Here is a 138,864-nt window from a genome sequence, read left to right as displayed (position 1 = left end):
TAAGTGAAATAGAACTTATAATTAATAAGAAATGTACTGTTATTAAAACCAGGCTGAATGTCTGCACAAATATGATGAACGGGAGATAACTCAATATAATATCATACAATATGATGTCAGTGATTTATATACAACATACAGTAAGTATTAAGTCTTACTCAAAAGTTACTCAAGTACTGTCTTTATCTCCAAGAGCAACTCATAGAAAATAAAGAAACAATATAGAAGTCTGTGCGCAACTTCTAATAGTTTACAGAACCAATTAAGTGACATACTGTAGTTTGTGTGCATAACAATAGGCAGTTTGGATTAAAGGCGAACACGATGAACTTTTCGCACCATCATATCAAACGGTAAAAATGTTCATTTTGTTCCTTTTTTGCAAATACAAGTACAACGAGAATATACATTAATTATCTGCCCATGTTACTGTATCGTATTCCAATGTGGTCACCATGTAGGATTTCGTTGATTTCATTGATTTCTCTTTGTTTTGTTTTATTTTGATTTTGTTTTGTTTTTTTTTCTGTTTTTTTTTATATTCTTCATGTTTTATGGTATGTCAAAGATGATATTTACAAAAGGCAATGGAAGTCACATGCGATTTGTGATTTTGTCGCTAAATGGTGTCGATCGGGCCTTATCTCCCGGACTGATGACTGTTCGCCTAAAACATGCAACGAAAGGTATAAAATAAAAGCTCAGAAATGTCTTCTACTTACAAAGAAATTCATTCAACGGTGATCCATTCGTGCAAAAGATAGAACTTCTCAATACTTGTGTAGTTCGTGTGTGTGAAAAACACTTACTCCTCTCTTTAGACTTATGACTTTGACGATTAGTTGGTTTGAACTCATTGCAACTTTATCAAAAAATTTTTTGTTGTATGAAATGTTGAAAAAGGGAACGACCTTTCTGGGCGTTGCGTATAAGGTATGTACGGTTTTAAAGATAAAAACATGCACATCGAACCAAACACTTGTAGCCTTTTCACATATACGAAATTTTCTTCCGGATCGTTGCGGATCTCAAAAATTTACAATATTCATAAAAAAACTAACACGAATCCTTGCGAATTTTGTTAAGAATAAATGTGAGTACAGTGTGAATTGTTACGATTTGGTCAAAGCTTTTACGGCTAATTAACGAATGAATGGTTTACGATAACCACTGCACGAAATGATACGTTTACACGTTTTAATTAAATATTGAATTTCTAGTTTAAAATTTAATGTATAATTTACGTTAAATTATTTTTATCTTTCTTAAAGAATATTTTTTTCATTGAATTTCCATCCTCCCAAGTCAGAGTCCACCCTGTATTTTGAAATGTATTAATTACAGGTATTGGTATTACCATGTCATACATACGGTACATGATGTGCAGTTTCGTTTATCTGTTTCTGTTAGATGTCAGTCCTTCTTTAAAAATCATAATAGAAACACTAATTTAGCACAATGTTACTGAAGACAAATATCTGGCTTATTCTTGTGTTAACAGTACCATATTTTAGGTTTTGTGGTGTACTCTCATGTAAAACCTTTACTTATCTAATCTAATCTTCTCTTATATATGTTAACAAAAAACGTGTCACCGCAAAATAATGTCAAATGATGTTTGGCTTATTACCCTTAATAATGATGGAGTTACTGCCATGCAGCCTAATGCATTATTCTGTTGAACATATGACATGTTTTACGAGTTAAAATAGTCAATATTATACCAGAATTTCTATAGATTTCTTCGCCCACTGGCACGACAACCTAACTCTCTTTGTCCTGGGCAAAATATTCGCATATATTCGCAAAGTACTCACATAAATTCGTGTTTATCTATTAATTCATCGAAAAACTATTCCTACACTACTCACAATTTTGTGAATGAATCGTAAAACAATCTTACAAAATAGCAAACCAAACAGTTCTTGTGAATCCTTTACGAGATCTTGCGATCGGTTAACGATGCCTGACGAATGGTTAAGAGTGATTTGCGAGCTCTTTACGAATAAAATAATGAAAAAGGGTTAATGAACCTTCATATAAAATTTGTTGACAAGTCCATAAAAAATTCATCTCATTTTGCGAATTGATACAAATGCTGCAAATGTCCACGAGTTGTTAAGGTTTATTAATAAATGCAAATAAGAATCGATTATTGGTAAGGATTTGTAAGAAAGATTCGTGTGTGTGAAGGAGGTATTATGAAGGAGAAATGTCTAAGAGATGACAAAATGATGAAATTGCAAATACGTGTAAATAGATCTGTGATTGAAAACAAATTAAAACAACACCGCAAGAATTATTACTTCTTCCCGTTTGGTGTGTAACAGAAAAATAAGGAAGTCAAACCGCCCTTGACATTCAAAACGTCAAAAACGATGTTTTCAAATGAAATGGAAGTCATATGCGATTTGTGATTTCCTCACAATGACAAGGGTGGCAAATGGTGATGATGGGGTTTTATCTCCCAGACTGAAGACCTAAAATGCAATGTTTTATGAAAAGTATATATTTGTAAAAGTATATATAAAAGTATACAATTTTATTAATGAGGGGGCTTGGGATTTCTTTTAAATAAATTTATTTAGCAGACACTGACAGAAAAAATGATTCCATATTTCCAAATTACTTAAAGTAAATTTTCAATAAAGAGATCATCGAGCGAAAAAAAATATTTTAATTAAAAATAAATTCCCTGGCTCAATACCCAACCCCACGAGAATAAAATGGTTTGCACCTTGCATTGGTTTTTATCAAATCTCGAGATTTCTTCTACTGGTGAAAGAAAGTCATTCAACGTTGCTCCATTCGTGCAAAAGATGGAACTTCTCAACATGTGTAATAAATCCAAGATCTCATCTAGAAACTTGTGATCTTGAGAGATAGTTGGTTCAAATCCATTGTAACGTCATTAAAACAAACTTTTTTTATTGTGTGTAACGTTGATAAGAGTTTTTGTTTTGGCGTTGCTTATATATGGTAAGTACGGGGTTTATAGACAAAAACACCTACATCCAACCAAATGGTAATGGAGGAATTACTGAAGAAATTTCTAAGTTTTGACAAAATGATGAAATCACAAATATATGTAAGAGGATAACACTTATAAATAGCGATTGAAAAAAAATACAAAACAAATCGTAGGGATGAGGATTTCGTACACAAAAAAAAAACAAAAGACGAAACTGCACGAGTGTCCAGTGAACACACATGGCACACTCCGTGTTTTCCTTTAATAAACACCTGTTGAATGAAAGGAAAAAAGACGTAAGTTCAAATTTTTAGGCGTCGTCTTTTAGTTACATCAATTCATTAAGGTCTTCGAATTTGCAACGAACACATATTTAATGAAGTAAAATATTGTGTTTGTCTATCATTGCTTTGATATTTCAATATTTAGATGAATTTATTATATAGATTAGAACACTACTGTGTATTTTGACGATTTTTAGGGATGGCAAAATTTCTGAGATTAAAATCGAGTATTCGGTCATGATATCCGTGTGTAATCGAAGAATCGTTTGAAGTAAAGTATTGATTATGTTCGGATGCGGTATTTTTGTACCTTTTTGTAATCAAAGTAAAATATGATAACGTCACTTGATATCTTAACGAAAAACATACTAGTTATCGCAGAACTTTACCCGTATGAGTATAAAATAATGTCGGTATCCCTTTTTGAGTCAATTTAACGATCCACAACCGAACACCGTTTCTAAAAATATCTTTCATAAAAGCAATTATTCTTCGTGTGTTTATATAACAAATAAGAAACATGACCAAAAAAATCTAACAATTTGACAAGTTAATAAAGTTTGAAATGATAATATTTGTATCATCTGTTCCCTCTGAAGTTAGTAATTATTTTGATATTTAATACGACTTGTCCCATCATTTGCCAACACAATTTTGGAATTATTATTACATGTACTAAAAGATAATTCATTATAAATGAGAAAACTTATAAAGTTCATTTCATACCAACCACGTTGATTAACAACCAAACATAAGTTTACAGAAAATAATTTTATTTCATTTGTTAAAAGCTGTTTGATTGGTTAGATTTCTTTAGTATACACTAACTAGGTGCTGTGACGTCATTAACGTCGATTAGTCTGCAGTCCGCCATTCAAACAATTCCAAACCAAATAAGATCTTGGTGAAGGAAAAAATTAAGTTTGACTGAAATCGATTAGAAATTTAATTATAACGTATATGTTAATCAAACCAACCATTTCAGGACTTTCCTTGAAAACAGAAAACAAGAAAACAAAGTGCACCGGCAGGGTAAGCGTTCTCTCCGTTAAGGTTGATATTGAAAATGTCATGTCACTGTTTAATTAACGTTTATGATATTTGTTTCACGCTTTTTCTGGCTACAAGTAGATATGTTACATGTAATAATATAAGCAAGTGAAATGTAGTCATTTCTGCGCTTATTTAAATTAGCATTTGAGCTTACATAAGTCCAAAAGTTTCTTGTTTTGCACAACTTGGTGAAAAATAGAAAAAAATCCTCTAATGAATTGATGGTCCATGAAATGTCCATCCGTGTAATACCGTCACAAAACTCTCTTGGCAGTTGTGTGAACTGTATTAACGATGTAAATAGATACTAATTCGTAAAACAAAGGGAACTGTATACAGAGTTCCCTTATACTTACAAAAATTGTACTCGATTACTCGACCTTCCAAACTCGTATCCTTCTCTAATACTTATACTTACTTTATTTATTCTATCTCATTCTATCGTTTTCTCCTCCTTTATATTATTTCCAGCTGTTCCCGTTAAATTCTTATACTTCCGTGTCTTTTTTTCTGATTCCCAACCTATGTTTATGTATAGAAATTTTAACTAGAAATAGAAAATGTTAGTATCAATAAGTAAAACATATAAATAAATTTGAATTAGTGTTTATCTATTTATTGTTTTGCCCTTCTGAAGTGATGTACTGTTGATTTGCGGTCCTATGTAGAGAAGATGACATTAAATGTGACGGCAATATCCTGTTGTCTCTTCATCAATTGAAGTGGATACTGAAACGTTCTTACTTATTCTGGGATGCAGTATAATTATATGTCATGTGGTTTACCTTTTACAGTGGTGACCACGTTCATACAGCTATTGCTTAACGTTAATACGGTTGTAAAATAGTAACAATACTGCAAAAATAACAGAGGATATGGTAATGTTGTTGATGCAAGTAACTAAGAGGTGCGGTAAAATTCTATATACTTATACATTGTGTGTCCTGGCTACTGTTACAGTAAATTGTGTTGTGGCTTACTCTAAGAATTGAGACTTAGTTACAAGTCGCGAAGAACCTTTACGCTGGTGCATTTGTTGCGATTCAATTTCACTACATTCAATTTTTTTCTATTCTGGACATTTTGTGGTGTTTGTAAGACCGAAAAACCATCGTTCGGTGGGTTTTTCTTCACCATGAATCACTTGACAATGGGCAGTGTCTGACTTTCATATGGAGTGGTACTTAACGTTTAACCTTAATATTCACAACTGACTATCAAAGGTCATTTTTAGTACTCCATATAACAAGGTATAAAATAAACTGACTCAATGATATTCAAAATCAATATGATAAAAAAAACACAATACTTTAAAATACAAAAAGCATCGACTTGTCAAGTGCCAGTGCGAAAAATGAAGTTATTAAATAGAAAATGGACATCATAAATACCCTGTCTGCTAGCTATACTGCCTACAAGTTTACATGCGTCTTGGTCTTTTAGTTCTGTACAATAGTCTTAAGTTTTTATACCAAAATAAAATACAAATGTACTTATCGCGAATGGAAAAATTAGACCATCTAATGCAAACCCTAAGTATATTTTACCAATGACAATCACTGAGCAGATTTTAAGCACAATGTGAAGAAAATGCAAAAACAGCAATGAAGAACGAATCAGACTACTGTAAAGAACATATCGACTTTAATAAAAGGAAATATATTTTCAAATGATATATACGTTTAAGACATGAAAAATAGATCATTAAGCAAAATCAGCCCGTCCACATGTGTAAATAATCCAGCCAGCATTTTGATATTTAACATCTAATGTTCATTTTCCATATTCTCCCTTAAGTCTCACAAAACAGCATTATGAATATTAAATATATTCATATTACACCCGAATGAGTCTATTTATGTAAGTTTCAATCTAATTTATATAAGCGCAGAAATGACTACGTTTTGTTTACTTGCATATTAAAAGATCTACATATAACCACAAAACACGTGAAACGCATATCAAAAAGTAAAGTTATTTGAAAAAACAGCGACATCCCCAATATCAACTCTAACGGAGAGAAGGATTAATAAACCCTACCGGTGCACTTCGTGTGTTTGTGTTAACGCTTTTTTAATGAAACTCCAATGATGGTCATTGTTTGATTGACAATGTTTTGACTTGATTTACTTGTACATCAAACATTTCAATAAAGTAACAAATAATATATCAGTAGAAAGAAAGCATTTCAGACTCCTGCCCTGTCGGTCGACATAGTCATCTTGTTCTTTTTTCTGTGTGTGTTATTTTTTTCTTTTCTTTTCTTTTCTTTTGTCCGTTCGTGTTATCACTGTCTAAGATTTCCCGACATTGTCATTTCTTTTTGTTCGTTTGTGTTATCACTGTCTAAGATTTCCCGACATTGCCATTTCTTTTTGTTCGTTCGTGTTATCACTGTCTAACATTTCCCGACATTGCCATTTCTTTTTGTTCGTTCGTGTTATTACTGTCTAACATTTCCCGACATTGTCAGTTCTCTTTGTTCGTTCGTGTTATCACTGTCTAACATTTCCCGACATTGTCAGTTCTTTTTGTTCGTTCGTGTTATCACTGTCTAACATTTCCCGACATTGTCATTTCTTTTTGTTCGTTCGTGTTATTATTGTCTAACATTTCCCGACATTGCCATTTCTTTTTGTTCGTTCGTGTTATTACTGTCTAACATTTCCCGACATTGCCAGTTCTCTTTGTTCGTTCGTGTTATCACTGTCTAACATTTCCCGACATTGTCATTTCTTTTTGTTCGTTCGTGTTATTACTGTCTAACATTTCCCGACATTGTCAGTTCTTTTTGTTCGTTCGTGTTATCACTGTCTAACATTTCCCGACATTGTCATTTCTTTTTGTTCGTTCGTGTTATTACTGTCTAAGATTTCCCGACATTGTCATTTCTTTTTACATTGTATCATTAAAAACTGTTCAGTTTTGAACAGAAAAAAACAGGCATACAGTTTTGCCTATGAATTCAATATACACTCACATATCTTATATATTACAACATTATACTACTCAATTTTTTCTCTGCTTGTCGGGAATATAGCATAGTTTATCCTGAACTTACGCGGGAATCAACATACTGCTGTACAAGTAAGATGAACAGAATCAACCATTAACTTCATCTTTATTATATATCTATCATATCAGACCAGAAATAGCTGCTATAGGTACAATACCATCATCATTTCTCCAAGAGATCTAGATTATAGTGAAGGATTATTGTGATAACAATCTACGGTAAGATTATTACGGAAATTAATTTCAATTTTACAATTTTTATATGTATCATTCTATAAAGTATAAAATTGGCAGATATGGTATGATCTATGATGTTTTTTTTTGGGGTTTTTTTTTGTGTGTGTATTGTGGGTAATGGAAGATTTCACAACAATCCGGTTTGCATTTTTAATGAAAAAAAATGTTTTAACGGATACGTATATTTATTTATCCTAAAATGTAATTATTTTCAAGTTTTACCTACCGTTTATGGCTCTTACATTCGACATTAATCCCGTTATTTCTTTTGGTAGTTGATTGACGTTGGAAAATTATATTGATTTATTTTTTAGGAATTTATTGTAAATGTCTAAAGAATTGCAAAGATTATTATTATGATATTATTTAAAATATCTAAGTTTTTGAGTTTCGTTTTTCATTTCTGGTGTAAAAAAGTATCTTTTACTTTATCGTTAAGTGCATTCAATAGATGAATTGCCTAGACGATTCTGACAGCTTAGGTGAACATTTTTACAATAAAAATCGATTGCCTTAAATAGAACTACATTCTGTCAGTCAAGTTAGAAGTGAGCATTACATTTCTTGTCCATTTCGATGATGGCAGCAACATAACCCATGGCTTCCAGTTGGCTGTGTCCCTTTACGTAAGATGCGATTAAATCAGATAAAAAGGAAGTAAAAAAAATACGACTTGGACAATGAACTGACAAATCAAATGCTGTAGACCAAATAACTTCCCTGACAAATATCATTTACAAACACGACGGGCCGATGACAAAGAATGCAGGAAACTTAAACAGATCAACTTCATATTTTGTCTTTGGTTGTTGTTTTTATCGATGATAGTAGGTAGGAATGATTTTGCTTTCCTTTTATTATTTGTGTTCTTATTTTGTCTTTAGTTTTTTTTTAATCGATGATAGTAGGTAGGAATGATTTTGCTTTCCTTTTATTATTTGTATTCTTATTTTGTTTTTGCCCTGCTCCTTATTATTTTTCTTTCTTTTCTTCAAAAACTTGAAGATTTTCCTATTCTTGTGTATATCAAGATTTCAGTACAAGTGTTTAGTTATACAATTCTAAGAATATTAATGCCTGCATACAACGAGAGCAATACAGCATACATGCTGTTACATTCTAGTACTAAAGGGATGAAACAAAGAGCTAAATCATCTGAACTGAAGGCTGTCAGAACTAGTGTTAATGCTCCTTTTCATACTAATTAATAACGATACTAAAGCATTGTTTATTATATGCATACTATTAGTAATTAATGTCAATAAATTGATCTTGACCTCTCCTTGACTAAAATGAGGGTAACTGCACATCCTCTTTCATGTACAAAATATGTCTATGTTGGCAGTTCGTTAGTAACATTTCTGTCGTCAGATAAATAATTGTAGAAACTTTCCTTACTGATTATTAAAGTTTGGAAAAAATAGAGTTCGCTTGTAAGTATAAGTCACTGGTCTTCTTGATTAATGCAATCAAGTGTTGCATACAGTTCCTTCAGAATATTCGTGATTCAAGGACATTTTGTATCGCGGATTATTTGTGCAATCGAGCTTTAACTCCTAGCCAAACATCATCTCATAAAATAAAGATTTCATAATACAAATCAAATGTATAAATATCTGACAGTATCTTGTGATAGTCACGCAATACAATAGTTAAAGTATTAAAATTCTTACTTGATGGTAAATAGTAGTTGACATTTACAAATGGTGATCAGGTGCTATAGGAAAGATACATTCTTCATTTTAATACCGGTTTACAAAAACATTTGACAGATTGAGTTATATAACAGTTTTTGCTACATTAAAATATATATTATTAAGATGTATATTGTATAATAAAATATAACTCACTTGAGATGTCCTTTTATATACTTTTCAGAACGACTTCATAGAGAGATGGGCAACAGGCGGAAAATTCTCATATGTGGTGGAGGAAATGGCGCTCATTGTTTGTCTGCTCTTGCGGCCTCCCGAGATAACGTAAATGTACATGTTATGACTCTATTTCAAGACGAGGCTGAGAGGTGGGAAAATATTCTGAAAGCCACAGACCTGAAAATATCAGTAACAAATAACGACGGAAGTCAATCTGAAATTGTATCTAAACCTACCTTAATAACAAAGGATCCAGCTAAAGCGGTTGAAGGTGTTGAAATCGTATTTCTAGTTGTACCTGCGTTTGCTCATGCGCAATACTTTTCCACCATGGCTCCGTATTTGAAACCCAATACATTAATTGTTGGTCTACCAGGTCAGGCAGGTTTTGAATTTCAATGCAGGAGTATGTTAGGTGATCTGGCTAGTACGTGTACAATAGCTTCTGTAGAATCACTTCCGTGGGCATGCCGAATCCTTGAATTTGGAAAACTTGTGCAGATTTTGGGATTTAAAGAATCTTTGGGAATGTCTTTCATAAGTGGTCAAAATTGCAAACTTCCATTTTCAGCAAATGAAGCTGTGCAGGAAATACTCGGACTAAAGCCAAAATTACAGCCCATTCAAAACTATATAGCAGTAAATTTGATGGCTAAATCTATTATTCATCCTCCTATTATGTATGGGAAATGGGGAACATGGGACGGGAATCCAGTTCCAGAGAAGCCATTGTTCTATCAGGGAGTCGACGAACGACAGGCTGATCTTTTGTCAAAAGTAAGTGACGAAGTTGTAGCCACCGCAAAACATCTTGAGAAAGTTAAAGAAGGTATTGACATGTCAGAAGTCATTCATATATTTGACTGGTACAAACTATATTACAGGGACCAGGTTAGCGATAAAAGTTCTCTTATGATGGCCATGAGAACAAATAAAGCTTATGATGGCTTACTTCACCCTATGGCTCCTGCTGAAGACGGCGGATTTGTGCCAGATTTCACATATCGATATATGGCTGAAGATGTGCCATTCGGTCTTGTAGTAATGAAAGGCATCGCGGAAATTGCCGGTGTAGCAACCCCAACAATTGACAAGATTGTTAATTGGGCTCAACAAAGGTTGGGCAAAGAGTATATCGTCGGTTCTAATTTGACTGGTAAGGACATAGGATCCGCAAGAGCTCCACAGTCATACGGATTGAAAACACTAGAACAATTGTTTAGTATGTAAGAAGACATCATTCCGAAAATATTGAATGGTTATGTCATCTTATAAAAGTTTATTGAAATAAATTGAATAAAAGGAGTGGTACATTTATTCTAGTCAAGAACATTTTTTTAAATCCTATAATGAACAGAGTTAAGAAAAAGTACCGCAAACATATTTCCATGAAACGTTCTGTATACATGTACTACTAGGTAAAAATTTTGACATGGCTTTTACATTTGAGGAATTACTGTTTTCGGTCTATAATGAAATAACCTCAATCAAGTGGTACACATTAAATAATCTGCGTAGCAGGTCATATCAGAGTGTGCAGCAACGGCATTGAGGTTATTTCAAATAGATCTAAAAAATATAACAGTCATTCCTTATTATTAAAGTACCAAAATCTAACGAGTAAGTCATTTGATAACGTCACGGTCATTACAAAATTTGGTCTATTAGATGATCAACGATTTTTTTATCCAATCAGAAACTGTGTTACTTCTGAAATTAAATTATCACATGATACCCATAATGCTTAACCATGGCAACCTAACTTGACCGATGTAGCTTAACAACCTTGCATTGGACATATGTAATAGCAACCGTGAAATTTAAGACTCCATTGGGGATATTGGTGTCCAGAATTTTTTCAATCACTTTAACCTATTGAATAATCTTTTATTTACTAGTATTGAATAATTGGAAATAGCTTACTTGTTGTTAAATAAAATAATTGAAATAGGAAACATAATGCAGTGATCACACAGTTCACCAAATAAAATTATAATCAGTTTGTGGAGTTAACAAAGCTAGAATTTGTGTCGGCTTTCTTTGTTAAAGATACCGCTTGTTTATATTTTACGTTTAAAGTCTATTTTGGGTGATTTTCCACCATTATTTAACACATCGAACTTACCTAAATTAAATGATATCGGCCAGATAAGAATTGGAAATGGAGTTGCTCTGTTATTATTAATGAGGCCTCTTAACAGAGTGCTCCAGAAGCTACATTATTGTAGATGGACTCCTTCCGTTAACGGTCACTCATTTGCAATGTGAAGTGTGTTGCTGGAGGAGCAGGACATGCTTACTCTTTCAGAGCACATAATGTTACTCCTGGTTTTCGTGGCAATTGATATTGCTCGTGTGTGTGTGTGTGTGTGTGTGTGTGTGTGTGTGATGTTTTGTTTTCCTCATTTTCAGTTTCATATGAAATCGTATTTAATTATGTTATTTACATTGTGTGTAGATCGTTTTCATGTTTAGGTCGTTTACTTGGAATCTGTTTGGTTTATCAGTAACTCTATCGTTCTATCCCAGGCTTAGGTACATAGGAAAGGGAATAAATATGGTGAAACGCAAGAAATGCACCAGTGTACATAACCTAAATACAAAATAGTAAATATTTTTTTCAGAGATCACCAAAAGGTCTTCAACATGTTAAACACACCTTTAAATCAGCTTTGAAAGGCCCTGTTAACATAAATAAGACCGAGGTCTTCAAAGTCGCTAAACGTCGAATATTCTCTGTCACTGATCTTGTCTTACTTTCAACATCCGAAATGGCACGAATGCGATATGCTCTAAAATATGGTGACTCTCCCTAAAATCTTGGTTCCCTTGATATGATTGCGTACACTTTCGTAACCAGTATGACCCAAATGTTTTCAATTACCAGGAACCAGATTAAGGGTGAACTATACAGTTGCATTATGGCACACTGTTTCGCACACCAAGTTATCCCTGTCAAATTTTGTAAAACTTAAAATTAATAGATGAAATTTGGTGGATATATTGTAGGGAAAAACCACCATTGCATTAAGTTAGGCTCTTATGATGAATCATACCCACGCAAACAAAACTAAATAACTTTTAATTCAAAATGCGCTTTTACATAATGCTCAAGGCTATGCAAAGTTCGAAATCCTTGAAATACAAGTGGATAGCCATCTTGCAGAACTCTCCTATCTGAAGGAAGATCATAGCCAGATTTTATTGATTTTAGCCGATAGCTTCCGATTGGCTCGTGACGTCACTATACTCGGCGTCACATAAATAACATACTGTTAAAATTTGAATAAAAATATTTTCTAGGACTTTATTGACACCTACCGTCTTTTCAATTGTCTTAAACGACTTGCTCATTCGTTCAGCCAAACGGCTTCTCCCTAAACATTGAATCGTTAAATTCCGGTCAGATTTTAATTCTCGGTGCCAATATTTACATTGTAAAAATTCGGCCATGTTTATAGTGATCGGGTTGCTAGGAGATGTTGTTTACGTTTAAATGGTTTATCCAAAAACCGAAGAACCCAGAATGCATTTCGGCGTTATTTCGGATGTCTCGGATTTATTTTACGCGAACAACGTACAATACCGAGAAGTTGATCAAGCAGACGATTGTCACCGGAGTTCGACGAGAACTTACGAACTTCGTTTATAAACAAATCGTCCTGTAGAAACCAACATGGCGGATATTAGTATGGGATTTTCCCGTAAGGATTTGTTACGCATGATTTAAGCTAATAAGCGACTTGTTTAGGGAGAAGCCGTTTGGCTAAACGAATGTGCAAGTTATTTAAGACAATTTAAACGACGGTAGGTGTCAATAAAGTCGTAGAAAATATTTTTATTCAAATTTTAACAGTATGATATTTATGTGACGCCGAGTATAAGTCGGTTTGATACTGATACAAGTACTGCAAATAATATGTAAACAAAGAATATTCCGTAAATATTTCTACGATCATGCTTATCTAATCACCAAAACACGATGACTTGTCAACCTTACGATTGCACGAGTAATAAAAGAGAAATGTTCTATAAGTTTGTTTTTGTTTTTGTTTTTTGTTTTACCCCCTACACGAACATTCTTCGGAAGTAGCCATAAGATTTTCCTTACAAATACTAGTCATCTGGCTGCAAATCCAGTTGTTCTTCAATGATGTCTGACATTTGCTTACACGTTGTGCCTCAATTAGGGGAAAAGTCCCAAATTTGCGATTTCTTCGGATATCGTAATAAATTACCTATTTACTTTCACTTTACAAACCGACTTCGTGACGTCACAGTACAACTGATCATGGTGGCGCCCATACGCGCGGGAAATTCAAATTTCCTAATTATAAAATCTCGATTAATTAAGAAAAGGAAATTATTTTGTTTCAATTTAATTTTCATGAATATTTAACAGATTAGTTTCTGTATTTATGACTTGCACAAGTACATGGTCTTCTCCTAAGCATTTATACATAGACAGATGTAATATATGTAATGGTAAACAGGTGCAATTTAAATGGAGAATGATATCCGGAACGTTTCAGTCCCCTGCCGTATTAGGTTCTCTCCTCCGCATCAGGTGGCTATTTTTCAAAATACCTTATTTCGCACGAACTGTTGGAACTAAAATTTCCAGAAAATGAATCGAAAAGGGTCTTATTATGTTGACCCTTTTTCCACCTACTCCATGCATGCTTTCATCCTGTGGTAGTGTCTAAGTGCCTGGCATTTATAAAACATAGTGTTTGGCTGTTAGTTTTGGAAAGGCACCCCAGATTTGTACTAAACCTTAGTAATATATTTTTTCAGTATGTCACCATGGCTACTGGATTTTATAACAATAATCACTAAATTACTTATAAAATTACTTGAACCTCTACACACCAAGGATTTCAGAAATATGCACTTTTTTATGACAAAACACTTAAAATTTCTGTGCGGACTGCCTCAAAATGAGACCAAATTTTCAGAAATGACCTAACCGTATCATATTATATAAATAAATATATAATAATATATATATATAATATAATATGACATATATATAGTCAATTGTAATGAGCCTTGTGTTTTAATTGGAAACTGGGTAATATTACATAAATTCAATGCTAACCAATCATTTCTTCTTTCAAGGTAAACTTCCCGTTCTCATGCAAGCCAAAAAACACACATAGACATGTGTATGATATTTTCAAAAGAGGTACGTTGTAGCGATCTTTGTGTCGCTTATGATATTTACCAGGGAACCAGATTAGGAACCAGATTAAACAACTGGCAATGAACATTCATGTGTATATGACTTATATAGTCTTGTAACGAGCCCTTGTGCATGAATTGGAAACTGGGTAATATTCACTGCTAACCGATCATTTCATATGAACTTCTTGTTCTCATACAAGCAAGAAATACATATAGAACACACATGTAGATATTTAAGAGGTACATTTTTATCTCGTATGAAGCTTCATTAAGCTTCATATTAAGAAAGACAATTCCATCGAAACTACCATCATTAGAAATCTTTTTATTACATATCTTATACCAGTACTCGTTCAGCGATTTCCTTTTACAACACAAATTATAAAAGGCTCGTATAATGTTTGTTGATTCTTTTTGTTTCAGAATCTGTTGTATTTTCCTTTCCTCTGTGCGCATAGTAATATCCCTTTCCATTTTGACAGCCTCGTGGCAGGGGGGGGGTAAAATTTATCCTTTAAAGGGGTGTCACTGGAATCCTGTAACTCATTATTCATACATTTTGCTTTTCACCAAAAAGTAGACTTTTCATATATTTTGTCAGAAAAAAAGTGAGGTACTTCCAGATTAATAAGGAATGCTCCCTTGATTATATTATGCTAGGACATATAATGATGGCTACTAATATAATTCTTTTTTATTCGTTGTTTTGAATGCCTTGTACTATCACTGCCGTGATACTATAAACAAAATCCACAAATTCACAAATTCAAGTAAATGACAACGTTGTACGCCAAAAACTGTCCCCAACATGACAGATTAAACAAGGGAAAGAATATTCTAGCGGAAATAAAAATAAAAAAAACAAAGAGTTGTAATATGAAAACTCCATACGCAGATACTGAAGAGATGTTGCCACAGATAAAAAGAAAGTCGACAATACGGAATGAAAATTCATCGCGTTAGTCATATAGTTTGGTCAATAGTTTCCCTGTAGCATCGATCCCTAAGTGTAGATCAAGATATGAAGATGACTTCAGTGTCTGTAGTATCCTTTGGGGTAGATGCAATGTATAAAATCCCCGAAAAAAATGCTCAAATTTGGATATGTCTATTTTTTTTTTTCAAAGTGATTCCAAAAACTTTCGGCGAAAAAAGGATTTCTCTTGATTTCCCATAGGTTTCGTCTTAATAGATTTGATCTGTTAAGTAGAATTTTGTCTAAAAATCAGACAGAAGGTGATTCATGCATGTCAAAAACCCATGCGGCGAATTCAGTTTTATTCCTTGTTCAGAAACATTTACTGATCATAAAATTAGTCTTAGTTTTTTCTTCATTTGGTTCTTGTGCTTTTGAGTTAAAATTTATATAAATTGTATGTGAAATTGGCACTTTGCTAGAGTTATCGTTCTTGATTTGGTTTCATTTGGTTGATGAATGTATGATTCTCTAAAAAGTGCAAATCTAAATGCAGAAATGAATATCGTAATGTGATAGTATAGCATATGTGTACTGAAAAAGCATCGCTTGTTTGGTGGGTTTTTGTAAACCATGAATCACTTTACCGTTGGCATTGTCTGCATGATTTTTTTGTGGATTTTACTCAAGTAGCACTCCACATAAGAATCATGCAAATGCGATTCATAGTTGGAAGCCTGCAAATTTTTATTTTTGATATTTTGTATAAAATGTCATATCAAAGAGAAATTTATATGTGGCTTTTCATATAACCCTTGTTCATAGAAGGTACAAGTATATAGAAAGTACTGTAGAATTAAAACTAAAGGGAGATAACTCTGTACATGATACAAAAATACAACAGAAACTATTGGATTTTCCATGTGGATTATCTCCTAGTAAGCAGACAGACTGTAATGAATAAATATACATTTCATAATAAATCTATAAAGCGACTTTTAAATGACAAAAATAGAAATATGTAGCCTCTTTCAGGTGTATTACATTCTACAAAATTTGCATGATTCTTACAAAGACGGCTACTTAAAAACACTGATTTCATTAAAAAAAAAAATGTCAAATACCATTTTAAATGTGTTAATGGGATTAAGAAAAGAAAAATGGTGGCCATTGGTAAAAAAAATATGGATGCTAATAAAATGGATAAAATCAGAAGAGTTCGAAAATCTGACAAAAATGACTGAACATGAGCAAAGAACCAACTTAAATTTATTTTTCATTATAATTGTACTATTGACACATTTTGCGAACAAAGCGGTAGATAAGCTTCTTGTTTTAGGAAAATATTAAACTTAATTGGCGTAAATGAAAGAATGAGGGTTACATTTTATCAATTCATGACAATTAAGATTCGGGGTGGTGACTAAAAGTATACTTCCGCATTGCGTCTATTGAAAATAAAATTAAGAGGGTCAATGTTCTCGAATTCCAATCTAATCTAATAATTTCAATATACATATACATATAATTCATGTCTTTAGGTTTTCTTTGGTTAATCTAACAAACATTATTGAATGTTTCAGATATTTTTTAATGATTTCTGAAAATGATGCTGATTTAAAATATTGGAAATAGTTACAGTCCTCTACCTTAGATCATTTTTAGGAAATTTGCAAAATGATTCTTTGGCCAAGAGCGGAAAAGAAGTAGCTGGTGAAGAAAAAAAAAAGAAAAGTAAAATCACAAATAAATTATAGAAAGTATTTCCGTCGTAAAAGGGCAAAAATCCAAAATGGCCCAACATATTTACACGAACAGCTGATGGCAGATCAACTTATCATGCTGAATATTTTTACCGTACCTCTGAATCTTGATAAACCTAATCTAACGGTTTTGGAGACTGATTGATTGATTGATTGATTGATTGATTATCTTTTATTCCTCCATTAACATGTAGAACATATTATTGTAACATATTTTTAGACATGTTGGTTGAGTAATAATTTGTACGGCGAACTTATGCGACTTTTATGGGAAAATAAAAAATTGCATTTTTTTGCAATTTTTGATAAATTCTGACTATGAAAATGGCAACAAGTCACCAAAAGAACCCCAAAAGTATCAATTGTCATATTAATAAACAGAAGATACCAAAATAAGACATTTTCTATTGAAGCATAATTACTTTAGGGGTTATGACATTGAAAATTATGTCAATTTCAGCTATTTTTATGGTGCAGAAGGAGTACATATTTTTCAAAAATATTTGTCCAAAACCCTAAGTGTTACCGCAACTTTTTTGGCATCATTGAAAAGCTGAGATATGTGGGTAACTAATGATATCTAATTATGTCAGTGTACTATGATTTGTCGAAAGTGTAAGTAACAAGAATAAACTTGTATAAAATAAAGTCTTGCCACTATCTATCGAATGCCTTTTCATTATTTAGAAATATAGCATACACGTTAGAGTATCGTTCTAGGTAATAATTTTCAGCGTATAGATTGCGAGCATTGCCCCATTGTCCTTAACAAATCCGAATTGTAAACGATGCGGAATAACATGCTGAGGTTAACGTGACAGCGCGATGGCTGTTCGTGTTTGTCTTGTTCCATTTTTACAGTATACGATTCAAATTATATATTTTCCATAAATGATTGTCAAAGAAAAATTCAGATTTATATATGGAAGTTTGAACTATATTTTTACAATGCCTTTGATATCCATATATGGATTCCACGTGATTACGTTTAAACCTAAAAATAGATTGTCAAGATTACATATTGAGAAACAAAGTAAAAACAAAATGAAACGAAAAAAAAAATGGAAACGAAATGTAAATGAAATTTAAATCATCAGTATTGTGTGAATGTTTCAGTAGTGATGAAAGCGCTGATCCAGTTGTAAGTAATATTTTTATAAATACTGATAGAACAAATTGCCATCAACGGATTATGATAGCGTCTTTAAAAGTTTTTCAAATAATTATAAATGTCTTTTGAATTCCGAGGTTCAGCGCCATCGGCATTTTGATTACTTTTATATGTTTATATGTATAGCAAGGACCAATTCTTTTATATAGTAAAGGAGTAACCTTTTATCCTCGATTAAAAAAAATACGTCAAAGAATTATTCTATTGTACAAAGCATTGTTAATATCAACATTTAAATCTCCCCCTATAATTGTGGACATAGTCTTCATTCAAAATATCATAGTAACATGTTAGTACATCAAGATGTTTCATATACTCCGATTGTGGAAAATTTGTGGATGGCAATAAACTACAAATTAGGCATATATCTTTGAAATTTTCATAACTTCATACTTTCAGTATAAAGATCAAGTGTTTTAATTGTTGTGCCTGGAAGTTTACATATGAATAAAGCAGTATCTCTATTTTATATCACTGATTTTTGTACTTTTACTATAAACAACATGATAATCTTTACCAAATTCTTGCAAAAAAGACATTTTGTTCTCATTTAACCAATTTTCAAAGAAAAAACAAATATCTGAACATCGCAATAAAGACTGCAAGTAACTTGTCCCATACAAGGCACCCTTCATAATCCAACATAAAAAGTTAATCATGGTAAAAAGTGAAACAAAACTACTTATTAATCTTTAGATCTCAACACATATTTGATTTCAATTGGTATTGTTAGGTGACAGAGTATAATTTTGTGAATCAAGACATGCTCTCCCGTTACAACTTGCGCTCGACTAAAAAAATAACCCACGGGATTTGGTTAGCTAATGAGCTAGAGTTAGAGTCGTTTGTGGTACGAAGACTCTTAAGGTGGGGGAAATGTGGCAGAGTATAATTTTGTGAGTCAAATCATGCTCTCCCGTTACAGTTATACAATTGGTACAATTGTGTGTATTCCCGCTAGTAGATTCCTACAGGCCAAAATGGTTCTTCAAAGTCATTTTCATCAATGTTCGCATTTCATACGTGAATATTTCACGAAATTCACGCTGCTTCATAATTTTTGTGTAAGTTACTTTGACACCTTTTTTCTCAGCATAGATAACACAGGTTCTGTTCACTATATCATACGGGTTGTCGCACTTCACGTTATAAAAAGACAATTATCTATGTCCTTTGAATATGTATGTGTCAGTTTCTCTTGAATAACACTGTTTTTTTTCTGGACATGACAGTGAGTTTCCTGTACCATCCTGTAAGCGGTATGTCAAATAGGTCAGTTACTACATGATTGATTACAACACGGGGTGAATTGTAATCTGGTATTGTCAAATCTTCTGCAAGTCAAGTTTCTATGTTAGAGAGTGGTTCAGCAATATCTAGTGAATGGAAATGCGTACTACAGAAGAATTAATTTCTCTACTTTCTCTCACTTTTGAAAATCAGAATTAGTTGTTTCTTTTTGCAATAAACAAATTCCTTACATTTTCCGTTAAAAGAGTCTAAACGGCTCGTTATTTTTTACATTTCTGCCTGATTTATGTCTTTCAAATTATAATCTTTTATTTTCTGAGAGTTTAGTTTTATTTCTGATTGTAGTTTTGTATTCTGAATATGCATATACTCTAGTTCACTCTTCAGATGCTCAATTTCTGATTCTGTCTCTTTCAGTTTACATTTATGTTGAGTTATTTCGCTCAAGTTTTGAGTTAGCTTGTGTAATAGAGTCATTTAGTGCCTGTTTTGTTTGAAATTGTAAGAGCTTTTAATGTTTTGTTTTTTGCTTAACTTTAGACAAATGTCATTGATTCAGTTTAGAAGTGGGATTTTTTCTAGGTAATTTTAACGTCATTACATTAAAAATAGAAAAAAAACCTCAAAAAGGACGATAACTCCAACATGGCTTAACAGAAATGTCACACGAATATTTGACCACAGATAGATCTTATCACATTGAACACTTTAATCCTGTCAAAATTTTGACGAACCTAAGGGTTTTAGAGATATGTGCAAAAAAACTTCAGTCTGACCCCTTCGTTCTGTTTTAGTAACGGTGGCCCTGTTTCCGACGGATAAAGAAATACTTACATCAGTTATGCAGAATATACTAAGGAACATTTATAATAAGCTTGGTTCTAATTGGTCAAGTAGATTTAAAACTAGAGCAGATAATCGTTGAAAGTAATAACATTAAAAACAGCGAAAAATGTCAAAAAGGGGCAATAACTTCTACTTGGCTTGACAGATTTACGCGAAAAATTAACCACAAAGTTGAACACTTTTATCTTTAGGTTAAACTTTGGCTTATATTCCAGAAGTTCCATTGGATACCTACAATTTAGAAATGCGTGGTACTGGATTAAAATCAATTTTGGAGATGGATTAGGTAACGCCTCAAAGCATTCAATGAAAATACTTACATTTACTAGAAATAAACTGGTCTATATCCATCCAAAGGCTTTCAGTTATTTTCCTTTCCATGTGCTGAAATTATCATTTGAACCTCTTTTAAATATTAATATTTTTAAAGAATCATTGTTGAATTTACCATCTGAATTCTCCACCTTACATTTAACAACTGGACAAAGATTCCAGAAGACATGTTTCCAAACTTGAGAAAAATTACGTGAAAAAATTGACACTATCCGGCAATAAGTGTACTAAAATTGAGGGGAATTCATTCAAGTCACTTAAGAATATGAACAAATTGATATTGTCTTTAAATAATATACATGATATAACAATGGGGGTCTTCCGCTTAGACTCCACATACTTGACCTTAATGGAAACAGCCTAACCAAAGTTCCCAACTTCTGCACAACAAAGAAAGGGCAAATTAGCGTTGTTCCAAAACTGAAAGTACTGAACCTAGGATTCAATGCAATAAAAAAATATTGGAATGCAATCTTTCGACTGTTTACCTCAACTAGAAACTTTCATATTAGACGGGGTTAGGGTTGGAAAGCTAAGCAATAATATATTTTCAAATATTCCCAAGTTAAAAATGCTTCAAATATCCAAATAAGACTCCCGACTACACAAAATTGAAGATTCTGCCTTTAACAGCTCCTCACTTCAAACAATTGCATTAGAGGAAACAAAATTTCATTTTGACATGAGGAGATTTAATCCCAGGAATATATTTTCACTGACGGATCGTTTACAATGGCTGAGTTTATTCAAAGCTATCTCCCAAATAATCACAGGATACTTTCCCACATTCTTCGCCCATTGCTAAATATAAAAACATTGATATTAACTTCAACGAACCTGCATATAATTCCAAATGTATCTCATTTAGCAACACTGGAGAATTTGTTTTTAGATGGAAACAAGATTGGCAGCTGGACTGATGGAAGTATTTTTTTCCCAAATATAACAAATATGAAACTACTGCAGATGTCAGGCAACCACATAGCAACAATTAATGAAAGGTCGTTCCCAATGGGAATGTTGCTGTCAATGAAGTATTTAGATTTGAATGGAAATCCGTTTTCGTGCAACTGTGATTTGCTCTGGTTCACTGGTTTTATCAAGACTTCAAAAGTAAAGCTTAGCGGTTACCCACGTAAATACATTTGTAAAGATCCACCTTCACTTAATGGAAAGTCTCTTGAAGTTTACGTTAATTCCGAAAAGAGTTGTCCTCCCTAGAATCTATTATATACATTGGCTATAGTATTATATAGTTGTGTAACTTTAATGTTAATTCTTCTTTACGTGGTCATCAAATGTCAAACATAAAAAACATGATTTACCTGCTAAAAATCAGACATAAAGGATATCGTCCTCTCTTGGACAATGAAGATTTCAAGTATGATGCCTTCGTCGTGTACTGCGACGACGACCGACATTGGGTTCATAAAGAATTATTGAATGAACTGGAAGCGAAAGGAATAAGGTTGTTGTGTATTTACCAAAGAGACTTTAACGCTGGGGAATCAATCGCAGATAATGTTGCTATTTACTTAGAACTGTCTCGCAAAGTTATTGTCATCTTGTCAAACGCATTGACAAAAGATGATTGGTGCCAGTGGGAGGTTGATGTAGTCCATGAAAGACTCCGAACGTTAGGGGCTGATATTTTCCTATTGATCATGTTGAAGACCATTGATTCAGAGCACATGACAAGCAAACTTAGAATGATACTTGATTGTCCTCCGTTTCTTCGATTTAATGCGGGACTTGGAGAAAATGTTTTCTGGAAAGCAACCATAACTGCAATTCAAAAGCCGATCGGCCACCCACCTGTTGCACTTTTGTAGTTTCTTATCTATTGTGTAAATCCTGAACAAAATCTAGCATTCTACCAGTATCTTGTTTATCTTGTAATTATTTCTGCCTTTTATTAGAATTAGAAATCTGAAACTATGGTCTTATCCTTAACCTGAGTCTGGAATATGTATTTCTCGCAAAAAACCATGGTCGTTTAAAAGACATGTTGACTAGGTAAAAAAAAACTGATCAACCGGAAAAAAAATTATATGCTACAAATGATTTGTGCTTTGTCAAATGATTTACAAATGTTTTAAGTTTCGAAATTTTTCACATTTACGAATTGACGTGTTTACCGCACCAAAATGTAAAATTGTAAAGTTTACTGTCACCAATGCCGTTGCATTTATAGCCCTTTATCCCTGCCAAAAAAAAAGAAATAGTCTTCAACGAAATCGGTTTCATTGCTTATTTTATTCACGAAATAATCTTCTATAAGAATCAATGTGATGTATCCCTCTTCCCTATTTTTCACTCTTTTTCCTTCGTCAATGATACACGCACCTTCGTCATAAGAAGTATTTCACGCTTCCAAGCACTTCGTTTAATCCGAAGAAGTGAAAAAGACATCGATCGGTGTAGAAGGCAAAAGATGAAAACTTGAAGGTCATTTAACTACCCGGATGCTGCAGGAAAGGAGATTCTGAGATTGTTTTCTTGGCACGAAGAGTAAATCTGCAGAAGTTAAATAGGAAATTCCCACTTCTTAGCAGGTAGGTCTATCCTATTTTCATGCATGTGTTTGTGTTGCTTCTGTTAATTTTTCTGCCATCGTGATTTTCTGTCTTGAAAAAAAATACACTATGTTTTTTTTTCTTTATTATTATTTTATTGAACTGTTTAAATTTTTTTATTCAAACGTGCATGGGAGAGGGTAACGGTAAACTGAGAAAAAATAAAGAATTCTTCATTATTTCGTTAGCAATTTAGATTATTCAAGGAACTAGCCATATTGACATTTAGAGCTACATGTGTATTGAGATTCCCTTACATTACTTAATCTCTACCATCGACTTACCATTGATTCTCTATGTTTATTGATCTTTTTTTTTTATCATGGCCGCAAAGCTAATACCTAACAAGTGCTGGACATTTATAATAGTTAAAGTAGTAAAAGATGAAAGATGTGCATTGCTAACAATGATAGCTGTCTAAAGAAATATTGGCTGCGAAAACAATATTACATGTCGGTTGTCTAGGATGTATGATAGATATATCATCCGGTATTCTCATCAACTTGTAATAGGAGGTTCAGTTTTCGGTATGCACTGAGATGACTTAATGTATTCCCCACTTTTATTTTATTTTGTCTGCTCTCAGCTATCTCACGAAGGTTAAAAATACCAGTTTTTAAAAGTGCTCATTTGTAGTAAAATTTCTGATAGATGCCAAAATAGTATATGACAGTGATGGTTCATCCTCTACCCCCTATTTTCTTAACAACTATTAATTTCTGTTCAATTTTCTCTCTATGACACTTCATCATTAAAAAGTGTATCGAGAGAAATAAAAAAAAGACTATAAAAGTACTTCTGCATGCACCAGATCTACCATAGAAAAAAGTGGGTTGGTTCCATCCATACCATTACTGTTGTGTTATTTCATATTGAAAGCTACGCTTCATGTATACATGCATTTTGTACAAGCCGAATTTCCCAGCCACAGTCGAGACCTGAACAATATACACCCGACAAATTTATTTTGAATGATGGATCCTCGTGTTATTCACTTGGCAATTAAATGAGGTCTAGTTCTGAGTATGCTTCAATCACCGAATATAGTTTGGGCCTATCATACTGAGGTCTGGTTGGTAGTTTACCAGGTTGAACTGTGGAAACGATAATAATTCTACATTTCAATTAAAATCTTATGTTGTTATGTGGTGTCATTTTGTCACTTTGCAGCAAAGAATTAAACTTCTATACACCTTAATCCTTTTTGAATGTATTCAAGTTTCAATGCATGTTTGGAATGTAAATTCTAATCCGCTACGAAGACGATGTGAACGTTTTCAAAATCAAATTATTCAAAGTCACCTCTATATCTTAATATTATGATAAATATTCAAATGTTTCTCATCTTCTTAACTAATAGGATAAACTTATTAGTCTACTCTGATATAAGGTAAATAATAATATTGAAACATTGGTTTTGTTTGAAATAAAATATATTAGACATTTTCACTTACTTCGGGATTAAAGTGAATTTATCAAGCTTTATTGTTAAAAATGATTTTTTTTGGTGTATGACGGTAATTCAGCTAGTCATTGAACTTCAACGTACGACTAGACAAGAAATGCATTTGATAATCTGCGTGGCGTGTTTCCCCACATTCCTTTATGCAAAGCGCAGCAATCTCTGTTGCAGGGCATACTCTAAAATATAGGCTGGCGTCGATTTTGTTCCGCCTTGATTTTGGCCTGGTATGGCTTGGCGTGGCCTCCAAAGTGGCTTGGCCAGACCAGAACATAGGATTGGCTTGACCTGGAAAATTTAGTAGCCCGGCATTGCATGTGCATTATTATTATTTTTTTTTTTAATTTTATTTTTTTTTTTGCCGTTTTTGTCCTCCTCATCGGACTAATGAGTTACCTGAACCGATAAAATGGTCTTGTTCCTGGTAGTATGGGTTATTACAAAATTGACATTCTTATATTTATTAAAGTTGCTATACTTTTACATCTGTATTCAATGCAATTATGATTACTATTATTACAACAAATTTATAAATCTATAAATAATTACAAAGCAAGTATTTAGCGCTTATCTAATCCAAATTACTCTAAGGGCTTAACCTAAGTAACCCATACTATAAAAATCACAATGCACACAATAAATGAAACAATCAAATAAATGAAAAAATACAGTCAAATTAAAAAAAATAATAATAAAATATTTACACTTACTATGTACAGGGTTAATAGACCCAAGAATTGGCCATCATATAGATTTGATTTTAAGATTAAACGAAATATGTGACTTTACAGAAAAGCTAAAAAAAATAAAATTCAAATCGTAAAATAGAATTAAATATTAAGTACAGAAGTCTCGATAAATGATGATAATAAAAACTAAAATCAAATGTAAGGAGAATAGACAAAATATGTCAGATGTATGTCTATCAAAAATAGTTAAAATTATAATCACAGTCATTCAAATTACGCGTCTAATTATATGAGCTTTTTTAAGCCTTCGTAAGAGAGAGAGTGATTGTTCTTTGCGTAAATGAAATGGAAGGTCGTTCCATAGTATAGCACCAGCTCGATCAAAACGTCGTTTGCCATATGCATTAGTTCTAACCGCTTTCTTGTTGTACAAGACCTTAAGCTGACTAAAGTTTATAGTCTAGTCTGTTTTGTCAAGTCCATGTAATGACTTAAAACATAACGTAAAATCTTAAAATGAGGTCTATATTGCACGGGAAGCCAATGAGGCTATTTAAGAACAAGTGTAAACGAGCCAAACTTCTTTAAGTATTCAGTCTTGCTGCAGTATTTTGAAAACGTTGCAGTTTTGATGATACTGTAGAGTTCACGTTATGTAACAAAGTGTTCCCATAACTTTGATGTTATTATAAGAGCTCACTAAAGTTTTACATTCATTCTCTGTAATGTATGGTCTGATACACTTGATATTATGTATCTGACGGAAACACGTTTTTGAAATGGCGGTAACTCGTTGTTCCATGCTCAAAGGAAGATTGTAACTTAATATCTGTTTTACTCTATGTATCGAAGCCAAGCGATGAGCTCCGTTTTGTCTTGATTCAGTTATATAAAATTACATAATTCATGTCAGAATATAAGGCATTCCGGACAGAAAGGAGATGTCCGGAAAAAAACCAATGATCGACACCATTCTAACTTAATATCTGACAATTTGTGTACGTCCTTTCTAGTTTTGTAGATTCATTTCTTAATTAGTTAATAGTTACAACATTCAATTATTCAATTATGAGATTTAAAAAATATGAATGACATACATGTACCATGTTAAGTGTTCTTCTTCCTGTTCTTCCATGATGAATCAACGCTGGTATCAGAATAGCCTATTGTACTTGATGTAAATGTGATTGGTATGGTCCATTTGAACAACTTTGGGGCACATTTTTAGAACTAAACTGTTGATTTGTATGTTTTTTTATATCGTGGGGATAAATACATTATGAAGGTATGTATATATATATATATATATATAGTGTGTGTGTGTGTTGGAATTCCCTCGAATTAAATAATCTGACCGCAGTGCCACTCATCCTGAAATCAGCAAATTGGTGTCTGTAAATTGACATATAGTTTTGGTAATTGAATTTCAAAACATTAAAATAATCAAGTTAAAGCAAACATTTTCTGAGGGAATGCAAACCAGGGGCTATATATGAGAGATAATAACAGTTCATATTACATCAGAGTTATTGCCTTGTCAACAAAACTCATTATATTGGTCAATTTATTTCAACCCTTACGCACACTCGTCTTCTTTTTAACTCATAAAGTATTATAATTTTTGCACATTGACTAAGCAAGGATTTCAATTTTATTGAGAAATGATTTAAGATTGATTCAGTCATTACTTTTGAGAGAAAAAAAATCGAACCGAAATATGTTCAGGCCAAGCCAAGCTATTGAAATTTCCAAACTTATGTTCTGGACTGGCCAAGCTAAAATTGAGGCCTGGCCAGGCTAATGAGGCCAGCCTGTTTGAGAGTATGTCATCTCTGTTGCCAAGGGACAAAATGCATAACCGAATTCTTCACGAAGTTATTAGATATTTGGGGGTTGATATAACAATATACTGGGCATCACAGAGCATAAAGGTGATGGTTGTTTCCTTCGATTTGTTTTTACTGGAATTGATATTCTTATATACATTTACTTTGCATTTTGAAACGACATCTAAAAATGGTATATAGTTCTTTGTTAACAACTTATAACTTTTTTCTTTATTCCTTTTAACAATACAATCAATTTCTAGTCCAAATTTTGAAAACAAAAATAACAACGCTGACAATAGTAACAGGCCTAACTGTTCAGGTTAATAGATATTACAAAAGGATATATTCTATAAATATCTTCCATACGTGTTATTCTTATTCCTGCTCGGGCGTTAAACCCCAATAATCAAACAATCAATCTAAGATATACATGCTGCCCGGGCGTTAAACTCCAACAATCAATCAATCAATCTAGGATATACATGCTGCCCGGGCTTTAACCCCAACAATCAATCATTTTATCTAAGATATACTTATAATAAAAAGGTGTACTAAATCTAAAAAAAGAAAAGGGAGAAGAAAAATATACCAGGTTTATTTTGTTTCAAGCAATACAATCCACTGAATTCCGAACCCTAATTTTTCATTCTATGTTTCACTGGATTCTGAAATGTCAGGGAAGACAAGGGTACTGATTTGTGGCGGTGGCAATGGGGCCCATTGTATGACTGTCTTAGCCGAAGTCAACATGAAATGTGAAGTCCATGTACTGTCGCTGTTCCAAGACGAAGCCGAGAGATGGAACAATGCCATTCAAGATTCAAAGATAAATCTTACCATGACAAATACAGATGGCAGCAATGACGAATTTAATTCCAAACCACGACTTATTACATACGATGTCGCAAAGGCAATGGAAAGAGTTAACATTATATTTTTTATAATGCCAGCTTTTGGACATGCACAATATTTCAGTGCAGTTGCACCATACTTGCAACACAACACGCTTATTATTGGACAACCTGGTCAGGCAGGATTTGTTTTTCAATGTCGGGCATTAATTGGGGATAAGGCCCGAACCTGTGCAATAGCGTCTCTAGAATCTATGCCCTGTGCATGCCGTATCACAAAATTCGGTAAACATGTTCGAATTCTAGGAGCTAAAGCATGTCTGGGAATATCTTTTTTACAAAGTAAAGATTGCTCAGTGCCATTTCCAATTGTTGATACCAGTCAAAAATGTCTCAGTGAGAAACCCAAACTAAAGGTAATACAGAATTATATCGCCATTAATCTTACGGCGGATTCAATATTACCCCCCCCCCCGAATGATGTATGGGAAATGGGGAGATTGGGATGGAAAGCCCCTCAAGGAGGAACCGTTGTTCTATCAAGGGATCGACGAAAAGCAAGCAAAATATTTGTCTGCGGTTATTGATGAACTCATAGCAACTGGGAAAAAACTAGAGAAATTAAGGCAGGGTGTCGACATGTCGCAAGTCTTGCATATCTTCGACTGGTATAAAACATACTACAGCGACCAGATAACAGATAAGAGTAATTTGATGATGGCTATGAGAACCAACAAGGCATACGATGGACTAGTACATCACATGGTTAAAACGGATGGTGGTTTCGTACCAAACTTTAAATACCGTTACACGTCGGAAGACATCCCATTTGGACTTGTTGTCTTTAAGGGAATAGATGAAATAGCAGGAGTTGACACTCCAGTCATGGACGAAATCATTGCGTGGGGACAAAACATAATGGGGAAAGAGTATATGGTTGGTTCTAAACTCATTGGGAAAGATATTGGCTTAGCCAGAGCCCCACAATCATTTGGTTTCAGCACTGTGGGTGAACTGTTTGATGTGTGATTTAGCCATTTCAAACTATTGGATTTAGTAGGTATGATGGAAGCATCATTTTTCATGAAAATAAATACTGTTTTTTCCTCAGAAACAAGTTCTTTTGTGTAAAAGCTTGATATGTATCCTATATTTTTGATGAAAATGATATTCATTTGCGAAAAACAAAAATAGGTAAAGGCAAAAAGAAAGCGCACTATATTTTTTATCCTCCACCTGCTCAATGATATGTAATGCAAGACTGATACCATTAGCAATTTTATTTGGCGTACTTATTCTTTTCGTGTTCGTATTACCCCCCTTGACACGTGCCTTAGAGATATTTGAAAATTGACGTATGCAAAAAAACATCGAAATCGAAAGGTGTCATATACCGTACTGATTGTGGTTAACCTTGATTTGCAAGTGTTTTATGCAATTTCAATCATGACAAGAACAGAGTGGTCTTAGTTTGTCCTGGACACATTGCACCATTTATAAGCACTTGCAGCGTGGAAACAGTCTCTCAGTATTTTTAAGAAACCTTCCCCTTTTTACGACCATGCAACCGCATTTTTTTCTTTGGGTTCTCCATTGTTCTGAATGTTGTTTTGTTTGTTTGTTTGTTAGGGTTTAACGCCCGAGCAGCAGTATTTCAGCTATATTCAGACGATTGTTCTGAATGTTCCTGGCATTTTATATAAATGTCTGGTTATTGGCACTGCTTTTAAATTGGTTCACTTCGATGTCCACTTCGATGTTCGATACTACGTCGTTTAAACGAGTTAGCTGTATACGAAGTCGTTTAAACGAAATGCTAAGTCATTTAAACAAGTTAGGTACGTTGTTAAAACGAGATACTAAGTCGTTTAAACGAGATACTAAGTCGTTATATCTACTTCAAAAATAAGTGAACACCTGGCACAAATGGGCTTCGTACTTACCTGTGTATCCGTTATTGCTATTTTTAACCGAGTAGAAAGTATTTTTAACCCAGGTGACTGAATGTCCTATCGGCAATTTGAAAAATAATTAGATCAGGGCTATCGATCTTCTTTGATTGAAAAAAAAACTTGTTTTCACAATAGTCTGTAATTGCTGCAGTTGTATTACTACAAACATTGAATCAGCAACTGAACAAATATGGCAGCTAAAGCAGCTTTTAATAATCGATTAGCCGATTCTAAAATTCGTTTGTTCGGGTTTACAAATTCATTTGTACCGTTGGACACAGGGTGTATACAAGGTACACACTGGATACGTTCAGGGTAGATAGGGTACACACTAGCTTCATGTGGGTACGTACATGGTTCACAGAGTATATAATACTTGAACCCTGACAATAAGCATCTATTACATACTGTATATACGGAACATTTGGACTTAAATCCCAGGTATTTGATTACGTTTAGCACAGTTTTAGTTTACAAAGGAGTCAAAAAGCTAGAAATTAACAAACTGGTGAAGAGACTTCAGAAAATGTCTCTTGCTTATACAGGGTTTCTATTTAAAAAGGTACATCATTCAGCGCTAAGTTCATACTAATTCTACTTGGCTCTTAGTTAAGTACATGTATACTTAAAATACCCAATAAAAAACAAATTTGGAGTGTTAAAATAATTTATAATACCTAGTTGTCATTTATCTGACAAGTAGACTTATATAAATGACCAGTTGACTTATTTAGCTGGTTAATTGACAAGTAGGGGCAGACATGTGCCATCATAGATAACAAAGAAGTTAAAACCAGAATTCCCAGCAACACTGTCTAGTGCGCTAGAGAAATGATCGTGCACAGATTGATAATAGATGTCAATTATTGCAGCTTGATCGTGAACAGATGATGCTGAAGATCTTGAACAACAATTTTGGTACTTTTTCTACAATTTAAAAAACAAATAAAGGATGTCATTCAAAATGATAACACTTTGAAAAGTAAAAAGAGACATTTTCAGCAGAAAATGCAAAAGGCAATATTTGGCTTTATACGTCGATAAACTCGTCATTCTGATGCGGAATTTTGTTATTTCTAGCTGATTGTTATCTATTATGTGTGAAACACTGGAAATATGGTAGAAGTTTATTAATTTAGGTCGAAGATCAGAACTGATAAAGCAGTCACCAGAGCCTTAGATTTGTAATGCCTGATAGCATCTACAATTACCTTATAGTGCTGCTGTGCCGCAGTAAAATAATCCCACAGGCATACCCCATATAGATTCAAATGCAGACAGTTAAACCCATTTTATTGGTATTTCTAATATAATACATATCATTCTATTTTATTTACGCCAATAAACAAACCCAATAAACAAATTTTACTTCGAACTTAATTTGCTGATTAATTAGGATTGTTCATTTGAATTAACAACGACCCAATTAAAATAGTTGACCTCTAATCTCTTATCAGTACCTGTTTATGTCTATGCAATCAGTCGTTCACTGTCGATATATTCAAGTTGTCTATATATTTTTAGATGCATAATATAGATAGAAATGAAAACCTCGGAGTGCTAAAGCTGTCCTCTGAGATTTCATGTAGGCCCTGGCGGATCCAAATATTTACAAAAAGGGGGTAGTGGATTCGATCGAGAAACTTATAAAAAGAAAGGGGTCCAATGCTATCATTTGCCACTCATTAATTTTTGCCAAATGTTTTACAAAAGGGTAGCAAAACCCCCGAAACAATCCCGATGTATCACTCACTGTATAGTGTATTTTTTATTACGGTTTCTGCCACATGACATCGGAAGCCCGGAGATGGCAAACAAAAATATTTTTTTAGACGATTGCTTAGGAATTTCGATTATGCATTTCTCGGGAATGGTGTCAGTCTGTGGTCTGGTGATATTGCTTTTTGTAATAATAATTATATTTGGCTATTTTGGCCATGTGTAAACATAATAGAGCTGCGTGTGATGCAGGTGTTCAAGGGCCTTAAAAGTGCATGGCAAGTGTTGTCTGTATCATACATAATTGTTGAAATTGTATTCTAAGACATCGGCGTTTATGTTAATGTACGTGTGTCTGGAACGATAAGCCTAAGAAAGTAAGCACTTTAATTGAAACTTAGGTAACTAAGCGATAACTTGTAACACTTGAGCTATAAAACTTATATCAACTGAGGAATGAAGCTAGTTTAGAGGGGAGTGCAGCTGATTGTGGCGGCTTAAGTTAGAATGCTTTGACAGACAGTTTCGACCTGGAGGTCGATAAATTAAATCTCGACTATAAAATATATAGAAACTGGGAAAGGCCAACTAGAAGATTGGAGCTAAATTACGCAGTATGTCGGAGAGTTTTGTATTCATTTATCTAGGTGTTCCATGTAAACTGACATCGGACCTGAATATTGCGCAAACTGGCGCACTGCTACGATGCATTATGAAATTTGTGCGGGTTTTTTTTGCAATTTGACGATTATTTGTTGCCTAAAAATTCAAACAATCTATATAAATTGACTCAGTACATGAGTACTTTGATTATTGTTGATATAAAGTGTGCACTTATATAACTTGTTAGAATAAATAGGGCGAAATGATACTCTTTGCATTTTCTGGACATTAGAAAGAATTGTAATTATTTTGATAGACATCTTTGTTCGTAAAAGTTGCAATTTTTTCTTTTTTTTTTCTTTTTTTTTTTAAAGAGAGACACGGTACGCACCGAAGAAACAGCGAAAAGCATATTACATGAGTGCATTTCAATTGTATGTGACTTTGAATTGATAAATATACAGTGTTTAAATTGCCTTTGTCAGACTGTAAACATGTTTAGAACTTGATTACCAAGGAGGAATACCAAACGAAGAGGTATACTTTAACACACAGGGGCTTGCTTCCGCTATCAAAATATGCAGCCCGACTAGTATATAACACGAATATACTTGTCGGGTTGCATTTTTTGAAAGTGGAAGCAAGCCCCTGTGGTTAACAAAACAATACAAAGCAAAGACCATTAAAAATACAAAAGGAACAATACAAAATATATATATTGGATACATATTTAAAATGAGTTTGGATAGCAATATAATTAAAATGTTCACAACAAAAAAATAAAATTAGCAATAGTAAACTTGAAAAAGAGCTTGGTCGTCACTCATAAACACCGGTTGAAATAGAATATGTCCCATTTGTCAGCTAATTAAATCACGGAAACTCTATTGTATTATTGGTTTACCATGGGTTGGCCATTGTTTTACCTCGAGTAATACCGAGGGGTTAAATAACGACATGATAAAATGGAGTTTCCGTGATTTGTTTCGTTTCTAATAGGACTTGTTTCTATTTTTGAATCGACGCAACCTGAGTTGCACGAAATGTTGGTCATGCGTTTATCACTTTTTACCATGGCTGTGGTTTAAAGAGTTTTGAAGCACGTCATATCATAGTGTCATTTTATAATGAGATGAACTTCGAAGTTTCAATTTAAAATCATATGCTAAATTATGGAAATGTGGGAATAGAAGCAATATTTTCCGACATTAGTGAAATCGTCCCCTAATGCCAAAATATAGCAGATGATGTTAAATTCAAATTTATTTTTAATTGTGAGCAGAATGATATTGTTAGAATTATAGTAAATGGTATTTATAAGATATATAGCAAAGGATCTGAACATATGAGTAGTAAATGATTTTGAATAGTTTCATTCAGTTTATGTTCATTATGTTACATGTGGAGTTTAGTATATGTATTGGCGTACTATCTCCTTCAGTTCCATCTGTTATATATTTCACTCTGACTGTATTCATAGAGTGTAGTTGTTCGTTATGGCATGTGTCTCTGAAATCTGCTAGAAATAATATAATGTTTGTATTTTTCCCCTTTATGGTAACAATTCCTGTAATTGGATTTTAACCAGATAAAACTATATTCTGTTCGGCTATAGAGAGTTCGGCTATAGAGAGTATACAGTTTCAATAAATCTGACAAACTTATTTAAGAAACATCTATGAAAACACAACCTTTTGCAAAATAGAAACGATTTTTTTTGTAGTGCGCATGTACTAAAATTTCCTTTACGCCTTACATGTGAACTTTAAGTAGTTGGCCAACCCTATATTGTGACGTTATGCATCATATAGCAACGTTGAAACATTTCACTGGTGAAACAGGTAAGATATAGAAAGTCACTTGCTCTCCAACAGCTACATTATCCGCTATGGAACAAGTACAAATAAAAAAAACAATACGTAGCATATTATTAAAACATCATTTGAATAAATAATTTAATTTTTATCTTAAAAAAAGAAAGACTGGTTAATATTCAAATCATTTCCATATCTCATTATTATACTGACAAACCGAAAAATAAAGTTAAATACGTATAATGTTCAAATAATTGGTTTAACTCATTACAAACACATTTTCTTGGCATTTTTTCACAGTTCGCATTCTAAAATACAAAATATTCTAGACAAGTTCAACGGTACGTCCTTCTGCTAACCATACATTTATACATGTTTCATGTATTCATGATACATATCATGCACAATACATGTAGACAAATGAGTTCCAAATTCTGACGTAATTCAGACGGTTATAAAATTTGCCTGTGATACCATTTCATATTTAAACTACGAAACAATTTTCATCGGATAAAAAGTACATCGAATATTTACATTCATTTTACATTAAATAATATCCACTGCTACTAATTTGAGAACTTTCGCCAAAATTTAAGTAATACAATCATAAAATAAAGCGAAAATGTCACAACGCTGATATATAACGTTCAAATACAGTACCATATTACAGAAGATACTAAGTGTAACATTTTTATGTGCTTTTTTTATCAACGTTTATTTAGTACACAGGGGCCTGCTCCCACTATCAAATATGCAGCCCCACTAGTATATAACCACGAAAAGGTTGATCCCAGGTTTGTGGGTGCCTTGATCGCTTCAACTATTTTTTTTTTCAAATAAAATAGAATATATCACTATTTACTGCTCGGCAATCCCTTAACAAATGATGAAACTAATGAATAAACACAGGTATTACCATCAGATACTTCTAATTAAATCAACACAATGAATTGAACATTCAAACTCCATATTACTACAATCGCTTGGACTGAAAGTGAAACTACTGCATGTGACCTTAACATCGCTAGATAGAAAATAGAAAGCGCGGGAAAATTGTGTTCATAGTATTATCGCAATTAAGTACTTCTCTGTCGCTAAGAATCAGGCAAAATGCATGTAAAAAATTTGTGGCAGAAGAAGACAAAAATTACCAAAGTATTCATACCTCACAACCTCCAGAAATAACCATCAAAGTGCTGGCAAAGTTTGCCTTTGTAAGATACTGATCGGCCAAATTTAGTTGAAATGCACAATGGCAGAAAAGTTTTCCCACACTTTTTCCTTATAAGGAGTTAAAAAATATATAGGTCACAGATGCTTCATGATTAGATGTATTTATATGTTCAAGTTTGAAAAAGCAAGTTGGTAATAATGACATTCCACCCATTGCCTGATTCTTACACAGAATGGTACTTAAGCATATCTAGCGATGTCAAGGTCACAGTAGTTTCACTTTCGGTCCAAGCGGTTGTGGATATATGGAGTTCGAATGTTTAAATAATTTTGTTTACTAAATCAGAAATATGTGATGGTGATACTACTCCAGCAGTGCTAGAGGTTGTCTGGCAAACTATTTTTTACTTGGTGTTGGGGTATCTAAAGAGGAACGGAATTCCGACCTTGTACGTTGTAGGAGTAATGGTTATTACTGTGTTTGTTCATTAGATTTATCATTTGTCAAGTGATTTCAGAGCAGTAAATAGTGATATATTATATTTTATTCGAAAACAAAATGACTGTCCAGAGGCGAGGTACTCCCAAATCTGGAATCAACCTTTGCGTGGTTATATACTAGTGAGGCTGCAAATTTGATAGTGGAAGCAAGCCCCTGTGTTTAGCAGGAAAAAGTTACCTGGAGTGAAGGAGTGAAGAATGTCAATTAAAAATCATACTCGTACACAACAGAGAAATTGAAGTTCCACGCGTAAGAATAAAAACTTGGAATGGACGTCATTGTTTGCGCAGTTGTGTATCCACTTCCTCCATTGTACCAATACCGTGCCTCGTTCACACGTCGCTTGCGTCCACAGTCACTTTTCACATGTCATTGATGCACAACAGATCAATTCTCTCATTCACAGCAAAATGTATCAAGGATGTTGTTTTGTAGTCGAAAACATTCTTACGCTTGTAGATATCAGATATATGTATAATCAATAAATTTAAAATAGGAATTATAGCTTCATGTAGTTATAAAATGCTTCAAATGTATTTTATACACGCATTTTCTCGCAGCAAAGCCCCTCAAGAAACAACTTTAAAACATTAGTTTTTGAAAGATCGGATACCAACCTCGATTATCTTTTGATAGAGTCTTTGATTTATTTAGCGTTTTAAATATTTCGAATTGCAACAAAATAAGCTCGATCTCCATTAGGTTGTTATTTTTTTCCCACCAGCAAATGGAAGGGTGTCCTGATCGTCGTCCGTCTATCAATCGAACTGCTATTATGAAACATGTTGGGTTACAATGTTTTATTTCAAAAAGAAAATAGGACTGGCTATACATTGACCCTGTAATGATGGGATGTAAATTGCTGTTTTGCAAGTCATGCATTGTTGTCTATTTGATCTCTGTCGTTAAAAAATCGCTTTACAAAACAACAGGTTAAGTTCTAGTGGACGGACCGACTGACAAGTAGATAGGTCATGGACCAATTTTTTGTAAGAAAATATGCACCTTTTGATGGCCAGATATCAAATCCTGCCGATCGATTGACTAATACATATCCTGGTCGACTGCCTACACTTTATTATGAGAATATAATTTTAACTATTCAGAGTAGTTCAAGGTTTTTTTAAAGAACTTGTATCGGTGTACGTAGATATGCAACCACAAAAACTAACGTGTAGTATATCATGTTAAGGAAACAATTAAAGTGTTGGTATTTATGTTGTCTTCCGATTTGTTAATCATAGGCTAGCAATCAGAAATAACAATACGCGTCTACCAAATCAATCAATCAATATTCTATACATTTATTTCGTCAAAGAATGACAGCAAGCTAATTCAGTGTAAATTGTACTTCGAAGGTCATAGATTTACCCGGATGTTGATTCTGCATTTGAGTATTTGCTTCGACATTGGGTGAATAAGACGAACTTTTTGGATTCTTTCACTTTTTATAGGTACGTTTTCGTCATTTCATTATTTTTTTTTCAATTTGTGCATAGCGTAGCTGGTGGCTTATTAAATCCTTTAAAACAAATAAAAACACTTTCATTTTAGTGAAGTAACAACAACCAAGGCATCTTATCTTATTTGCATGATAATTTTAGTTGCTTCTATGTGAATATCGATTGTGTGTTGCTTACATCCTTGATTATCGACCGTAACGTTGGAAATATATGCCTTACTGGAATGAGTTAACAATGACTTCGTAATGACTGATGACCATATTACTAACTCTGTTGTATGCATTGTCTCTTTTCTCCTTCACTAGATAAGATAACTATTGATGTTGCAGATAGCATGTACGGCATTCATCCAGGTGATTAATAGGTACCAGTATCGTATTGCTTATCCCTGAGCGGGTGTACTCAAAACATGGATGCTATAAAAATATAGTGCATTTTCTTTTTGCCTCTCTACAAACTAATGTTTTGTCAAAAGATATGAACAATGACTTATAAAATAGATCAAACATCAAACTGTAAGATGAAGATTTTTTTTAAAAGAAAATCTAACATACATAAAAACATTCCACAGAAAAGGTTGGTTTGGTGAGTGCAAAACGAAAGTGAAAGTAGGGAAAATGGCTATTTATAGTTCAAGACTACTTTTCTGTCCGATCTTCGTGGACTCACTCTATTTTCTTTGCGGGAAATTATGTTTTCATATGTCTTTAGAAATGCTACATAAGTGAAAGTTTTATTGAATCAATTTACATATTTTTTAAAAAAAATCCAAATAATATGCACTTCACTATAGAAGTCTTTGGGAAAATTAATACGATACTGAGACCAGTAGCTAGTGTATCTCTCTGAACACTTACAATTGTCGGAATTGGGATAATTCGTAATTGTTATGCAGAATCAATTACAGTATGGTCTTCATTTTAACTACTAACATATCAAACCCATATGATTCCCTATATCATTCACCTTTTACAACTTGTCAACTCTGCGCTAACTTTCCATAATAAGATTCACTTTTCCCGCGTTCACTTTCTATGTCGGTTTACAACTAGGCAGCCTGTGAACCATTGTAATTTTAACGACAAAACACATTTCTACCCGACGTTAACCCCTGCACGATTCATTGATTTTATACTACATGAAAGAACCAACTGCGAATCCATTTCTACACCAATTATAGGACAAACCCAACTAAATAAAGAAGTATTGGATAAGTAGAAGGTCGTACAGGGATCCAGATTGCGCTATAAAGGTTGATGTTGAACCATTGATAATACATTATTCTCTGAACTTATACATCTGAAGTCACTTTATTTCCTAATTTTCAAGCAGCAAGAAAACTAGGTCTAGTACTGAGATTTTGGTGAGGTCATTTTCAAATGGAATATAATTTAGCCATTTATCCTCCATTTATATAGCAGTCTTATAAATATCAGACAGAAAGTAATTCAAGCATTTCTAAACCCCACAAATGTATCTGATTTCTAATTCCAAAACAGTTACAGACAACAAAAACACTCCAAAGATTAGTATTTCATTGTATTGTTCCACTTATGAGATAAAAATGGTATAAACTGTACATGAAATTAGCATTTTGCAAGAGTTGTCGTTCTTGATTTGGTTGATTGAAGAGAACGTTGGGAAATGAATGTATGTTTTTTTTTCACCAAAATACAGATCTACATACAGAAGAACTATAGTTAGGGCGTATGTAGATGGAAACAAACTGCACAATTAATAACCTCTACCATGGGCAGTGTGTGAATTTCAAACGGATTAACATTTTAAAATAATCTAATATTGATTTCTCTTCTAATTAGTTGGACAAGGTAGCTTTGTTTTGCATAAAGTAATTTGGAACTGTGGCGTCATTTCCGTCGATTGGTCAGCAGCAGTCCGCGATTCAAACAATCCTAAATGATTTTATTTATTTATTTATTTATTTATTTATTTATTTATTTTTGTAATAAGCTCTCTAATTAGTTGGTCCTCTTTGAGAGCAAACAAGGTTATTTTGTTAACACTTGGCTTGTTATTCATTAGAAAATAAATCATAAGGAATGTTCCTTATTTTTAATAGGTTATACGAAATTTCAAGATCTATAGCGTATAACCTGTTCAAACTTACATAACCTTTTTATATCGCATAACTTAGTCGAAAAAAAAGATAGTTACACACACCTAAATATAAACGAAACATTATATTTAATCATATACAACTTGTGAAGAATTCTTTAATTGTTTGCCGTACAAGTGATTAATATACTTGCATACAGGTGTCTGTATTTCTTCATTTCTTCAACGTACTTTTGTATAACTAATTCGCAATTCACCACAGGCAGTTGTTCTGTTGCAACATCCAACCTATACACTACTAATCATAAAACATTCTCAAGCAAAAATTAAGACTCTCTACATGTTTAATTTTAGCATTACTTATTGTGTCCGTAACATAAAAGCTGTTGCTATGTTTTCGTACACGGCCTTGGCACATTATTCATTCATATATCAATGTCCGCCCCTAATCAGAACAGATTGCATATGTCCGTCTGTACAAGATCACGGACTTGAACAGCCGTACGTGCCCCCCACAATTCCCCAGAATAAACTCGAAATAGAATCATGATACACCGACAATAAATTGATAAGGTGTCTTAAAAAGGTATTGTTCACTAGAAAGTAAGTTCATTGTAGTAAGGGAGGAACCATGTGATTTCATGGTAGGGCTATGTTTTTACCTTGGATATTTTTATTTTGGGGCATATCCTCAATATTTGAAAGAGCAAATAACACTATTTTTTTCTCTCTTAATTTTGGAAATCAGATTGTATTTTTTTTTCTTTGGAGACCCAATTCCCCCATGAAGTTAAATGTAAATGGTCCGACCCTAATATTTATCACCTAGACTTTTTAATTTTTTTTTATGTAAGTCACTCGTATTGAGTGCTTGGGAAAATTTAAAAATCATTTAGTATCTGTAAACGTACCAGACACAAAATGGAAATAATTTACTATAAATACGCGATTCCAATCAATTACATTAGAAAAGAACTATGTAGCTCCCTCATTTTTTTCAGTATAAGTGATTTCATCATTGATACAAGAACATTTTTTTAAAGATGCTGGAAAAACCTTTCAGAATGAAATGAAATAGTATTCGTCATTTAATATGTTACACCTCGATGTTTATACGTATATATGTATGTGACAATGTATATATGTATGTGACAATGTATACTTGATTTAGATTGAATAGATTGGAATTATTCTCAAGGTCACCTCTAAATAGATTTAACTGATATTTTGTATGCTATAAATCCTTCTACTTAACAACAACATTTGTGGTACATTGAACTACATGCAAAAGATGCGACGTGAATATTTTTTTTGCCTAAAATAGAACTTTGACAGTTTTTTTTAATTAACTGAATAACACTAATGTGATCTATAAAGTTATGTGTATTGGCCGATTCACCTTTTTTTAATTTTCCATACAACTTGGCTTTAACAATATGATAAGTCAAAAAAGTTACCATTACGAATTATATGGATAGCCAAAAAACGTGTCCTATCATCTGTTGTAATTATTTTCGTGTTAGTAGAATAATTGCGTGCTGAATATTGTTATATAACGTCCTAGTGATTCATAATCAAGGGAACACCCTGTTTATATTTGGGATTAGGTCTCAATATATGAAAAGTCTACATTTTTGTTAAATAGCAAAATATATGAATATGGTGGGGTTACGGAATCCCAGCGACACCCCCTATTTAAAGAAGAACTGGAGTGGAAATTCCCCTGTTCATATTTTTAAGTTATGTATTCATCAACCAAGATCAGTGGGTTAACACTTATTTTATAGAGTTATTCCCCTTAATAATTTTTCATTGTGCAAGTTGGACTTGCACACATGACTTTAAATCAGTTAGCTTTTGAGGTACATTCAGTTATTACAGTTCATTTATAAGAGATACATAGTTACAATGTATAACACATATGCTATATGTTGCTTTAAGAATTGTACATTTTTTACAATATTGTGAGTATATTCATAATTTATAATTAGTTACTTTACAAAACAATCTTGTGTCGTCTTAAATATACATTTCAGCCCTTCACCCAAAGTCTACCCAGACGTAAAGGATGAGATTCCGACCAAACAATACCGAAAAACGTTATAAACTCATACAGACAAAAATACCGCAAACGAAATTGACATAATAAATTGACAAAATAACTGAATGTCACTACCGTTCATGATTTATTGTTTTCATTTTTCAGTTATCAGAAAATGTCCGGAAAGACTAGAATTTTAATTTGCGGCGGTGGGAATGGAGCCCATTGCTTGACAGTTTTAGCCGAAAGCAACATTCATTGCGAGGTGCACGTTTTATCTTTGTTTCAAGATGAAGCTGAGAGATGGAACAAGGCTATAGAAGGTACTAATATCAATTTAACTATCACCGATCCGGATGGTAGCCATATAGAGCTTTACTCAAAACCACGACTTATTACCAAAGATGTAGCGAAGGCAATGGATGGCGTTCAGATAATATTTTTTATCTTGCCAGCTTTTGGCCATGCACAGTATATTAACGCAATGGCAGAACATTTACAACCAAATACACTTATTGTTGGGCTGCCGGGTCAGGCAGGATTTGAATTTCAATGTCGAGCTATACTTGGCGATAAAGCAAAGTCAAGCACAATAGCTTCACTTGAGTCATTGCCTTGGGCATGCCGCATAGCAGAATTCGGAAAGCACGTGCAGATTCTAGGTTGCAAACAGTCATTAGGAATATCATTAGTTCAGGGAAAAGATTGTTCGATGTCATTTCCAGTTGTTGAAACAATTCAAAGAATTCTTGGGGATAAACCAAAACTTGAGATCATACAGAACTATATTGCCATTAATCTTATGGCTAAATCGATGGTACATCCACCGATGATGTATGGGAAATGGGGAGATTGGGATGGAAAGCCTCTCAAAGATGAACCGCTTTTCTATCAAGGAATCGACGAGAAACAGTCAACTTTGTTGTCAACGGTAAGCGATGAGCTCATAGCAACTGGCAAAGAATTGGAAAAGTTAAAGCAAGGTGTCGACATGTCACAAGTGTTGCATATTTTCGACTGGTACAAAACTTACTATAGCGACCAGATAACAGACAGGAGTAATTTAATGATGGCTATGAAAACCAACAAGGCATACGATGGACTGGTACATCCCATGATAAAAACGGATGATGGGTTCTTGCCTAACTTTAGATACCGGTATACTTCTGAGGACATTCCGTTTGGGCTTGTTGTTTTGAAAGGTATTGCAGAAATAGCTTGTGTTGAAACTCCTGTAATGGATGAAATAATTGCATGGGGTCAAACGCAGCTAGGGAAAGAATACATTGTTGGTTCAAAACTGGTTGGAAAAGATATTGGCTCAGCCAGAGCCCCACAAAGTTTTGGACTACGCACCGTAGATGAACTGTTTGATGTCTAATATATCCACTCAGTCGTTTGTGATGTATAAGTTACTAACCTAAATGATTGTTAGTTGTAGACGAAACCAGATGAGTTATCGCTTATGCTCATTACATGTATGAAAAAAAAAGTTAATAATGTTTTAGTTGAGCTTTCGTCCATGATCTGACTTTAAACGAAGTTTGAAAGATCCCTTGGTAGCAACGGACTTTAAAAAAGTTAGTGTTCCGAATGATTTACTATACGTGAATCGAATTATTAAATACCTCATACAAGTATATAGAAACTTGCCTTTCTTTTAAGTTATTATATTTTAATGTATCAAATTTCAAATTATATTTATACATTGTGAAAAGTATTGGCTCTTTTTTATGGCTCCATAACTCATTTACCAAGAACGCGCTCTTATATTGCTCCATCTAGTAAGTATTCGTAAGTCTATGTTAATGGTTCTGAGGTAATTGTCAATTAGCAGTAAGTTTCTGATGCACATTCTACTCTGTTGAAGGTTCTTTATGTATTGTTATTATCTAATTTTACCACAAGAGTTAGAAATCTTACCAATAAATGTTTTAAATACACTAAAATACTGTTCCACTACAAGAAAGAGCTTCTCTTGCTTTGCGAGAAAATTTAGGTATTTAGGTAAATTTTATCACATGTACCTGCATTGTTGCCACGTGAGCACTATTTTCTTATTGTCTTTGCTTCACAATTTGTCAACAGATAGAATTGGTAATGTGGAGAGGTTCGTTAATGACCACAAAGGAAGATGCGTCAACAACGCAGCAATGAATGCATAGTTAAACTTCATGTTAAGCATATTTGAAGTACAGATCAACGTAAGAATCCTGCTGGGTTACAATTGTAATTTAGTTGTAATACAATGAACATTTCAAGGAAATGAATGATTCCAATGCAACTCGGGAGCAATGACCCCCATAACTGTACAAAGTTTGGAAGTAGGATTTACACCATGGATTTGTTTTTGTAATTCCTGCCATTTTTTACGTATGAAGGGTATGATGCTGTCGTCGTCATCCGACGTGCGTTAGTTTATTGATCTCATTGAATTTATACAAGGTGCTGTATTACACAATAAACGACTGGATTGATTTTGGAAATTTTGACCACAATTACATGTAAGGGCCAGATACAAGCATTTTCCTTATGTCTGCACAGTGTGTATTGATCTCTTTAATATTGTATCAAATTGTGTCATACGACAAAAACGGAAAGCTTGAGTTAATGTTGGGATTGCGACTTGAACCGTTTAGATATTTTGGTGTCAACATAGGACAAGAAACTAATATTGTTACTTCGGAAACATGGGTGAAATGAATGAATCTTCTTTAATTTGTACCACAAGATGCCATACCTACTGGGATTGATTTGGGGATTGTGACTACATTTGTATATAAAACTACTTAGAAATTAGAGTCCAAAACAATTATTCCTGGCCCCAGCGCCACAAAACTTGAAAAAAGATACTTTATTCTGAGAAAATCTTCAACTGTTTGTGATATGATTAATTTAAAAATTTGATTAAAATTATCGTGAAGTAAAGAATGCTCTGACTCAACTAATTAAAAAAAATATGTTTTGGTGTTCATGCCTTGTTTCAGGACCAAAGTGAGTAAACTGGGATGGATCTTCGTGAAATTGTACTACAAGATTTCTAACCATTAAAGAAAATTTTTGAGATTTTGACGGATTTACAGTTGTGTCCTTGACCTTTTTATAATAAAGGGTCTAAAAGGTGTCAGAAATAAATATTTTCTGCAACTCTGTATTAATATGTTATTTCCTTTGTCTTATTGCAAATTCAAAGTTCTTTGGCACTGCCAAACACTTAAGTAGCAGTCTTTCTAAAAATCAGACAGACGGTGATTCATTCATGTCAAAAACCCACTGAATTCATTTTTATTTCTTGTTCAGAGACAGTTACTGATCACATAACCAGTCTTAGTTTTTCATTTGGTTGTTGCGCGTTTGAGATAAAAATTATATAGATTGTACTTGAAATTTACACTTGACAAGAGTTATCGTTCTTTATTTGGCTTGATTTGGTTGATTTTTGTGGGAGATGATTGTATGATTTTTTTCTCTGAAAAGTGCAGATTTTAATGCAGAAATGATTATCATTATGTGAATGTATAGCACAAGTAGACTGAAAAAGCATCATTTGTTCGGTGGGTTTTTCTTAACCACGAATCACCTTACCACTGGCAGTGTCTGAATTATATATGGACTAGTACTTAATTAAGCAGTATCTAGTTCATACTTGTTCCTACTACATAAAAAATGTATTTCAGGGTTTGGTCTCTGCGGTCGGATCAAGTTACGCCTATATATAAGAAATCTTTTATTATTTCCTGTTGAATTATTTGTTTTGTACCTCGCAGCATCCACTATCATTGTCATGAGTATTTTCTAGTTCGTATAACTATTTCCCAAATAAGACTTTTTTGTAGGAAAAAAAAATAAAAGTGATTACTCTCTGCTTGATTCTTGCATGAAAAAACGTAATATTTTTCGCGGTGTACTAATTTTTGCTATTTTTGAGGTGAACAATGTAGAGAGAAAATAGGGCTCACGAACTTGATTTTAAAGGACCACTAATTATTTTTTTTTCAAAATCGCGAAAGTTAGTACCCGGAAATATGTTCATTAGACAGGATCGGGAAAATGAGTTTCGTTTACAGTATTGTAACAAACTTGTCCTATGATCATCAACAACTTATGTTTACAATGCCGATGTATTATGTATCAATAATACATGTAGTTGCTTAAATATCATGGATTGGTGTACAGGTAATGGTATTTCTCGGATCTATAAACTACGTTGGTAAATCATACATTAAAATGTTTCCCTCATTAAAGGTCTAACAATCCTTGGAATGATTTCACATTGGAGGATCGAGCTTTGTTCACGACCACAAACATTGCTGGTTTCGTGCAGGTACAAAGACCGTGTTTATTGGTTTCAAGGGAACGTTCTAAGACAACAAACTCGTAAGTAATTGTCAGATCAAAGCATTATATAGCCCTCAACGGGATAAAAATTTACCTAAACAACATATTGCTATCAACGACAGGAAATACGAATGAAAACAGCATTTGCTTTTTTTCTTGCGATATAGCCTAACTTTAGAATGATTTAGGTCTGATGTCTTCGTTTGTGTTATTTGAAATTTTCAATTTCAGATCCTGTCATAAAATTGGAACTATCATGGCTGAAAGGGAAATTTCTGCTTTAATAAACTGTATAGAACATCCTAAATTATTACTCAACTATTTTTGTCCAGGCCATGACACAGTTTTCTGCGAAAATTGTAGAACAGAAATTCACAAAACTTGTCATGGTTTGAAGACCATCAAAGATGCATGCAAAAACAATGAGAACAAACAATCAATGCATGAACTAATTGAGCGAATTTCAGAGGCTAAAGAGGTCCTATCGCTTACCACCGACACACTGGAAGACAACATCACAGTTCTTACTAAACAATATAGTAATATAAAGGAAAACATCCAAAATGCCCGAAAATCATTCTCGGATTATCTAGACTCTTTGGAATCCGATCTCAAACAGTTGGTGCATGATCGTTGTATAAAATCTGTAGAAGAGCGATTGGTTGAATTAGAAAGAAGGAAGTATACACTCGAACAATGGGACGATGAAGTACAGACAGCTGTTCGATCTGAAGATGATGAAATTTTATTTTCAACTTTAAAAATTTTACATACTCTTCAAAATGATATGGATTCGTATTTGAGTGATATGCAAGACGTAGTTAAAGTAACAAATGTGCGATGGACTCCTATCAGAACAGACATTTCCTCCGTAGCTGCTTTTATAGGGACATTATCTTTGACTGAGAGATCCTCCTGTATCAAACTTCTTGAGTCACCTAGATCTGCCCGACCGAATTTGGTCCGTGAGTCAAGTGTGGCGTCACATCTCAGTGTCGGTACCGTTAATATTGTACCAGAGAATCTGACCAATCAGGGACTTAATGGTAGTTCTGTTAGAACCAAGGAAGGATGGAATGAGGTTTCAAGTCGGGTACAGGACGATGAAGTAGAGAATGTTGTGACGGAAGAAGATTCAACAAATACAAAAACTGACACAATTAACAACAGAGTTGCGAACTTGAATGGGTTTGTTGATGCAACTATAAATAACAGTCTGAAAGAAAACGACGACAAGGTATCCGAAGAGAGTCATGTTATTGAAAAAAATGACGAAAAAGACATCACAGACACACTTGTAGATAAAAACCACGAAATCAATGTATCTAAGACACATTCAGATGAAGACAAATTAAATCACACTTACACAAGCTTTCCCATGACAACCAAACGGGCAGAAATGTATGTTCCAAAGTCGAAATTCGAGGCAGTTGAGCTTGACGAAAAAATAGGTTGTGAGGTTCATAAAAGTCTTTTCCTCGGACAGTCTGGTCTCATGTTTCTAGATAAGCAAAGTAAGCAGATATTCATATGCAATAAGGAGGGAACAGTAATACATAAAATAGTTCTAGTTCACAGTCCCCAAGATGTTAGCATGCTTGACGAAGGTAGAGTCGTTGTTACATTAGGACATGTTGGTATCCAGCTTGTCAACATTAAAACATGTAAAAGAGAGAAACATCATGATGTTGGGGGGTTTTGTAGTGCTGTTACTGCCTACAAAAGTCAGGTTATTTTAAGTGTTGACAGTAAGTTACGGTTAATTGACAGGTTTGGTTACACTTTGCGGCGGATACAACATGAGGGGTGTGCCCATTTCGTCACAACTGACAACAACGGCCGTATATACTATTCAGACTCGCTAAATCACATGGTTTATTGCATAGCATGGTATGGAATACCAGTTTTTATCTATAGTAGTCGTGAACTGAGGTACCCTATGGGTATAGTGGCAGAACCTTCTGGGTTTTTGTACATTGCTGGGTTTGAGTCTAATAATGTCATAAAGCTGTGGCCGAACGGACGGTTTCATTCTGCATTTCTTTCAGAAAAAGACAAAATGTATGAACCTACTAATCTGGATTACAACCAAAACACAGGTGAAATTTTAGTGATACGCGACAGCAACCAAAACATCGAAGTATACGATATAAATAATTCTATGGACTAAACTTGCTTAATGTAATTCAGTTATATGTTTTCTTCTATCATACAAAAGAAATCATATATGTACAGTGATTACGTTGATAGCTTTACTAATCCAGAAATGCGATTTTCAAACCATGTGGTAATATAAGAACATCATGAAAAATAGTGTTTAAGACTACTCCTGTGTACTAAGTATTTTATTTAAAAAAATTCAACATGATTTATAAGAATTAAATCACAATGTTTTTTTATGAGGAAGAAGGGGAGGGGGCTTAGGATCAAATGTTTCGTTCTGGATATTTTTTTGTGTTAAGACCAATATTTGGTTTTATTACTTAAGACACATCTTCTGTTAAAAATCATTGCTGTACTGCATGTATTACTAGTTCTTGCGTAAAAGCCTATATATGTCACAATGACCTAACTCATAGCCGGCAATGTCCTATTATACAAGACACATATGCTGGTCAAATATCTTTGTTGTACTACATGCAGTACCTGAAAATATGGATCTAAACCAAGATCTTAACGAAAGTCTTACGGATGGACGGACAAGGATAACACTATAGACCAAAAGAGGCTGTTGGCTACTGATGCTAAAGCCATACAAGGATAATTACTTTGATACCTGTGTCACATGCAGTGCATGGAGAATAAACCCCTCCCCCAAAAAATATTGGCCCAGAATTTTTTTAAAATGCCTCTCCGAGCCTCTATTTTGTACCCAATATATGTCAAGGGTTAAAAGAAAAATAAAAGCAAAGAAATTGGTAAAAAAATGAAAGTTCATAAAAATCCCCCATAGAACCCCATCAACACACCCAACATTGAATCCGCAGTTTTAGATACATGTATAATATTATATTATATATTTTTTTATTATATATATATATATTTCGTTCGCCTAAAATTCGTTTCGTAGACGTCCCCAACACAAAAGCATTAATTTCTATCGCTGCTGATTAGTTTGATGGATGTATAAAAAAGTCAAAACAAAACTGGAGGACAGATTAACCCTGCGTTTAGCATTGAGACCTAGGGTCAGCAAACATGTACAAAATATTTCACAATTAAGCAGGACATGTGATTATTGCCTTGATTTGGCAATTTATTATTTCATAGCATACACCTTTTATGTCAGTAGACTTGAAAAAGTTGTTTCCATTTTTATTACCACCAAAAGAATAAAAATATCTGTCATCAAGATTAATACATGAGTATGTAAGCAAGGTTAAAGGGTAATCAAAGGAACCAAGGTTATGGCGGTAATCAAAAGAATATAATGCAGGGACAAAGACCAGACATAGAAAACAGACATACACAACAAAGGACATGAAATACATACAAAGTAACAAAAGCAAATGAACAACTGGGACCAGTAGCGTCCTCTGCTTTTTCTAGAAACGCCCGCCGAGTTCCTCGTAAAAAGTCATTTCGGAGTAGACGAAAGAGGGAAGGAAAACTATGACACGTTGAATAAATCAGTTTTCATGGCGCAGATGGATACACTATAACGATCCACGAGTTCATGATGATGACTATAAAACTTCTGTAGTGATGACTTCAATCTTGTAACAACATAATCCTGTTCCAGAAGCCTGTTTGTTAGAATTCTAGCGCGATACAAAAAGTCTGTGTAGTTTCGGCAAGCTCTGGCATAACGTATGAGTTGTGATATGAACATTCCATACGCAGGTGCTGAAGGGATGTTGCCACAGATGAAAGGAAAGTTGACAATTCTGAATGAAAAGTCATTTTGTTTATCGTGAAGTTTGCTCGATAGTTTTCCTTTACCATCGATTTCTAAGTGTAGGTCAAGATATGAGGCTGGCGTCACAGTTTCTGAAGTATCCTTTGTCTCAAATTCTTTGGGGTAGATGCGATGTATCGAATCCCCGAAATTAGGATTGTTTAAAGATAATACATCATCTATATAGCGGAAACTGAGATTAAAGGATCTAGCTAAACGACATTCTTTCTTTCGGATCAGATCCGCTATAAAGTCAGCCTCATAAGAGTGAAGAAAGATAATCAAAATGTAAAAGAACGATCTCATACTTCAAATCTTCGGATTTTGTTGGGAATGGCAAACAATGGAAGGTCATATTTGCAGTCTAGAACTTCTGGTAAAAAAAAAACATAACTAGGTATTTTAAATTCATTTATGTATTAAGTATGTACAAGACTTACGACAAAAAAATATTGATAACAAGTATGACATTGCGAACAGAAAATCATCAAAGCCCTAATAAATAAAAGCACTGTTTCCTTCATGAATTTGAGCTTACCAGTGAAACTTTATTTTTCCCATTTCTGTAAGTAAATGGACAATTCTATATGTATACTTTCACTGAACAACTGACTAAATAAATATTTTTTTTATTGTATTCCAAAATTTGTACTTCATTCTGGCATTATGTTTGGACTCGGGATAGCATATTTTTTAAACCAATTTTAAAATCGGAAAAGTCAGTTTACATATGTTCAGTGTTAACCAAGGACTTGATGATCCTCATTGAAGTAAGTCAAGAAAAAAAAACCGGATTAGGCAAAAATAAAGAACCATCGAAACAGACAATGAAATCCAATCACGTGGTCAAAACGTGAACACACACAGTACACAACATATTAACAAACGAATAAAATACAATTACATAAAAAAAATGAAGGTAAGAACACGATGTAAACTGACTCGCAGGGCACAGCTTGATACACCTGCTGAAATACAGGCGATAAAACGCTTGGTACAGAATAAAAATTAAGTAGCTTAATTCCTAATTGGTCCGTGTCACTATTCTTAAATCAGTTCTAGTCTACTTTATATTTAGGTTATTGATCGGACATTTCTGAAAAAGTCCGGAAAGTTCTTGTTTCTGGTGCTTATTTCCTATATGGTTCAAGTTGCAACCCCTATAATTAACCAAAGCTTTGTTTTGTTGGTATGGCATGCACATTGTACAATATCGAAGAGACATATTGTCTGGACATTAGGAAAATGCTTATCTCTGACCCCTAATTCCTAAAAAGTTCAAGTCACAAAATCTAAAACCTTCCTTTTGTGGTATGTTACCGTGTAACACTATTGTAAAGGGATCCACTAGTGTCCGGACACCAAAACATCTATGGTCGACGACAACGGCAGCATTAGATAATGGCATTTTAGACCACAAATAGTCTGTAGTCATATAAAAACTAAGGCACTAAATTCGCATTATGAACACGGAACAAAAACAAAAAAAATTAATCTATAGAAACAACGTAAAACGAGTAATAATGAACACAAAAAAAACGACAGATTCCTGGCTTGGGACAGGCACTGGACTACAGGTTCCTGGCTTGAAACAGGCACATAAAGTATGTGGCGGGATTACACATGTTTGTGAGCGTTCAATCCTCCCCTTAACCTGGGACAGTGGTGGGAAATTGCAACAATAAAATGATCTATAAAAATGTGTTGAATACGGATCTAACTCTTGAGATCGATGCAGAATACAAGTGTTTTAACAAATAGGACACAAGACAACAAAAGAAAGATTATTCGCTTATTCTGCTAGCCAGTTCAGAATCCAAAAGCAACTGATAAGCACACCTTGTTTACCCAAACTAAGGTATCACTAAAAACACGTCCAACAGGATTTATTGAAGTTCTTCGCGCAAAGCAATGAGGCTCACATGACACATCAAAATAATAATGTTACGTGGGATTCGTTAATCTTGAAAATAGTGAAAGAACTATCGAACGCCACCGGCATACTAGAAAATATGGAATAAAGTACCTTTGTAAAGAACGTATTAATTCAGCCTGTATGTTAACCAACAAGATGAATGACCACTTAACATTTTTTTTATGAAATACCTTTTTTTCCGTAATTATTAAATGGTCGGAACAACAACCCCCGTGCAAATTCATTTTCCTTTTCCATGTGGTACCTTATTTTAGAGTTTCACGTTGAGTAATACCAGACGGGTATTAACGATCTTTGTAAACGTCATTTTTTGATATCATAAAAAAATATTGAATAAAATGCTTGAAGAGGTTTTTGTTTACAAATATTTTCTTGGAGGAAAGCTTCCTTTCATCTTTTATTGAATTGATTTTTTGCTTTTTTGTAAAAAGTTATAGGAATAAAAACGCTGAAAAGGGAGGGGGCGGGTGGGGGGCATGCATATCATGTGCTTCAAGGCAGTTATTTAATTCATTATACCACATGTCACTTTCAATACGGAAAAAATGTTCATTAGCTGGCTTTCTCCAGTTTTAATGCATCATTTTTCATTTTATTTTTGAATATGGTTCAAATCACCTCTTCCGTTTATCATAATCAACATAAACACAAAACAAGATAAAACTTCACCATTTTTATTACTAAACATCAATGTTCATTGCATTCATCAAACAAATTACACATAAGTAACAACAAAAGATAAATCACTTAACCAAAACTAACCCTTCTTCCATGACAAAAGAAGTAAGTACAAGTAATTGTAAGAAGCAGGTACAATGCACTAATTCCAAAACAGGCAAATCAATAAACCACCTACTCTGAGCAATTTTAAAATTGGGTGCTATTACAATTGAATGATATGAATCTTTTTTTATTGAGTTATCTTCCCCTGGTTATTCTATTTTCAGTGCACTGCACCCAAAATATTTTTCAATTCTGTAAAATGATACCACAAATCTTATTTAATTTATACTTCATTATACTGGTAATAGTAATGGTTATTATTGACCATATGCACCCTGATGTCAGATTCTTACTTGTTAGTTAAAAGACATTACAAAACACAAAACCCCAACTGAACTGACTTGGATCTTTGAAAGTTAAAATGTAAAAAGTGGCATTCTGAAATGTAAATTTAATATAAACACAGATCTATGTTTAAAGGTAATATCTAGATAAAACTTCAAAACTTTTCCTACATACTGTGTATCCAAAATCTATTTTGTTATAAAATATCAGTTGATGAATATTACAGCAAAAACATAATCTGAAGTTCAAATAGTAAAAAACTTCTGACCTTCAAACTCATTGAACTAGAATCATCATTCTCCATGACACTATGAGATAAATGGCAAAAAGCACACAACTTGCATGGCAATCTGTTTGTTGGTCCATCAGTCCACTTGTCAACAAATATTGGAAATGCAACTTCATACTCTCAAGGACTTTTGTAAATTTTATATTTAAGAGTTAGTTATCCTATGTGCAGTGTATGCAGGAATAAAGTTATTTTCTATTGCCTACTAAGGGAGGTAATCCAATATGTTAAATTCTAAGCACAACTCCAAACCACTCAAGGGATTTGATGAAATTTTCTAAGACGTTGCAACGTGATTAAAATTAGCTGTTTGTTTGACTTTGATGACGCAGCTCATAGTAAATTGAAGACAAACAAACAGTTAATTTTAATCATAATGTATAAGCTGGTACATGACAATGTTTTACATTCTAATGGCGGTTTTGCAGTAAATATTGTTGATTCAATTGGATATCATGTTAAAAAAAATTGTGATCATCAAATGCAGGAAATGCTTTTAAAAACATTTTTATTACCTAAACCAGAATTTTGCTAAAGGCAACACTTTTTGAATTATTTTCAAAAAACTGTCTTCCAACTCCTATGTTCAGTTTTTAGTATCAGCAGCCATATCTATTCACAGATTAAAACAATCATAGGTCATTTTGAGCACAAAACACTAAAGAACCAATATGCTTATTTTCATAAAATGATCTTGAATGGTTTTCGAGATTTTCAAAGCTGTACATGTGAGAAAAAAATATCTTGAGAATTGATTCAGGAGCCTAACTCCTACATCAGTAGACGATTTTTGGCATTAGTCAGTCTCAAGTTGCTGAACAATAATACCCTTGCAAAAATTTCACAAATGGCAAGTTTTGAGTTGTTTGCAAAAAACTGCTTTCTCACCCCTATGTTCTATTTTCAGTAACAGTGGCTATGTTTTTATAGAGATTAAAAATCCCAACAATCACATTGTGTGGGGTACCCTAAGGAATAAATATGCCAACTTTCATTGAATTCTGGACAATGGTTTTAGACAAGAAGATTTTCAAAGTTGCACATGCCAAAAATACCAAAAAGCTGTTTCAGGGGCCTTCAATCCTACATCAATTGATGACTTATTTTGAAAATTTCGGCATGGGTCCATCTCACGATGCTACACAATATTACCTTGCCAGAGTTTTGCTAAAGGCAACAACTTTTGAGATAAATACTGCCTTCTGACCCCTATGTTCTATTTCTAGTAACAGGGGCCATATTCTTTCATGGATTAAAAATCCCAAGTCATTTTGTGTGGGATACCAAACGAACAATCATGCCAAGTTTACTTCCTGTTGGTCTCTTAGATTCAGAGGAGAAGATTTTTACAAAAATAATAAATTTGTACATGTTTTTGGCCTATTAATGATTCGTTCTCGAGAACCATTGAGCATAAGCAAGTTTGATGATATAGACAACTGAAGAATGAAGATAAACTGGAAAATAGGAGTCACGACAATTATTTTTGAGAAATCAGAGCTGCAATAGAAGCTCAAGTTAGGCATTTTTTGTTGAAATTGATTTTTAACCCTAAGTCACTTGAATTATTTTCAGTTTGTGAAATCATGATGATTATTTTTCGTAATTCTCTTCGGACATGCAAATAAACAATTGCTTTGTTAAAGTAATTAAAATACTGAACAATTATACTCCTGAAAAAGAAAAACAATTTCTTTAGATCTACAAAATACCACAAAGAAACCTGGATGAGACAGTCATGAGTAAAATTTCACAAAACAATCAAATAACTAAACACTTTTAACCGACTGTATAGATGAAAATAATAAATACTGTAAACATATTAATTTTCACAGATTCTGTCAAATGAACATAATCCCAGGTATCAGTTTTTACGGTTTAAAAAATATAATTTACATTATAGTGTTCAAAAATGCATTTTTCAGGTACTATTTTTTTTTCTGTGTTAATTTTTGTCCACCACGAAAAATTAATACCTTTACAGTAATAGAAACATGTTCTTAATTCTAATAAAATGCTATACAAAACTTGGTAAAGCCACATACATGTATGTTAAACAAAATGTTCAAGTAAGGGCATAACCAGTATAGCAAAGACTGGCACTCATCATATTTTAGATTGTACATGTAATATAAAATATTAGACACAGCAAAGACAGATACATTATATTAGCCCCCCCCCCCTTAAGTCAATCCATATCTTTCTTTCGTGATAAATTTAATACTGTAATTCAAGTACTTGATTCCAAACAAAATGTCTAAAGACAGCAACAATAACATTTCACACTATTAATACATGTATTTGGATTTTTTTTTCAAGCACATAAAAAACATGAAATAAAGTTTCTGTGAAAAAAAGTAAGTGTACATTGTTGATACATAATCTTTCTAGTTCCAGATCCATTTTATAAACAGTTTGAATTAAATTAAAATAAAAAAGTCATTAACCATTAGCAAAGATAAACAGCATTAAAAAAAGTTTTTTATAACAATTCAAATCTCATAGTTCAAAATTTCAATAACGTGGGACCAAAAAAATGGAGATTGCTGTATCCTACAAAAGTACTTCATGAGTATTTCCAAATGAGTGGGTGACATAATAACTGAGAAAATCTGTAATAAATTTATAATTCTTTAAGCACAATATTTACAAACACTACATATCCATCAACAACTCTAATACAATCACTGTTTCATGTCAAATGTATAAATATTTTACACATCTCTATGTTCCTTTATGGTCTTATTTACACATGTATTCTTTGGAATGACTAAATATGAAAACAAACAAAATATAAACAACAAAAGGTATAAGATCTACATTCTTATCTTTAACACTCATTGCACTTCCACACCCTGCACAAGGCTGAGCATATGTTTGAGAGATTCTATATAGCACTTCAATGACAGTTTTCTGATTAAGCATGATTACCTCCCTTGGAGGAAATAATAAGCTATGTACAAAATCCTTTGAGTGAATTCATGAAATGGTTAAATGTATGAACATGTATTGTTCTTATGCATGATTTACTTCATTTTTTACCAGCGGCATCCTTTAAAATTGCAAATATACAAGTTCTTTTGATAATATCTGCACTGATGAAAGGTTGGGTCAAATGATAAATAAATAAATTCACTATTGAAATTGTTGCAAGAGTTATAGTCAGAAAACAAAAAAAAATCACCCTTTTTTACCCCCTAAAGTCCTATAATTCAAAATGGGAAAATCAGAAATTTATAAAACCTGAATAGAAAGAAACAATTCACCAAGATTTTACAAAAATTGGAGGTAATTTGGAGTTATTGGGCAAGTGATGGAAGGACAGACACCAGTATACCATAAAAAGACAGGCATATTAAAACTTAAGGCAATTACTTCAATACAGAAAAAACTTTGTTTTCAAATTCTATCAAAAGCCAAAAGCGTTTTCGTGTTCCTGTACAGAAAGCAACTTTCAAGTATATAATTCAAAATAATGCATAAGAACCAGAGCAATAAAAGTATCTTGAAATAATACACAAATTCATACCAAATAAATACAAAAACACATTTAATAATCATGATATTCAGATTTCAGAAAAAATGAAAGAAGACATACACCTTTTCCTTGCTGTAACCTAGTGAATCGTAAAAAAAAATATCAAGCACGAAAAACCTACAGGGGAATAATAAATGAGAATTTTATATACATACAACAATGTAGAATAAAAATCTGATGTAATTGATATTTCTGTCATGGAAGGAGAACAATTACTGAATTATATAACATTGTAATTAGTTACACAACCATGTAAAAACTGCACAACACTTGATGCATGATCAAAACATGTGACTTGGAAGACAAAAATAACTAAGTACTTTAATTTTAGGCCTGTAGGTCAAGGAGTATTCTGATGTTTTTTCTTAAATACACAGAGAAATATAATACACGTATTTTTAAAGGGTTTGTTAATACTTGTTTACAGTTTTTCTTTATCAAGGAGAGACATACATGTATAATTCACTACAGAAATATGACTGGCATATACACATACATGTATAAGCAGAAATTCACACAAGAATATTCAATAATGCAAATGTCAGGTTGGTATTTAGACATATTTTTCCCAAATGGGCCTCATTAAATGATGTCATTATGGACCAAGTTGATAGACTTTTGTGCAATAACTCTAAATCTCAATACATGTACATTGTACCAGCAGTCAGTAAAAAACTAAAAAACTTTGAAAAAAAAAACCCAAAATACTGATCTTATCCTTACTACATTTCAAATAAACATCCTAGCTCTTTAAAAATTTATATTACAGTTAAAGGAATTTTTCCTCATAAACATGTGCATGTATCTCTTATCTTTAGATGTTAAATTTGCCCGATTCTTAGATTGGTTTATACATGTACATTTTTATTGTACATGTGCATGCAGTAAACCTTATTAATTCATAGAATTACAGCATAACATTGTAGACAGGGCTAAAGATTAGGAAATATATACCGGTAGCCCAGACAATATTTTTGTATAAATTTTCGGCATGTTCAACTAAATTTTACCCAAAAGATTGATAGCCTAGCTCAAAATCTAATAGCCATGGGCTACTGGTTGACTGCTAATTTTCATCCTTGTAAAGCTGTCATAAAATGACATGTACGACATGTAGATAATTAATAAATAAAAAAAAATGGTTGAATTTTTTAAAAGGCAAGAAGAATCCCACATACTGTAAACAGAACAAAAATGAAAGAAATTCTTTAAAAATTAGAAAAAGAACAAGACTCTGGGGAAAATTGCACAGACTTGCATTACGAACCTTAAAAAAAATCTTTCAAATATCATAAACAAAAAGTGAACATACAAAAATACACTACAATGAAATGTAAGTTGCAGGAAGTTCTGGAAGAGATTATCCACTTTCTTGCCTTGTTCAGATGCAGCACATTGTACATTCAGCTGTTTTTTTTTTCATCTTCCATTTATGTTCAGAATCTCCTTATCTTTAATAAACTAGAAAAAAAAAGAAGCAATCTAGAGGATGCAATATGATCTGTCTAAGGTCAAAGAAAGTTAACAACATACATCATACAATGTATCAAGGATCTTACTTGATTTGAAGATACCGGTAACTGAAATACAGTTTGTACATGTACTCATACCAACAAATCCTTACTGAAAGTCTTACACATGTATAATGTACATTTCTAGGTTACTTGTACATGTACATTTGTATCTATGAAATACATGTACCTCTAGCCACATCAGAAAAGTTTGTGTCAATGTTACTAAATGTACTACATGTACATGTACTATAGTCTAGAGAACTTGATTTATTTTAGAATTTAACTTCAGAATAATGGACCAAAAAAATCCTAAATAGGCACCCAAATTATTTGGCCTGGTTATAAGACAAAGTTTGACATAAATACATGTAGTTTGTCTCCCAGGTGTTTGTTAATGGTACAGTATTGGTTCACTGCACATAAAGACAAAAGTACAATAAATATGTTGCATACATGTATGTCAGAAGAACCTTTATCAAATACAAATAAGCATATATGTATGCTGTCATCCAAATCAAAACAAATTTATTTTTTACAGTCTGCAAATACATTTGTTAAATGTAAGCTTAAATTTAGTCATTAAATGTCTGCAGACTTCTTGACAAAAGCATTAAATGAACAATGTATCAGATTGATAGCTGTGATTTGAATTCTATAGAATGTTATGACCCATTATTTTTTAAATTTTAAAGGTAAATCTGACCTACTTAGACCTAGTAGTTTGTAAGAGACATTGACAGAGAATTGGGTTTCTTATCCTCTAGGATTATTTAAAAAAACTTGGAATAGAATCAAGATCATTACTGAATTTTTAAGTCTGAACCATGTTCAAATATTTGTAATTATGCAGCTGGTAATGTCTTAAACTATGTGCTATTTTGTGATATTAAGGTTTAAGCTGGATCTCTTTTAATATCAAATTCTTTAATTTCGTTCATACATGTATATTAAAATTTGAATGAGTAAAAACACTCAATTTCAAAGCCTAATCTAGAGGGAGAAATTAGCAAAAACTTCTCCTTGTTTGTACTCACTCCCATTTGTCTTTGACATTGAGAAGTTTTGTAATACAATGAAGATAAATTTCTATATTGTTACTTTTCATCCAGAACTGACTAATACTATGCATTAGGCCGCCATGTAATCAACAACTCATTTTAAAAACTTTTCAGTTTAACAGGAGTAGGATAAGACATTTGTACCTTATATTTGTATGGTTTGTGACATTAACAATGTACCTTCACCCCCAGCATAGACCTGTTTACACATCATAGAGCTACACACTAGTGAACATATAAGCTCAGTTAGAAAGCATTTTTGACAGTCTATTCAACAAGTTCAAGAGGTTAATCCAAAATGACCACCAACTACTTTTTACAATTTATGTACCAGTGGTATATATTTTTTATATTAAAAATTCCATACAACTTCATTGATCCATGAAAATAAAATCAGCAAATATAAGAGTCTACCAATTAAGTTTCAAAGTTACCTTAGGAACTATAAAATCAATGTGTATAGAAAGTTTAATTGAACAAAAAAAAACATTAATACTCACCAGTAAGACAATCAATTCCATGTAAGTTTTAGTGGATTTTTACAGGTTTTTAAAGCTTGGAGAGTTTTGTCAAATACATCCTTTTGTCGATGAACTTCTACTCTATGGAACACCACAAGGTACATATAGTTGCACAGCGACCACCCTGAGGATGTCAATTGAAATCGAGCACTTGATGAAGGAGAAATGTTTACAGCCTGAGCTAGTATGCCAATAAATGCATCTTCGTTTGGAATGATTTTGATATATTGACTGATATTTACAAGTTTTTGCACAACATCATAAGAGAGTAAATATCCCACACCACTAATATATGGAGGATATAAGTCCTGCTCATAGTCCTCCCTTAACACATGCCAGCGACTGTCTTTGTTTCGTATAACATGCAACTGACTTATATCAGAGTGAACATGACCCATAAATAAACCACTGGCGTCTTGATGATGTGTCACAAGTTCATGTAAGTTATGAGTTTGAACAAAACAATCATCATCAGTTTTTAAAGTAAACTTTGCAGGACAATTTGTATTTGACCAGTGGAGTGCTTGCATTACTTTAAGTGTTAAATTTCTATAGGAGTCCATATAGCTGCCTAGTAAAATATCTTTGAAAGACTTAAATTCCTCCGATAAACTGTTCTGTATATCAACTGATTCAGACTGCCCTATCAAAAATAAACACTGCCAGGAATTCTTGGAATGTCCATATGCAACAGGATTGCACCATGTTTCCCGTATTACCTGTCTATTTTTAACATTTTCAGGCGCTGAGACTATAAGAATTAGAAATTCTATTCCACCTCTGCATATATTTCCAGGAGTTTTTCCCAAAATTTCTGATATGTTCCACTTGACACTGTAGTAGCTTTGTCGAGACACCATGAAATGGGCTGACCCTCCATATTTTGGCACTAATTTGACACGACCTTTGTGATACGGCACAGGGTGTGGAAAATACTTCAGCAAGAAAGTGTACAGCACTAAAAATCCAAATGAAAATGCTAATACTGTTGTTATACTGGCTTTAAGTATGACTTTAGGACTTGCCCTTCTTTTTCTCATTACTGATTGAACTTGAAGTGAGACAACATACTTCTTTTCATCTATTAAAGAGTCTGTGCTATCAGCTGATTTTTTGGAATAATCTCCTTGTGATGCTTTCACATCAGTCTTGTCAAAAACTATCGGCATGTGAGAAGTCCCCATGGCCATCATGACTGGATATCATTCCATATGGCCTCATTAACATGCTAGAACTTTTATTTCAAACCACTCAACATCACAACCGGTTTTAGTTTTTCTTGCTTACATCATCTGAAACAAAACAAAAAAAAATACTTCTGTTCATGATGGATGATTAGAACAACTTAAAAATAAATTTACTTGTTCGTATAGCAGTTCACAGTACCTGGGCAACTTTAAAAAATCAAAAATGTACCAGGGTGCACTACAAGTTGTGTCCCCATTTTAGAGAAAGAAATATTTTCACTGTTACTTTTTTTAATTAAAAGTGAACCTTTTGAGACCTCATTTCTTCTTAAAAAAATCTTTGAGATTTTAGTTGTGATTGTATGGTCTTAGCATAAAAAAAATTCTTAAAAAATTTGCAGTATGCCATCAGCAATTATCTTCCTTCATGCACTTCTCAACATAATATAATGTTTATCATTCAAACAAAGTTACACTGAAATGCATTGAACAGTTGAGAGAGGTTCCATTTACTTGTATTGTGAACAGGGAGATGGACAGGAGTTAACAGACAGGCAGACAGGATGATTCTAATGTTCTCCTCCAAAATTTTACTTGTTCAAGATTAGATCCTCATTAAAGTGAAGGTATTTGTTGAAAATGTGATTTATATATATTCAAGCAATAGATCTAAACATAAATGAACATGTATTTACACAACTTTCATTTTGATAAAAGGCAAATGTACATGTAAATAAATCAGTTAAAAAGACAGCCCTAAACCAGAGAGGCAAGATAAAAAACCTAGTTTGACATTTAGAAAAAGCATTTGTACATGTATAGTACAAATGAACATGTACATTTTTAAGTATTTTATTTTTTCAAACCTCCAACTCAAATCGGTTTGTTTTCTCAAATATCTAAATCCTGACTTCGAAATTATCTGCAGGAGGTGACCAATCTAGTCCTGCACATTCTCAAATTTATGTGTGACCTTTCTAAGTTGTTTTCAATATATGAATGATATGACAGAGATCAGATTCTCAATGATGCAAAGATCATAGGTTAAGTCTGCACAAATCACCATTATGGGGACTTAGTCATTTAATAAATGGACAGCAGTTAGGTACATTTGTACATGTGGTGGAAACATCCATGAAGCCTTGAAGCATAGACCTGTAATTAAAGAGATTAGCAAGACATCAAAATTATGCTTCATCATGCAGCTGGAAACGGGATTTGATAACTAACGAGGTTTGTAATAAAGAGTATTTACTTAAAGCAAGGACATAAATATAGGACCCGTGCATTCAAGGCCACTGGTGATATTGATATATAACCCTTAACTACTCATTTCCTTTGTTACTGATGGAGTTTCTTTCATAGTTAAAAATGATTTATTGTGAAAAGTTCTAGACATAGCGAATGTAAAAAATCATTTCTTAAACCACTTCAAGGCACTTGTGACAAACATTTGATTAAACTTTGCCTTTAAACCCTCTGTTTCCTATTTTCAAGCTTCTCTGTGATAGTTTGAAACATTCATATGAACGCTTCCTTGAAAAGTTTTTCATGGAAATGAATGTCTTCCCTTAGCTTTAAAACTTCAATATAAATGAAATTAAATTAAGTCATCCACTTAAATGCATTACAAAATGTATTTATCATATCAACACTTGAATTTGTTCACAATTTATACATAAGTTGATAGTTTTAAAGAATATTATTTATTATCATACAGTTGATAATACACAATGCAAGTATCCCCTTCTTTTGGTAGTTTTCAGTATGTTGTCTCATGACTGTACTCAGAACTACAAAATGATCTATTCCCTTCAACATACTATATTTTTCAATGCCAAAGAAAAAATTATACGTGATGCTTTAGATCGCCTAAATTAATCAACCAACATGAAAAAATCTATTCTACTTGAGAAATAAAAGGTGAAAGATAAAGGAGAAGGTGAACATGTGTAACGTCTAAACCACTGTCCCCTCTTCCGTTGTTTCTACAATTCAGAGTGACATATATATCTTAGGATCGATTCTAACAAATGTTAAGTATTTCAAACAATTTCTGACACCTTACCTCAGAAATAATAGCATGGAATGTCTTATTTTCTATAGAATTTACACGTCTGTCCACCGCCATTTGATTTCATGCCAATTAAGGTCAAGGTAGCCAAGGGAAGTAATTCAGTAACGACACACCTCTTCCTTCAGCTGAATTTTCAGAATGAGTTCAAAGTCCAATATATTTTTTTGTTTTTATGTTTTCATAATCATTTATTTCGGGATTTTAACAAATGTTTTAATAATATAAAACACATTAAACTAATACTTGACTTATTGATATGCAGGGACTACACAAATAGAAATACTTTTATATTGGCACAAACTCAATTACACTGCATTACTATGTAATACCACTTATATTGTAATAAAGTCGAGCAACTTGAACTTGTCATATTAAAATTACATGTTAAAACGGCTATAGTTTTTTTAAATGTAATTGTAATGAGCCATCTAATTGCGTTAAATTGGTTGGCTCTCCTTAAAGGCTATTTTGTATAAACCAAGGATTTATATACATATCTATATCTAACTCCTTGTATAAACTAACACGGTACTGTGGCGTTACATGAACCTCAATTAGTCTACGGGTATGAGTCCCAAACTTTTAAGAATATCATAGCTTAATTTGGTCTGGAATCGATTAGAAATGAATTACAAGGATCGTTTTTCATTTACGACCGAGTTATGCTTGCAAACCCAACTGTGGGACGGTTAACGCGAGTTAAACTGCCCAAAAGTTGGTTTTATGCATTATTTTATTTGCCCCCCCCCCTTCCAAAAAAGAAATTAAAAAATAAAATACCAAATCTCCAAACACATCAGTACAAGTTTGACCACATTAAAAGGAGGCTCACTTAGGCAAGAAATATGAGCAACAGTTAGCTGGTCTCACAGAACTTTCAAAGATATGGCCGGATTTTTTTGTAACATTTGAGACAATCTAATTAAAGTCAGACCTATAGGGTCTGTACGTCTCGTCCTAGTTTCATTTTCTTTACCGGAATTTTTTATGTAGAACGTATTAAATCCGAAGACCGGTCTGCATTTTATTGTTTATTTCCGGGAAATCGAAACGCTGTATTACAATGTTAAAACATCTACTTTACGCTTTTCTTAAAACTTTTATCATGTGGAAATAGATGATTGTCATTTTTAGGTATTTTTACACGAAAATATGTTTTGCTCTTATATACTGAACGAAACGCTCTGAAAATGATAATTCTCTTAAGCATTTGAATGGTAGTCTAAGACCCATTCTCGTTAAACCACGGAGTCACATGACGAGACTTACAAACCCTATTCATTGTTCCACTCAGTCTACATCAAGTAACTGAATGGAACAATTGATAAGTCACATTTTCATTATATATGAGACAACTATTGGCTGTAGCGCCTGCAAAATATTCTTTAAAAAAATTTCTTCTTGTTGGAGAAATTTGATTCAAAGATGTTCAAAGAGCTATTTAATCATTTTGTTGATATTTTGAAATTGTGTGATTAATTCTCTGGAGATCTTGAATAAGTATGGGCAACAACAAATTACCGCACACTTAGTACAACTGACAAAATTTACGATATATTTGGTACCGCAATGGTCCTGACTTGGTACATGCATTCAAACGAAATGACGGGTTAAATCTAAGTTTTTACAGCGCGTCAAACTTCCTTCTACCATTGCAGCGTGAATATACCATCCGGTGGTGATCGCATTTACACGCTATAGTGTCATAATCGGTAAATCAATTGTCATATAAATACAAAGAATAATTTACAAAAAGCAATCATTACTCATTGTTTAAGAAAAAAACTGAGTATTTTCCAACTATGGACTGCTATCTGAAAAAAAAAATGGTCAGAGACCTTTTGGTAAGAGTCTGTTACGCAGATATTTATGGAGTTCGAGGAAATCAGAGTAGTTATATAGTACATGTGAAACCAATTATTAAATATTAACACCATATGCAGAAGATGAAGGTATATTGCTGCACAGATAAGGAAAATTTAATTTTAAAACTAAAGTCGTCTCTTTTAGCATAAATATTAGTACTGACATAACCAATGTCGAATTCGATATATGTAGGTTCAAAAAAAGAGATACTGAAAAAAGCTGTTTCTGTAGCTTCTTTATCTCAAGTTCTGGTGGATACATTGAAGGTAACCATTTATCAAATAAGGGTTGTAAATACACAATACATCATCAATATATCTGTATGTGAAATTAAAAGATTTCACATCTTTCATATGTTTATTCTTTTCAAGATTCTGAGGTAACTCAGTCTCGTATGAATACAAAATAAGTAGGGTAGGAGAGGAGCACAACTAGTGCCCATTGGAATAATAACTTGTTGTTCAAAGATAGCTCTCCAAATGTGACACATATGTTATCAAAGAGGAAATCAAGCATGCTACAAACCTGGTTTTTTTGTGTGTAGCACACTGTACCTTCCTGAGATATTTTAGAAAAAATATGTGGATTTGTACCCTAGAACAACATAATTTTTCTCAAATCAGCAATGCAAATAAGTCCTTTTAAACGAGATTTCATTTTCTTATGTGGCAACGTAGTGTAAATTGTTGAGAAGTCTAAAAGTTTGAAGAGAACTAATTTCCGAAAAACCACGGGATTTTTAGTTTTCAATTACAACTTTACCATGTTTCAGTACCCACATTGATTAATGCCACTAGAGAGAGTAGGTGGTATTGCAACTAGTTTGTTGTTCATCTTTCACTGCGGACGATGTCTCTGTAAGGTGACTTGACATCTCTTTCGTGAAGGTAGGTCCAGCTACAAACCTATCTTTGTATGGATTCTTATGAAGTTTGGGAAGCCAGAGAATGTGCCTTATTTGCTGAATTTGGTAATGATGACGATTGGACTGATGTCTCAAGAAATTTACTCGAGTCAAAACTGAATAATGCCACGCTCATGGAATTGCTCACTTCAATATCAAAATAAAACAAAGGATCGGTAAAATTGACCGGTTTTGGCTTCGCCAAAGCAATTCTGCGGGACTCATGAATACGCTACATTAGAAGTTGTCATGGGAATGGAATCCTCTACGCTGAACTTTTCGGTGCATTCCCCTTTCCAAACGAAGAAGCCACTTCCATGGTCCAAGCTTTATCAGCGATATCATCAAAGCCGTGATTACATCGAATGTCACTGAAGCCCTTATTTGAGGAATCTTTCTCGATTTTTTTTAAGGTCAAGGATTCTTTCCGCATCCATAGATGGGCCTAATACAATTACCCTATCCCTTCTGTTACCGTAAACCTTGCAACCAGTAATACAGTGATTTTCTATAACAATTAGACAATAAATACAGTGGTGTGCTACGGTGAATGGTAATAACATTACCGTATCCACTGTTACAGACGAATTCTGGGGACATTGTCATACACCGCACCAGAAGTGGTCCACTAAGCATTCTCGACATTTCCTTTCCAGAATGTAGCAACGATGACTTCAAAGCCCTTATTATAACAATCATTGAGACATATTGATAATAGAATGTCTGCAAACTCTATACTCTTACCCTTGGCTAGATGGGCAAACAATGAAAAAGAAATGGCAATTGCAAGGGCATACACTGTTCAAAGGCAAAAATAATATCACTTGGCAAGCCCCACAATGAACATTTCCAGGAAAAAGAAAAAAAGGACGATCAAGAGGGACCCAAAGGAGAGTACTCATTAAAGTGGACTCAACCGGAGTAACAACTAGCTATTGAAGAGAGTGAAAAGAAAGTTACTCTGTAATCACATTTATTATGGCTTAACATTTCGATTTGTTGCAATCATATTTAATTTAACATAATTTTCCAAAGTTAAGGTGCACTCCAAATTTCAAATCATTCCCAAATAGGATTGCAGCTAAGATTTTTGCACTGATCATTTACAATATCCCTATAAACTTAAATTAATCCGAATAAACTGTTATCACAGATATGTTCCGTCTGTCGCACGTGGTCACAGAGTTATTCAAGGGCAATAACTCTAGCAAGAAATTGTTCGACAATTTTGACTCCATGAAGACTTTGGTAGGACTTATCATGAGGATAGTTTCATCAATCGAAAGTTTCATTCTATCTATAATAATTTTCAAGATATTGACTGAAAACTGCAAAAAACGTAATTTTTTTGCCTTTCAAGGGCAATAACTCTTATATGGAGTCGTCAGACAACTTTGATCCCTGGAGACGTTTGTAGGCCTTATAATAAGAATCATTTCAGCAATTGAAAGTTTCATTCTATCTATCACAGTTTTCAAGATATAGGCTGAAAACTGTAGAAAAAATTAATTTTTCACCTCCCAAAGGCAATAACCCTTACATTGAGTCGTCTGACAACTTTGATCCCTGGAAACCTTTGTAGGCCTTATAATCAGGATATTTCAGCAATTGAAAAATATTGGCCAAACCTAACAGTTTTGGGGATATATGCAAAAAAACTACTACACGACCCCTATGTTCTATTTTTAGTAACGGCGGCCATGTTTTGAACCGATCATAAATCCAAACGGTCATTTTGTTTAGGATACCCTACAAAACAAAAAATACCAAATTTCATTGAATTCTGTAAAGTAGTTTCTGAGGAGAAGATTTTTGAAAGTAATAACATCAAAAAAGGGCAATAACTTCAACATGGGTCAACAGATTTTCACCAAAATTTGACCACAGATAGATCTCATCATGCCAAATTCTTTTATCTGCGTCAGAATTTGCCTAAACCTGACAGTTTTGGAGATATATGCAAAAATCTGCTATCTGACCCCTACGTTCTATTTTTAGTAACGGCAGCCATGTTTTTTAACCGATCATAAATCCAAACATTATTTTGTTAAGGATACCCTACAAAACAAAAATACCAACTTTCATTGAATTATGTATCGTAGTTTTTGAGAAGATTTTTTAAAGTAATAACATCAAAAACCGTCCAAAAAGGGCAGCAATTCCAACATAGGTGAACAGATTTTCACCAAAATTTGACAGATAGATCTCATCATGCTGAATACTTTTACCCAGTCAGAATATGGCTTAACCTAACGATTGGATATATATGCAAAAATCTGCTGTCTGACCCTATGTTCTATTTTTAGTAATGGCGGCCATGTTTGTTAACCGATCAAAAATCCAAACGGTCATTTTGTGCAGGATACTCTAAAGAACAGTCGCTATAAGTTTCATGCAAATCTATTCAATAGTTTCAGAGGAGAAGTTTGAAGAAATTGTTAACGACGATGACGGCGACAACGACGGACACAAAGTGATGGCAATAGCTCACATGGCCTAACTACTCTATTTTTTCAACCTGAAATAGACATAATAATATTTTGTATTGGCCTAATACGACTTTCCGTCTAATAAAACTAGTGTAAATGTCTGAGCTACATGTATGTGTTCCCTGGGCGTGAACGGTCCAGCCGTTTAAAATATGACAAATGTTCATGTATACAAGAGGGGTAAGCAGGGTGTTCCTGCTCCATTTTGCTATCAGGTTCCAGACCTCCCTCACAAGTTTTCTCTCGTTTAATCCGTATTGTAATATCTCGACAAGCTTACACCCTAACTCCCATTCCTAGCTTCCCTTATTCTCGGGTTCCTGTCCTCGTGTCCAATCCCTCATAAATAATTTACAAAGAAATAATTTGATACAAAAAAAAGAAAAAAAACCAAAAAAAAAACTGAAGTTAACTTTGTAAATAGAAAAATAAATAAAAATATGTTCATAATATTAAAATGTACATGTACATATTAATATACAAAGAGAGGATATGGAGTGAATGTGCGTATGACAACACTTCACATGATATATTGAAAATATCATATTGTCACTCAAGAAACAGGATTTTATTCCCGTTCTGCATCTTGATAATGTACGAGAGTTCAACAATGAACAGTTAGTTCATATACCCTTAAACAAGATCAAGAAGGCCCCTATCGTGCACTTAAGTGGAATTCTTTTATAAAGGTAAGCCTTTCTAAACATTTCTGTTAGAAACTGCCCCAAATTGACATGAATTATATTTTTAAATACATTTAAATTGTTTCTTTGCACAAAACTAGATAACAACCAACAATTTTTTTCAATACCCCCGTTCCGATAATCGAATGGTTACCAGTATCTACTTGTTATCATTCGATTGACGAGACGGGGCAATGAAAAAAGATTTCTTTCAAATAAATAGAACTCAACACCTAGTCCGATTTTTACAGTAAACTCGAAAATATTTTAAAAATTAGGTACATGTACTCTGTACTCGAAAGCATTTGGATTAGGTACTCAAGGCTAACATGATGCAGTACTCACTACTTGAAGCTAAAAGTACTCGGTACTCGAGGGAATTTATACCTCAACTTAGGGCCCCGCTGATTTCTGCAAATGCACTATGTAGACACCAGTTTCCTGTCGGTCCTTCGAACACAAAGTTGTCCCCGTAACTTCGACAGTCACATTGAAATCTCGTCCCCGTAATTAAAACATTGAAATTTACCAATGATGAACTAAAATGCCTGCCTAATATTCACCCAATACTCAAAAGGAGTTGGGTTTATTTAAAATCTGGCAGGGAGTAAAATTGTTCAGCTTGATTGGTTTAACCCATGCCAAAATGTTCAGAAAGATTCCTTGACATATGAATGAGTTATGGGCACTGAAATGGATTTTTTTTCCAGAATTTTTGTATTTCCAATTTTGAAAATCTTCTCCTGAACTACTGGATGGATTGTGGCCAAAACGGTACGTTACAATATCCTTAACAATCTCTGAGTGGGGATTTTTGATCTGGCAAAAACCATAGCCAATGACACTATAAATAGACCTTTGGGGTCAAATTGAAGATTTTTGAAAATATCTTGTAAACAAATGGGTTGAGCTAAATTCTGACAGGGTAAAATTGACCTGCATGGTGTCACCAACCTATGCCAAAATTTTCATAAAGATCTGTTGCCCAATGTTGAATTTTATTAGCCTTGATAAGTAAAAAAAAAAGACTATGAGAAATTTGTTTTTTTAATATGAAAATCTCTATTGATTAAATGATTCTTGTGACAATAGTACAGTTTGGTCAAGAGTCCAGCTTTAGAAAGCTAAAAGACTATTTTTGACCAAATGGACAATTCAGGCTCTCTAGAGCCTCTATTTACTAATGGCGGCCATGTTTTTTGACATATCAAAAATCCCAACATCAGTTCTGTGCGGAATACCCCAAAAAAAATTCATAGCAAATTTGGTTCTTATTGGTCAAGTAGTTTTTGAGGAGAAGAGTTTTGAAAATTGTTAAAGACGACTGACAAAGACCACAGACACCGAATGATGGCAATATCTCACATAGTGAGCTTATAATGAGTAATCACATAATTGGAGCCTATGAGGACTTTTAAGGGTCTTGTCATAAGGAAAATTTCAACAATTAAAAGTTTATTTTTTATCTCCATAATGTATAAAAGTTTTCAAATTATGATCTAAATACCATAAAAATCAATATTTTGGCCTTTCAAGGGCAGCAACTCTATTAAGGAGTTGTTCCACAACCTAGACTTATAAGGACTTTTGTAGGCCTTGTCAATCATCTGTTTAAAACAATAGGCTAAAATTTACAACCATTTGTAAAACCATAACAAACCATTTCAAATACTGGGTCTATACAAACTTTTTACCTAATACCAATTTGTGATTAAATAAACAGTACTTCACAATCAGCTTATCATACAAAGAAAAATAATAAGTAATGCATTTGTATGTTTTTTTTGGTAAAACATTTAAAAAAATGTATGACTTAAATGATATGGCCATTATAGACTGGAAGAGGGCATTTAGTAGATACATATCTTTTGTTATAATCTCTCCGCACTTCAACCCTTATAAATTTGTGTGAATCAGCAAATAATTGCCTAAATGTGAAAAGGTAAAATGTCCCTAAAATTTAAGTGCAGCATGATATGTCTGCAGAGGTCAAATCCTGAAGTTGATGGGGCAAGTATAGATATTTCAAACTTGAATAAGCTCTAACTTAAAAAAAACTTAAAGAACATGCTTACTTATTAGTCTTTCTGACAATCATTCCCCAACAGATAGGGTCATTACCCCAAATCATCCCCACTACTGACTTTTGTAGGATGGAACCTCAATGTACAATTTTATTATGATCCATCGAATAATATTCAAGTCATTGCAAGAAAACCAAGTTTTCAATAACATCAGATCCCAACATACCTTTATACAACTGCAAAACGATACAGTTATATACAGTAATTGTATAATTATAATAACACAGACAATATCACAGAATTCAAGTGACACCACTTCTCTGCTTTTTGAAGCATATGACATTTCTATATTGCACATTATGTATCCTAATTATCATGATTTTAATAGCTGTTTAATATTATCATTGAGTGCAAACATTGTCAACATGTCTTTTTCCAAGGGATGTAACTCTCCTGGGATAATAAATGAATGTAAAGGTCCTCCAATATCTACTGAAACCATGTCTTTTAAAGTAGCCGCAAGTATAGTTTGTGTCTCTGATCCTACTCTAGCTAGCCCTATACATATTGTTTCCTCTGTAAATGCTGTAAAAAAATTATAAACCAATTATGGAATAACAGGATAATTAATTGGAAGGAGTGAATAACCAAAATAAGATCATGAGTGCCAAACAACGCCTAGATTTAACAAGAGTGTGGAACTTGTTCCGTGCGCGAGTTAAATCTTACTGCATTCTTGGCACGAGTGATCATATTTTAGTTACTCATGATAACCAATTGATTATCCTATTTATTATATAGATTTCCTCCATTGTTCTTTGCTAATTTCAACATAAATTTCAAAATTTGAGAACGGCAGATTAATATCAAAGTTGTGTCGTTTTGGCAGGAGGAAGTCAGAGAGTGAAATTACCAAATTCATTTCACAGTGTGAATTATCGAAATTTATTACACTGGGAACATTTGATAAAACACTGCTATCTACATAATAATAATGCATTATTCACTGTTTAAGTTAATCCATATATATTCTGACACTAATAACACAAGAGTATTTATATGACTAAACATCAAATAAGACATTTACTGGTTTACTTTAAACTCCTTGCTTGTATTCCATGAATATTTCAGTTAGGGCCATTAAAAGTTTAAATAATGTGTACCCAGTTTTATGATTATGTGACATAATCTTTTAAAAAGAATTAAGTTTCAATTCAAACTGCATGTTGAGGCCTGATAATAGGCATGCTAATCAAAAACCCATCATTCCCTAAAAATTTGACTTGTTTGCAATCTACAATGAAAGCAGTATACACTGTATATGTTTGTGGCAGAAATCAGTAAATTTAAGGTTCTAAAAATGTATTTTACGAAAATTTCAAGTAATTCAGATGGACTTGTGCTTGTTTTCGACCTATGAATTTCAAAATACAAACTTAGCATACCTATGTCTTTCTCTCCATTTTTCTGTCTTTTTTCAATGATTTCAAGTAACTGTTCTGCTGCTGTGTTCACAGACATGTACCTTGGAGGTTCATAAATCTTCCTGCCTCTAATAAACAATATCAAATCCATGTTTTTGTATTGTGCTATACAAAATGGCAGTGTACTGTTTTGAATTACTAATATTATCCACTCTTTTTTAATTCCCAAATTCAGGTTATTTAAGAAACCTTTTCATCAAAATCTCTGTGCATCAAAAGAAGCACACCTCATATACTGAACTTGCGGGCAATAGTTGCATGTTTCTTTCTTTATATAAAAAAGAAAAGTGTGAACAAAGGTCACTACGTAATACCAAGAACTCCCTTCCCAGAAATCAAATAGGAAATCCCAAAAGTCATTCATCACAAGAGATGCACAGTTGCATCATCTGATGAAGAATGTGTGCAAGTTTCATCGAATTCCATTCAATGGTTTCAGAGGAGAAAGCCCCACTTGGACAATATACCTCCTGCTTTTAAGTGGGGAGTGGATTTAATAATAAATTTACTACATGAATATTCTTTTTATAAAAAATCATTTGATAAATTTTGATTTTTCAAATATTTAGGTTGCAGACAATTTCAATGGACCAACTTTTTGTGTTAAAACGAGCAAAATTGAGCCTAATAATGTTACAAGCAAGAATCAGCTGTGTTGATAACTCCAGACATCAAATTTGGTATCTTCAATTAGATTTTTGCTTGATATCTAAGACTAGAAATATTTTATTTTGTTTTGTCACAATAAGATAGCAATTTACCAGTAACAAAGTGTAATTTTATCTTCAGTATAAAAGACATGTAGAATGAGGTAAACAAAAAATATATGAATGAACAGAAACACATTAGTCATACCATGAATACCCAATATGTAATGATAATAATATATATGGAAATAAACACTTGCATTAACACCTTTATTATATTCCAGTCCCCTCATTTTAAAGGTTTTAACCCATTACACCCACAAGCTGGAAAATCTCCCTTTAGCATCCTATTGACATTAATTATTATTTCTCAATGCGAAACTACATATGGTGCACAATCTTTCCATAAAATTTCGTCAAAATTCCTTGAGGGATTAAGGAGTCGTACTTACAAGGTTTTAACATGTAAATCCCTGAAGTCTGATTACCCTTTTTTGGAGTCCTAAAGCAAAAATTTACATCAATATCCATATATGATGCTCAATCTTACTGTAAATTTCCATCAAAAATCATTGATGAGTCTAGGAGGAATTTTCAAGAGGCATAAAGAAAGGGAGCTCCAATCCAATAAGACCCACAGAGTACAATTATGATTAAATTTAAATTATGAATAGCTTTGGTATTATCAAGTTATCCATAAAAAATTACATATCAACAAAAAACTTTTTGGGAGGGCTTAAAAAGACATATGCCTAAACTGACATTGGTATAACAAGCCTGATTTAGAGGCATATTGTCATAATGCTAACCAGGTCATTTGCACTTACTTCATTAAATTTTCTATGCTTTGTTCTTTAACTTTAATATCTGAAAAACATTAATGTAATTACAAAATAAGAGTTTTCAAAATTATAATACAAGAGACTCCCAGGAGCTTGAATTGCTCACCTTGTTAAATTTTTGCCTTTCAAGGACAATAACTCTAATAAGGAGTTGTCCAACAATTTTGATTCAAGAAGACTTCAGTATGGCTTATCGGAAGGATCATTTCATCAATTGAAAGTTTCTTTCTATCTATTATAGTTGTCAAGATATTGCCTGAAAACTGCTATAAACATCATTTTTCACCTTTGAAGGGCAATAACTCATTTGACATCTTTGATCCCCACAGACTTTTGTAAGCCTTATAAGAATCATTTCAGCAAGTGAAAGATTCTTTCTATCTATCATAGTTTTCAAGATATTGGCTGAAAACTAAAAAAAAATGTCATTTTTCACCTTTAAAGGGCAATTTACTCTAACAAGCAGTCATCCAACAACTTTAATCCAATGCAGACTTTTGTAGGACTTACAATAAGAATCATATCGGGAATAAAAGAATTAGGCTAAACCTAATGGTTTTGGAGATATATATGAAAAAATTTTCTGTCTGTCTGTTCTATTCTTAGTAACTTTGACCACATTTTTTGATGTATCAAATATCCTCACATTATTTCTATAAAGAATACTCTATGAAACATTCATACCAAGTTTAGTTCAGATGGGTAAAGTAGTTTCAGAGAAGATTTCTTAATGAAATAATTTTAAAAATTGCCCAAAACAGTGAAAGAGGGCAATAACTCCAACACGACTTAACAATTTGACACGAAAATTTGACCACAGATATCATCTCTTTGTTCTTAACATTTTTACCTAGTCAAAATAGTTATGGAGGTATATGGAAAAAATTTCTGTCTGACCACTAAGTTCTAGTTTTAGTAATGGTGGCCAACTTTTTCAATGGTTCAAAAATCCCCATACCAGTTATATGCAGAATACCCTAAGGAACATTCATACCAAGTTTGGTTCTAATTGGTCAGGAAGAAGAGTTTCGAAAAATTGTTAATAACAACACAGAGGCGAAGTGATGGCAATAGCTCACATGGCCGTTCGCCAGGTGAGCTAAAAAGTAGTTAAAAAATTCTCCTTGTTTATATTAAATCAAGTAGGTATAAATAAAACTGAACAAAACAAGAAAAAGTGAGAGCAAAACTCATTAAAGGATACTATCTGCTCCCACGCCCTGAGACAATATGGTCAAAATATTTTTAAAAACTGTCAAAAAGGAAATTGACATTGCTTAAGACTGAGATTGAATCCAACATTTATAAAGCTTCTATATAGCAAATAAACCAGATTGTCAATGAACAGCATCATACCTAAAAGACATAATGTATGCATTCCTCGGTCTCTATTTACTTTGATCTTGTCATAGAAACTGTCTGGCCTCCAAGTCTCTGTCCAGAACACTATGGATATAGTTTCACCAAAATTATACAACTAAAAAATAATTTTAAAAAATAATCAAGATTTATATTCAAAATAACACTAGAAATACAGTGAGCAACTTCACAAAGAGAATAACCCAGCTTCATATGCAGCTGAATGTATAATCTCTAAGTTCAACTTTCTCCCTATGCATTCTCCTTACAGTTACTATATTCCTTCTTCACATCTACATATGATGCACAACCTTCCTACAAAGTTTCATCAAAATCTCTGGAGCAGTTAAGGAGGAGTTACTCTAGGAGCTTTTAACATGTAAAACCCCTAAGTTCAACTTTTTCCCTTTGGAGTCCCCTGACAGTAACTATATTCCTACATGCACATCTTAGATCTAAATATGCTGCCCAACCTTCATATAATGTTTTATCAAAATCCCTCCCTTGCTAAAACGTCACCACTTTGATATCAATCTGCCAACCACAGAATTTAAAATTCATGTTAAAAATATTGATAATTTATGAAGAAAATCTATATAATAAGTACTATAATCAATTGGTTAACAAAATATGATCACTTGTGCCAAAAAAGCTTGAGGATTTAACTCATGCACGGAATAAGTTCCACACACTAGTTAATCTAGGTGTTCTCCGTTACGGGTGATAATACTTTGGTTACTCACTCTTTGCAGTTAATTATCCTATTAATATTAACCATAAAAAATCCTGTTGTATTATGACAATGAGATCACTTCCATTCTGAAAATCATGTAAAAGCAGTGATAATTTATTTCCTACCTGAAGACCACAACAGCCTACTGCATTCATTATTGAAGCATTATGTACAACTCTATACTCTAGTCCTTTCTCCCTCGCTCTCAGTACCAAGTCTGTATGTGTTGTAGCACTACAATTGGTTTATATTATAACATGTATTCTTCATACAAAACAACCAAATTAGTAAGACATTGGTACATTGTAATTTATATGTTCTAAAGTTACTGTCACAACCTCTAAAATCAATCCAAACCTGCTGTTAGTTAAGAGTATAAGAAAATCACACAGTACAATTATTTAGTTTTCTTATTTTCAAGAAAAAACAAATGAGGTAAAAGTTGAAAAATGGTTGAAAATGAAAAAAAAAAGAATTTGTATTAATAATTGTATTGTACAATTTTTCCCAGAGGGAGTCTAGTTATGCACGGATTCATACACAAACTCATGCAGAAGGTGTTTTAAATGAAGTATAAAAAAATTCCTGCAATGTTTGTTTCCCTGAGAAAAAATTCACACAGTATAGGAAGATATCTTTTATACAGATAATATAAAAAAAAAATTAGTCAAGATACAGAGTAAATTTAACTAAATCTTGTATACATACATACATACATACATACATACACGTATACTTTTTTATACTATAACTCAATTTTGACCGACACTTTCATTATTATAAGTGGGTCTACTTTAGGATTTTCATGCAAGAGATATACAAGTATTGTTGATCAACCATTATAGCAGCAATTAAGGTGAAATGTTTCTAAATTTTCTTTTAAAACTGATTTGTGTTATTTACTAAAGTCTTCCCAATTTAACCCTTGAAAAATAGAACGATACTCAGAAATGTCTAAAATGGGCAGGTATTGACACAAAAAAGACAGTATTTCAGATAAAAAATAGAAGCAACAAAAATGTGTGCAAATGAAAAAAAAATATGATTATGATAATGATTGTTCATTTCAGGTTAACACACAAAAAATTAATGAGGATAACCCTAAACCATAAAAATCAAATGATGGTTTCCTATGAATGAATTCAGAAAAAGATAACTATAAATAAAGACAATTTTTCAAGATTTAAACCTTTATAGCAATTTACTGTTAGCATAAGCATTCAAAATGAAACATATCCTTACAAACTTGGGAATTAGTTTATAAAGCAGTATTAATAATGATTAAGAAACATCACAAATAGAAATAAATGTATGTACATGTACAAACCCAAATGGATCTCCCACAACCAGGAATGACACATCATCAACATCAGCACCTTCCAGCATTTCATCTACAATGTTAAAACAAAGATTTATATATCAAACTACAACTTTCCTCATGCCAATTAAGCATGGCACTATAGCATGCCTTCATCTTCTAGCACCATGCTGCCCCATCACATTTTTTTTTCTTTTAAGTTAAAAGCTGTTTATAGTTAATGAAATATCCTGGTTATACTTATGCTAAATTCTTGCCTCTAAAGCATACTTACATTTTCAGCTAAATTTAAGAACTCTATATCTTTTAGTTCACTTTAATTTACAATATGCATTTTTACAACAATGTGTGTTACATGAGGACAGTAGTATTCTTTGTTCATAAGGAATCTAGGACTCATTGCCTGTAAATCATGTTTTATAAATCATGTAGGGAAAATGAATTAACAACTTCACTCTAATAGTAAAACATGTGACTAATACCTGACTGGGTCTCTACCATATCTCTGTCTGCAAGGATTACATCTCTTCCATAGAACTCTTCCTGAAACAAGCAAAACTAGTACATGTAGCACGATGTTCCTCATATTACATGTATTAATGTTCATACATGCAAGTTAAAAATTTGAAGTCTCTACCAATCAGTCACATATGCCATGCATGACTATACACATATCCATGTAAATTAATCATCATGCTTTACATTACTGTTGTTTGTAAGTCTATTGTACACTTTAAAAGCTATTGATTCAGTGGTTTGAAATCTCTCCATGTATAAATTGGAAACTATCTTATTCCCATACATCTTTGGCTATACTAAAAAAATACACCATGATACTGTTTGTAGGGAGACAATTCAATCATGACCAAGTTTAGAAATGACCTAAGACACCACAAATATTACAATTAAAATTTACTCTGAAGTTACTAAAAATTACACATTAATTATATCCAGACTAAATGTGGTGTGTTCCATCAATCTGATGTAAGGCATAATTTCTTTTAAAAAAAAGGGGCATTAATAGAAAATTTTAGGAGTTTATGTGGCAAAGATCTTCTAAACTTTCATGGCATCCTGTTATTGCACTGTGCAGAGTCAAGCATCAATACTCGAAAGATGTGTATATGAAATGATTAAGAAATCTTCCTTGTTTTGGGGACATGTTAAAAAACGGAAAACACTGAGATTTCATTTGTTCTAAGAGAGTACAGCAAGCAAAACTATAACAATAAATGAGCTACATGTACATGTATGATCTTCTGTAAGTCTGATTCTCAAAAATCTGTGACTTTTCACCATATATAAAGATTTTCACTAAAACTTTTCTTCCAGTTCAAAATTGAATATGCAAATATCCAAATAATAATACAGAATTGTGCAAAGTTTGGGCATTTATATACCAGATATAGTTTTTGAGATATTTGGTTAACAGAATCTGATCTCAAAATTTGTAATTTTTCATCATACACGAAGATTTTTCTACTGCTGGTACTTCAATTAACATATTAAGGACCATAAGGGGATGTCAGTGCCATCACTTAAAAACAGCAAACTGTAACAATAATCTTACAAAGAGGGGCTACAAGATTACTCAAAAACATCCAACATCTAAGTTATGGGGAGAGACTGGTGTATCTAGGATTATCGACACTACAATATAGAAGGGAGAGATCAGACCTAGCAGAAACATATGAGATCCACAATAACATTGATAAAGTTGAATGTGAAAACCTATTTCCAATGCGTGAATCAAACACCAGAGGTCACCAGCGACACTGTCGAACAAATAAAAGGAAGGCAAGCTTCTCACAAAGAGTGGTTGATAATTGGAATGGATTACCAGACAATGTTATAAAATCCAAAACTGTAAATAGTTTTAAAAGTTCCCTAAACGCTCACTGGAAAAACTATCCAGTAAAATTTGTGCAGTTTTTCTATGGGCCGTAAGTTGGCATTAGAGGAGTAAAATTTATCAATATGGATCTGAGACGCGATGAAGTGTAGGTTACAGACCACCAATTCAACCAATGAGCATTTGGAACATACGCAAAAATAGTCCTACGCAGAAATTACCCCTGTTCCTCATAGTGCTGTGAAAAAAGTTCTCATCTCATTTAAAAAATTTAAACAGTTTCTGAAAGGAAAAACATTTCTGTACATTTTATAGGTGCATTTTGCTTCTTGTGATGTGAAGCCTAATCTCCATAATGATTTCTAAATATACCCCTATCTTGTGAAAACACTGGGATTTCCCATGCTATTTATAGACACTTCACTTCCGGTGACCAGTACTGCACTGCAAGTCTGCTAACCCCACATGCCATTCTGAGGATTGTAAGCTGACATATGTAGAATCATGCTGATATATTGTCCTCTGCAGGTTAAAGTTAAGGTAAAGTCCAGAGAAGCCATTGAATATTGTGAAATTAGCATAGAAGCCTATGGGAAGTGGAATTAGTGGTTTTTAGCCTTAAGTTACAAATTAACCAATCTCGAGACCGGATGAAACTGATGAATCCCTAGGCTCCTGCTTGTCCAGCAAATCAGCTATTGGGCGTTAGAGCAATCTAGGACTAATTCTTCACTATATCCCCTTATTCCATACAATAATAAGTGCCCGTTTTATCTTTAAACAATCCTAATTTCGGGGATTTGATACATTGCATCTACCCCAAGGGACTTGAGATAAAGGATACTACAGACACTGTGAAGTCAGCCTCATATCTTGACCTGCACTTAGAAATCAATTGTAAAGGAAAACTATTAACCAAACTTTATGACAAACATCATGACTTTTCATTCAGAATTGTCAACTTTGCTTTCTTTTGTGGCAACATCCCTTCAGCACCTGTGTATGGAGTGTTCATATAACATTATGCCAGAGCTTGCCGAAACTATGCAGACCTTTTGTATCACGCTAGAACCCTAACAAATAGGCTTCTGAAATAGGGTTATGTTGCTACAAGATTGAAGTCATCACTACATAAGTTTTATGGTCGTCATCATGAACTCATGGATTGTTATGGTGTATCCATCAGCACCATGAACTGATTTATTCAACAGGTCATAATTTTCCTTTCCTCGTTTGTTTACCCCGAACTTAACTTTTTATGAGCAACTGGGCGGGTGTTTCTAGAAAAGCAGAGGACACTTACCCTACCAGTGCACCTGTTCCATGCTCCCAGTTTTTAGTGGAGTCCGAGTTGCTCATTTGCTTTTGTTACTTTGTATGTAGGATTTAATTACTTTATGGTCTTTGTTGTGTATGTCTGTTTTCCATGTCTGGTCTTTGTCCCTAGATTACATTCTTTTAATTACCACTATAACCTTAGTTTCCTTGATTACTCTTTCATACCAGTTTCTCTTTCCCAACCGTCAATATCGATGTGTAAGCCTCCAGGTAGACCCGCTTTGATTGCTTTATGATTTCAAGGCCCTTGACAGTAATGTCTTTAGCATCACCTAACCCTAGTCCGATTAGGTAGAACATAGTTTGTTTTGATTTTTCTAGAACACGTGTGAAACACCGGAAATCGCACAGATATTTAAACGAATTTCCTATTGGTCATTAAGACTTTCTATAGCCAATCACTTCACGTCTTTCTTGCCAGGTTTTGTTAGTTATCTCCCTTGAATTCTGGAACATAAACACAACAAAGAAGAAATTCCTTCATCATGTATAGTTTTGAAGGAAATTTTCGACAGAAACCAATCCAGTCCTTGAGAGGAGCAAGCAAAAATGTATTTAATTTTTGTTCATGGGTGTTCTTCGTTTCAAAATCGGATACGACCCATTCATGTCAAATCATGATTCAATAACGCAACCACTTCATCAATCATGTCATTTTATATATAAAATAGATAATTTCGCTCAAAATATTCAAAATTAGTCACCATCGCTCGTGGTATGTATGCACAGGTTTCATTGTGTAGCCATGTCTATTTGGTTTTGTGTCGTGACCATTTATTGTATACTGTGGTCTCACTGTATCAGGGTAGTTAATTATTTTCTAGACTGGGGAAAAACAGGCCTTTGGAAAGTGAATTTTTATTTTGTCGGAAGTTAGTACAACATTTAACCTTTCGTGTGTTAAACCTACTTTTCTGATACAGCAACCTTAATTCCCAAAGATTGCAACCAAAAAGGTAAGGTGAATTTCTGTGCCTAATGAAAGTTCCCATTGACATTGTATAATTGTAATGAAAAGAAAATTCTCTAAAATTATTTCTATCGAAAACCTTGCAATGGTAGTTTGTAGGCATGCACTTCAGCAACTTTTCAATGGGACATGATAACTTTTAAATCCATATTTCATCTTCATTCAGTTTGACAGCAATTTTCCTGACATGAACATAGAAAATTTTGAAAATGGCTGAAAATCACATAAAAATTTGAGTTGGTCCCTAATTTTCTTGTCCTTAAAAGAACTGAACAATTATCTGATTCAAAGTTTACACTTTAGTCCCTAGATGAAGGACAACAAACACTGAAGAAATGCATTGTTCCATGTTCTTGATCTAGCCATACCGCTTTATAGTGGAACCCCAATATAGTGAGAACAGAGTATAAATATGTTGGTACATGTACTATAAAATATTTGTACTTGTTAATAAACCCACGTCTTTTTTCTAAACTAATTTGTAAAATATCATTGACAGAAGTATTAGTAGTTACGTAAAAAAATTTTTATTTGAAATGGGTGACATCCGCGGAATTTCAAAATAGTGTAACATTTCTGATATCACAACAGAAAGTTATATTCAGTCGGTGACTGTATATAATTTGTAAATATGCAGTCAACAAAATTTGACTGCTCAAAAATTATTGTAGCAGTATAAATCTGCTGCAAAAATGTATGTTGCCAATGATTAAATTTTAGGGGAAATACATGTACATTTGTACTTGCTACTTGTAAATTTTGCAAGTTACATTCAATTTTGAAATTATTTCCCCTTGCTAGAATTTGCTTGTGAAATTCTATGTGTATTATACATTTAAGTTCAGTTCAGAAATAACCCAAAGAAACTTATATGTTGTAGGTGAAATTTTCAGTGCTTTCTTAATTTAGTTAGAGAAAAAAAAATTCTTAAATTAATCTTAAAATAAATCACTGTCTGCAGCTTTTTTGGAGGGGTTATTAAATCAGAACCTATACTTTTAATTTTAACATTTTTGGACTTCTCTACCATTTGTAGAGCTCTCTCGTTGGAAGCATATTAGTACTTAGCTGTACTATATTACCCTGTTACTAACAGTAGTTGAGCTATCATAGTAAACCCGATCCTATATTATATTATCATTTTTAGATTTCTTTCTCATTTAACTTGTGGCATGTTTTATTCATGTTTGTTCTGTTACATTTGACATGTCACTTCACTAGACCAAAGTTGTCTTTGACTTTCTTGAATTGTAAGTAAACCATAATTCAACATTAGTTTATTTATACTGGGCATTGTATGCAAGGCTAACAAAATACATTAAGACAACCGGGAAATATATCAAAATTATCAGAAATATTGAAATTAAAATATGCAGTTCATAGACAAAGTAAAAATCAACAGAAATTATTTACAGTATCTATATCCATTAAACTTAATTATTTATATTTTAAATGGACAACTGTTTACCTACCCTTACCTATCCTATTCTCGTTATTGCCCTGATGTCACACAATATGTTTAGGTGGCTGCCGAATTGCTGAGGTGTAGCAACACATTGTTTTGAAAGCCTCTTTCAGCTGTCATCCCTTTTTGCAATGTCTTAAAAAACATGACAAAAATGTTATTACGATGCTCATATTATTGTATTTCATGAACAAAATAGCAACACTGATATCTTTGTAAAGGTTCACATATACTAAAGAAAACTTCTATAAATTCATTTGTGGAGAGTTTAGTATTTTGGTAACAGTACTATAAACATACTAATTTTTGCTATTTTCATGGTGGACAGAAAACGGTTTGAAAATAGTACCCGCAAAATGGATTTTTTAACACTATATAATGCTTATTTTTTTAAACCTTTTTTTTTACGTTCACTTGACAGAATCCACATCAGAATTAGAATGGATGTAAATTATATTTGTTACACTCTTAAAATATAAACCAATGGTCCAAAGCCCAATGTTGGTAAAAGTCCTTGATGGCTTGTTAAAAATGCACTTATAGGCCAATATCTGTATAAACAATCATTAAAATATGGTTGGGGCCTTTATGTATCATTTTTTATTACTGTGATTCATGGAATAATATTGCTTTAAATACCAAGGTTTGTTAAAAATGAACATGTATAGTACATTCTAAATACATGTACAGACTCATGTACAAAGTAAAACTTTCAAATTCAACTGTAAGACAATCACAGATGCACATGAACATATACAAAATGTACTTGATGGAACATAAAAAAAATTTTGTTGCACCCATCAATAGGGAGCAGTTCTTTTCTTGTTGATTACACTTGCTGCTTTTGCTGAAGCAAAATTGTTTAATTTTGATTGTTTAATTTTCAGGAGGACAAGAATATACTTATCAAAAGAGTTCAAATAGAAAGACAGAAGAGAGAGGCAAGTGTGATTAGAAATAAAATAATCTTATTTTCTGGTAGTTATGTTTTGCTGTAAGGGAAAACTATGGGTTTCCTGTCTACTCAGTGTAATGAGATATGGATAGAGGAAAAAACAGTGAAAAGTCTGCCCTCATGAGAGATGTACAATTTCAGATGACAAATATATGATGGTGAATAATATAATCCAAGCAAGCTCATTAGTGTGTTAATAAATCAGAAGAAACTTATTTCTAAAATGTGAAAATGGACCATTTTGAAAAGTTTCACCACCTTTTGTTAAAATCCAGTCAACATCAAAGTAACACTCTGAAAGTATAAAAAAATTGACATGCAATATTTTTAAATGACTCATGGAAATATTCTAGGTGAATAAGTTTGATTTGATGTTACTTGCAGTTTAAATCAAGAGAAATGACAATATGTTGATAATTTATATGTATCTTCATTTTAGAATCAGAGGCGAAGAATTGAGAGCACTCTCTGTATCCAGTCATATTACAGAGGTTTCTCAGTTAGGAAGAAATTGGTTTGTATAATGTGTATCATCACTAATTGGTGCATATAGCTTATATACTTTCTTCAAAGTTAAATTTAAAATAGAAAAAAAAAGTGCAATATCCTGCATAAACGCCTTAAAACTGTATTGGTCAGTGAATGTTTACTATTACATGTATTGTTGAAAAATGTTGAATTATTAAAAATAATGTTTACTTCTGCCAACTTAATATTTCAAACTTTGATCTTAATGGTTGGAAATGGAAGATGAACCTTTGGTAGATTTCATTGTATAAGTATATATGTTATTGAATTATCTTTCTAACTGATAATTTCACTTACATGTATTATGAAAGTTGTGTGAAAATGGAAATCATTACTAGAAACTTAAGATGCTTATTCCTTGATAAAAGATCAACCATGAGATAGACAATATACTGTTATAAAATGATTGTCACTCTGATTTCTTTTCTGACTTTTGCTGCATTGACTCAAACTAGAAATTCAATCTAGTGAGTGTCAATGAAGTAGAAAACCTTGTCAGTTTAAGGTTTCATTCCTTGTACATGTTAGAACTTCTGGTGATAGATTTGGCTTCCTTTTTTGAATGTTTTGGTTTTGGTACACTCAGGGACATTTGTTCCTGTATATAATAGTTTTGGATTTAAATCTTTCTATATATTTGATTCCAATGCTGCTGATGCTCCCTGGTACACATGTACAGCATCTTGAAATTTTCAGTATATATGATTGGTATTAAATGATCTGTGTCTGATCCTGATTGTTCTCTTTTTTTGGTTTTTGTTTTTTTATTAGTTTTAAAATAATTAAGATGATTATGGTTTTGCCTATGAGAGAAATGTACTTGTATCAAAATAACAACTTTGTTGATGGTTCAACCCCTTGTTCTGGGTGTATCTCCACCAATGGGTGTATACAAGGCTTCATAGAGCACCTGCTCAGCACCTGTATTAAAAGTTCAAGGAATCATTTCAAAGATATGAACAGAAATATTTAAAACCCTTCATGTTAGTATATAAGATGTTGCTTATTCATAGAGCACCTGCTCAGCACCTGCATTAAAAGTTCAAGGAATCATTTCAAAGATATGAACAGAAATATTTAAAACCCTTCATGTTAGTATATAAGATGTTGCTTATTCTTTGTCACTATAAAACTGACTAGTAAGGTAATTAACCAATTAATTACTGAATAATTTTCTTGTGTGTTTTCAGGTTCAGGATTTAAGGCAGACTTTTGACAGAGAAAGTCAGTTAAAAAAGAACATTGACTCTGACTGGATACTTGGTCTTATCTCCAAACTATGTTACTTTTTTAATGACAAAGAGGATGGACAGAGACTGGTATGTTAAATTAATACTTAACTGTTTTAGTTTACACATTTTTGTTGTACTCTAATATGTAACATTGAATTATATGTAAGAAGAGCAAATATGTTCCACTGACAATCTTCATTGAAATAAGGCTTAATCAATCATTGAAAAAAACAAACATTTTCCTTGAATTTTACTTGCAGAAAAAGATGATCTTGCACAGCACTATAAATTGCTCAAACATAGTGATGTCTTTTTTTTGTGGAGAGTAATTCATATTTATTTGAGGCATTACAATACTATATTTTTTCTGATCCATGGACCTTATTCCATAATCATATTTGTCTTTAATTCAATAAGGAATTAATGATAGTAGATCAGACAAACAAAAGTTCTGTAAAGAAGTTTGAAAAATAAACATGTATTGATAAACTCCTAAGACACATCTCTATTGTTTATTCATTAAAGAATGCTTTATAAGAAATAATCATTTCAGCTAATTGTGCATATTTTTTTGGCTGAGAAACTTATTGTTTTTTTCATAAACTGTTCACAATCCATGTCATACATTTAGTTAAAATGAAATAATATCTTTTCTGGGGTTAACCAATAGTAGTATTGTTTTAATAACAGACATCGTTTCAGCTAAATTTTAGAACCTGCTCTTTTTCTGCACTGTTCTGAATTAGAATGATTGCTTTTACAATGGAATTTACTAAGTAGAAAATATTGTAGTGTAGTTCTTGTGATTGTATTATATTTCTTTAAATGTTAACAGATATGGCTCTGTCAAAATGTGATGAAAATAAAAGATACAATAGTAAAGATGTTGGTTAACCAGAAACCTCAGAGGCTGCATTTGATCAACAAACTTCTAGTTCTCTGCTTAAGGTATGGAATGCTAAACAAGCAGAATCTAATTTACATGTTTTTATAAAAAAATTCGAAGTAGTAAAAGATACCTGACACAAATTTTGTTATGAGGCCATCTCCAATAATCTTATTCAATTATGGTAAGAAATAATGGTGATTACACTGAGTGTTTGCCTAGTCTAGAAATGACTTTCTTGGTATTGAATAAATTCAGTTGTAATCTTGTGTGTGACCAATGAAGAATTTTGATATGTCTGTTGGCCAAAACTCTGAGTCATTATGTACAATACACTCAAGGACATTTGTTCCTTCTACACTCAAGGCGGATTTTTAAATCCATGTTAGTCGGTGAAAGACTTTATCAGTCAGATTTTCTTCTATGTGAAATATTAATGTTACACTCACCCAGTTGGGACATCATATATTCCGGTTGTTAATTGTGTATGGAGAATCACTGACCTGTTTGTGAAATGCACCCAGCACATTGAAGTTAATCTAATTGATCTCAGCCAACAATATTGATGTTGGTACCCAAGCTCCTGAAAATCATAACAGGGGAGTCAAGGGTACTTGTGAAAATTCTCAGTCCAATTGCTGAAATCTACACTATTAATATTTACATTGTTGATTTGTTCAGCTTTAATCCAAGCCGTCAGCACAATAAAACAACGGTTGAGACGATTAGCATGTGGTATTAATGAATGACAAATAAAATGTGAAAAGATCATAAGAAAATCAGAAAATAGATATTTATTGCTGATTAATACTTTATAACTGTCCTGTATTGAGTAGTGATTAGTCTGTTTGATGACTAGACACACATCGAGGACATTGTATACAATGTGTTCATTTAAATTTCTAAAAATAGACAACAATGTATGAGGTTCGTCAGTAGATTATTTTTTATACAGGAGTAAACATCAGTTGGCATCAATTAATGTTTGAAATTGTTTAGCAAAACTTATCATTAAAACAAAGATATGTAAAGATGGTATTTGAAATGTACTTTAAATAAGAAATGTCTCAGAGTAAACTGGAAGCATTTTTAGAGGTTCAAAATGACCAGCTGGTCTCATTTACAGTGTATTTTATTAATTCATCTTGCATGTGTATTTGAAGGTACCTTGTATCCATAGCAGATAGGTCCCAACCAATAGCTGTACCAATGAGGATGCTAGAGACTTTTACATCACGTAATGTGTATCCAGATCCTAAACTTTTATTGGTGGTGTGGACTCATCTCATTAACAAAGGTGGGTATTTATTTTTTCAATTGTCAATAGAAGCATCAAAATCCATATAAGCTAATTTTATATGATCATACAAATAGTCAGCCAATGACTTTAAATTCATACCAAAACATATGTTCTGTTATATTGAAACCAATTTGATATGAAAATTTGATTTGATGCTTTAGATTAGTCTAGAGATTTATTTTTAATTGAAATTTGCCAAAATATTATTATAAATTGTATTCAAGGAAACTTAGATAACAATTTAGATAAAATTTCGTGGAAATTTTTTTTTTATATTTGGAGTAAAAGAACACTTTTTTTGTTTCAAAACTTTTTCTTTTACTACATACTCTTTTCAATTATGTGTGTTTAGGATTTAATATTTTGATAATTGAGTAATGCATACTTTTTTCATGGTTTATATTCACCAACACACAGTATGTCGTAGTAAATAGTCCATACACTTTAAGTACATTTTAAGTATGTTGTAAGTACAATTCTCTGAAATAGATGCATAAGTACAATTAATAAAACAAAACATAGATAGATATTATTACATATAAATAAACAAACTATCTTCAATAATTATAGTACATCTGAAGTCAATTTCTAAAGCAGGGCTCACGCTACTGGGTGATTTTGGGCGAAATAGTCATCTTGAGGTCACTCACTTTGCCCTCTGACAAGCAACACCAAAAGCAAAGTGAACATAGTGAAAGAAAATGAACATATACATTAAAAATGCTTGCTTATTGTGTGCATGTATGTAACATATGTAACACATAATTTAAAAAAAAAAGGCATTTGTGAATGATGTGTGTACAAGTTCACTTCTCCCTGGTGTCTCTCTGGAATAAAAGTCACTTCATTCTGTTTTTCTCAGGTAGCTTGAGCCTTGCTTAAGTCTCTGATAAACAATGATATATTATTTAATACAAGAACATACATTGTTGGTAATTACATAAGCTAAATACCATTGATCATATTACAATATTTTTCTACACAAATAAAAGGTAAATTAGTCTGAACAACTATGGTCTTCAAATCTCAAAATCCCAAAGCCAGCATACAAAAATCGCATAAACAAGTTCTAACTAATATACGTTACAAAATTTTGCGTAACAGTACATTTCACGGTAAAACGTTACAATGTTTCCTGGTTAACTATCTATTAAAAAGAATTACTACTGTCAACAAACACATACAAATTAAAGTTACAGGCATTTTTTAATATAGAGTGTAAATTCGAATATGAACAATAATACAAAAAAAGGAACAGCAACTAAGAACCATTCTTACAATGTGTATTTTATTTATCTCCTTCATTGCTATCTTACAGGTTATTTTAACTATATGAGAACCATACTTGAGGCTAAAGTACCATCCAATCTAGAGAAGTCTGCAACACCACCCACCCCTCAGGCTGCTAGTATATTCTCTCTTATCATGTCACCAATCATCATTGCTACTGAGGCAAGGGAAAAGGCCTTCAGGTCAGTAAATAATACATGCAAATAACATTTTTCAATTAAATAAATTCTAGTAGGATAATTTAAAAGTGAATTAGACTACTTAGACCATACAAAACAGTCTAGTTTCTCAGGCCATATTTTAATTTTTCTGATGTTGGAGGGAGGCTTTTTTTGTGGGTCAGAATCAAATAGACAATTTTTTTGAAAAAAGTTTCATGTTATTTCTGCTCGAGCTGATAATCATTTTTATACAGATAGAAAATGTGCATGTAGAGGAAACAATGGTCAGAAAACAGGCTCAAATACTCTTCCATGTGCTGCAGTGTGTTTATTTCATTTTTATCTTGATTTCAGTGATTTCATCCTGAAATCCCTCAGCAGATCTTTCTTCTGTCCTGCCTTCAGTGACCAGATAGAACAGTTCTTATTGCCAGCTATGGCGTACAATAAGTTTCCTTTCCCTCTGGTAGAACTGATCCAGGCTCTATTAGAACAGAAAACTGATTGTGTGTCCACAAAGAAGACTAAAGACATACCTAGGACTCAATGGCTACTCTCTGCTGTTGTGACTTTTGCTGGGAGGTATCTAGGTGAGATATATTAGTATTTAAGATTTACACTGTTATTTATACATATATTTTCATTTAATTCTTTTTGTACCCCCTGCTTTGTGCAAGGTATACTGTGATCATGGTGTCTGTCCATCAGTTTCTTCATCCACAACTTATTCCTGTTTTCTTAGCAATTAATTATCACAGCCACTTGATATTTTAGCACAAATTTTATAAAGGTATGCCATATTATTGGATCCGATTTCAGACTGAAGTGACATCAACTTTTTGTTTATGGCTTTGTTTATACTTTGAATGAATGGTTACTGGGTGGAGAGCATGAGATTTCCTTTATAGTTAATGTTAGCCTTGTCTTACTAAGTGTTTTTTTTATTATTGATTTCAGACACCATGCCAACAGCTGATGTTACAAAGTTACTACTTGTACTTAAACAATTGTTACCATGTGTTGCTGTACACAGTAAATTTGGTTCCAGTGAAGATTCTGATTCTGAAGAGGAGGATATGGAAATAGATATTGATAATGTAAGATTTTGCTTGTTATTATGCCCCAGCTCAGAAGGAGAGGGGGTATACTGTTTTACCCTTGTCCATGTTTCTGTCTGTTAGTGTCTCCATGCCAATTTTTTCTGTCACAGTTTCTCGCAAGTGCTCATCACAGTGGCTTGAAATTTTAACATATTCTTCCTGTATGTATGCTATATAGGATAGATTTTCGGAAAAATTTGATAACAGCTTACCGTTTCTTTATTTTTGACTTTATATTTTTGAATTTGGAATTTTTGTCACACTTTTTTCTGCAACTACTCATCACAGGGGCCATATGGTGGAATTTAGTTTTTGAAAAAAAAAAAAAAAAAAAAAAATTTTGTTTGCCGAAGACTTATTTTATTTTTATTATACTGTTATTGAAAGCAGGGGTACCACTAATGAGCCATAGCTCACAGATTTCTTGTTGAATTTTAATGGCCCACCGTTGACATGATTGCTTTACTGTATATATTTAATTTCCTTATTTATACATTATGTAGCTTTTGTAACTGAAACATTGCAAAGTGGTTTTAAATAGTGAAAAATGGGTTTTGGAAATAGTATGGCATTTACCTTTCCTATTGCATAAAAACTATAGAAGATGTTTGGCCTTAACTGTAACAATTTAAGACGTGTCTATAAGTGATCTGAACATTTCATTTTTTCTTTTTAGATGGCTAGAAGTCAGCATGAAGAAATAGTAGCATTTCTGAATTCTTTGAATTTTGTTCATGCTGTTGTACGGTGCTTGAGTCAGACTGAACAGTTAGATTTACAGCTTGTGTCCTGTGTTTGTGCAATATGTTATTCTCTGATGTCACAATTTAATTTGTCTATACACAAACAAAGGTAATATTATACATACATTTTGTAATCATCATTTGATCAAGGGCTCTAATTTACTTTTAAGAGTGAAAGGCCCTGGACTTTTGCATCCTAGATAAAAGATTCACCAGTAAAAGTCAATGTAAAGTATGATACATCTAGGACTTAGGTAAATGAAATTTCAGTGGTCCTGCATCAGAAATTTTGTGTCATGTGACCTTGAATCAGGGTTTATTGGAAGCCTTTTTGCCCAGAATTTAGGGGCACATTTTAGTGAATTGAAAATTTTTTAACTAGTTATTTGGCACGTGTTTCATGTGTAAATATTTCAAATAATTAAAAATGTAAAAAATTTGGATACCTAGAATGAATTTTGCTAAACTGGTTTTTGTTTTTTGACAGTAGGCAAGAGTAAGAGAAATGCTTGTCCAGGTTTGTGTCAATGAATAATTACTGTTTTAGTTGTCTATCTTTAGATATAGAATTCTCAAAGTAATATTGGTTTTGAAGAGGGAAAAAAAGGAGCTTTAATTTTTTATTTCTAAATATTTCACAAGAGGAGGAATCCAAATATTTTGCTTTCATTTGTTTGCCATGTTTTAGATAAATTTCTTTAATCCAAAATTTGTTTAACTTTGTAGATTATTATACAGTTTAGCCTTTAACAGACAGTTTATGGTTAAATTATGGCACTCCTGTGTGTCTATGTCAAATATTAATGTTACTGGGTAAGTCATGATTAAAATGACAGTATGTAATAGAATAATTGCAAAAAAGTTGAATTCTTCCATTACTTTACAGCAAGTTGAAAAGGACCAGTTTCAATTTCAGTGCAAATCTTGGTAGGCTACTAAGTAGTTTAAATAGCTCTTTAGGTAGAAATCTGCCCTACATTACACCAGTGTGTCCTACTTAACTACTTCTGAACACCTGACCTTTTGGACACTGCCTTTTAAGTTTGAATAGCTGTCAATTATGATTACTTAGTAGCCTACCAAGATTTGTACTGAAATTGGATCTGGTCCTTTCCGACTTGCTGTAAATATAATTTCAAATGTCATAAAAGCACATCTTCACGTAAATTAACAAGGAATGCAATGATTCTAAAAGTAGCCTACATATCAGATTATTTTTTTAAATATCAAATTAGGTGTTATTAGTATTTGTTTACTAATTTATGATGGTGAAAGTGAAATAAATTTAAAGGGAAAATAAACAGTGATGATACATTTTTATTAATCCTTCATTGAATCACAATATCTTCAACCCTTCTTTGTTCTATGTGTTAAATTAAATCTTGCGTTTACACATTATTTTCTCTTTCATCTTGATATCACTTAGATATAACATTTTAACACTAGTATGGTCCATATTTTATTTGATTTTTTTCCAGTACTGAGACAACATTATTACAAACATTGTCCAGAGGGTTATCAATGTCAGAAGAAGACATAAACCGTATTGTGCCAATGTTATCTGTGTTCTGTGCTATGTTTAGTCACTCTCTGTACACGTTACATGATGCTGATTTCTATGGAGAAACTATAAATGGTAAGTATGTTGAAGAGATGGGTCTGAAGTATAGAATAATTTTCATTTCCTTTTGTATAACACTTGTAATGTGCTGCTAAACCAAACCTTTTTAAGGGATGTTTTTGAACAGGCTATGCAGGTTATAACCTGGTTTGGGAAAGTTTATACAGTGAAGCAGTTTGTAAGTGTAAACTGCTGCAAACCAGGATATTTTGTATAATCTGTTCAAAAATCAGAAAATTCCTTATATTTAATTTCTAATGAATTCAAATCTCGAACATTAAGAATTGTTTCGTTATCAAAACATTATTTTGTTTGGGATTATTTGAAATGCACAGCACACTGTAAATGACATCACAGTATTTATAAACAGAGAGCTTGATACAAATCAAATTATTCAAACACAATTCTCATATTCATTATTTGATCAACATTCACACATATTGATAAAACAGAGTTCTGTGTGTTTTGGTACTACATAGTGGCATAGCAACTGCAATGGTAAATGAGATCTGAACTGTAAAGTGTTCATGTAGTATTGGTGTATTACTTTATAAATATACTTATAGTTTTTCTAGTTTGGATTTTATTGATTCCTTATAAAGCAGAACATTTAAGCTTTATTTTTGATCATATGTTTGTTTTACAATTTGACCAAGTTCTAATAATTTGCTGTAAGAGAAATCAGCAGGATTCCAAAAAATGATGTTTTCTAAGTTTTTGGGTTTTTGATCCTTCAGGATCAAAATACCTTATGTCACCAGTCTATCACTTGAACTTCCCTACCATATCTGAAATCTACACAAAAATAAAGTCCCAATGTGATTCCTTTTATATCACTCAATACCTCTTTTATAACAAGTAAATATGTTTCTTGCAATTTATCAGCTCAATAATATTCTATTATTTATGCAAATAAAATTAAGATCTAGTCTTTGTATCAGTTCAAGATTTGAGGGACTCCTTTTTGGCCTTGACAAGATATTTAGTAATAAATTTACTTTTGGGGAATTTATTTGATCAAATGTATTAAATGTTTTCATTTTAACACACTTATAAATCATATTATCCATCCTATCATTAATATTTTACCATTTATAAACAGGAAGTGAAGAGCAGTGATTTTTACCAAGTAAAATTGGCAGGAAAATTCAAATTGATAAAAGTGTCTAATTTTGTGTGAAGGAAATTATTTTCTTAAGCTGATATTGGTTTTATTAAAATATAATTGTTATGTAGGGTAGATACTCTGTTAATATAGCTTTTGAATGTAAATACACATTGACTTTTTGATAGATCTAAAATTAGGGAAAAAGGTGAAATTGCATAAAAATATGTAAATGTATGTGAATTTGGATCAGAAGTATAGATTGACTTTCAGTTTATACATATTAAAAAAGGACAGTTCTTAATGGTATTAAAAATGGAATGTATGATCACAATTTTATTTAACAGCATATTATCTTTGAGATTTTGTTCATGCTACAATTTTCACAATAATCAAAAACCACCAGTGCTATCAGCACTTTGATTGCTGATTTGGTGTGCAGTAATTCTATAGTACAAATGAAAACTGAGTAATGCTCATTAAAACTTTCCTTTTTAAAAAACATGTTTCCTGATCCACAGAGGTTGTTTTCAAGTTGGACAAAGCAAACTTGTATACTTGTACTAAAATTAGATAATGTTATATGTACAAGACTACAGGTATTAAACTACATATTACAATCTACATTTTCCTTTTCATTTCAGACAAGTCAAGCAGTATGCCATTTTCTTTAGATGTACTAGTGCCAATGACTCTGATGTTACGAGATTCCTGTTTAGGTATTATAGAGTTGGCCCACCCTGATGCCAAACCAATGATAACTGAGGACTATAGAGAAGCTCTCAGAATGACTGGCATCAGTAATGTAAACAAACAAACCAAAGATGAGGAAACAAGAAGATGGGCTTATCTCTTTAAGGTAATCCAGTGCTTAGTGACTATGTTACAAAAGAGTTCCTTCTACACAGGAAACAATGCAAAAATTGCTGCACATGTCTTTCATATGTTTTGAAAACATCTCAAAAACATATGTTTGTCATGTAATTTTCATATGTTTAGGACCACCGTGAAAACATGCTTCTGACTTAACAAATTAATTTATGAAAGATAAGTAAATATTGTATGGGAAATGTATGTTTTCAATAGGAATTTAAATATGAAAGGGATATGGTTTTCATATGATTTTTGAAAACATATGATTTCATGTATTTTTAAATGCATAAAAACATGTATTTACTATTCTGGTCCTAAACATTTTTTATACATATGCAAACATATGCTGCAGTTTTGCCTGTGTAAGGTTTCTTGTTTTCAGTATTACAGTTCTGAAAGCATCAGAGAATTAGTCATTACTCAGTGATTTACACTAAGCAACAATACTTTTAAGTACATCATTAAGTACATCGCACCACTAATTCAAGCATAATCCTAAATAACAAAAAAAATAATCTAGGTAGTTCAATTAAGGTCTATAATAAATCACTTTATGTTTCCTCCATGTAATACATGCAAGTATCTAGAGCATTTTTTTTGTAATAGTATCATACTTTTTTTAACCAGGTTATAGCTACCTTAGTGAGACAGATATACATCAGAGATGCTAGGAGATCATTCTGTCCGAGAGAAATGTGGTTATCAGATAGAGTACACATACAGGCTGATAAGGTATGGACACTTTCAAAAACTTTGCAATATTTTGATTTTGATCATCTTCTAGTTGGAGAAACTTATGAGTTAATTGTTTTAAGTATATAATATAGAATATAAACAATAAACATGCAGTGGAATTAATAAAACTACATTAAGTCAAGTAACCTTATGTACAAATGTAATACATGTGTATATTCTAGTTCTCTTAGTCATGTTGGCAAATAGTGGGGTCCAAAACCCAAAAATTACAAATGGAAAGGAGTGTATGGTAATGCATTTTTACTGCACAATGCATTAACACTGTTTATTGAATTTTTAAGTTATCTACTATGAAGTTTAAAAAAAAACTTGGTTGAAGAAGGAAAAGCAGTTGATTAATATAATGAATTTCTTTTCAGCCTTCACAAATATACAGGGCACAGGGGTCTGTGTTTACAAGAAGACCCTTTGGTACAATGAAATCACTGACAAAAGTCAAAATAGGTTTGTTTCTGTTAATGTGATATAGAGTTCCTTGATATGAGCAATCTACCCCAGTATTTAGGTTTTACTTCTTTAAGATGAGTTTTTGAGTTGGTCCAAAGTGGAGCTTACAATATATTGGAATCACCTTGTCTTCATCCTGTCTGTCTGATTTTGTTGCAATAATCTTGGCTTCCAATAAATAGATTGATTTCAAATTTAACTTTTCAACTTATGATGAAATATTTCAACAAAAAGAAATTCTTGGGGTTTCTTGATGTGCTAGATCTCACTGTGTCATTGTATTTCAAGATGTTAAAGTCCAGTTTGAAATTCTTAGTTCTTTCACTTCATTTATTCTGTGTCAAAGCCTGCCTTGTCAAGTATTTTATCACAATCCAAATTCAGAGGTGAAGCAAGATTGAATGTAGTTTCTATACTTGCAGCTTCAGTTCAATATTTGACCTCTGCTATTTTTTTAGCTTTACTCCCTGGAAACATTTATTTTACATACATATCCTTTGTTCATTTAAAAATATATTGGATTTTTTTATAGAAATAATTACATCATTTTAAGAAGATGCTTTTGTCACTGTAGATGATGATGTAAATACTACATTTTTCACCATAGAAATGTTTTTTTTTTATCACTGTAGGTGATGATTTAAAAACTACATTTTCCACCATAGAAATGTTTTTTTTTTTGGTCACTGTAGATGATGATGGACCACCTCTATCTAATACTGATGTGAAGAATCTGGTCATCCTGACAGAGCTTCCTTTTGTTGTATCATTTGCTGAAAGAGTGAAGGTAAAAATTGGTTTAACCAGATAGCCAGGCGCACAAACTTATTCATTTGCACACAAAGATTATTTACATTGTGGAAATAGGTGATCTCCATGACCTCACAATATGTTGACAAACTGAAAATTTTTACCATAAATGTTGACTAAATGTAATTTGACAGTTTGTTTATTTATTAATGACAGTACCTAGTGAACTTTTATCAGTTTGTCTAGAAAATTTTAACATAACATGACACAATTATCCTACAGATTTCTGTCTATTACCTGTTCTTTCAAAAATAATAAGTTACTATATACCTATAGATCCTACAAAAGTTAATTCAGAATGATAGAGAAGAAAACCAAGGAGACACCCATCACTTCTTATCAGGTCCAGCCATCAATGTCATGATCAGAAGGAACTATATTTATGAGGATGCCTTTGACAAACTATCCCCCGAAAATGGTTAGTGTTTTTTTTCAGTTAGGCCAAACAATAATTATGTGTGGTTCTGATAAATTGGAAAAAATAAAGGTGGTAGGACAGGAATTTAGGGGAAAGAATATAATATTCTTTTTCTTTGTTCTATTTGCATATGATTAAAATTAACTTGCAGTATTTCCATTTCTAATGCAGAAATGACAACACAAAATTTCCAGGAGAAAAAGGTTGGGGTCAGTGGCTCAAATCAGTGTTGGTCATCAGAATATAAGTATAAGTTGGTCATATAAGTATTGCTCTTTTTTGACATCCTACTTCAACCAAAAATTACACAAAATGGAAAAAAAATTGTAATAATGGTGACCATTCATATCATTTCTATCAAAGCAAAACGTCTTTTCAAGCAAGTATTCTGCCAGAAAAGAAAATGGTTGATAAATTTTTAACCTATCATATCTTTTCAGAGCCTAACTTGAAGCTAAAAATGAGAGTACAATTAGTGAATGCTGCTGGTTTAGATGAGGCTGGAATTGATGGTGGTGGTATATTCAGAGAGTTTCTGTCTGAGCTATTGAAGACAGGGTTTGACCCAAACCGTGGGTTTTTCCTCAGTACAACAGATAGACTGCTGTATCCTAACCCACAGGCTGCACTGCTAACAGATAACTTTACCAAACACTATTACTTTCTAGGGAGGATGTTAGGAAAGGTACATAGAATGATTTGAATAACTAAATTTCTATTCCTTCAATGTAAAAGGTTTGAAATTCATTTTTTCACTAACCAAATGATGATTCATAGGCAACCATTCAGGAATTTAGAAAATAACAATTGATGAAAATTTCTATCCATTAAGACCAGTTAAAAATGTCCAAATTAAGTCACTAACACACACACACACATGATAAAAACGTAAACATAAATAGATAACCTGAATATATACCATAGTCTTGTTTAGTTAATCATTTTGGGTTTACACATGTACAGGTGAACATTGCTTATATATACTTGATATTTTTCCTGTTTAACTATAATCATAAGGTATTCTTTCTATTCAAGGCTATATATGAGAATATGTTAGTAGAGATACCGTTTGCCAGTTTCTTCCTGTCTAAGATTCTAAGTCGACATGGTGGTGACCTTGACATACATCATCTAGCATCACTAGATCCAGAGATGTACAAGTATGTTAACATTTCAGTTGTTTGTTTTTTCTCTGAAAATTTAAAGTAACTGATAATAGTTCCTTTATTTACACTGTCTTCAACCCCAATACAATGGTTATCTGCAGGTCATTTTAGCTATAAATGGTCTATAATTGTGATAACTTGGCTTTAATAATAATATCAAGTTTTATCTACATGTAGGCTTATTTTGAAGATAAATATTTTCAAATACTTAAAACTTGAAAACTGCTAGAAAAATATGATCAATTATTATTTATTTATATTCAGTAAAAGGACTTGTGCTAGCAGTTATTTTGGCATTTGTGACATTCTGAAACACGCTTTCATATATCTACTTACAGAAACCTGTTATCACTGAAGACGTACGATGGAGATGTATCTGACCTAGGTCTTGATTTCTCTGTTGTCAACAATGACTTTGGACAAACTAAGGTTTATATAGTCTACTTTATGGAGGCTTTATGTACTTGAAATTCTTATAACTTTTTGTATGTACAAGGTCATTCATTTTCTTGCCAGTTGGTTTGCCGTTAGTTTTAAATATTCATAATTTTTTGCAGAATGAATCTTCTGTAGGATTGAGGTTTTAGGTGGCAATGTATTGTGTTTAAATTTCAAATGAATTTATTTGATATTTTAAGTATATTCTCTTTGACAAGTAATATGTAAAGGTAATATGATATTAAATATTTTTTCTGTAAGTAATTGCTGTTATCTAATGGTCATTTTCCCTACATTCCCAGTATATATGTATTAAGCATCCAAATTAAACTTCTCCTAGCACTTGTGAAAAACCATTGATTCATTTATTTTGTGAACAGGTAGATGAATTAAAACCAGGGGGCAGAGATATACCAGTAACCAATAGTAACAAGATAGAGTACATCCATCTAATGGCTGATTACAAAATCAATAAACAGGTATTTATATCTAAAAGTAGTTTTAAAAATGAGGATACCATTCTTACATATTGCATTCCAGTCAATAAGAAAAAGATGAATTAATGCAACACACAAAGAAAGAATATATACCATATTTTGGTGTGTATAGTGCACATTTGTGTATAATGCGCAGGGTGGTTAAACATTAAAAGTTGATGTAAAAAACTTTATTACCGATGTATGTATGTATTGTACGAAGTGAAAATCGCATTGAAAAACTTGTTAGAACCACGAAAATTTCTGACCTTTTATTTTTCAATAGAAGGAACCATTTCATCTTTTTTGTGTACTTATTTCAATAAAGAATATTGTTTTTGTTACTTTTTGTATTTATCTGTTTTGTCCGTGTTTAGGTGTATTCATTTACTATTCGGGTAAAAAATGTGTAACGTAGACAGTAGCTGAAATTGTCAGCTTGGACATATGTTTTGATTACCTTTGAAAGGATTCTATTGAGAGTAATAAATTTCTGAAGATTAGCTAATTCAAGAAGGACTGTTTTTACTACAATCAATTATGGGGTCTGAGCAAACAATGCAGACGGTCATCAAAAGGAACGTGTGTTGATAGCTTGGCCAAGCGTGATAATGAGATACAGAATTTTCTCCGATGTGTATCGGGGGTACATAAAGGGTTTATGTTTAAAATTATTAGTTTTTACGTTGGATAAAGATTTTGATATTAGTTCACTGAAAAAAAAGAATGAATAAAAAAAGAAAGTTACACTTAATTTAAAATATTTACGGAAATTATAAATGAACAATTTACTTATAATTTGAAATTAATTATTTTGTTTTCATGTCCAAAGCTTGGGTACTGCAGTCACGTGAAGAAAAAAGGAAGCCAATATTCTCAAAAAGTAGAATATCCAATAACTATGAAGTAAAGTCCATTACAATGCACAAATTACGATTTTTTTTTTTTTGGAACAAACTACAATATCCATTGGAAATATTTTGGAGCTCTATGGGCAATGTACCCAAGCTCTAGATTTTGTATTTAATGATATCAAATAAAGTTCCTATTAACCTTCAAATTTTGATCCCAGAAGATGGGTTTAGTACGTCAGTCGTTCACCACTCGAGAGAAGCTCAAAGTCATATCCTATGCTGAAGCCCATGGCAACCGCGTCGCAGGTAGAGAACACTGTATCGTTGAGTCACACGTTAATTCCTGGAGAAAACAAAAATAGAGACTACAGAAAATGCCACGTACTAAAAAGGCAGACGGGGCAGTAATTCCATTTCCCAGAGCTTGAAGCTCAATTACTGCTGTGGGTTATCGATCGTCGTATGCAAGGTTACGGCATTTCGACTACAGAGCTAAGATTAAAGGCAATCCACCTAGCTAAGTGGACAGACCAAGACACACAGTTCCGTGCTTCAGTTGATTGATGCGTTTATGAAAAGAAATAGCTTATCTATTTAAAAAAGAACACATTTCCCATCGACTTCCAGGAGCCTATGAAGACAAGCTGACCGACTTCCTGGCCTTCATCATAAAACTGCACAAGAAGAATGACGACGACCTATCACAAATGGCAATGCTGACCAAACTCCACTGACCTTTGATCTCCCATCTGATACAACAATTGCACCAAAAGGGTCAAACACAGTGTCCATAAAGACAACAGGCAACGAGAACAGGTTTACAGTAATGCTCGCCTGTACTGCCGATGGTGGTAAACTACCTCCATATGTAGTATTCAAGAGAAAGACAAAGCCATGTCTCACATTTCCTCAGGGGATCCTCAATGTGCATCCCAAGGGCTGGGTCGACGTCAAAATAATGAAAGACTGGATAGAGCGAGTTCGGGGCAGGCGTCCAGGTGCTGGTCTTAAGAGCTTATTAGTGTTAGATGCATTCCGTTGCCAGAAGACAACCGACGTGAAAGCTGTCCTTGGACAACAGAAATCTGACTTGGCCATTATTCCCAGGGGGATGACACCAATGCTGCAGCCACTCAGCGTCAGTGTCAACAAACCAATGAAGACATCACTTCGCCGCAAGTGGAACAACTGGATTTCATCCGACCATTTCTTTACAGTGACTGGCCGTATGTGGAAAGCTGAATTAACAACAATATACACCTGGATCTTGGAGGCCTGGCAGGAGTTAGACCCACAGATAATTGTGAAGTCGTTCAAGAAATGTACATTTCAAACACCATGGACGGTACAGAGGAAGACATTGTGTGGCAAGAAGATGGCAGTCCTGCATCATCAGCAGACGTTACAACAGAAGGTGAAGACGACAATCTCGACCAGTATTACCATGACGAAGAAGACAAAGAAAACACACCACTCTCAATACATGTACAAAATCTTCAACGAAGACAGTGACGATGAAGAGTTCGAGGGGTTTTAATTCATGAACTATGTCAGTGAATTGAAAATTTGTGTTTAAACTTCAGTGCTTAAAAATGACATTTTGCTTAATATTAGTGCAAACATGAGACTTTAAAATTATGATAGAATGTCTTAGAATTTATTTTGTTAAGATTAATTATATTTACATCGCAAAACAATTTACAATCTCCTTTGATAAAAACTAATTGTCTTGGGTCTGTGTCATGATTACTTAATCCCCTCAATAAACATGTCAAATGATTGTTTGATATAAAATCAACAGGTGAAAATCTAAATCTGCACCCTAATCACTGACATTTAACTACTCTTTGCTATGCCTCAATAACCATGTAACAACCATAGTTAATCAATACACAAAAACGAAAGTATGACGGTTGTAAGCATAATCTGCCGTGTTCTTTTGAAATGAAATAAAGATGAAACAATACATTTGTTCAAGAAGATTTTATTGACAATCTAAGCATACAAAGATAACAAGTCAACAAAAACTCCATAAATATGGTTTGGCAGCTCATAAGTGGTCTCTGATTCGATGTTGACTCAGCACTCATATGATGAAATTAGTGGTGATAGGTCTAAAATCAGATTTCAAAATAATGAGCTGAATTGTTATAAAAAAAAGTTATTGAAGATTGTCGTGCTTATGTTTATTTCTTCACAAAAAATTCAATAAGTATTTTGCCATGAATAGATCGTGCATTAAAAGTATATGTATGCTCAATACATGTCATTATTTGTATGTTACTAGATAAGACAACATTGTATGGCATTCAGGCAGGGCATGGCTGATCTGATCAATCTTGAATGGCTAAGAATGTTTGACCATCATGAACTACAAGTTCTCATCTCTGGTGCTTTAGTCCCCGTAGACATCGATGACCTCAAACATCATACAAACTATTCAGGTCAGTATTGATTTACAGTAGAATTTCAGTGTAACTGTAAAAAAAAAATGTGAAATCAACAACCAGAAGGTGTAATAATTTAACCATAATTAGAGTAAAACTTCACTTCATAACAAGCATTTGTGGAATTGCAGTTTTCTTAAAAGGACAGATTTACTAACACTTGTTTCAGGCTTTTTATTTTGTGTAGACTTACTTTCTTAAATTTCCTATTGGCATCTACTGAAGTTAAAATGATATCCAAATCCTAGCATACACAAATTACATGTTTTTTGTCATAGCTGAGTCATAGTGTCTTCACCAAATACTGCTTCTGTGTAGTTTTCATAGAATTTTCATGAAAGTCCAAAAACTTTTCATTATTGGGGGCTTGAAGCACAAATTGTAATTTTGTAAGTAAATGAAAAAGAACACAATTTTAGTTTGATAAAAATGTGTTTTTAGTTCAAAATATAAAAAGAAATTCAAACACTTTTGTTGTATAATAGATAATTAGTTAGGCAGAGAAGTATATGTAGTTATTGTTAACTAATTTATGTAGTTACTGATAGGGAACCATACTTATAACGTTCTCTTTTTTACTTTTTTTAGGTGGTTATACATCAGATCATAAAGTGATCAAATGGTTCTGGAGAGCAGTAGATGGATTTAATGATCACCAGAAAAGACAATTACTTAAATTTGTTACCAGCTGTTCTAGACCTCCACTTTTAGGATTTAAGGTATGTATATATTGTACTGTTATATATCACACTTCATATTTTTAGTGGAATACATATAAACAAACCAGAGATTTTGAAAAAGAGTGCTTCTAGACAGTTATTTTTCATTTTTGTCCAAACTAATGCTTGAAATTTACAAAACTGAGAAAAAAAACGGGAAAAGTCTGGCTTCTGAAATGTTCCCCTTTATCTGCCTATAATCGTCAGTGGACTTTTTCTACAACCACAAAAATAAATGCTAGGTCAATCATATAGCATTACTCTACCAAAAATCTGTATTCATTTCATGCATATGCCCATGCAGTCACTGTCTGTTGACTTTGAAATTTCAAATTTCACGTTAAGTTTTCTGATTAGGTCCGTTTGATATGAACCACTTATGCTCTAAACATTAGAAAAAGTTTAATGTTTAGTAATACAATGTAGTATTCTTTTATTCTTTTAATGTTTACATGTTTTGATATTTGACAGGATCTTTACCCAGCATTCTGTGTTCATCATGGAGGAAATGAAGATCGTCTCCCTACAGCAAGTACTTGTATGAATCTGCTAAAACTCCCAGAATTCAAAACTGAGGAGACATTACGAACCAAACTACTTTATGCTATAGAATCTGGTGCTGGATTTGAATTGAGCTGAATGTTCTTATGGTTTCTTCAAATTCTCAAGTTTGCCAATTATAACCTTGACACCAAACTAATAATTTGTGTATAAAAATAAAATTTTCAAAGTTTTTTTAAGTTTAAGAAACAACCCTTCATTTATGGCGAAACCTTTGTAATCTGACATCAGGGAATCCTTTGTAATCTTAATTCAAGATAATTTTATTGAGTTTCAGTTTTATATTAAAAAACCTGCTCTATCCATTCCTCTAAGTTGATTTGAGATCATATCAACTCATTAAATACTTCAATTATTTTTAATAGGTCAATATTCATACTTCACAGGTTTCTAATTTGTTTCATTGGTTATGCTCAACTCCCAAGAATTTTGAACATCATATATTTCTTGAATATAATTTCGTAACCAAAATACAATTTCTCACCTTTCTTGACATATCGAAAGGATTTTAATTTTAAAGAGATTTTTTTTCTCAGAAAATATGTTCATAGCATTGATGAAGTAACCATAAAATCAGTAATCAGCTTATATATGTCCACCCTTTTTGGAAGGGTGACATATTTTATTTCGTTCATTACTCAATCACAAAATTTATGGTCCTTGTGTTATTGGTCAGATCAAATGAAAAAAACTTCATACAGTCAGTGAGTACAAAATGTCATTGTGAAAAACATTACGATTTATCATTTTTTTTTTACTTGAGGGTTTCCATCACCAAAATGTGGAAGCTTAAGATTTTTGTCAAAAACCAACATCAATCAACAGATCTTTGTTTAGTTATGATGACTTATTTATTGTAAACAAACTAATTTTGTTTGCTGATAATAGGGTGATTGATTAGAAAGAGTGAATAAATAAAATATAATGATTGTATTATTTTTTTTATTATCCTTTTGATTATATAGATTTTCTATATTAATTTTGGTTGAAGTTTTGAATTTTGTAAACAGCAGATTAGTATTTATGTAATAACTTTGTGTTACATTTTTGCGGGAGAAAGTCCAAGAGTGAAATTACCAAGTTTATTTCACAGTGTGAATTATCGATAATTCTTACACAGGGAAAATTCAGTTTATGACTGCTGTCTATTTGATAATTTCACAACTATTTACGTTTGCAACTAACACTCTGCTTGTATTTGTAGTGAAGTGATATATTTGTAAGGATTTATTTTCACAATGTATAAGTGTAAGGGTTTGTAGGAATGAGGCAAAATGGGAAAATTCCTTATTCTGAAGAGACATATATTTTAACATAAACTTGTCTTCCTTATTCATATTCTCATAATTTGTTTCACCTTTTGACCTAGTACTTTGATAATTAAGGTTTGTGTATCATAAGTTTGTCACTTACCATTGGAACCAAGTTATAGACAGTATATTGACTTGAAATAAAAACTGTATACAAATAAGGCTTAGAATCAGTGTAAACATGAGCTTTTTAAACTCATGCTAACAATTCAACTTGATTTGGCACCAAGGAGTTTATATTTACAAATAAGTATTTTATACACAAGTCTTTTGATAGACATGTTATGGCATGTCACTGCCTGCCCTACATTCATATGTGTCCACATCAAACAAGAATTCCAAAGTGCTTTTGAAGATTTTAATCATTTTTACACCCTGCCAAATAAAGTGGTGAGGTATTATGTGTTACCCTCCACACAATGGGGTGAGGTATCATGTGATACCCTCCAGAAAAAGTGATGAGGTATTATGTGATACCCTCCACACAAAGGGGTTAGGTGTTATGTGATACTCTCCACACAAGGTGGTGAGGTATTAAGTGATACCCTCCAAACAAAGGGGTGACATATTATGTGATACCCTCCACACAAAGGGGTGAGGTATTATGTGATAACCTCCAAACAAAGTGGTGAGATATTATGTGATACCCTCTAACTAAAAAGTGTGTTGGTATGTTTTCTCTCCATCTATCTGTTCTATGATAACTCGAGAACCGAATAATGTTTTTTTTTTTTAAACTTTTCACAGTTGTTTAATACCATAAAATACAGTATAAGTTCAATTATTACTTAAATCAAAAAAAAAATTTTTTTTGGAACATTGTGCCACCTCATTTTTTTAACCATTACATGGTGGAGTATCATTTAATGTTCCATTAATGCTATATTTTGGTACTTGAATAAAGTTTATCCTCATGAAAGGAACTTTCATTTTATTTTTTACTTCTGTTAGAGAGTAAATTAATAGATGAGGGAGCAGGTGCTTTTTCTTTTGTATAAAGGATACTAATGTTTTTCTGTCGGGTGTATTTTGAAATATGTTACATTTATACTGTTAGATGTTGATTTTTTCCTCATTAACTTTAATCAGCTTATATATACTGTGAATGTGGGAAAGCAATAAAATAATTATCTGTATTTAAAGGAAAAATTGTGTACATTGTAGTGAATGTTAAAACACCATTATAAACTATACTTTTATTCCATTGCAAGTCTAAATGTTAGTTCTTTACTATAATTGGCAGGCTATGAGGGTCATTAGGATTTTAGTAGATTTGATGTGGGACATGGTAGCATGAAGATGGTCCTTTTACAGAATTTTTTTTTATGTAAATGTACTTGCACCATGGAGGGTAGTAATATATGATGAATCTTGGTGACATATGTATAAGTAAATGCTACTAAATAAAAAAGAAAGAAAGAATATTAACCTTTTTGACAACAATCAGTCTTAACTCCCCTTCTCCTTTAATGTTCATGTCTCTGTGTGTCTGTGTTATAATGAATATGTGATATTCACCTATTTACATAAACCTTACATTTGTTAGCTGATGACCATAGATGTATTTTCACTTTTTGTATACTGTTGTTTATTTATTAAGTTATCTATTAAATAAAGGTGTTACTGAAATGCATTTTAATTGTCTTTAAATAGTAAATACTTCTTCATATTAGGAAGAAAAGACTTTGGGTAAATGTCCGGATTATATGTCTAAGGATTCCACATCTTCAAATATATATGAATTATTAATATAATCCTATTTGCCAGTGCCATAGCTGGAGTGGTGCTATGGATGCATGTATTGAAAGATTGAAAATCTCTCATATTTAAGAACTGTCTGAAAGTGGTGAAAATTTCTCTTTATTTTGTTGATTCTATTTGTAAAATGCTTAAGCCTTGCCTATGATCCTCTTCTTGTGTTTTTGATTGATTCATAATTCAGACCCTTGCTTCCTGCTTGTGTTCCTCACTTTTATGGGTTTTTGATCCTTGAGGATCAAAATATCTTATGTCACCGGTCCATCACCGGAACTTCCCTACTCTGTCTGAAAACTACACAAAAATATAGTCCAAATGTAATTCCTTTTATATCATTCAATGCCTCTTTTATAACCAGTAAATTTGGTTCTGGCAATAATTCAACCCAACAATATTCTTTTATTTCTGCAAAGAAAATTAATATCTAGTCTTCAAATCAAGGTTTGGGGACTCCTTTTTGGACTTGAAAGACATTAATAAATTTACATTTAGGGAATTTATTTCTTGCAGTAATGTGTCGAGTAGCATTAAATGTGTTAAGTATGTTCCATATACATGTAACACACCAGTCAAATCCTCATCATATCAGTAATATTTTACCATTAAAGAACAGGAAGTGAAGAGCAGTGATTTTAACAAATCCTCATCATATCAGTAATATTTTACCATTAAAGAACAGGAAGTGAAGAGCAGTGAATTTAACAAAGTAAAATTGGCAGGAAAATTCAAATTGATAAAATTGTCTAATTTTTTAAAATCTTGTGTTCACCAAGGAAATTATTTTTTAAAACTGAAATTGGTTTTATTTGAGTATAATTACAATGAAGGATAATACTGTTAATATAGTTTTTGAATGTAAATGCACATTAACTTTTGGACAGGTTTAAATTTGGGAAAAAGGTGAAACAGAAAAATATTTGTAAATGTGTGTGAATTTGGATAAGTAGTATGGATTGTCATTCAGTTTATACATATCAAAATAAAAAAAATGTTCTTGATAATATTTAAAATGCAAATATATGATCAAAATTTTATTTAACACCATATTATCTTTGAAATTTTGTTCATGCTACTATTTTCACAAGAATCAAAAACCTCCAGTGATATCAGCACTTTGATTGAAGTGCTGGCTTTTACCCTTCATGTCATATAATATCTTTATAATTCTGTTTCTGTACATATTCAGTGGAAGGATACATTTGTTGTATAAACCTGAGGCTATTTTTGATAAGACTACTTCATCAATATCTGGACTCTCTTCTTGACTTGGTGGTCGTGGCTGATAGTTAATATGTTTTATTATTTATTCTATCTATTCTGTAATGTCTTCTTGTTTTTACTGTACAAAGTTTAGTATTTATAGCACATGGTCAAGTTTCAACCTCAGTCTGTCTAATTGCTAAATTCATCAGAGACAGATGAACTGTTTTCCTTTGTCTTGTCAACAGTATTTTATTACTTCCCTTTCAATTTCTCTTCAAATATTTCAGCTGTTCTTAAATTGTGTAGTATACAAACTATTTATACACCACTTTGACTTTCTACACCATTTACTGTATTGTTGGCTTGAATATTGTCATTATTTTTTTCTTTTGCGAACTTTTTAATTTCACTAAATGCCAAGATGGCTGATATTGTTGTCATGACAATGGAAATCAATGTCAAACCAAAGGACCAAGACACCGAACAGCTTTCAGTGGAATAAAATGTCTTTGTGATTCTGTTAATGCTATCTTTGACCTTGATGGCATATATCACTAGTGTCATCATTTGTAAACTAGCTGAAATAGATACATGTAAATCTTGTTTGGATTGTAAATTGGTACAATGAATCCCACTGAATGATGATTGGTTGGGGAAAATAGGCTAAATGAATGTATGATTGTTGCACAGCTGTATGGTTTGTTCAGGGTTCTCCTTAGACTTTGAAAAAAGGGAGAGTTTAAAAATAGTTCTAGAACAAAATACTGTCATATGGTATATTGCTCAATCATTTGAGATCTCAGAAGCTTTTGATTTGTTTTTATACTGATATATTTACATTCTACAATTAATTCTGTTAAATTTCTCTGCTTTTCATTTTTGCCACAATATTTTAATAATTACTCTGTGAAAATTGAAAGCAGTATCAATTTTAAGAACTAAGCCACTAGTAACATATTCGTTTCACACCCATTGACAGGAAAAGCAATATCTTCAGCACTGACAGAATTTTAAATTATCGAATAGTTGCAATTACTAACCAATGCTCAAACACCTTCAACACTTACAGCATTTTAGATGAATAGGTTCATTCACTAACCAATGCTCAAACACCTTCAACACTTAAATGAATAGGTTCATTTACTAACCAATGCTTAAACACCTTCAACACTTTACAGCATTTTAAATGAATAGTTTCATTTACTAACCAATGCTCAAACAAAGTAGGCAAAGCGACAACAGTAGGATGAAAGACTTTGATGTGGAAGTCTTGTATCTGTTGGTCAGGAATGGATATACTGATGTACATACGTAACCCAGGATACACATCATGGAGAATGCTTGAACCGTCACTGCAAAATCTAACAAAAAAATCATATTTACAATATTAATTAGAAAAACTGACCAAAGCTCACTAAAGGATACCCTTTTCCCCTTCCACCCTTCCCCTATGGTCAAAATATAAACAAAGTCGTCATTCGGGAAGTTTGATGACGCTCAAGTTAAAATAAAATTCCACAATAGAGCATCTCTATTTAATGTATGTGTCTAAATATCAAGTGATTGGGATAATTAGTTGTAGAGAAAACAGTCTCCCCTTGGTCGACGAATTGGAAGGCCTATGCCCTTTTGTATCCCCTTGGTCGACGAATTAGAAAGCCTATGCCCTTCTGTATCATGCACAGGGGCTTGCTCCCACTATCAAATATGCAGCCCACTAGTTTATATAATCTTCTCTAGTGGGGTGCATATTTGATAGTGGGAGCAAGCCCCTGTGTTCGGAGGAATTGATATAGAAAGATTGTCCCCTCATGTGTCAGGATAGCCCATAAGTCGTTCAGATGGAAATGCAAAATAGGTGAACAATTGCCTCGTGTGATATGGAATATAATTTCGATTCTTATTATGTATTTTAAGAAAGAAAGAAGCCATCATCCTTTTATTTATCGGTTTTATTGACTAAATATAGGCAAAATTTGTAAAATGAAAAAAATATCAAATCCAAACACATGGCTTACATAGCTCATGCATGTGCACCGCGGCGTGGAATGCAGCCGCAACATATGTGCACACTCTGTCTAGAGCGGGAACATTGCTACTTTCTCCTATGATAAGTTAAAATGTGCATTTTGATATACATGTATGATTTTATGTTACATGTACCAATAGCAGAATTTGGACTTTTCACAACTTAGTATGTCGATTGAACGAGCTTTCTATTTGTCAGAAAATCGGGCTTTCATCAACATCCATTAGATAGCTACTCATTGATGAAGATTTTCATTTATTTTGCTCATTTGCGTTTTCCGAAATAAAAAAAAATATGTTTATGGCTCCCTTTTCTACTTTCATTATATCTATTAGCATTCTGCTTTTCTATACTTTTTTAAGTTCTGTCAACTCTATGTTGCGTTTCAGTCATTCTACTCCGATCGAATTCCTTGCGTCTAAACTAATAATTTCTCTAATTCTTTTTTGGTTTATTCTTTTGTTTATTAACAAGACATAATAAAGATACTTTTAGCCTTTTTGTATACCATCGATTTCGATTTTTTATGTCTCTTTCAGTTGCATGTTCTATACTTGTAATTGCCGGTAATAGTCTAGCAACAATAAGCTCTCCTAACAAACGTATGGCCTAACACCTTTTATTGGATATATATTTTTATGCAACAGGGTTTCCATAACGCCACATGAAAAAAAATCGCACTTAGCACATAGATCTAATAGTTGGCTTCTTTACCACGCTGCGGAAAATTTCAAATTTATTCAAGCAAAAACATTGATTTGCCAATAAATTTACATCGTAATGTAATTCATTTCTTCTCACTAAATTGTACTTACTAGTTTCAAAAGCAATGCAATGCCAGAATGGTGCGGTATGGTAACATATACTCCATACACCAGTTTTCACTTCTAAGCTACATACAAACCAGTTACTTGTACACACAGATATCACAAATAAGAAAGCTGAGAAGTATAGGAGAATAAATTTCCTGAATGTATACGGTACTCTATCCTTTAAAAGCTTTATAAATTGCATTCCACTCGTTTTGCAAGGCATCTGAAAATACAAGCACACAAATTACATCTAAAGCCAAATTTGCGTCATGATTTGCGTTCTAATTCAGTATTGTTAGGTAGAAATAATCTCGCTTATTTTTTTCTTTTCTTTTATGGTGAATCGATGGTGAGAACATATAAATTGTTCTTTTAATTGTTCAATGCAATGACATTAACCCTCCCCAGTGTGAGATAAATTATCTTTCGATTGTATTTCTGGATATCTCTGGAAATGTCACATTGCTCAAGTAATTCACTTTTCGGTTTTTTTCCAATGCTTCATGGCTTTGTAATATTCATTTGTCTGATATTAAAGCAAACAAAACTTGAAGAAAACAGCACTAGTTTCAATTGCACTTTACTGTGTTTTATGTATGTTTAGAATTCAAGGCTTTGGGAACAATACTTCCTGAAGCGTGGACAAAGTGGATGCATTCTTGAATCAGCTACGGTTAATCACATCAAAAGGTTATATTACTGGAATCAGTATCTGAATCAAGAATATTATTGGTATCCGTAATTCTAGATTATTGCCACAAACAAAACAAGTATAAGCTTTTTGAAGCTCAGGATTTGTTTCCAATCTGCTTGAAGTTTGTCTTGTAGGCCTTTTGAGGTTTACAAATGATATAATACGCTATTGAAGGAGTTGAGTCCACGAAACCAAGCTTCAATTGTTGGGCAATAGATCTGGATTTCGGAATTTAATTCATTGGTCGAAGGAAGGCCTTTAAAATGGCAGAATAAAATTTGATCAGATCTTCACTAATTATTTATCATATGATGCCATTTTGAACCTCTTATTTCGTATTTCCATCTGAATGACTTTTGTGGGGTTTCTTGATGCAATACGTAGACTACGTGTCCTCGGGCGATAAGGGTGGATCCATCTTTTATTCCCCACCTCCCACCGTTATAGGTTGAGTGGTCACTCTAGTCCTGTAAATTCACTTACATATGAGCATCTAATAACATAGTTGTGCATAATTGTAACCTCTATAATGTTAACAAAAATTATAGTTTCAGGACCGTTATTCATCATGCATTATTTTGCTATATGCACATAGGTTTTAGAAAGGGGACAACCATTTGATTCTGAGGGGTTGCTGGCAAATTTTGTGGGGTCAGATTATACATTTTTGAAATTTCGCGGGTAATCAAATTTATTTTTAACCACGTTGGGGCAAAATTATATATTTCCAATTCACTGCATAACGTATATGGACTTGAGGTCAGAATGCGTATTTATTTTCTAGGATGCAAAGGCCAGAATATTTATTTTCAACGTTTTCAGGGCCAGAATATTTATTTTCAACTTTTTCAGGGCTTCCAAAATCTGTCAGACCCCAACATTAGAATCAAATGGTCGCTCCTGAAAGAAATAAAAATGTTGGAACCACCCAATGACCATTTCTGTAATTTTCCGGTTGCTATCTCCTTAATTGAGAATAAAAAAGATGAGAGGACAAGGCGATTTGTTGCCACTTCGCATTAAGAAAACTATGAAAAAAAAACAACAACAACAAAACAGGGGAAACAAAAATAGCTCATTGTTCACATTTATCAGCCGACTACTAACGCTGTGAAAATCCACTTTGAATTCGTTGTCAGGACAGTGTAGGGTTAGCGCGACTAGGTGCTGGTTAGGTGAGCAACTAGTTGATGGACCAGTAACGGTATTTATGATTGGTAAAGGCTAAAAACCACTAATTCCACTTCCCATAGGCTTCTATGCTAATTTCACAATATTCAATGGCTTCTCTGGACTTTACCTTAACTTTAACCTGCAGAGGACTATATATCAGCATGATTCTACATATGTCAGCTCACAATCCTCAGAAAGGCATGTGGGGTTAGCAGACTTGCAGTGCAGTACTGGTCACCGGAAGTGAAGGGTCTATAAATAGCATGGGAAATCCCAGTGTTTTCACAAGATAGGGGTATATTTAAAAATCATTATGGAGATTAGGCTTCACATCACAAGAAGCAAAATGCACCTATAAAATGTACAGAAATGTTTTTCCTTTCAGAAACTGTTTAAATTTTTTAAATAAGATGAAAACTTTTTTCACAGCACTATGAGGAACAGGGGTAATTTCTGCGTAGGACTATTTTTGCGTACGTTCCAAATGCTCATTGGTTGAATTGGTGGTCTGTAACCTAAAACATTACATCAAGTCATACGTTATTGGTTCTGGTATGGCTAAGTGAAGAATAAACAAAAATAGATATTGGAAAGGGAACCAGTGCATGATTTTGGTAGTGAATCTAATAATGCTCACCGATCTTGATCGGTAAGCAAAAAATATACAATATTGATTGTGTAAACAAATTTTAAAACATGAAATATACAAATCACTGAGCTTCAAGCATTTGGGGAACCTCCGCATATATTACTTTTATGAAAGGAAATGTTATCTCTGTTTTAAGTGCTTTGGTCGTACAGTGTTACATAACTTAAAAATACCATTTACAATGATATATAAAATATATATTCACCGCAATGTTTTCTGGTCATTTGCTTTAAACTGTGACTTATGCTCCTAAGGAAACATACAATCAATTAAATAAATGTAAAATTGTTGTGGTGTACATGCACTTACTGTATTGTATGAATTGACCAAAGATAATTCTCTAAAACGTTATTTCTCTCGACGGCAGAGTATATATACATCGATGCAGTGATATAATCCGGGATCTATCTCTAAATTTGATTATTTTTACATTTGTTTTCTGTGAAAGCATGGTTCAAATTGCTATTTAATGGATAGGAATTAAAATTGTCTCACGTAGAGACTAAATACCAGGGACGATGCCAATTAATTTCCTTCTAATCGTAATGCAGATGGTTTCGCAATCACACTGATCATCAAATTCTCACAAATGCAGAAACCTGAAATTCGTATAAGAGATGTTGATCATTATACAAGCCTTTTTTCATGAAATATATTTTTTAAAAAGTTCAACATTTCCTAAGTGCATAATTATGCAATCTTTACTGTATTATAATCATTTCTGAATCAGAGTGTAATTACACGAATAATTAAACATTTCGCACTCAAAAGCTTATCCCTTCTTCACAAGCATTACCACTCTAAATTACTTATCTAGTAATTACACCACTTTTTATCAAATGTTGTTACATATTAAATAAATGCCAACTACAACCAAGGACTAAATATATACTACTCCTTCTGCATTTTAACGTATTACCATCTATAGGTCATATATAGTGGAATTTATTACCCATTTATTGATATCAATAAATATTCAATAACATGTTAATAAATATTCAATAACATGTTAATAAATATTTAATAACATGTTAATAAATATTTAATAACATGTTAATAAATATTTATCAAAATGTGCATTATTGCTATCAATAAATAGATGAATTAGTAACATGTTGATAAATCATTTATTAATGTCAATAGATTGGACAAATTATTAACATGTTAATAAATATCAATTAAAGTGTTATTAAATCTTATTTTGGATTATGCATGCCGGGCAATATCTTGTAAATTGTGCAATTACAAACACCTTTCTGGCCACGATTAAACCATCCATAGTGGCATCCTCTTTACAACTCGTTGATAATTCATTTAGTTATTGATTTCAATCAACGGTTTAGTAATATGTTAATAAATATTTATTAACGTGTTGATAAATCATTTATTGATATCAATAAATAGGTAATAAATTCTACAACGGCTTGCCATACTGAATTTCAGTAATTCATTTATTGATATCAATAAATGATTTTTGATCAATAAATAGATAATAAATTCCATAACGGCTTGCCATATAGTGATACCATTTTCATCTTTCTTTTTACTAATTTAGATCGAAGATCAGGACCGATATAGTAGTCGCCACAGCCTTAAGATTTGTAAAGCCCGCTAGCCCCTGCAATTATCTCATACTTCCGCTGTAATATAGTCCCATTAATTTGCATACCTTAATTATTAAGGTTCAAATGGAGATAGTTAGGTTCATTTTATAGGTATTTCTAAAAAATCAAATTTAATTCTATGTTATTCACACCAATAAACAAACCAAATAAACAACGTTTACTGCGAAATAAATATGTTGATTAGTTACAATGCAGTATTGTATTAACAAAGATGCAATTAAAAATAGTTGACGCCTAACCTCTTCAGTACCTGTTCATTTCTATGAACATACTCGTTCACTGTCGAAATATATATTCAAGTTGCCTATTTATTTTTAGACGCATAATAAAGCTAGAAATGAATTCCATAGAAATGAAAGCGGAATTCTGAGTACCAATTGGAAGAGCTGTCTTCAGACATTTCATGCAGGCCTTGGCGGATCCAAATATTTACAAGAAAGGGGGCAGTGAATCCGATCAAGAAACTTATATAAAGAACAAGGTTCCATGCTGTTATTTGCTGCTAATTTGTTTGGCATTTTTTTTCTTCAAAAACTGTAGCACAAGAACCGAAACCATCCCGATGTATCACTCACTGTAACGTGTATTTTACTTACCGCTACCGCCTCGGGACATCGGAAGCCCGGAGACGACAAATAAAAATGAAAATTTGCTGACGCGATGGCATAGGAATTTCGATGGTGTATTCGCGGAAAATGTCGCCCATCTTTGGTCTGATGATATTGCTTTTTTGTAATTTGCATTATATTTAGCTATTTTTGCCATGTGTAAAGATAACAGAACTGCATGTGCTTCAGGGCAATTAAAGTGCATAGCCAGTGTTTTCTGCACCGGACACGTGTGTTGGAATTATATTCTAAGCCTTTGGCATTTATTTTACTATGTACGTGTGTCTGGAATTTGGGGTCCAAGAAATTAATCACTCTAAATGACACATAGGTGTCTATGCGATAATTGTAGCACTTGAGTATAAAGCTTATCAACTGAAGAATGTAGCTAGTTGAGAAGAACATGTATCCAAGGACATCATTTATTTCAATGATTTGACTGACAGTTTCGACCTAGAGGTCGATAAATTGAATTTCGACTCGAAAATTTAGAAACTGGGAATGGCCAATTAATAGTTTGTAGTTACAAATTTACGCAGTATATGTCGTATTAATTCATCTCGGTGTTCTGTGTAAACCGACATTGAACCTAAATATTATGCAAACTGACGCACTGATACGATGCATCATGAATTTGGTGTGTGTTTTTTGTAATGTCCTTCCTGATCACAATGATGAATTTAAAAATAAATAGAAGTGTTCAAAATTAACCATTTGCACCAATAAGCTTGTGTTTAGGTACGCTCAGATTCGATCTTTCCTGTTAGCCTATATTTTTTTGCAATTTGACGATTATTTGAGGCGTAAAAATTCAGACGATCGATATAAATTGATTCAGTACATGAGTACTTTGATTTATCTTTAAAATTGGTTATGAGACATCGCAAATAGCAATCCTTTAGTCAACAGAAATCGGTTTTCTATTAATTGCAAAAAAGTTTTGAAAATTCACGAATCCATATAACCAAGGACTTTATATTATACACTCCCTAATATAACAAAAGATTTTATAGTTGACCATATTTAACTCCTTGATATAACTAAACGTAAATTAACATGTGCTTATTCTTGGTCACGAACTTCCTTATTTCAATATACACAGTATATTTTGCACATACCTTGAAAACAACCACTAATTGAGGCTAAATACTGGGGGAGCGTATTTTCTAAAAATAAAATCTGGTGGTGTTAAACCGTTACTACAGCGGCACATACAATGGGAACGAATGTAAGAGAGGACGACATGGTAATCGTATACAATGCACGTTACTTTCCCCTGCAATAATGTTCTCATCATCGAAAATCTGTTTTTTACTTTTTTAACAACCTGTCATGCCTGTCAGATGAATAAGATCGAGGACACTTTATTGAACAGATGCAACCAGATATTTTTTTTCAAATACTTGTTTCAGTTTGTATTCACATGTACGTACACAAATTAAGTTTTCAAATATTGACATTTTCATATTACAAAATATAGATTGACTAGAACTAATTAATCTGTCATTTAGAAAGCCATGCTTATCATTCTACATTCATCTTTTACTAATCTGACGTATTTTATTTATTTATTTATGCTGCTTTTTATAGACCGAATTATTCAGTTGTTTCAAAAGTCTATGTTTATCATTCTACATTCATCTTTTACTAATCTGACATTTTTAAAATTTTTTTTTTTTTAAACACCATAAAAAAATGATAATAAATAAAAAACGTCAGAATTGTAAACGATGAATGTAGAATGATGAACATGGCTTTCTAAACGACAGAATAATTCTGTCTTTACAAAATCAAACTTAATCATTCATACTATACTATAGTCTGAATTTCCTCTGACCCTGCAACCTACTCCAACAAAGTAAGAGGTTGGAAATCCGTTCGTCTGTACCCCAATGGCACCAAGTAAGAAAGTAGCTTGCAATGCACCTCCGGTTTATTTTGACAATTGAGATGTCGGGTCTGAGTTAGAATCATATGCCAACAAATTTTTTTTTGTGTGTGTGGCAGATCATTATTACTGGGGTAGCTCGAATAACTGCAAACCTTGGTATTAACTGAAGACTAGATAGAAAATCTAAAAACCAGGTGTATATATCTGAAAACATCAATAAAATATGTTTTTGGATGGTATAATGCCAAAATTAAAATTAAGTTTGTTTGCCGTCCAGGTCTGAAAAAAGCCGCCAGGTCAAAAAATTATTTTTGGGAAAATCTTTTTTCTTTTTTTTTTTTTGTTGCTCTTGTAAATTTCGGAAAATGGAATTTTCATTGGACCCGACACAGGAACTAATTGGAAGTCACATCCGGCAGTCACTAAAACGCTTCATCTCAGATGATTTTTTTCTTTGTTTCCAGTGATAAAAACTGGAAGTGTAAGATACCTCATGCTGTGCGTTTCTGCCAGCTTTGGGAGGCAAGCTGAGAGGAATAAATCTAATCGGTTACTAGAATTTGCAGATGATTTGACATGGCGAGATGTATTGGACAGAATGTTGACAGAAGAAAACGATATTGTCAGAAAAGTTTTTAGAATAGGAGTAATAGATAGAAAGCTGCATTGATATTTCTGAGGTAGCATGTTATGTCTTTCAGTGTCCAGTCATGATATGTGTCTGTACTGTCAGAACATCACATTTTCAAAACCACAAAAAAATCACAAAAAAACAAAAACAAAACAAAAAAAAAAGGCCTGTCTGGTCTGTCTCAAAATCATGACCCAGACAAAGGGGAAACAACGATTCTTTTAATAGTAGCCTAATTGCTCACTTTGTTATTTAAACATACTTGAAATAAGTTTTTCATGGAAAAATAGTTTTTTATGAATATTCCAACACTTTCTAGCTACTAGAGTCTGTATTGATTGATATGGCATCTGTACTTTGAAATTAGTCAAGTGTCTTTCCAACACCATATTGATTATTACATACTTTCATTGGGTAGTTAAAAAGTGTTGTAATATGAATAAAAAACTACTTTTTCATGAAAAAAACATTTAATGTATATATAAATAACGTACAAAGCAATTATATTGGTTTTCGGATAAATACACCTTGTTTTGAGTTTTTCCATCTTGTTTTTGCAAAAAAGACAGGTTTTCAGTCATTCAAGGTACAATAGTGTACTATTCTCAGTGGCTGTGAGATCCAGAAAAAAATTCGGGGGTGGTCCTGAATGAATGTCATTTGGCTTGATTTTTTTCTATCCTCTAATAAATGTAGAAGTCCAGTTCCCGCTAATGAATGCCTTCTTCCCAACTTTTGTTTTTTCTTGTGTTTTTTGCTTTTTTGTTTTGGTATTTTGCCATTTTCCCAGAAATGCTTTGTACATGTAAGCTGGTCATGTGCACAGACTTTATGTAATTATTAGTGGTTAGATGACAAAACACCTGTAATTGAAAGTATGATCTAAATGAGAAAATGTAAATTACGAGCAGTAATTTTAAGAAGGTAGATAATGAGGCCAACATATCTTTCTGACCAAGAACACTGGGTTGTTTTCTAGTGTAAACATACTTAGGAACAGGAAATCCAAATTTATTATCTATGAGTCAGAATGAAATGGTTCTTTAGAAGCAAGGATTTTTGTAATTAATTATAAAAGTTCCTGGAAGAGGTTTGTATTTGTTATAATTGCTGAGTTGTTGTTAATATGTACATACACAGAGCATAATTCATGTTTCAGTGAAAGGGAAAAGTGATTTTTCCTTCTCTGGTATGATAGGGAGAAGTGAGTTCCATCAGGCTATTTTATCATATGGCCATGGATATATTTTTCAATATACTAGTATACTAGAAATAGTAAACAAATAAGTTAATTTTCATATTTTTATTGGATAAGTTACATTTCATTAGCACCACGATAAATACACATAAAGTATTAAACAAAGCAACTCTACTTCTGCTTAACTAAAAAAATTGTGACAATTTTTGCCAAAATGCTAATGATATATGATCATGGCATCCTGCTTTAACTTGTGTTTGGATATTTAATGACCTAAAATAATTATTTAGAGGTGAGGGTTCTGGTCAAGTACTTGATATTTTATTATGTTACTCTGAAGTTCTCTATGGCTAGTTGCTTAGACAATTAAATACCAGGAAAACAAAATTGTCCCTATACTGCTATTTTGACACCTCCTTGTAAATGTATTGCATTCCATTCAATTATTATTATTACTGTTGTACTTGAAGAAATTACACCTTGTGAAAAACTGAGGTTTTGGCAAAGGGGACGATCCAGTGCGCACTGAAACCAACCCCTGGATCTGCCACTGATTCTGACTCTAACCTGATATATCACATACATGGTGGTCAAAGATATTTTTGATGGAATAATAACTGAATGTCTATTTCTTATCCTGTAGTATCAGTTTATCACAATTTAAACTTTATGTAACTTTTCATTAACCTGCCTTTTCATATATTCTTGTTGAATTCCAATCATTTCCTTTCATTGTTTACAATTTATATTAAATGTACTTCCTGAAGGTAACATGATTTGTGTAACTTGTACCAAATTCAGGTGTATTTGATCATCCTTACATACCCTCAATTATTTCATGGAGCGTCATGATCATGTGACAAAAATTTTACACACAGGTCAACCTGAAGGTACTTTCATGCAGGTGACATATACAGAAGCTAGCCTACCAGATAGGAAATATATACTCTACTGTTCTTTAGGTAAATAGGTAAAGGGAACTAACTAAATGGCAGTGATAAATATATTACTCACTCTGTTTGAAAGCATAATTTATTTTAATACACATTTGACTGATATTTATGCTACATGTATATCTGCTGTCACCTTTTGAAATATGTACTGGAAAATCATTACCAGGGCTTGCATGTACATACTTCATGTAATATAATAATTGAAAACTCCTGTCTATTGAAATACCTAACAAGACCATAGGTGTTGACTCTCCCACTTTCAGCTGCAGCCTTCCTATATTTCATCATATAAACTTATGGCAAAATGGAACATATTGCAAGGATAAAAATTAGCAGTTGCCCAGTAGCCCATGGCTACTAGATTTTGAGCTGGGCTACCAAACTTTTGGGTAAAATTTAGTTGAACATAGAAAATGAACCTTTATGAAAGGTAAATTGTATAATTTTAAAGGCAGCTTCCCAATCGACACATCCATTTGTTGTGTCTAATGTTGTTTGAAATATTATTCATTGCAGTCAAAACAAAACTGTTAATTATATAAACAAAAAGTTTAATGAACCATATATTTATAACAACATGTCACTTCAGACATGTAAGTGACTAACTACTGAAATTTAACTTAAAATAATAAAAAATAAAAATAATGATCACTGAAAATTAATAAAGCTTGTGACAGATATATAAAACAATACTATATAATTTCAGTTTTAAAAGAAGAAAGGAAAGTGCAAAAAAATATTGGTTTTTGTGATTTTGACAGTGTTGAAATTCTAGTCTAAGCAACATGAAAGCTTTCACTGTAATCAGATTATTACTGGGATTTACTGAAGATCTATTTCACCAGTAAAAAGGATGATAGTTAAAATATGTTGCTATAATGATGCTTCTACGATATATTAAATCTCCCTCTTGGAAAACTTTGGAAGGGAGATTTTTTTTTTTTTAGTTTTCAGAGGTTAACACCTATGCATATCAATAACAAACAGGAAGAGGGCTGTAGGGTCAGAGGAACTTCAGAATACTTTGTGGTACCTCCAATATGTTAATTTTTTTGTCTTTTACCAGAAGTAGTCATATTATCTGTATACCTTCTTTTTGGTTTGTTTCACATTCAATTTTTGTCAAATAAGCTTAGTAGGGGATAAGTAAACAAGACAGACAATTGGCTGGCTAAACTTTTCAATATGATATTTTCCCACAATCAGTACAAAATTCTTCACTTTGTGTCCTGGGCTTCATCGTCATCTGTCATCTGTCATTTACTTTTCTTTTAAAATCTTTTCCTCTGAAACCACTTGGTGGATTATTACCAAACTTGGTCACCAACATCCTTAGGTTATTTTATTTAAAAATGTATTGATTATATAGATCAAGTCTAAAACATGGCTGCTATTGCTATTTTTAGACCACAGGGGTCAAGTCACCAATTTCTATATATCTCAAAAACTATTAGAGATATTTGAAAATATATGGACTTTTCTTCTTCAGCTTGAAGAGCTCTACAAAATTCTGCATTGGGTCAAAGTTGTCAGGGGACTTCTTGTTAGAGTTATTTGGCCTTGAAAGGCAAAAAATGGTGGGTTTTTTTTTGCAGTTTTTAGCCAATACTGTGAAAACTATAATAGATAAAAAACAACCTTTCAATTGTTGAAATGATCTTTATGATAAGACCTACAAAAGTCTTTATTGGGTGAAAGTTGTCACACAACTTCTTGTTAGAGTTATTGCCCATGAAAGGCAAAATATGATGTTTTTTTTTGCAGTTTCTGCCAATATCTTGAAAACTATAGGAGATAGGAAATAAACTTTCCACTGATGAAATGAACCTTCTGATAAGACAAAAGAAAGTCTCTATTGGGTCAAAATTGTAGGACAACTCCTTGTAAGTAAGAGTTATTGTTCTTAAAAGAATCCAAAATGTTCAGTATGATAACATGATAAGATCTTTTTCTGTTATCCAGAAAACCAAAGTTGCTGAATTTGTATATATTTCAATAATGTTTTGATGATAAATACGTATTGATATTAAAAGTTGAATATGGCATTACTTTTGATACTAAACATTTGAGTGATTAAGGCTCTTGTGAACCTCTTGTGTGCAAGAATCTTCTTTATTTTTTTTCAGTGTAGATGAAGTCACTTTGCCAGAGAATCCCCACTATATTTAGATTTGATAGACTAATTAATTGCTGTACCAAACAATTGTTAGCTATGGCTTCTACCATCCCAACTGAAATTCCTAAGCCTATGATTGGAGTGTGTCAGGTGACATGTACAGCAGACAAGGAAAAGAACTTTCAAGTTTGTAGAAGCTTGGTACAACGAGCTAAGATTAAAGGAGCTCAGGTAAATTTACTGGAAATGAAAAGAAAACCAAGCTCTTGAGTACAATACTTAAGAAATCTACATGATGACAGTGAAGTAATCATACGCTAAAATAAAGGGGTAGGATGTGTAGTTTACCAAAGCTATGACCATTTTTGTAGTTTTGTGGAAGTGTAATTGCAAGAAGTGCAGCAGTTCTGTGGGTTGTTCCCAATGTTGGGCCTTTAAAATTGGAAGTTACTGCTTCACTGCTTGTACTTGGCATGTAGGAAGTATTCAAGTGACAACAGGTTGGGTGGGTGTCAGAATAATGTGTCTGAGTGGGAAGACATGCTTCCACACAGGTTGTTGCTTCTGTGTACTAGCACATTAGAATCCTGTTTAGAAGGTCAGACTGATACAAAGCAGCATCTTCAACGTTCTGAAACAAAGTTATCAGGTTTTCAGATTCCTATTGTAACTTGCAGATGGTGTTTCTACCAGAAGCTGTTGATTACATTGGAGAATCTAAACAACAAAGTATTGAGATGGCTGAATATTTGTCTGGTACAACTATTTCCCAATACAGAGATTTAGCTAAACAGAATGGAATGTGGCTATCCATTGGTGGCTTTCATCAGAAGGTCAGAATAGTACCTTTTGCATTTTAGTGTTTTCATTTGAAGGATGTTATAACTATATTGTTAATCATACATATGTTAAGCCTTGAAACTCAAATAGGGAGATTTTGAAATTTTGGTTAGGAGTTTTAACATTGACAAATAGATTTAATTTTCAAATTATGTTTTGAAACATTAGTGCACATTTAAAAGCTTGTAGTGCAATTTTTCCCAAAATTGTTTTGTTTTGTTTTGTTTTGTTTGTTTTTTTTTTCAGACTGAAAATGAGAGTCGTGTGTTGAACACGCATGTTGTTATTGATGACCAGGGTGAAATAAAATCATCGTACAGTAAAACACATCTATTTGATCTGGACATACCTGGAAAGATCAGACTTTGTGAAAGTGATTATACAATACCTGGAAGTAGAATAGTCCCACCTATAGATACACCAGCTGGTAAAGTTGGTCTTTCTATTGTATCCTTTTATCAATACTGTTTCAGTCTTACTCTCTGATAATTTTTATGATTGAAAATTACAAATGTTGTCGTTCCCTTTTCTGGTAAATTGTATGGAGCAGGCATCCTATCCACAATTGGAGAATATGATCACATTATGTAGTAATTACAGTTGACATTACATAAGTTGCACTAAAGATCACAGTTAATTTGATAAAAGCATTAACACAGAAACATGTACATGAGATATGGTAGTTTTAAGATGAGTATTTTTTGTAAAACTGTTACAAGCTTTTATTCATTTGAACTCCATAGTCATTACCACTGGTTTGCTAAAACTACAAACTGCTTTATTTATAAAAAAATGTTGATTATTACACTAAATTTGTTTGTCAATTTTAACTCTTTTCTTTAACCTTTCCTCAACAATATTAGTGCTATGACCTGAGATTTCCAGAAATGTCTACAGCATTAACCAAACAAGGAGCAGAAATCCTGACTTATCCTTCAGCATTCACAGTTCCTACAGGATTAGCTCATTGGGAAGTAGGTAAATACTGTCATCTTAATGGAAGAAAAAAATTATCTATGACTGAAGATGGTCACAGGAAATCCCTATTTCACATCATATTAACAAACATTTAAAACAACTCACAAAATGTATAGCATTTGTTCATGTCCTGTTATAGAATTTACTTATATATGTACCTGTATTTAGATTTATGTGTTATACATGGAGTAGTATTATCTGACTAAATGTAGTAGCTTGTATACGATTTAAACTACTTCTAGAAAGATTTGTTCATCAGTATGTCCCTCTGAAAGACAAGCCAATAATATAATTACTTTCACAAAAAGCTTGTCCTGAATGTGACATAATTGAAAATTCATTTTATTCTAACTTTCCTTTCAACACTTTGGGCTGTTGTTTACTATTCCTACTTCCAGTATGTATGTCCCAGGCAATAGGGCCACCTTAAATGCCATGTGATGTACAAGTAACTGTGTATGTGTCATAGCATGACTGTATAGTAATTATACATTGTAGGTGTTACTGAGAAGTAGAGCCATAGAAACACAATGCTATGTGGTTGCTGCTGCACAGACTGGAAAACACAATGAAAAGAGACAATCTTATGGACATGCTATGGTATTATATTGTATTTAGTTTAAGAGTTTATTGTTATTTTTTATATGACTGCAAACAAATTATGCGGACATATAATGGTATTATGCTATCATCATTGTTCTTACTAAATTTTGTTTATTTATGATAACTGGATAAAAATTCATTGGATCTTTTTGAAATTTGAACATATTGTTCAAAGCTCTATAGTTGCTGTAGTTTCTGTCTCTTATTTTTAATTGTTTAATTGTGCAATTTTGTGTTCTGACCAGTTGTTGTGGCCATAATGAATTGTATGTCTCTATTTTTAAGTTAGCACTCCAGCTAAGAATCATGCAAAATGTGATTCATAGCTGAGAAGCCTACCTTTTTTTTATTTTTGATATTCTGTTTGAATTTCCATAGTAAACAGAAGTTAACATTTGGTTTTTCATATAACCTGTGTTCTTGGCAGATAAAAATTATAAAATGCAGTGTCGATTTTAAAATTAAGGGAGATAACTTTGTAAATGACATGCAAATACAATAGAATCTATTGGATTTTCAATGTTGATTATCTCTTAAAAGCAGACAGATTGGAATGAATAATTACACATTTCATAATATAGACCCATAAAACAACTTTAAATTATAAAAATATAAAAATATGTAGCCTTTTTTGGGGTGTATCACATTTTACAGATTTTGCATGATTTTTACAAAGACAGCTACTTAAATATATCAAAAACTAAGATTTTGTCGCCACTTGCAGGAAGTGAACAAAGTTCAACATGTTGTGGTCATATCATGCTGCACTCTATGAAGCTCTTTATTTTATGATTACTTGATATTATTTTATGTCTTATAGATGTAGGGATGTCACATTACATTGCTAGAAAACTTTATGAATTTGTTTAAAGGTGGCTAATTTCATGGATACTGTAAATTGGTTATATTTGGTCAAATTTGAAAAATGTCTTAGGTACAATCATTTGTCCTTATTTGTCTAATATAAAAGGAGCAAAAAGAAATGCTGTGCTTAGAGTACCCTATTTGTTAAGAAACCTATAAAGTTGTACCAACACTTGTACATATCAACAATACTTAATGTTGTAAAAAATTGTAGGATATACATATTTGGTCAGTGCAGCAATTTCAATTCCACAAATCTGTTACTATAAGGTTGTACCATTATTAGTGTTAATAGGTATTTAACAATTAATTTGTAATGTTACATGCCATTTTACATTTCTCAATATTTTATGATTCTTTGGAAATAGCAATCATGAAAGTGCTGAGTGCTTAACTGCTTCTGACAGTGTCTTGACTTATTTTCTTCTTTTTATCAATTGCAAAAATAAAAGATCTGTTTTCATTTATGTTTAGATAATAGATCCATGGGGAGCAGTGATAGCCCAGTGTAGAGAGGGTACTGATGTTTCAGTTGCAGAAATAGACTTAGAATATCTAAAAAGTGTGAGAACTAACATGCCAGTGTGTAACCATAGAAGACCCGACCTTTATGGAGAAGTTCAGAACATTTCAAAATGTGAGAGTATTGAAATAAGCAAAAAATGTGGCTGTTAAAATATTTTCTTATTTTTATCTGTGTCACCAACAGTGAAAGCAGATCTAGTAGCTGTCTGACCCCTTTAAAATTAGGAGAAACCTATACTTTGTGTAATCTGTAAGTTTAAAACTCTACAATTTTTTAGGCACAATAACATATTGAAGACGTGTAGCAAATTTAATTAATTTGTTCCTACCTTTTTACTATGTTGAATTTTGTAGTTTGGGTCCTTTTATGCTGTGGAGGGTATCTACTTTGTATAACCAGTAACACAGAAAGTGAATATAGCAAATACTGTAAAATCAGTCATTTTGGGGATTCAATGCTCTGGAGAAAATATGAGAAGTTTCATTTTCGCCATTCGCCACTTGGAAAAAAAATAATGAAAATTAGAAATATTAACCAAGAGACCCTTACAAACGTCAAAAAGTCATGTCAGTCAACTGGTACTTGGATGCAATACAATTCAATAGTCAATTATTATCTTCATCTTCAACAGGGACCTAACCACAAGTAAAAAGTTGTGTACTAGAAATTAAAGTTAATGCTTTCATTGAAACTTATGCCTTAGTGTGAGGGTCTGCTTGGATAATTAATAGCTTTTACGGAAGATCTGTCATATCATTTAAATAATATAACACTGTTTCATGCTTTACAGTTTTGATGTACACAAGCTGAAGCTATGCGCTGACAAATATATAAAAGCGACACATTTTAAGACATGTATGGATCTTGTTTTGTTAATACTGTTAATAAAAGGCAGATGTGTAATGCAAATGACTTAGGTTGTATTAACTATAGTAGTTAAACAAGTCATATCACAACAAAGTGCAGACTTATTGACTTTTCAAAGAAGATTGGAAAAAAGGCTATAGTTTTAGAATTTGTACCGAAAAACTTTTTTTGTTGTAGGCTTAACCTGTGGTATGGATGACCACGAGATCTATAAGTTTGGACATTGCCAGATAAAAAGAGCCCAAGTATTCTATAAGACACAACTCAGTTTTGCTTTTGTTAATATCAAGCCAGTTCTTCCAGGTCATATCCTTTTATTTAACCTCACAAAGTTTCTATTTTAAATGTATCATAAGTCAGACCATATAATCTATAACCACAGTCACATGGAATCAGAAACAATTTTGTCAAAGACTAAATTGTGGTTCAAAATACTGTAAACAAACTTATTTTTTTAGTGATTTATTTTCGATTATTTCTTGAGCAAGTAAAAATGTGCAAGTCCCTTTATTACAAATTAGATTTTAGACAGATTTAAACTGTGAAAACAAAAATCAAGGAAATTGAATGATTTCCTAACATGTGATAATATTGGTTGGTTTCCAGCAAGAGATTTATCAATCTTGTAGTAGAACCTATAAATGCCTCTTCTGTTCAGAGTTCAACTGTTACAGCAACTTTTGATACTATTTGATAAAGTAGTAGCAAAGATTGTATTTCTTTTTTAATGTTTCTTTTAAGAAATATAAAGTTTTCTTATATTGGCACTTTCCCTTCTGTGATATTTTTTAATAAGAATGCACTGTGAGTAAGGGGGATAACTCATGTCAGATCAATAATTTGTATGTACGCTATGAAAATGTACAAGCTTATGAAAAACACATATTAATTATTGTGGATTTTTTCTTAGTTTGACTTGTTATACTAGATACTATTTTCTTTAATATCTCTTTGCACTTTTAAGGTATTTTAACAAAGACAGCACTAAAGAGCAATGTTTGGAAGGGAGATAATTCATAGATATTTGTATAAAAAGCACTATAAATTTTATGGGTTTTGAATGATTAAATAGACACCTGATAAAAAGTAGCTATTATTTCATTCCTTATATATGTTAATTTTAAGCAAGCAAATTTAATTACTATTTGGAAACCGTCATGTGCCACATAACCTTATATATCTGGTTACTCTGGTATACTTTTCTCAAAATATCTTAAAGTGCAAGATTAGTCGTAAGTTAAGAAGTCATAATATATCGAAGTATAATGACGTCATAACTTACGACTATTTTTACACGTATGATTTTTTGTGAAATAGACTACTATTAATTTTTATATGGACCCGTACTTTTAAAGTACAACCACCTAAAGAGATAAGTTCGTAATATGACCCTTGTTGTGGAAACCTACAGTGTTCTTCCTTAACACCATATTACATGTTCTGGTTGCTCCCTTGAGACCAGCTGAAAGATTCAGTGATCTGACACCTAGTGAGACGGCTGACCTATTCACTACAGTTCAATCTGTATCTAATGCTACACAGAAACACTTTAAAGGGACATCGCTTACTATAGCATTACAGGATGGGAAAGAGGCTGGACAAAGTGTACAGGTAGTTCATGTTGACAGATTTTAGGAATGATATTAATTGTTAAAACAACATAAATTCAAAATTAGGTAGACTAGTTTGAAATACACCAAAATGAAGAAAACATTGATGTACATATGGTATATTGTATTACTAGTAGTATATTATACAGTTTTAATGGTCTCAGTTGATATTAACCAACAGCCTACTATTATTAAAAATCATTGAAATAATAGAAAAAAAATTAGCAGAAGATTCAAAATTTGTTATCTACATTTTTGTATTCTAAATTATTTTACTTACTTTACTCAGTGGCAGATCCTTCGTGTTTCAGGGGTGGGTGGAATTATGTTAGATCATGCAAAATTTTGATAAAAATTGGCAAATAATAGTATGAAACCCCCTTTCAAAATTGCTGGATCTGCCCCTGTTACTTTACAATGGTTACTTTGATATAAAATTAGAAGATTGTTAGTATTATTATTTATTAAAATTAAATCAGTTTTTTGTGTATTGTTCATTTTATGAAAATGTTTGCAATATGGCAGTTACCTTTTTCAGTACAATTAGTTATATAAAATTACATTTAAGCAGAACATGTCTTTGTTGTCTACATAATTTTTTATGAAGTAGATGTGTTCTTTCAGATTCAGGAATATTAAGATGTCTTGCTCTTTCAGTTATCAGTAGATTTAAAACTTATTCTTAAATTGCAAGTCTTTGGTCTATCAGTCCAATTTTTGTTCTTGTAAATACCATTCATTAATCCATTGTTTTATTTGTAATAGCTTTGCTTTATATATTAATTATTGATTAGATAGCTGTAGCCTAATGAATTTAACCGTTTTTTTTTTTAACTTGTAATACCCCTGCAAACAGAGGTTTGTTTTTTACATTATTTCAAACACACTATTTGCTCATTGAAAATACATACTTATGTATACCATAATTTTGCAAGATGACAGAAAAGAATGTTCTGTGTAATAGGTATGACATACCTTCAGATTTTCAAAGTTCATTATAACTGAATAAGATGTAGATAATTGTCCATTCACAGGAGTGCCACTTACATATAATTGTTTATAACAAAATTCTTTTATTTTTAGCATGTGCACGTACACATTCTCCCTCGTAGAGCAGGTGATATACCCAACAATGATGATATTTATCATGAGGTATTTTTAATATTCTTTGATTAAATCGTACAGAACTTAAGCCATTATAATGTGGGCAATTTAAAATTTTACTACATTTTTAAAGATATGAATGGATCAAACTTTACCAACTAGGATTCTTTATTGGTGAAAATGTTTTAGAAGTTTTATTCATGGCAATTACACCCCCCTTCACATTTTTTCATGATCAGTGAAAATCTTAACCTTTAGTAGTATGATTTTCCAGTACATTTGTACTATGTAATAAATTCTAGATGTACAAGCATGACAGTCATGGAAAAATGTGTACGAATCTTATTTATTCCGCCTTCATTTATGGTTAACATTTGAACCGAGATTTGGAGATAACCTAATCTATGTTTCTTGGTTAATTCTAGCTTGAGAAACATGATAAGAAGATGAAACCATGTGACCTGAGGTCAGAAGAGGTCATGGCAGCAGAGGCATCTCAATTGCGACTCTATTTTACTCAATAAAACAACATGAACATAATAAAGACATTTAAACAGAATGATAAACAGTCTCAAACATATTTTAAGTGACTTTTCGTGGGAGAATGACATAATGATCACACACTACACATGTGCGATATGTCATATTCATGTTCATGTAATTTTATAATTTCATTGTTTTGGTACTTAGAAACATATTTAAATGTAAGTCTTTTAAAACAAGTAATTTCTGTATACAGGTGGTTGCATAGGAAGGTTATATTGTTCTTAGAATTGTTTTTATCATACTGTAATTCATTAGTTTTACACAAACTTAATGAACAGCTTACTGTGGAAAGGCTTTTTATGTGAAATTGACTGATTCTCATGTATTTAAGTTTATATAAATAATATGTTTATTTACAATAACTGTATTTTATTTTTAATTTTTATCATGCAATTTCATTTTAAACTATTATACCTCTACTGTTTTAAGAAAATAAGGTTTTACACCTTTTCTTAACTATCTTTAAATAATTGGACTTGTAAGTCCTTTTTTTGTTGTTTGATTTATGATCCTAAATTTTATCTGTTGAAATTTTACACTTCCAGTCTTAACTATTTCATGTTGTACAGGAAAACTTTTATCTTAGTAATATTTTATATGAGTGGGATTATCCCTCAGTACAACATTATATACAGTAATTGTAAGTGCCAGTATTGTTTATCCAGAAAGTTTGTCAAACAGTTTTTCTGTTTATCCAGAATTAACATGTATATTCTTCATCAAAATAAAGATCGTTTTAGACCTAAATTGAATTTAATATTTATAGTGTGATGGATACTGTCTTTTTTTTCGTTTTTAAGGTAAAATATATGTTTAATGTTGCATGAATTATGAATATTTTATCATTGTTTAAATTACTTTTTTAAATGTGATCAGATTTAAAAAAATGAAACTTCTGCATTTTTTTTTAGATATTTACTTCAATTAGCATGGGTATGAAACAGCAGTTTGATACAGTGTTATGAAATAAAACCTGGACAAAAAAAAACAAGGAAACAATTACCTTAGACCTTGCTGTCCAATGTTGTTACATGACATTTTGAACATTTGTCCTGTATCAGGTTTCTCCTGATTAAGATTTCCCTGCCTCTGGTGTTCTAGTTTTTCCCCAAGCTCGCTGATTTGTTTTATTTTGAGTTACGAAGGGATTTAGAAGAAATCCTATGTTAGAATATGCTTTTATGAAACCAGTCCCAAATCCTCATATAGCACAAGTGCCCATCATGAGTTTGTTTCCTTATCCATAAAGACAGATTTATATCTCATCATTAATTTCTTCTTTAAAATATGAGGTGTAAACAACAGCAGGTGGTTCTAGTGAAGAAGAGAATATTTATACACTTAACACTTGCTGATTTTTATATTTCCCATATTTCGTCCATTTTATACCCCCTGCAAATGATGTTTTGGGAGCATGTACTGGTAAGTTTCACCCTGTCTGTCCATCTGTCAGTCTAAACAATTTTCTTAACACCTTGCAGCATTGTTATGAAACTTTGTGGGATGGAAAATAACCACATGGAGATGTGCATACTGTCAGGAATTTGTTTTATTTTAAATTAACAAGCAATTAGACAAAATAAACATCAAGAAAACTGCAGGCAATGATGGTATATCTATCAAATTATTAAAACTAGCAAAACCAGTGATTCCAAGACTTATCACAGAATTGATCAATAAATCATTATAAAATACTGTATTCCAAACAAAGCAGGCCCAAGTTATTTCCATTACATCTGTATTTCGACAAGGATATGGATGTAACACAAAGTTACTAAAAATTCTTGAAGACTAGAAGCAATCTCTAGATAAAAACAAATACATCACATCCATTTTAATGGATTTAAAAATAAATTTTTTTATGTTTACAGCATGATCTTTTACCTCAGAAATTAAAAGCCTACGGATTGTCTCAAAATGCACTCAAACTCATAAAAACCTCTCTGACAGACAACAATCAATGAAACATGGTACAGCACTGTCAGAGTGAATGGCAAAACTTCTACACCGGGTTCAATTCTCAGCCCGGACCTTTTCAACATCTTCAATGACATCTTCCACTTTAGGAAAAATAGCATTCTATTCAATTATGAAGATGACATTCCCTTATCCTATGCCCATCACAACATAGACATGGTTATTTAAAATCCAGAATCTGACAGTTTAGATTGGTTTTCCAGTATTCAAATGAAGGTAAATCCAGAAAAGTTTCAGGTTTTGGCCATTAAAAAACAACAATGGATAAAAATTTAAGCTTTAATTTGACTGGTAATACATGTACAATCAGTTTCGAAAAAGAAGTAAAACGACTTGGGGAAACTATTGAATTTGAACTGAAATTCAAGAGTCACATCTCAAATATTTGCAATATGGCATCAAAACAACTTAATATACTGGTACTCAAAAGAAAATACCTAACCAGATTGGGAAAACTTATCTTATACTATTCTTACATATTATCAAACTTAACTTTTGTCCACTCAGTTGGCACTTCTGTAGAAAAAATAATACAAACAAAATAGGAAAAAATTGAAGAGAGGGCACTCAGATTTATTTATGAAGACTATCCAAGTAACTATGAACAACTACTAGAAACATCTAAAATGCCAACATTAGAAATCAGAAGGATAAGATCTATGGCAATTGAAGTATTTAACATCATACACATAGGAATTCCATCATATTTACAAGACTTAATAAATATTAAAACACCAAGTATTCTTTTAGGTACCAGAATTTAGCAGCTGTTCCATCAGTAAGAACAACCACATATGACATAAAATCATTCAGGTATACTCCGGCTAAGCAATGGAACGAGCTGTCCAACCCTCTTTGAACCCAAACTTTTTTCAGGCAGTTTAAGTCTCATTAATGCATGGAATGGCAGCTCATGCAATTGCACCGCATGCAATAACCTCATGCTTGTGCTTTTTATATTCTTGTTAATTTATATTGCTTGCTTTAAAATAGTGCCCTATGATCTGCTATCATCAATAATAATTGGTTATGCTTATTGATTGCTGCTTTATATTTAGCCTTAGTAGTCATTTTTAGACTTTGCATGTATGTATTGAAGGGCAGAACATAGTGTGATATTGCCACATATGATATGTCCTTTGAAGTGTTGTCATTTTTATCTGCATGCTTTGCTGCTTTGTGTGTTTTTAATGCAGTATGTCTTGTGAGTCTTGTGTGTATTATTGTGTATTATTGTTCTAGTATTTATGTCAGTTTTAAAAGCTCATTAGAGCTTGTGTTGTAACATACAGCTTTCGAATTTTGAACTATGTTCTGACAAAAATTATAGAAATGACAGCTGCTGAACTTAGGCGTTTTTCATCAAAACTTGGTCTCATGCATTGTCAACAACATCACAATGACTTGCAGGATTACTATAAAACTTAATGGGTTTTTGGATTACCATATTGGGATGTGCATATTGTCAGTAACTTATGTTTAAAGTCAATTTGCAGTCATATTCTGTCATTGTGTTGTCAACAACAAAATAAATAGTAATGATTGTGGTTTAGAGTTTGGTGTTTTAGAAACGGCAGCAAAGTTGTGTGTAAAGAGTGGTTAGTCTATTCACCATAAAAACTGTGTCCAAAATGAATCGTCGTCCACACTGGTCCCCAAATGTACAGGATTCAACAAGCCCCCCCTTTTTTATGACATATTTTGTTATTGTGTGGAACCACCAAATTGATTTGGATCAAACTTTAAAATAGGTGGTGAAAAATGGGTGGTGAAAAATAGGTGGTGAAAAATGGGAATATGTATTAAAGATTCTATGAAAGTTTCAGAGGTGTAAGAGGAGTTATGGGCAACAGAATGAATGAAAGGACAGACATCCCTTTCACTATTTACCCCCACACTTTCCAAATGGGGTATAATAATGTTGTACAAGTACTACCTTTGCCTGTGTACATTGTCCCAAATACAATCTACAAAGCATGCACTATTACAGTATTATGAAAACAAACAACCAGAACCAAGCTGAAATAGAAGATTTCCGAATGGAAAAAACAAAGTCCAAGGGTCTTTTAAAAACAAAAATTTATTTATGATTAAAGTAAGTCTTCATCTGAGGGAAGAAAACCTATGCAGTGTTCTGAAGAACAATGACATGGTCTCTCACTCTTATGACAATCACTAATAGGTCCATATGAATAGGCTATTTCATCATTAATTGCTATGTCTTTATTTGCAAACAGGCATATCTTAGGCACCATGGTATCAACTCTTACTGGAACCATCGTCAAATTTGGTGAACAACTATGATTAATATATCTCCCAATATTTCCAAAATTTACAGGATCAACATATGTTTTCATTACTCCATTTTTGCAATGCTCTCTTACAGTGAGAATGTAATTCATATCAGATTCTTTCTGTTGTTTTGTTCTGTGTTTGGCCTCTGATAATGAAATTATTTCCCCTGCATATTCACATACAAAAGTTCCCTTATGTATGATATCAAGTGTTCTCACTCCTAGCCCTTTGTTTTCTGTTACAAATATTTGCAGTTTAATTGTAATCCCATGTTGCACTACTCGATTAGGACACTCTATTGAACATGCACATCTACTGTTGCATTCGAATACTGGATTCACAGAAGAACCAAGATACACAGGTTTGATTCTATTATGCTCATAGGCTATTCCATAATTCATGAAACATTTGCAATTGATGTCACAAGCAATGCAATTGCAACCAATGAGTCTGCTTTCAAACATGTCCATATCACATCCAGGCCCTGGTATGTTCTGTGTAATGTACTGAAATAATGTTAAAATGCATGGATATAAACATATATAAAGTTTACTAAGGCACAAATAAATGTCTGTTTCCAAATACCCACCCCTAAAAATTTCATGGCCATTTGGCAAAAGCACTGTTAAGAGTCTAGATTGTTTACCCTTAACTCAAAGTAAAATGTTTTTGAACAAAACGAAGTAATTTCCTACAAGTACCTAACCTATTTATTCTTGCTGGTAGCAGGAAAAAAGAGAACTACTTTTTTTTGCCTAAGTAATAACTTGGTATATCAAAGCTTGGTCATTTAAAAAAAAAGCAATAACTTCAAGAACTAAAATCAAGGAAGAATTTCTTGATGATTGCCAAAATTCAGACATTCTGTTCAATTTTGTACTTCTTCGTCACTTTTCAATCATATTTCTGGCAAAGAAATGGTGTATACATCCTAGAAACAACTTCATATTTAGTGAATACATTCATTATTACATAGCTTGTCATTACTCCAACAATATAAGTGGTTGGAACTTCCATTCCTCTATACGTTAGGACGGCACCAACCAAGTCGGAAAATAGCTTGCCAGACAACCTTTAGCACTGCTGGAGTAAACTTATCATGTGCAAAAAATAAAGTTGGTTTTTTTTGGGAGGGGTGTGATGTTGTGGACAATTTTCTGGAACTACATATGTCAGGAAAATTAAAGACAAAAATATGACATAATGCACAGAAGTGGAAAGTAAAATAACCCAATTTCATTTATTAACATTAGCATCGTAACTCATCGGACAAAATAACATTCTGACCACTGGAATGGGTTAATCCAGTGTACATAGATAAATTTCTTTTGGTTGTTCTTTGAAGGTCTGAGTATTTCCAATAGTGATGGGAAATATAGTTGTGTTTGTAAGAAAAAGAAAGCTTAGTGAATCTGACTAAGTAGAATTTCCCCAACATGTATCATCGTGGAGTCAAAACCATTTATATGCTCTTGGTATATTTTATGACAGTAAACAAAAGAGTCCTCTCCTGTTGTACCGAAATAACATTTTTTCAGCCTGTTCTAGACTGGTTGAAATATGAATTTGAGTATAAATTCAGAATTATGACCCTCACAGAAATATTGAAGAATTTAATAAATATTTTGAGCAGTTGACATAGTGCAGAATAAAGCTTTTGAACAAATCTTCAGGATCCCACGTGTAATATTATATGCTAAAAAATATACCAAAAAATGAGGAAGACTATTAGATTCAAAAGGTAATGCAAATATAATAATATACTGCTATAGCATCTTCAGATGTATAGCTAGTTCCAATGTATTATTAAAATCCCTTTTTGTCTGAAACTGATTGCACACGCCTGGTCAGAGGTCAGAGGTTGCAGCACTGAAACTAGTTGTATAACATAAAACCACGCATTTTATCTTTATCTTTCATGTTTTGTTTATTGTCAAAATGCGCATTTTGACTATTAAAAAAATGAAAATATCTGACAAAAACATGAAAGATAAACATAAAATACATGGTTTTATGTTATAGAACTAGAAATTTCCTTCCTTCCCACTTAATACATTTCGTCTTGCATGTTTACACAATGTCTTTGCACTATTTATTTTTTTTTTAATATAGAAATGTTAGTTATTGCCGATTTGTATTATCTTAAACTGATATCTTAATTGTATAAATCTGCTGTGTTCAAGTATAGCTGTAAGTCTATGACTTGTACAAAATGTAGGAAATGAACACTTTACAAAAACGACAAAAGAAAAATTAGTGGTGTTGGTTTTTCCTCAACTTTACCTTTGCACTCTTGTATCTTGAAATAAAAGTCTTTTCGTTACTAAAAATTCGTGTTTTTTCAAGGCCTTCGGTCCAGTCAGACGTATCTTCCTGGCTTATCATTTGAAACACAGAAACCGGAAATTAATTTTCTAAAATTTAGAATAATATCGGATTACAAATGTGGTCTCTCCGGAAGACTTTAATTCAACTTGCAGTGCAATATTGCGAAATATTTCCGCTCCATTCACTTTTTTTACCTTTTTGGGCCCAGTCACTTGCTATACAGTCCCGTTTAATTAAATTCCAAGTTTACAGTTATCATATGCAGACGGTACTCGTATATAATATATATGAGTACCGTGATAATATGATATTATGCTTACATGTACATGTTGTTAGTCCGAGGACATTGGTTCTTTGAATTTTCCAGTAAACCATCTGAATTTACTCACTGTTACGTGGTAAACGGTTTATTTTTCCCTCGTGACTGAATGTTCATTCGGCACACTTCTTTTTATCTCGTATATTCACTATGATTGCAAAGTCAGGAGTATTGGGGAGAGTCATAGAATATTCTCATCCTTTGAAGTTTCAATCAAAAACTGGTCAGTTAATTGCCTCAACATACAACAATCTCTTAAACTGTACTAAACTAAATATTTATATAGTTTACTTTTGTTTATCAAGATTCAGAATGTGGTATTTGGACCGGGTTTCATACAGATTTTCAAATTGAGATTTACTCGAATCCAGCTTCAACAAGATGGCTTCAAATCAAATCAAATCAAATCAAATCACTTGAAGTTGAAGATTTGAGAGAAAACTCAAGAAATCTCATGAGGAACACTCAATATGAGATTTTGATGAAGCCAAGGCCAGTTCTGTTTTGACTCACTGCCTTATCTTAACAGTCTTTTGACTTCTAGTATATTTTAGTTAGAATTGGTTGTTTTGTTAAAGTTTCCTGACGTTGTAAACCTTTTAGTGTATATCGCATGAGAATACCGATAAAAGAGAGATAAAAACGTAATACCTGAAAGTGCTGAAAATTTATATTTTAAATGTGTTTGTGTGTGTGTGTGCTTTAAGAATGTTTATTTTTGCGCAATTATTCGTAAATCCATATAAATTCAGTCATTAAAACAGAAAGTTGCATTAAACCTGGTATTTATTACATATAACAAGCACTAAAATTTACAACACATTGTATTAAATTAAAATGTATGTACATAAGATTATTATTAGCTAAAGTATATTGAACAATACAACAGAGGCGGAGCACAGAAAAATGTAGAGTTCAACACATGATTTCTTTTCCAGTATCTTCGTTTGAGATTTCCTCGACTGTGGGAGATTCGTATGACATGGGAGCTCTTGACCTTGGAGTTTGCATGACCTTCTGAAGCTGCTGGGGTACATTCCTGAAAAACTGTGAAATTGGTGATCTTGTCATTGGCTTCACCATGGCAACGGGTTTGTCCTTCATTGTCGACGACGGAAACGGCCATTGGTTAGTTTTAGGGTTTGAGAAGGGAGATGGTGGTGCGTCATTTGCTATGCTTGATTCGCATTGCAGAATAGTAATGTCTGGCATTGGTCTCTTCTCGGGCAAACTTGATTCGCTGGTTTCGCTACTTTGTCTTCTTCGGGGTGAGAATATGGCACTGCGTCTTCTTTTATCTGGCGACATACCAAGGTCGATAACGTGGACCAGAGATCGTCTTGCTGATTTCTTCGGGGTTTTAGCGGGCGATTCAAGTAAAACGCTATCATCCAGCGTCTTTAGCGGGCGGTTCTTTTTCGT

General features: G+C 32.7%; 10 protein-coding genes and 2 pseudogenes across 22 annotated transcripts in view; 7 read left to right on the top strand and 5 right to left on the bottom strand.

The window, feature by feature from the left end:
- Positions 1-7,433: 7,433 nt before the first annotated feature.
- Positions 7,434-10,751, top strand: LOC148629702 (opine dehydrogenase-like). 4 transcript variants are annotated; one of them, XM_088555524.1, is made up of 2 exons: positions 7,434-7,542; positions 9,439-10,751. In XM_088555524.1, the coding sequence occupies exon 2, from the start codon at positions 9,456-9,458 to the stop codon at positions 10,662-10,664; it is 1,209 nt and encodes a 402-aa protein (XP_088411650.1). In that variant the 5' UTR covers positions 7,434-7,542; positions 9,439-9,455; the 3' UTR covers positions 10,665-10,751. The 4 variants fall into 4 exon arrangements, with proteins under 4 accessions (XP_088411650.1, XP_088411640.1, XP_088411661.1 ...); XM_088555514.1 differs by lacking the exon at positions 7,434-7,542 and adding an exon at positions 8,235-8,391; XM_088555535.1 differs by lacking the exon at positions 7,434-7,542 and adding an exon at positions 8,277-8,387.
- An 11,466-nt stretch (positions 10,752-22,217) lies between these two features.
- Positions 22,218-22,733, top strand: LOC148629701 (toll-like receptor 2). Its single transcript, XM_088576868.1, has one exon. It carries the CDS (start codon positions 22,218-22,220, stop codon positions 22,731-22,733), a length of 516 nt encoding a protein of 171 aa, XP_088432994.1.
- A 559-nt stretch (positions 22,734-23,292) lies between these two features.
- On the top strand, positions 23,293-43,368 carry LOC148629699 (opine dehydrogenase pseudogene; annotated as a pseudogene). 4 transcript variants are annotated; one of them, XR_015917155.1, is made up of 2 exons: positions 23,293-23,456; positions 41,817-43,368. The product of XR_015917155.1 is annotated as an opine dehydrogenase pseudogene, transcript variant X2 (transcript). The 4 variants fall into 4 exon arrangements; XR_015917159.1 differs by lacking the exon at positions 23,293-23,456 and adding an exon at positions 26,761-26,913; XR_015917160.1 differs by lacking the exon at positions 23,293-23,456 and adding an exon at positions 34,392-34,423.
- On the top strand, positions 27,775-29,363 carry LOC148629700 (opine dehydrogenase pseudogene; annotated as a pseudogene).
- Positions 43,354-48,758, top strand: LOC148629698 (uncharacterized). 2 transcript variants are annotated; one of them, XM_088555459.1, is made up of 3 exons: positions 43,361-43,435; positions 45,897-46,028; positions 46,221-48,758. In XM_088555459.1, the coding sequence occupies exon 3, from the start codon at positions 46,246-46,248 to the stop codon at positions 48,157-48,159; it is 1,914 nt and encodes a 637-aa protein (XP_088411585.1). In that variant the 5' UTR covers positions 43,361-43,435; positions 45,897-46,028; positions 46,221-46,245; the 3' UTR covers positions 48,160-48,758. The 2 variants fall into 2 exon arrangements, with proteins under 2 accessions (XP_088411594.1, XP_088411585.1); XM_088555468.1 differs by lacking the exon at positions 45,897-46,028 and having other exon boundaries at positions 43,354-43,435.
- Positions 48,759-52,481: 3,723 nt separating this feature from the next.
- Positions 52,482-63,170, bottom strand: LOC148629697 (beta-1,3-galactosyltransferase 5-like). The gene is made up of 3 exons (XM_088555448.1): positions 63,067-63,170; positions 59,791-61,103; positions 52,482-58,179 (listed from the first exon to the last, which is right to left on the bottom strand). The coding sequence occupies exon 2, from the start codon at positions 61,002-61,004 to the stop codon at positions 59,802-59,804; it is 1,203 nt and encodes a 400-aa protein (XP_088411574.1). The 5' UTR covers positions 61,005-61,103; positions 63,067-63,170; the 3' UTR covers positions 52,482-58,179; positions 59,791-59,801.
- A 7,285-nt stretch (positions 63,171-70,455) lies between these two features.
- On the bottom strand, positions 70,456-80,957 carry LOC148629696 (diphthine methyl ester synthase-like). The gene is made up of 8 exons (XM_088555437.1): positions 80,780-80,957; positions 77,907-77,967; positions 77,434-77,497; positions 76,232-76,340; positions 75,371-75,491; positions 74,000-74,039; positions 72,487-72,593; positions 70,456-71,626 (listed from the first exon to the last, which is right to left on the bottom strand). Exons 1-8 carry the CDS (start codon positions 80,912-80,914, stop codon positions 71,415-71,417), a joined length of 849 nt encoding a protein of 282 aa, XP_088411563.1. The 5' UTR covers positions 80,915-80,957; the 3' UTR covers positions 70,456-71,414.
- Positions 80,958-81,029: 72 nt separating this feature from the next.
- Positions 81,030-106,878, top strand: LOC148629695 (ubiquitin-protein ligase E3C-like). Its single transcript, XM_088555403.1, has 24 exons — positions 81,030-81,165; positions 83,937-83,990; positions 84,444-84,518; positions 85,723-85,851; positions 86,600-86,712; positions 87,814-87,947; positions 89,269-89,422; positions 89,756-89,991; positions 90,359-90,498; positions 91,178-91,353; positions 91,971-92,057; positions 92,723-92,880; positions 94,615-94,829; positions 95,471-95,575; positions 95,959-96,043; positions 96,739-96,833; positions 97,133-97,274; positions 97,715-97,959; positions 98,310-98,434; positions 98,779-98,869; positions 99,259-99,357; positions 102,496-102,652; positions 103,244-103,374; positions 103,846-106,878. The coding sequence occupies exons 1-24, from the start codon at positions 81,100-81,102 to the stop codon at positions 104,011-104,013; spliced, it is 3,180 nt and encodes a 1,059-aa protein (XP_088411529.1). The 5' UTR covers positions 81,030-81,099; the 3' UTR covers positions 104,014-106,878.
- LOC148629694 (uncharacterized) lies at positions 102,612-113,928 on the bottom strand. 2 transcript variants are annotated; one of them, XM_088555426.1, is made up of 4 exons: positions 113,873-113,928; positions 111,051-111,270; positions 109,415-109,567; positions 102,612-102,686 (listed from the first exon to the last, which is right to left on the bottom strand). In XM_088555426.1, exons 2-4 carry the CDS (start codon positions 111,268-111,270, stop codon positions 102,649-102,651), a joined length of 411 nt encoding a protein of 136 aa, XP_088411552.1. In that variant the 5' UTR covers positions 113,873-113,928; the 3' UTR covers positions 102,612-102,648. The 2 variants fall into 2 exon arrangements, with proteins under 2 accessions (XP_088411552.1, XP_088411543.1); XM_088555417.1 differs by lacking the exon at positions 102,612-102,686 and adding an exon at positions 108,402-108,784.
- Positions 113,929-117,057: 3,129 nt separating this feature from the next.
- On the top strand, positions 117,058-131,419 carry LOC148629693 (nitrilase and fragile histidine triad fusion protein NitFhit-like). Of its 4 annotated transcripts, XM_088555362.1 has the most exons (13): positions 117,058-117,221; positions 120,395-120,478; positions 122,234-122,352; positions 122,596-122,816; positions 123,263-123,418; positions 123,672-123,872; positions 124,289-124,399; positions 124,902-125,003; positions 126,345-126,507; positions 127,441-127,571; positions 128,701-128,874; positions 129,957-130,025; positions 130,403-131,419. In XM_088555362.1, the coding sequence occupies exons 4-13, from the start codon at positions 122,601-122,603 to the stop codon at positions 130,499-130,501; spliced, it is 1,422 nt and encodes a 473-aa protein (XP_088411488.1). In that variant the 5' UTR covers positions 117,058-117,221; positions 120,395-120,478; positions 122,234-122,352; positions 122,596-122,600; the 3' UTR covers positions 130,502-131,419. The 4 variants fall into 4 exon arrangements, with proteins under 4 accessions (XP_088411488.1, XP_088411477.1, XP_088411507.1 ...); XM_088555351.1 differs by lacking the exon at positions 120,395-120,478; XM_088555381.1 differs by lacking the exon at positions 122,234-122,352.
- Positions 131,420-134,562: 3,143 nt separating this feature from the next.
- Positions 134,563-137,214, bottom strand: LOC148629692 (histone-lysine N-methyltransferase SETMAR-like). The gene is made up of 2 exons (XM_088555392.1): positions 137,079-137,214; positions 134,563-135,301 (listed from the first exon to the last, which is right to left on the bottom strand). Exons 1-2 carry the CDS (start codon positions 137,178-137,180, stop codon positions 134,591-134,593), a joined length of 813 nt encoding a protein of 270 aa, XP_088411518.1. The 5' UTR covers positions 137,181-137,214; the 3' UTR covers positions 134,563-134,590.
- Positions 137,215-138,219: 1,005 nt separating this feature from the next.
- The window catches only part of LOC148629691 (rho GTPase-activating protein 19-like), a 1,530-nt gene continuing 885 nt past the window's right edge, over positions 138,220-138,864 (bottom strand). Inside the window, exon 1 of the mRNA XM_088564778.1 lies at positions 138,220-138,864. This exon is cut by the window's right edge and continues 885 nt beyond it. Coding sequence (XP_088420904.1) covers positions 138,358-138,864 — 507 coding nt within the window. The 3' untranslated portion in view covers positions 138,220-138,357.

This window comes from Perna viridis, chromosome 1 (assembly GCF_037379345.1).
Source record: "Perna viridis isolate PV_CMFRI_1.1 ecotype Kerala chromosome 1, ASM3737934v1, whole genome shotgun sequence".
NCBI classification, from domain to species: Eukaryota; Metazoa; Mollusca; class Bivalvia; order Mytilida; family Mytilidae; genus Perna; species Perna viridis.
The sequence above is the reverse complement of the archived record's forward strand: the minus strand, read 5'-3'. Positions and strand labels throughout refer to the sequence as shown.

What these genes read in the sequence shown, in the direction of transcription:
- LOC148629701 (XM_088576868.1), top strand. Translation starts at nt 22,218, where the DNA reads ATGATTTACCTGCTAAAAATCAGACATAAAGGATATCGTCCTCTCTTG.
- LOC148629698 (XM_088555468.1), top strand. Translation starts at nt 46,246, where the DNA reads ATGGCTGAAAGGGAAATTTCTGCTTTAATAAACTGTATAGAACATCCT.
- LOC148629697 (XM_088555448.1), bottom strand. Translation starts at nt 61,004, where the DNA reads ATGATGGCCATGGGGACTTCTCACATGCCGATAGTTTTTGACAAGACT.
- LOC148629696 (XM_088555437.1), bottom strand. Translation starts at nt 80,914, where the DNA reads ATGTTCTACCTAATCGGACTAGGGTTAGGTGATGCTAAAGACATTACT. An exon ending in GTTGTGGGAGATCCATTTGG is followed by an intron (nt 76,341 to 77,433) that starts GTTTGTACATGT and finishes AACCAATTGTAG; the next exon opens with TGCTACAACACATACAGACT. An exon ending in AAATGGAGAGAAAGACATAG is followed by an intron (nt 71,627 to 72,486) that starts GTATGCTAAGTT and finishes ATTTTTTTACAG; the next exon opens with CATTTACAGAGGAAACAATA.
- LOC148629695 (XM_088555403.1), top strand. Translation starts at nt 81,100, where the DNA reads ATGTATAGTTTTGAAGGAAATTTTCGACAGAAACCAATCCAGTCCTTG. An exon ending in CTTCTAGTTCTCTGCTTAAG is followed by an intron (nt 86,713 to 87,813) that starts GTATGGAATGCT and finishes GTGTATTTGAAG; the next exon opens with GTACCTTGTATCCATAGCAG. An exon ending in ACATCATACAAACTATTCAG is followed by an intron (nt 102,653 to 103,243) that starts GTCAGTATTGAT and finishes TACTTTTTTTAG; the next exon opens with GTGGTTATACATCAGATCAT.
- LOC148629694 (XM_088555417.1), bottom strand. Translation starts at nt 111,270, where the DNA reads ATGCCTTGCAAAACGAGTGGAATGCAATTTATAAAGCTTTTAAAGGAT. An exon ending in TTGCATTGCTTTTGAAACTA is followed by an intron (nt 109,568 to 111,050) that starts GTAAGTACAATT and finishes TTTTTTTGTTAG; the next exon opens with ATTTTGCAGTGACGGTTCAA. An exon ending in CCTACTTTGTTTGAGCATTG is followed by an intron (nt 108,785 to 109,414) that starts GTTAGTAAATGA and finishes TATCTATTTCAG; the next exon opens with CTAGTTTACAAATGATGACA.
- LOC148629693 (XM_088555372.1), top strand. Translation starts at nt 122,601, where the DNA reads ATGAAGTCACTTTGCCAGAGAATCCCCACTATATTTAGATTTGATAGA. An exon ending in CTAAGATTAAAGGAGCTCAG is followed by an intron (nt 122,817 to 123,262) that starts GTAAATTTACTG and finishes TGTAACTTGCAG; the next exon opens with ATGGTGTTTCTACCAGAAGC. An exon ending in AATCTTATGGACATGCTATG is followed by an intron (nt 125,004 to 126,344) that starts GTATTATATTGT and finishes ATTTATGTTTAG; the next exon opens with ATAATAGATCCATGGGGAGC.
- LOC148629692 (XM_088555392.1), bottom strand. Translation starts at nt 137,180, where the DNA reads ATGATAAGCCAGGAAGATACGTCTGACTGGACCGAAGGCCTTGAAAAA. An exon ending in CAAGATACAAGAGTGCAAAG is followed by an intron (nt 135,302 to 137,078) that starts GTAAAGTTGAGG and finishes ACATTATTTCAG; the next exon opens with TACATTACACAGAACATACC.